This window comes from Rhinoderma darwinii, chromosome 3 (genome assembly GCF_050947455.1).
Source record: "Rhinoderma darwinii isolate aRhiDar2 chromosome 3, aRhiDar2.hap1, whole genome shotgun sequence".
Taxonomy (NCBI): domain Eukaryota; kingdom Metazoa; phylum Chordata; class Amphibia; order Anura; family Rhinodermatidae; genus Rhinoderma; species Rhinoderma darwinii.
In genome coordinates, this window is record NC_134689.1 from 246,873,467 (window position 1) to 247,017,645 (window position 144,179).

Sequence of the window (144,179 nt, forward strand, 5' to 3'; positions counted from 1 at the left end):
TAGTAGGAATCGACTCAACTCCCCTTGCTAATGGTTATTTTACTCAGCATACTCCTGTTTTTGAACTCCGTGTTGGCTCCATGCATTTGGAGCAGTGCTCTGTACTGGTGATGCAGGGATTATCGTCCGATCTGGTATTAGGTCTTCCCTGGTTGCAGCTGCATAATCCCACGTTTGATTGGAAGACTGGGGATCTCACCAAATGGGGTAGTGAATGCCTGATGTCATGTCTTTCGGTTAACTCTATTTCTCCCCGGGAGGAGGTAAACACGCTTCCTGAGTTTGTTCAGGACTTCGCTGATGTGTTTTCTAAGGAGGCCTCCGAGGTGTTGCCCCCTCATAGAGATTACGATTGTGCCATCGATTTGGTGCCTGATGCCAAGCTTCCTAAGGGGAGGATATTTAATCTTTCATGTCCTGAACGTAAAGCTATGAGGGAGTATATCCAAGAATGCCTGGCCAAGGGTTTCATTCGCCCCTCGACTTCTCCTGTAGGTGCTGGCTTCTTCTTCGTGGGGAAGAAGGATGGTGGTCTTAGGCCGTGCATTGATTATCGGAACTTGAATAAGGTCACAGTAAGGAACCAGTATCCCCTGCCTTTGATTCCGGATCTTTTTAATCAGGTTCAGGGGGCCCAATGGTTCTCTAAGTTCGATCTACGGGGGGCGTATAACCTTATCCGCATCAAAGAGGGGGATGAGTGGAAAACTGCGTTCAACACGCCCGAAGGTCATTTCGAATACCTAGTCATGCCCTTTGGGTTGTGTAATGCCCCTGCCGTCTTCCAGAATTTTATTAATGAAATCCTGAGAGATTACCTGGGTAATTTTCTTGTAGTGTACCTTGATGACATACTGGTGTTTTCCAAGGACTGGTCCTCGCACGTGGAGCATGTCAGGAAGGTCCTCCAGGTCCTTCGGGAAAATAATCTGTTTGCGAAGACCGAAAAATGTGTGTTTGGGGTACAGGAAATACCATTTTTAGGTCAAATCCTCACTCCTCATGAATTCCGCATGGACCCTGCCAAGGTTCAGGATGTGGCGGAATGGGTCCAACCTGCCTCCCTGAAGGCGCTACAGTGTTTTTTGGGATTCGCTAACTATTACAGGAGATTTATTGCCAACTTCTCGGTCGTCGCTAAGCCTCTTACGGACCTCACTCGCAAGGGTGCTGATGTCCTCCATTGGCCCCCTGAGGCCGTCCAGGCTTTTGAGACCCTCAAGAAGTGCTTTATCTTGGCCCCCGTGCTGGTTCAGCCCAACCAAAGGGAGCCATTTATTGTGGAGGTTGACGCGTCCGAGGTGGGAGTGGGGGCCGTCTTGTCCCAGGGTACCAGCTCCCTCACCCATCTCCGCCCCTGTGCTTACTTCTCTAGGAAGTTTTCGTCCACGGAGTGTAACTATGATATTGGCAACCGCGAACTTTTAGCCATTAAATGGGCTTTTGAAGAGTGGCGTCACTTCTTGGAGGGGGCCAGACACCAGGTAACGGTCCTTACGGATCACAAGAATCTGGTTTTCCTAGAATCGGCCCGGAGGCTTAATCCTAGACAAGCTCGTTGGGCACTATTCTTTACCAGATTTAATTTCTTGGTTACCTATAGGGCTGGGTCCAAAAATATTAAGGCTGATGCACTGTCACGTAGTTTCATGGCTAATCCTCCTTCTGAGAAGGATCCTGCTTGTATTTTACCCCCTGGTATAATTGTTTCTGCCACTGATTCTGACTTAGCCTCTGACATCGCGGCTGATCAAGGTTCAGCTCCCGGGAACCTCCCTGGGGACAAACTGTTTGTCCCCCTGCAATACCGGCTAAGGGTGCTCAGGGAAAACCATGACTCCGCTCTATCTGGTCATCCTGGCATCTTGGGTACCAAACTCCTCATTACCAGAAACTATTGGTGGCCTGGGTTGCCTAAAGACGTTAGGGCTTACGTCGCCGCTTGTGAGGTCTGTGCTAGGTCCAAGACCCCTAGGTCCCGACCTGCGGGCTTACTACGTTCCTTGCCCATTCCCCAGAGACCTTGGACCCATATCTCCATGGATTTTATCACCGATTTGCCTCCATCTCAGGGCAAGTCGGTGGTGTGGGTGGTAGTAGACCGCTTCAGCAAGATGTGCCACTTTGTGCCCCTTAAGAAACTACCTAACGCCAAGACGTTAGCTTCTTTGTTTGTGAAACACATTTTGCGTCTCCATGGGGCCCCAGTCAATATCGTTTCGGACAGAGGGGTACAATTTGTTTCCTTATTTTGGAGAGCTTTTTGTAAAAAATTGGAGATTGATCTGTCCTTCTCCTCCGCCTTCCATCCCGAAACTAATGGCCAAACGGAAAGGACTAACCAATCCCTGGAACAATATTTAAGGTGTTTCATTTCTGACTGTCAATTTGATTGGGTCTCATTCCTTCCCCTCGCCGAATTTTCCCTGAATAACCGGGTCAGTAACTCGTCAGGGGTCTCCCCGTTTTTCTGTAATTTCGGGTTTAATCCTAGGTTCTCCTCCGTTTCCCCTGGTGGTTCCAATAATCCCGAGGTAGAGGACGTTCATCGGGAACTGTGCACAGTCTGGGCCCAGGTTCAGAAGAACCTAGAGGCGTCCCAGAGCGTACAAAAGATTCAGGCTGATTGTAGACGTTCTGCTAACCCCCGGTTTGTCGTCGGGGATCTTGTGTGCTTGTCGTCGAGGAACTTGCGCCTTAAGGTCCCGTCCAGGAAGTTTGCTCCCCGATTTATTGGACCTTATAAGATCATTGAAGTCCTCAACCCTGTATCCTTCCGTCTGGAGCTGCCCCCATACTTTCGTATACACGATGTCTTCCATGCCTCCCTCCTGAAACGCTGCTCCCCGTCCTGGTCCCCCTCGAGGAAACCTCCTGTTCCCGTTCTCACCCCTGAGGGGGTGGAATTCGAGGTGGCCAAGATTGTGGACAGTAGGATGATCCAGGGCTCCCTCCAGTACCTGGTCCATTGGAGAGGATACGGGCCGGAGGAGAGGACTTGGGTTCCTGCTCGAGATGTTCACGCTGGGGTATTGATCAGGAGGTTCCACCTTCTCTTCCCCACTAAACCGGGTCCTCTTAGTAAGGGTCCGGTGGCCCCTCATAAAGGGGGGAGTACTGTAAAGGATCTGCCAGGCACTATGTCTGGGTATACTCCCAGGATTAATCAGTCGACACCTGAGGCCAGACCTCTGAGACTGACACCTGCTCCCACCAATCAGGGTGGCAGGCTCAGGAGTGGGAGAGCCTATCGCGGCCTGGTCAGTCAGAGTTAGCTCCGCCCCCTGTCCATTTATACCTGCCGTTTTCTCTTCCTCCTTGCTTGTTATTCTCTTGGATTCCTGGCCCCACTGCTGCCTTGCTCCAGCCTGCTTCTGCCGTGCTTCTGCCTTGCTTCAGTTCCGTTTATCCTGCGTTGCTCTGCCCCTGGCTTGCTTCTGCTCCGTGCTCCCGTTTGTATACTCCACTACTTCCTGATCCTGACTGGCTCTTTCCCGCTCCGTTTCCTCGCGGCGTTCCGTGGGCTACTGTATTCCCTTGCGTGTTCCCTGTTTGTACCCCCTTGCACATAGACAGCGTAGGGACCGCCGCCCAGTTGTACCCCGTCGCCTAGGGCGGGTCGTTGCAAGTAGGCAGGGACAGGGCGGTGGGTAGATTAGGGCTCACTTGTTCCCTTCACCTCCTTCCGCCATTACAGGCAGAGTCCGCATTCATTAGCCTCAAGAAAGCCTTCACTTCAGCTTCGATCCTCCATCACCCTGACGTATCTCGGCAGTTCTCACTGGAAGTGGACGCTTCCTCTGTTGGTGCAGGCGCACTTCTGTTCCAGAGGAGCTCCAAAGGAAAGGCAGTAGTATGTGGCTACTACTCAAGACTGTTTTCCTCTGCTGAGCGCAATTATTCCATTGGAGATCGGGAGCTACTGGCTATCAAATTGGCCCTGGAGGAGTGGAGACATCTTCTGGAGGGCGCTGCTCACCCCATCCTGATCTTCACCGACCACAAGAATCTTACGTACCTTCAGTCCGCTCAAAGACTGAATCCTCGTCAAGCAAGGTGGTCACTGTTCTTCACCCGTTTCCAATTTCTGCTCCACTACCGTCCCGCTGACAAGAATGTGAGGGCCGATTCCCTGTCCAGATCATTTGAGACGGAAGACACGGTGGAGTCCCTTGAGACGATCATAGACCCAACCTGCGTTGTCACCGCCAATCCTCTGCAGCTTAGAAATATCCCTCCGGGGAGAACTTTTTAGTTCGGTTGGCAGACAGAAAAAGAATTCTCCGCTGGGGACACAGTTCTAAACTGGCTGGGCACGCCGGTGTCCGTAAAACCCAAGACCTGATCGCTTGTCACTTCTGGTGGCCCACGCTACCTATGGATGTTCTGGACTTTGTCTCTGCTTGCACTGTGTGTGTCTCTAACAAAATGACTCACAGCAAGCCTGCCGGCCTGCTTCAACCCCTGCCTGTACCCAGTGCCCCCTGGCAGCACTTTGCTATGGACTTCGTCACGGACCTTCCTCTCTCAGCAGGATGCAACACCATCTGGGTGGTGGTGGACCGGTTCTCTAAGATGGCACATTTTATCCCGCTGACCGGCCTACCCTCTGCTCCTCGACTGGCAAGTCTCTTCATTCAGCACATCTTCCGCTTGCATGGCTTGCCTCTTCACATTGTGTCCGACCGGGGGGTTCAGTTTACCTCTAAGTTCTGGAGAGCCCTCTGTAAACTCCTGAATGTGAGTTTGGACTTTTCCTCTGCCTATCACCCCCAGTCCAATGGGCAAGTTGAGAGGATTAACCAGATCATGAAAAATTATCTCCGCCACTTCATCTCTTCACAGCATGATAACTGGGTACAGCTTCTTCCATGGGCGGAGTTTTCATATAATAACCACACAAGTGAGTCCACCACTTCCACTCCGTTTCACATCATGTACAGTCAACATTCCAGAGTTCCTCTTCCTGTATCAACTTCATCTCAGGTACCCGCTGCTGACTCTGCATATGGGGACTTCCTGCAAATCTGGCAACAGACCCGGTCCTCTATTTTGCTGGCGGTCGATCGCATGAAGCGAAAGGCAGATACCAAGAGAAGAGAGCCGCCTCAGTATCTTCCGGGGACTAAAGTCTGGCTGTCCTCTCGGAACATTCGCTTGAGGATGCCTTCATACAAGTTTGCTCCCACGTTCCTTGGTCCTTTCGAGATCCTGCAACAAATTAACCCTGTTTCCTATAAGCTGCGGCTGCCCCCTACCCTCAGAATCCCTAACTCCTTCCATGTGTCCCTCCTGAAACCAGTGGTCCTGAACCACTACAGCAAGACCTCTAGTTCCACAGTTGCTCCCAGCGGTCCTTCTGATGTATTCGAGGTAAAGGAGATCCTGGACCGCAAGAGGGTAGGAGGAAGGACTTTCTATTTGGTGGACTGGAAAGGGTTTGGTCCTGAGGAGAGGTCCTGGGCGCCAGAAGAGAACCTCAGCGCCCCTACTCTTATTAAAAAGTTCCTCTCTCACTCTGGCCCCAATAAGAGGGGGCGTAAGAGGGGGGATACTGTAGCGCCCATGGCCGCGGGCCGTCTGGTTTACTCTCCTCCCGACGCTCGCAGCCATGGATCTGTGAGCGCTGGCCTCCGTCTCCCTCCTAGGAGATGCCAGTGCTCACTTCCGCTCCGTTCAGCGCGCGCAATTAGGAAATCGTCATCACCATCAACTGCCACGATTTCCTGGTCTATAAGAAGGCCCCTGGCCTTCTAATCCTTGCCTGAGCGTTGTTAGTCTTTCCCAGTCTGTCTCACAAATGGTTCCTTAGTGTCTCCCGTTCCAGCTGTTACCCGTGCCCTTTTACCGTTCCTGTATTCCGTATTGTTCCTGTGCCTACCCGCGTTCAAGTGTCATCTGCCACGTCAAGTGCCATCTGCCACGTCAAGTGCCATCTGCCACGTCAAGTGTCATCTGCCACGTCAAGTGTCTACCGCTTCATCGGATACTGCCCGCCACGTCTGGCGCCACTTGCCGCACCTGCCTCCATCCATGCTGAAGCCACAGCCACTGCCTGGACTATTTGGCTGGGTTCACACGACCTATATTCAGACGTAAACGAGGCGTATTATGCCTCGTTTTACGTCTGAAAATAGGGCTACAATACGTCGGCAAACATCTGCCCATTCATTTGAATGGGTTTGCCGACGTACTGTGCAGACGACCTGTTATTTACGCGTCATCGTTTGACAGCTGTCAAACGACGACGCGTAAAAATACAGCCTCGTCAAAAGAAGTGTAGGACACTTCTTTGGACGTTTTTGGAGCTGTATTCTCATAGACTCCAATGAAAACAGCTCCAAAAACGGACGTAAACAACGCCGCGAAAACGGCGCGAAAAATGCGAGTTAGGGTATGTTCACACGGCCTATTTACGGACGTAAATCGGGCGTTTTTGCCCCGAATTACGCCCGAAAATAGCGCCTCAATAGCGCTGACAAACATCTGCCCATTGAAAGCAATGGGCAGACGTTTGTCTGTTCACACGAGGCGTATATTTACGCGCCGCTGTCAAATGACGGCGCGCAAATAGACGCCCGCGTCAAAGAAGTGACCTGTCACTTCTTTGGCCGTAATTGGAGCCGCTATTCATTGACTCCAATGAATAGCAGCGCTAATTACGGCCGTAATTGACGCGGCGTTCAAGCGCCTGCACATGCCGGTACGGCTGAAATTACGGGGATGTTTTCAGGCTGAAACATCCCCGTAATTTCAGCCGTTACGGACCCCCGCCGTGTGAACATACCCTTAGTCAAAAAACGTCTGAAAAGCAGGGTCTGTTTTTCCTTGAAAACAGCTCTGGATTTTCAGACGTTTTTGGTCACTACGTGTGCACATACCCTTTCAGGTACCCAAGCATTACTGTCTGCCATTTACTTCTGCTTAGACTGTGACCTGGTCAGCTGCCTCCCTGCTACGGTGGAGCGGCCTAGTGGGTCCACAAACCCTGTGTCCGTGACAGCTTTGGCAAAATCTCACCATTCTCTGGTCTATCGTCAGCTACACTTTCACAACGGAGAGAGTTTATTCCTTATACTAGAATATTAAGAGAAAACAAAATCTTCTACAAATGGGGTTATCCCGTAAAGTTGATTATAACAAGGAATGGGTTTACACATGCTATTTCTAACCCTAAGGCTGGGTTCACGCAACCTATTTTCAGACGTAAACGAGGCGTATTATGCCTCGTTTTACGTCTGAAAATAGGGCTACAATACGTCGGCAAACATCTGCCCATTCATTTGAATGGGTTTGCCGACGTACTGTGCAGACGACCTGTTATTTACGCGTCGTCGTTTGACAGCTGTCAAACGACGACGCGTAAAAATACAGCCTCGTCAAAAGAAGTGCAGGACACTTCTTTGGACGTTTTTGGAGCTGTTTTCTCATAGACTCCAATGAAAACAGCTCCAAAAACGGACGTAAAAAACGCAGCGAAAACGGCGCTAAAAACGCCGCGAAAAATGCGAGTTGGGGTATGTGCACACGTAGTGACCAAAAACGTCTGAAAATACAGAGCTGTTTTCAAGGGAAAACAGCCCCTGATTTCCAGACGTTTTTTGAGCAACTCGCATTTTTCGCTGCGTTTTTTACGTCCGTTTTTGGAGCTGTTTTCATTGGAGTCTATGAGAAAACAGCTCCAAAAACGTCCAAAGAAGTGTCCTGCACTTCTTTTTACGAGGCGTAATTTTACGCGTCGTAATTGCCGTACGACGCGTAAAATTACGCGTCGTGGGAACAATACAGCGTTATACCCATAGAAAGTAATGGGCAGATGTTTGACAACGTATTTGAGACGTATTTTCAGAGGTAAAACGAGGCAAAAAACGCCTCGTATACGTCTGAAAATAGGTCGTGTGAACCCAGCCTTGGTCAAAAAACGTCTGAAAAGCAGGGTCTGTTTTCCCTTGAAAACAGCTCTGGATTTTCAGACGTTTTTGGTCACTACGTGTGCACATACCCTTAAGATGCAGCTATTCTTCTCAAGAAATGGTCTCTTTTTGCTCCACAAGATGGCGACAGATCTACAGTCAGAAAAAAACTATTCCTCAAGAATGGAACACAATCAGTCAGAAAGCTCTTCCATTGGAGGACACTTGATCTTTCATGTCTTCTGAGATTCAGGTACTTATATATTGCAATCCGGATCCCCAGATATCTTAAAGGGGTTTTCCACCTTCTGACAACTGGTGTTGCAGTATTTGCAGATTTCAACAACACTCAGATTTTGTGAGAGAGTAAAACAGTTTTTTACTTGGGACCAGGGGCGTAACTAGGAAAGACTGGGCCCCATAGCAAACTTTTGACTGGGGCCCCCTCCCCTGGGTGTCACACAACCCCTCCCCCTTGTAGATAGTGCCTTTTTTACAGCCCCCCCTGTAGATAACGCCATACAAACCCCCCCTGTAGATAACGCCATACAGTCCCCCCTGTAGATAACGCCATACAGCCCCCTCTGCAGATAACGCCATACAGACCACTCCTGTAGAGAACGCCATACAGTCCCCTCTGTAGATAACGCCATACAGCCCCCTGTAGATAACGCCATACAGCCCCCTTTGTAGATATATACAGAGGGGGCTGTATGGTGTTATCTACAAGGGGGGCTGTATGGCGTTATCTACAGGGGGGACTGTATGGCGTTATCTACAGGGGGTCTGTATGGCGTTCCCTATAAGGGGGGGCTGTATGGCGTTCCCTAGAGGGGGGGCTGTATGGCGTTCCCTACAGGGGGGCTGTATGGCATACAGCCCCCCCCTGTAGGTAACGCCATACAGCCCCCCCCTGTAGAGAACGCCATACAGCCCCCCCTGTAGAGAACGCCATACAGAGCCCCCCCCCCCTGTAGAGAACGCCATACAGAGCCCCCCCCCCCCTGCAGGGAACACCATACAGCGCGCCGCCCCCTGTAGGGAACGCCATACAGCGCAAGCGCGCCCCCCCCTGTAGGGAACGCCATACAGTGCCCCCCCTGTAGGGAACGCCATACAGCGCCCCCCCCCTGTAGGGAACGCCATACAGCGTGCGTTCCCCCCCACTGTAGGGAGCGCCATACAGTGTCCCCCCTTGTAGGGAACGCCATACAGCGTGCGTTCCCCCCCCCTGTAGGGAACGCCATACAGCGTGTCCCCCCTGTAGGGAACGCCATACAGCGTCCCCCCCCTGTAGGGAACGCCATACAGCGCCCCCCTGTAGGGAACGCCATACAGCGTGCGTTCCCCCCCCCCCCCTGTAGGGAACGCCATACAGCGTCGTCCCCCTGTAGGGAACGCCATACAGCGTCCCCCCTCCCAAAAAAATGCGACCTACAGCGTGTCCGACAGAAGACATGTATCCCCTATCCACAGGATAGGGGATACATGTATGATCGCTGGCAGCGATAGGGAGAACGGGGGACCGAATGTCCCCCCAAGTTCTCCATGACTAACCTCTGACTTCCGACGTCTGTGCAGCTCACTAAAAATGAAAGGAGCGCTGGTCACGCATGCGCACAAGCGCGACCGGCGCTCAATTCATTTCTACAGAGCTGCCGACACAGACCCCGGAAGTCCGAGGTTTGTGATGAGAACTTCAGGGGACTTTCAGTCCCCCGTTCTCCCTATCAATGCCAGCGATCACACATGTATCCCTTATCCTGTGGATAGGGGATACATGTCTTTTGTTTAATGGCAGAACGGGGAGATACCTCCCTGCTCTGCCATAGTGTTCAGTGGCGTCACACTGTAGCAGCCATAGCGGCTGCTAGTGGAGCCTCCGGCCATGGTGGGGGCCCGTGCCGGCGGGCGACACGGGCCCCCCCATGCCGCGGGCCACGTAGCAGCCGCTACTGCTGCTACGGCGGTAGTTACGCCACTGCTTGGGACAAACAGCAGCCAACATCAGTAACAATATCAAGATGGAGAATACAAGAGATAACATACACATCATCACTAGAGGAGCTACACATGGATAACTATTAATTAACACAGCGCCATCTACTGTCAGTTCAAGATTCTTCCTCCAGCATTAAGCTGCAGATGTTGTAATATTCCAACACCCCTTCTCAACAGTTAAGGCTTAGTCCATAAGTCCCAGCTTCTTCACTAGCCTGGAATGTCATTCAGCGTTCAGGGGCTTTGTGAATATATCTGCCATCATGTCTTCAGTTGGGCAGTACTGCAAGTCCAGAAGTCCTTATTCTTGAACATCCTTCAGAAAATGGAACTTCACATCAATATGCTTGGTTCTGGGATTAACCCTTTCCATCTATGCAAGTGAAAGGCAACCTTGGTTGTCTTCAATGATTTTTGTTGGTTTTGACTGTTGTTCACCCCAATCTGCCAACAGTTGTCTCAGCCATATAACTTCTTGACTTGCCTGCGCTGCTGCCACATACTCGGCTTCCGTTGATGAAAGTGTTACAGAAAGTTATTTTCTACTAGTCCAACTGACAGACAGCGCCACCTGAAAGAAAAGTCAGATATCCACTAGTGGATTTTCTGTCACAGGGGTCTCCGGCTCAGTCAGCATCCACATATCCAGTCAGGTTACATTTATCACCTTAGTTTGAAATTCAAGGTTCCCTTTAAATAACGTATGACTCTTTTTACAGCATTCCAGTCCATCTGACTTGGCATTGAGACCTTTCTACATAAGATTCGTACTGCTGCTGCAATGTCAAGCCTTGTAACAGTGGTAACATACAGCAATTTTCCTATTGCCTTCCTGTACTGACTGTCATTTGGTAGCAAAGTACCTTGGCTGCTCATCTCCTTCAAGTAGTTGGTTTCCATAGGAGACTTTACTGGTTTTGCATTCTTAAGGCCAACATTTTTTATCTTTTCTTGAATCTTGTTCCTTTGGTTCAGAAGAAAACTGCCGTCTTCCTCTCTTTCAATTTGAATACCGAGGTAATGATTTACGTTTCCAAAATCTTTGGTCTCAAAATTCTCATTTTTGGAGGCCCTCAGGCTTATTAGCCGCTGGGCCCATGACTGTGTGGCACGGAAAGGGGTTAAAGAGGGCTATTTTTGGGCTAGGGACAGATCCCGTCCGAGTTAGGCAGGGATGGGCGTGGGCCTCACATGGATAGTAGGCACCCACCCAGTGGGCGTTTTGCGGGCAGTATTGTGGGTGGTCTTGCCCACGCTCCCCTGCTGGGCTCTATAAGCCAAGGGCCGGCAGACATCTTCCTCTTCCGGTCGTTACTTGTCCTACCCACCCTCCCTAGTTGTTTGTTGAACCAACTTTAAAAAAAAAAAAAGTGGTTTGAACAGATATGAGAAACTTTGGTTATACAAAAAAAAAAAAAAAAAATGATAAGAAAAAAAAACCAAAAAAAAACAAACAAACAAAGGAATATACATTTTGGTATACATTTTACAAGTTGGCTCTGAAACTCAGTGTATATGTTTTGTACGGAACGTACCTCATTCCATGGTCATTTTGTTGATCGTATCCAAGTTTGTAATAAGGATTTTGTTAAGTTTGTGGTTTTGATGCAATTTGTTCGTTTTTAAAGCTCATGTCACAGCAGGCGGTATTTTGTTATATAAGAAGGGACCTACATGCCCTGCCTTAGGCGGGCTGGCATACGGGTATAAGCGGTAATCTGTTTATTGTGAAAATATTGGATAACAAAATAATAAATAAAGCTGTGGCAGACCCCCTGGTCAACCCATGTTAAAGGTTCAGTCGGTGTTGGTTGATTTATTTGTAAGAGCAAGGTAAATCCACCCGAGCCTATACACAATAGTTGTGTGCGCACAGTCAGAGTTTGTAGTATTTTTGTTTCATCCCCTTCTTGCTCAACATAGACTAGAAGCTATGTGGATACATATATGAGCACAAAAATCCATCTGTCTGTCAGTCTCTTTGTGTATAGACAGGGGTCAGCCTTACTCCTTTGGAAGCCTTCATCTGTAAGCACTTCATTTATTTTGACGTTCCATGCTCTTTCAGCCTGCTTTAGACCATATATACTTCTCTGGTGTTTGCACTCTACGTCTGGTCTTCGTTCATCCTTAAATCCTGGTGGTTGTTCCATGTAAATGTTCTCAGTTAGCTCACCATGCAGAAATGCTGTTTTCACATCAAAATGTTTAACCTGCATTTTGCTTGTAACTGCTACTGCGAGCAAGGTTCTGACGGTAGCATGTTTGACTACTGGAGCAAATGTCTCATCGTAGTCCTCTCCATATTTTTGTGAATATTCCTTGGCAACGAGTCTTGCTTTGTATCGTTTCACCGTGCCATCTGTATTGTATTTAACTTTAAAAAGTCCATTCACAGCCTATGGCTTCTCTACCTAGTGGCAGCTCTGTTAGCGTCCATGTTTTGGTGTCAAGCATGGATCTAATTTCATCTTCTGCAGCCTTGATCCATTTATTGGCTTCCCCTTCTGGAAGCTGGGATACGTCTTCCCAAGATGTGGGTTCATATATAGTGGCGGTGCTTGCCTTGTATGAGAGACTTACAGGTGGTTTACCTTTGTTTTCTCTTCTTGAACGCCTTGGTTCTGTATCTGGGTTTGGTAGCGTCTGTTCATTGGCAGGGCTTGGGCCTGCACTAACTTCAGCCATTTGCTCAGGAGACATGCAGGTAGTCTGATCAGTGTCATTCATCTGTTCCTCTCTTGATTCCAGTGATGTCATCACCCCATCTTTCAGATCCTCAGCAAAAGTTAGGCCTCATGCACACGACCGTGTTTTTGCGTCCGCAATTCCCCCGCAAATCCACGGGAGAATTGCGGACCCATTCATTTCTATGGGCCCATACACACTATCCGTGTTTTCACGGGTCTCCGCATGTCCGCACATCCGTGCCGCAGAAACTACGGACATGTCCTATTTTGGGCCGCAAATGCGGTGCGGACATGCCAATAGAAGTCAATGGGCCCGTGGAAATTGCGGATACACCGCCGTGTGTCATCCGCAGTTTGCGGATTGTCCGGAAGTGTGCTAGGCGTCGACCGGGAATGACTTCTGTCGTCGTGAAGTCTGGAGAGAGTACATGAGAGCAGCAGAGAGCAGCAGAGAGCAGCATGGCTTCAATAAACGTAGAGAGACTAATCATCCTGGTCCAGCACAAGCCCTGTCTGTGGAATAAGCGGGTGGAAGAGTATGCAGACAGGAATATGAAAGATCTTGCCTGGCAGGAGGTCTGCAGTGAGGTGCATCCTGAGTGGGAGAAGGCAACCAAAGTGCAAAAGAAGCGCATGGGTAAGTTTCACAACTTGATGCGTTTTCAGAGAACTCCTGTCATGTCATAATGACATGCCTGACGTTTTGATTGTTGGCAGTTGGATCACCCACCAATCGCTGAAATGAAGCTGCAGAAGTGCACGTGAGATTGTGGGGGTCTCATGGCTCTGAACAGCACCGATCAAAACGTGACATGTCACTATGAGGGTATGTTCCCACACACTAATTACGGACGTAATTCTGGGGTGTTTGACCTCTATTACACACGCTAAATACGCCGCAATAGCGTTGACAATACGCAATAGCGTTGACAATGCCTTTACGCCTGAAATTACGGGTGATGTTTTCTCCTGAAACCAGCAACGTCATTTCAGCCGTTACGGACGCTGTCGTGTGTGCACATGGCAAGTCTGCTGGATTTTCTGCAACGTTGGAATTACCTGTCAAATATACAAATGTAGGTGCAGATTTTTTGCGTAAACCACAAAAATTTGCAGCATCATTTTCAAATAATAAACAACATTTCCTAATATCTAGTAATGTACTCTTCTAAAATGTTGATCTGTGATTGGTTTATTTTATATCATAGTCGAAAACGTCAAAACACGCTGGAACACGTGCCGAGACCAATTCAAGAGGGAGATTAATGACAAGGGGAAGAGCGGAGACGGACGTCTGAAAAAAAAGCCGTACATGTACACAAAACAGCTTTCGTTTCTTCTTGATGTAATGCAGGTTGGCCCGTAAGTATTGCTTATATACTTTGATCATTGTAGTCTGCCCATGTAGCCAGTCGTGTAAGTACCGCTGTAGCAGCCGTAGCGACTGCAACGGGGACCGCGACACGAGGGGACTCCACCATGTCCGGAGGCTACGCTAGCAGCCGCTATGACTGCTACAGCGGGACGCAACTGAACACTACGGCTGAGCAGGGAAGTATCTCCCCGCTCTGACATTAAACAACAGACATGTATCCCCTAACCACTGACTAGGGGATACATGTGTGATCGCTGGCATTGACAGGGAGAACGGGGGACAGAAAGTACCCTGAACTTCTCCATCCCAAACCTGGTACTTTCGCCTCCTCCGTCAAAATGAATGGAGCCAAAGTCGTGCTTGTGCGCATACATAACCAGCGCTCCTTTCAATTTTTGGTAGATGTGCAGACGGCAGAACTTAAGGGTACTTTCAGTCCCCCCTTCACCCTATCGCTGCCAGCGATAAGGCATGTATTTGTAGGACACACTATAGGTGGCATTTGTCCGGGGGGCGGGGAGGTGGGCCTGTATGGCGTTAGCGGCATACAGCCCCCTCACTAGATAACGCCGTACAGTCCCCCTATAGATAACGCCATATAGTACCCCGTAAGATAATGCCATACAGTGTACAGTGTGGGGCTGTATGGCGTTATCTACAGGGGTGGGGGCAGCAAAAAAGGCACTATCTACAAGGGGGGGTGACACCCAGTGGAGGGATGGCCCCAGTTAAAACTTTGCTATGCGGCCCTGTCTTTCCTAGTTAGGGCTCTGCATGTAGTGATGCATACATAGTTTATTTGACCAGCTGTAGACATGACGTTAAATTACTACAAAAAATCCCTAACATTATGTTTTTATTTTCAAACAGAACCAAGGATAATCTGGAGGAAGATGAAGACTCTGATGTGACGCAAATTGAAGAGCCTGACGTAGCTTTGGGGACTGCTAGGTCCACTTCCACTCCTGTGCCAGCAGAACCAACAACAGCGGAGAATCCAGTCTGTACCGCGGACGAAGAAATTCTACCCCGAGGTAAACGTCGACGTTCTGCCAAAGGTCCAACGCGTACAGAGCCAAGGCAGGAAGTCGACTTGCGCGTATTAGAGCACTTGGAGAAAAGAGCTACAGAAACGGAAGAGGGCACCTTCTGTCGCGCTCTTTCTAATATTCTCAAAAGAGTGCCAATTTCAAGACAGATAAGGTGCCAAACAGCACTAATGGAAGTCGTGGAGATATTTGCGACACATCCGGACCCACGTGCAATGCATCAGGCCATCGAGTTTCATCGACGGGGGTGTGATGCAAGCACCTACAACTCTGTCCCTCCAGCACCTGCAGCAACCGCGCAAGGCATCCATCATCCGTCATATGTAGACTCAATGCCGCTATTCAGTCAAGATCGAGTGGTTTATGGCATGCCAGGACCTTCTCAGCAACAGTATGGGCAAATGCAGCAGGGGGAGGCAGTTCCACGATCACATCATGAACCTGCACCTTCGCAATCATTTTACAATTTATAATTTAGTTATATAACATAGTTTTGGTAATGTTTGTTGACACTATTTTATGCAAGAAATAAAATACGTTTCTAGTTAATTATGTGTTTGTCTTTATTATTATTGAAAAACATAATGAGGTATTGGTCTGCATTTCTGCCAAATGCAAACAATCTTTTTTTTTTTTTTTAATCAAGAATTAAAAAAAAAAAACAGAAATACATTAGCTCGCAACCCGCGTCAAGGGTCCTCATTCTCTTGCGAGTCCCTACTCTACCTACTACTGCAAATTTAACTACTAACATTTGTAACATAAACCGGAAATACAACAGTCCCTCTCACATTTTAATTTGGCAGACAAAGCACATCCCTTTGCCAAGGAACTGCTCCCTCAGGTGATACAAAATAGTCTGTATACAAATTACGGACTGCCAGTCCAGACACTCCAGGTCTTCTATGTGGTGTGTAGTCCAAAGGGATGTAATTAGTAGATAAATGGTCCAGCTCTGCGTCCACTGCCGACTCATGAATCCTCAGAAAATTGTGGAGGACAACACAGGCTTGGATAACCTTTGTCACATTTCCAGGATTCAACTGAATGGAGCTCTGGAACACACGCCACTTGCTGCTTAGAATTCCGAAGGCGCACTCCACATACCGTCTTGCACGTGTAAGGCGGTAGTTAAAAATGCGCCTCTGTTCATCTAAGCCACGCCTAGGGAATGGACGCATCAGGTGAGGGGACAGTCCGAAACCTTCATCACCCACAATGACAAAGGGTGCTGGTGGTCCTGTAGATCCTGGAAGCTGTCTAGGTTCCGGAAGGTCGAGCTGGTTAGAAGCTAGCCGTTCACCCATTCTGGAAGCCCTGAAGATGCCAGCATCCGCAGAGCTTCCATAGGCCCCAATATCGACAATTATAAACCGATAGTCACTGTCAGCCAAGGCCAACAGCACCACCGAGAAAAACTGCTTATAATTAAAATATTGAGACCCTGAGTGAGCAGGCTTTTTTACGCGGATGTGCTTACCATCCAGCGCACCAACACAGTTGGGAAACTGTGCTGATTGGAAGAAGCCATCGGCAATCCGAATCCAGTCCTCTGGCTTGGGCTTTGGCATAACTGCTGCTCGAAGTTGCTGCCAGATGACTTCGCAGGTAAGCCTGACAATCTTGGAAATAGTGGAGCACCCCAGCAGAAACTGGAAATGTAGGGAGGCAAAGGAGTTGCCGGTAGCAAGAAATCTGTAAAAAAAAACAAAAACATATATATCAAAATATGCACAGACAGGAAAAATATCTGCAGCACGCTGGCAAGGCGGCAATATGAACAGGGGACAACTATACTAATATTGTTTGCAGGGTAGAGACATGTCGTAGAAGGGGATTTAGGTTTTCTTACCTCAGAGTGACGATCAGGCGTTCCTCTGGAGAAATGCAACGTCTCATGGTGGTGTCCTGGAAGATGAGTCCAGGACGAAGGTCCGCCAGCAGACGATCAAAACTTTGAACGGACATACGGCAGTAGCTGAGGAACTTGTCCGGGTGCTGCCGCAGGTCCGAGTAGAGCATGTTGAAATGACCCTTCCTAAGCCGTTGTGAGATAATGGGGTGAACCCAATATCTCCTCCTCCTCCTCGGTTCTTCGTCCAGCATTGGTGGTTGCTGTCCAAATCGCCTGGAGAGGAGCCAGTACAGGAGTACATCATCCACATCATCCGAAGACATGTTCGCAGTGAGTAAAACTGTCAAAAACCACAGCTATATCAGCAGCGCAATCTTACTGAACTCGCACAAAGCAAAGATCAGGGAAAATGCAGCAGGAAATGGCTCCAGAGCGATCATGTGACCTTCTAAAGGGGGTTTGACCAAGCTTTTGGAATCCTGTTTCAAAGTCCTTTTTTTTTTTTTTTTTTTTCATCCGCATTTTTGCGGATTATATACGGATGAACTGCGGACTACATACGGATGAACTGCGGATGACATTCCACGGAACACGGTCCTGGAATTTGCGGACCAGAAAAACACCACGGTCGTGTGCATAAGGCCTTACACTGTCACTCTGTCTGTTTTAGGACTATACAAAAAGAGCGGAGTACAAAGCCAGATGTATAAAAATATAACAACTTTTTATTACCACAAAAATAAGATAAACATTTTAAAAAGGTATACAATAAAGAGAAGACTCTATAGATGTCACATGGCATAACAGAAAAAAACCGACCATATAAATTAAGCATAACAAGTATACTGTGGTTTCTATATTAGAGTTATAAATAGTGGGTGGTTAAATCACCTACAAATAACAATACCCTATCCAATATACATGTGCTTGTTTAATATGGACTGTATAGTCCTTATAGTGATAGGGGGAGTCTAGATATCAAAAAGTAAAGAGAACCTTACCCATCTCAATGGTGCTGGATGCATGCCATGTGCAGAACCCCAACGCGCGTTTCACGGTATGTGCTTCCTCAAGGGGTGCATCTGTCTGTTTTAGGGCTTAGGATTCTGTAACCTTAAGGCTGGGTTCACACGACCTATTTTCAGACGTAAACGAGGTGTATTATGCCTCGTTTTACGTCTGAAAATAGGGCTACAATACGTCGGCAAACATCTGCCCATTCATTTGAATGGGTTTGCCGACGTACTGTGCAGACAACCTGTCATTTACTGTCAAACGACGACGCGTAAAAATACAGCCTCGGCAAAAGAAGTGCAGGACACTTCTTTCAGACGTAATTTTAGCCGTTCTTCATTGAACTCAATGAAGCACAGCTCAAAATTTACGGCTGTCAGAGAAGCCTCGCAAAATGCGAGGAGGAGCTGTAGCGCCCGTCGGGTTCACTCACTTCCCGACGCCCGCAGCCATGGATCTGTGAGCGCTGGCCTCCGTCTCCCTCCTAGGAGATGCCAGCGCTCACTTCCGCTCCTTCCGGCCGGGTCCCGTAGGGTGCGCGCGCACGCTCGCGCCCGCTCTTAAAGGGCCAGCGCGCGCACATGAAAACAATGTTCATTAACCCACATGATTTCCTGCCCTATAAGAATGCCCCAGCCCTTCCGATCCTTGCCTGAGCGTTGTTAGTCTTTCCCTGTCTGTCTCGCAAATGGTCCCTTAGTGTCTCCCGTTCCAGCTGTTACCCGTGCCCTGTTACCGTTCCTGTATTCCGCATTGTTCCTGTGCCTACCCGTGTTCAAGTGTCATCTGCCACGTCAAGTGCCATCTGCCACTTCAAGTGCCATCTGCCACGTCAAGTGTCTTCTGCCACGTCAAGTGCCATATGCCACGTCAAGTGTCATCTGCCACGTCAAGTGCCATCTGCCACGTCAAGTGCCATCTGCTCATCGGATACTGCCCGCCACGTCTGGCGCCACTTTCCGCACCTGCCTCCATCCGTGCTGAAGCCACAGTCACCGTCCGGACTATTTCAGGTACCTAAGCATTACTGTCTGCTATCTTGCTTTCACATAGACTGTGACCTGGTCAGCTACCTCCCCGCTACGGCGGAGCGGCCTAGTGGGTCCACAAACCCAGTGTCCGTGACAGTACGCTCAGGCCATGGAACCCGCTGGCCAGCCCAAGACCCCAGTACAGAAGATTTAGACAGAGATGCATGACCTACGCACTCGTCAGGATCAACTCCTTGAGGCAGTGAATTCTACCCTGGTTCGTCTGGATCTACTCGCTGTTCCACCCCCGGTTCTTCCTCCAGAAGCTGTTGCCGTGCCACTGCCTGTCGCTCTCCCTGTTTGTTTCCGGATCCTCAGTTCCTCTGCCTCTTCCTCCTCGCTATGACGGTGACCCCAGAGCATGCAGAGGGTTTCTCAATCAATGCACGGTGCATTTTAGGCTACGGCCTCATCTCTTCCCCTCCGAGGAGGCTAAAGTAGCGTTCATTATCTCCCTCCTCGCTGGCAAGGCCCTCGCATGGGCGAACCCAATCTTGGAGCAACAAGGACCTGTATCCGCGGACCTAGCCTTGTTCCTGCAGTCCTTTCGTGCCGTGTTCGAGGAGCCGGGTCGAACATCCTCTGCCGCAGCCACTCTGTTGACCCTCAAGCAAGAAGGCTCCACAGTAGGGGAGTATTCGATCTCCTTCCGTACCCTAGCAGCCGAGCTGGCATGGAACAATGAAGCACTGGTGGCGACCTTCTGGCAGGGACTGTCCTCTCACATCAAGGACGAACTGGCAGCCCGCGACCTTCCTTCTACCTTGGATGCCCTCATCCTGTTAGCCACCCGGGTTGATATGAGAATCCGGGAGCGCACTCAAGAGGTTCGTCAGGAGAGCCGGGCCCACAGACCAGCACCCCCTGCCCAGAGACCACAATTGTCCACCCCTAGTGCGCTACCTGAGGAACCCATGCAGGTAGACAGAGTCCGGTTATCTGAACAGGAGAAGCAGCGCAGACGCTCCTCTGGACTTTGCATGTATTGCGGCCTCGAGGGTCATTTTGTGTGTCAATGCCCACAGAAACCGGGAAACTCCAGTACCTAGGGTTGGTTGGAGAGGCAACTCTAGGTGGAACGTCTCCAAACGTTAAAACCTCTTCCAAATTATCGATACCTGTGGCCATCGTCACCGGACAGGCATCACATCCTTCCTCCGCCTATCTTGACTCTGGAGCGGCTGCTAATTTTATCCACCAAGATCTAGTGGATCTGTTTCAACTACCCACAGTCCGTCTGGAGAGACCCCTGGCTGTTGCCTCTGTGAATGGTCTACCGCTGCCTGATCCAATCATGCTCATCACTGAGCCGGTGACATTACGGGTCGGAGCTCTTCACTCAGAACAGATCTCCTTCCTGGTACTACCCAAGGCTATCAATCCTATCCTGCTGGGTCTGCCATGGCTCCGTCTACACGCCCCGACACTCGACTGGAGTTCTGGAGAAGTTCTTCAATGGGGTTACAGATGCCATAGCCATTGCCTGTCACAGGTCCGTCCTGTTGTGCCCCCTCTGCCGCAGTCACTCTCCAATCTACCGTCTCAGTATGCCAGTTTTGCGGATGTCTTCTGCAAACGAGAGGCTGAGACGTTGACTCCACATCGGAATTATGACTGTCCCATTGAACTGGTTCCCAATGCTTCTCTTCCCCGTGGACGAGTATATCCTCTCTCCTTGCCAGAGACTTTATCAATGTCAGCCTATATCAAGGAGAACTTGGAGAGGGGTTTTATTCGAAAATCTTCCTCCCCGGCCGGGGCAGGATTCTTCTTCATTAAAAAGAAAGATGGATCTCTCCGACCCTGCATTGATTACCGTGGTCTCAATCAGTTCACGGTCAAGAACAAGTACCCGTTGCCACTCATTTCCGAGCTGTTTGATCGCATACGAGGAGCCAAAATTTTTTCCAAGCTAGATCTGCGAGGGGCCTATAATCTAATCCGGATTCGCCGGGGTGACGAATGGAAGACGGCATTTAACACCCGCGATGGGCACTACGAATACCGAGTGATGCCCTTCGGACTGTGTAACGCTCCCGCAGTATTTCAGGAGTTCGTTAATGACATCTTCCGAGATCTCCTCTATACGTGTGTTGTAGTTTATCTCGATGATATTCTAATCTTCTCCCCAGATCTGATGACCCATCGGAGGCACGTTCGTCAAGTTCTTCTGCGACTAAGAGAGAATCGCTTGTATGCCAAGTTAGAGAAATGCACCTTTGAAAAGAGGTCTCTGCCCTTCCTGGGCTATGTCATCTCGGATCAAGGCCTTAAGATGGACCCTGAGAAGTTAAAGTCTGTCCTGGAATGGCCACGTCCTCAAGGCCTAAGGGCCATACAGCGGTTCCTTGGTTTCGCCAATTTCTACCGGCAGTTTATTCCGAACTTTTCTTCTCTGACGGCCCCCATCTCTACCCTTACCAAGAAGGGTGTGAACGCCAAGGTGTGGACTCCGGAGGCAGAGTCCGCATTCATTAGCCTCAAGAAAGCCTTCACTTCAGCTTCGATCCTCCATCACCCTGACATATCTCGGCAGTTCTCTCTGGAAGTGGACGCTTCCTCTGTTGGTGCAGGCGCACTTCTGTTCCAGAGGAGCTCCAAAGGAAAGGCAGTAGTGTGTGGCTACTACTCAAGACTGTTTTCCTCTGCTGAGCGCAATTATTCCATTGGAGATCGGGAGCTACTGGCTATCAAATTGGCCCTGGAGGAGTGGAGACATCTTCTGGAGGGCGCTGCTCACCCCATTCTGATCTTCACCGACCACAAGTATCTCACGTACCTTCAGTCCGCTCAAAGACTGAATCCTCGTCAAGCCAGGTGGTCACTGTTCTTCACCCGTTTCCAATTTCTGCTCCACTACCGTCCCGCTGACAAGAACGTGAGGGCCGATGCCCTGTCCAGATCATTCGAAACGGAAGACACGGTGGAGTCCCTTCAGACGATCATAGACCCATCCTGCGTTGTCACCGCCAATCCTCTACAGCTTAGAAATATCCCTCCAGGGAGAACTTTTGTTCGGTTGGCAGACAGAAAAAGAATTCTCCGTTGGGGACACAGTTCTAAACTAGCTGGGCACGCCGGTGTCCGTAAGACCCAAGACCTGATCGCTCGTCACTTCTGGTGGCCCACGCTACCTAAGGATGTTCTGGACTTTGTCTCTGCTTGCACGGTGTGTGCCTCTAACAAGGTGGCTCACAGCAAGCCTGCCGGCCTGCTTCAACCCCTGCCTGTACCCAGTGCCCCCTGGCAGCACATCGCTATGGACTTCGTCACGGACCTTCCTCTCTCAGCAGGATGCAACACCATCTGGGCGGTGGTGGACCGGTTCTCTAAGATGGCACATTTTATCCCGCTGACCGGCCTACCCTCTGCTCCTCGACTGGCAGGCTTCTTCATTCAGCACATCTTCCGCTTGCATGGCTTGCCTCTTCACATTGTGTCCGACCGGGGGGTTCAGTTTACCTCCAAGTTCTGGAGAGCCCTCTGTAAACTCCTGGATGTGAGTTTGGACTTTTCCTCTGCCTATCACCCCCAGTCCAATGGGCAAGTTGAGAGGATCAACCAGATCATGGAAAATTATCTCCGCCACTTCATCTCTTCACAGCACGATAACTGGGTACAGCTTCTACCATGGGCGGAGTTTTCTTATAATAACCACACAAGTGAGTCCACCACCTCCACTCCGTTTCACATCGTGTACAGTCAACATCCCAGAGTTCCTCTTCCAGTGTCGACTTCATCTCTGGTACCGGCTGCTGACTCTGCATATGGGGACTTCCTGCAAATCTGGCAACAGACCCGGTCCTTTATTTTGCTGGCGGTAGATCGCATGAAGCGTAAGGCAGATACCAAAAGAAGAGAGCCGCCTCAGTATCTTCCTGGGACTAAAGTCTGGCTGTCCTCTCGAAACATTCGCTTGAGGGTGCCTTCATACAAGTTCGCTCCCAGGTTCCTTGGTCCCTTCGAGATCCTGCAACAAATTAACCCTGTTTCCTATAAGCTGCGGCTGCCCCCTACCCTCAGAATCCCTAACTCCTTCCATGTGTCCCTCCTGAAACCAGTGGTCCTGAACCGCTACAGCAAGACCTCTAGTTCCACAGTTGCTTCTAGCGGTCCTTCTGATGTATTCGAGGTAAAGGAGATCCTGGACTGCAAGAGGGTTGGAGGAAGGACTTTCTATCTGGTGGACTGGAGAGGGTTTGGTCCTGAGGAGAGGTCCTGGGAGCCAGAAGAGAACCTCAGTGCTCCTGCTCTTATTAAAAAGTTCCTCTCTCACTCTGGTCCCAAGAAGAGGGGGCGTAAGAGGGGCGATACTGTAGCGCCCATGGCCGCGGAACGTCGGGTTCACTCACCTCCCGACGCCCGCAGCCATGGATCTGTGAGCACTGGCCTCCGTCTCCCTCCTAGGAGATGCCAGCGCTCACTTCCACTCCGTCCGGCCGGGTCCCGTAGGGTGCGCGTGCACGCTCGCGCCCGCTCTTAAAGGGCCAGCGCGCGCACATGAAAACAATGTTCATTAACCCACATGATTTCCTGCCCTATAAGAATGCCCCAGCCCTTCCGATCCTTGCCTGAGCGTTGTTAATCTTTCCCTGTCTGTCTCGCAAATGGTCCCTTAGTGTCTCCCGTTCCAGCTGTTACCCGTGCCCTGTTACCGTTCCTGTATTCCGCATTGTTCCTGTGCCTACCCGTGTTCAAGTGTCATCTGCCACGTCAAGTGCCATCTGCCACGTCAAGTGCCATCTGCCACGTCAAGTGTCATCTGCCACGTCAAGTGCCATCTGCCACGTCAAGTGCCATCTGCCACGTCAAGTGTCATCTGCCACGTCAAGTGTCATCTGCCACGTCAAGTGCCATCTGCCACGTCAAGTGTCATCTGCCACGTCAAGTGCCATCTGCCACGTCAAGTGCCATCTGCTCATCGGATACTGCCCGCCACGTCTGGCGCCACTTTCCGCACCTGCCTCCATCCGTGCTGAAGCCACAGTCACCGTCCGGACTATTTCAGGTACCTAAGCATTACTGTCTGCTATCTTGCTTTCACATAGACTGTGACCTGGTCAGCTGCCTCCCCGCTACGGCGGAGCGGCCTAGTGGGTCCACAAACCCAGTGTCCGTGACAGGAGCATTTACGACTGAAACGAGGCAGCTGTGTTCTCCTGAAAACAGTCTGTCTTTACAGCCATACATGCCTGCTATCGTGTGCACATACCCTTACAGTAGTCACTGCATCCAACAAAGATTCCTTCTACTGCTCTGTTTTGGAGTTTGGTGCGTTTTTCGTGTGGAATATACACAAATGTTCTACATCCAAAAACCTTTAAATGCTTTACACTTGGCTTCCCGCCATGCCACAGTTCATATGGGGTTTTCTCCACCGTTCTGGAGAAGAGTCTATTTTGTAAATAAGTAGCTGTCATTGCGGCTTCACCCCAATATTTTTCAGGTAATCCAGAATCTGTCAGCATGCATCTGATCATTTCAGTCAGAGTTCTGTTCTTCCTTTCGGCTACCCCATTTTGCTCTGGTGTATATGGAACTGTCTTTTGATGCTCTGTCCCATGTTGTTTCAAATAGTCTTCTATTTTCTGTCCTGTGAATTCCTCTCCATTATCACTTCGAAGTATGAGAGGCTTCCTCTGAAACTTGTTGCTCTTCTTTGTTACATAGTCTTGTAATCTATCCAAAACTTTGTTTTTGCTCTTCATTAGATAAGTGACTGTGTATCTTTAATGGTCATCTATACAGGTCACTATATACCTGTTGCCGCTCGGGGTAGGCACTTTCATAGGACCACAGACATCACTGTGTATTAGGTCAAGTGCTTGTAAGGCTCTGGTCTTGCTTTCTTTAGGAAGTGTTGCCCTTGTAGCTTAAGAATTAATGCAACATTCACATCTAACAGTGACTGGACAAGTGGACACTATAAGATCCTTAGTTAGGTTCCGCTTCTGCAGTTCCTGTATGCTTTCTGGATGTCTGTGACCTAAACGTCTATGCCACATGTGAATACAGTCATTGTGTCCATGCGGCAGAGTTTCACCTGTTCCTTCACAGTGTTGAGGTTATATAAATGCTCATCTGCTTTGACATTGACTATCACCCACTTTCCGTGCAGGATGACACACTTGTCGCCCTGGAATTTTACAGTGAGTCCTTCAGCTGTCAAACGTTTTACAGATAACAGTCCTCCTTCTAGACTGGGAACATATTGCACAACTTTTACTGGTACAGCTAAGTTGTGTCCATTTTGACTGGGGCTTACTAAGATCCCATGCCTGGTCCATTCTGTATTTATTGAGCTTCCATCTGCAAGATAAATTGTTTCCTTGTTATTTAAGTCAAGTTTTTTGAAAAAAACTTTTATCACTTGTCATGCGACTTGCACCTGCATACACGTTTTGTATCATTTTGTTGGAATGTGCTGTTCAAACTTTTGTTGTGTTTATGTGTCATGTGACTTGTTGCTCCGGAGTCAATACACCAGCCACGCAATATCTGACCATTTGTCACTTTAAAGGTGCCATTACAATTATCTGCACAAGGATCAGAGATTGTGGTTTTGACCTTTTGGAAATGGTTTCTGCTGTTCTGCTTTCCATATTGTACAGTCTTTCTTTAGGTGTCCCTGTTTGTTGCATCTGAAACATTCTTTTGTTTCCTGATATTTTGTCTCTGTAGCTTTAAGAGCTATTCCAGTGTCACTTGATGAGGAGTCCTGCATGATTTCCTTTCTTCGCTGGTATTCATCTACGAGCCTGGTCTTCACAAATTCTAGTGTCAGATTTGCCCCTGGTCTTGTCTCCAGCGCATTGATCAGTGCGCCGTATGAGTCAGGTAAACTACATATCAGTATGGCTACAACATGGCTGTCTTTAATGTCCTCACCGACTGACCTCAGTTGTGCAACCACTTCCAGCATTGCATTTATATACTCCTGCAGAGCTTTTCTATGTTGTCTCATTTTATACAGTTTCCTCAGCAGAAATAACTTTCTATTATAACTGGATCTCTCATGAATAGGGGCTATTAGCCTGTTTACAGCGTAGCCCCTCATGGTAACACGGTGCCCCCCCCCCCCCTTTTTCCTTCTGTTTTCCTTCAGTTCGTTTTATGGTCATTAATTAAAGGTAATTTGGTTTAACCCTATTTTTCCCCTATTTTTATTTGGTACTTACCTGTATGAGGTCAAGTTCAGGTCAGTGGTGCCCCACCCACTTGGTCTTGGCACGCACAGGTTCTGGAAAATTCCTATGTGGCAGGAAAATCTGGTGTTTTTGTTGGTTCCCTTTTGTAAAAAGGCAGGAATTTTGAATATATATTCCCAGGTTTTGGAGTGGTCTGCTGCCCGTCCGAGTTGGATTAAGAAGAGGAATATCATCGCCCCGTGCCCCCCTCTCTTTTATTGTTGCGGTATCTTGTTAGTGGGGGGTTAGTCGCCCAGTTTATGGGTGTACAAGGTTATGAATTATTGGTATAATATTTATTGGTTTTTAATATTTATTAAAATATTTGGTATTTATTACAAGTTTAATATTTATTTATTCTATTTATTATGTAACCCCTTAATAAATACTGCGGCCATTTTATTCCATCTGCATTATCTCTTGGTCTTTATTTATTAATTATGTTTTCAGTATGTGTGTTTTGAAAGTTGGGTGGCGCTTGTGTTACCATGCAGCTTTTGCGGTGCGTCCCACATGTCTTTTGCAGCGCTGTCATGTCTGATGTGGATAAGTTGGTCGTCCTCCACTAATAAGCTGATGGTGGCCCTTGCCTGTCTATTTTTCTTGTCTCATTCCTGATAATTGATCTCTGGTCCCTCTGTAGTAATAACCTCCAACAGGTCATCTCTGGATAGTAACATTTCTATGTTAAACTTCCATAGCTGGTAATTTTCATTGTTCAGTTTGGTCACTGTAAGTCTCAGCTCTGAGCTGCCGGCCATCTTCCTTTATATGTTTCTTACTTGTATTCAGGAGATGAGACCTCTGGATGATTCCCGGTATCAGTCTGATCACCAAGCTGTGCTGTTCTGTTCCTTGTCTGTGACTGGGCCCATAACCTGTGGCAGTATTTGCAGCTTTCAACAGCACTCAGACATTGTGGGAAAATAAAACTGGTTTTACTTGGGACAAACAGCAACCAACATCAGTAACAATATCAATATGGAGAATACAAGAGATAACATAAACATCATCACTAGAGGAGCTACACCTAGATAATAACTAATAGTTAACACAGCGCCATCTACTGTCAGTTCATGATAGTTCCTCCAGCATTAAGCTGCAGTTGTTGTACTATTTCAACAATCAGTATATCATAGGTGCGGGTTCGACACGCGAACCCTGAACCAATCAGCCGTTCTGGTGGCCTTCGGGCACCGGATGTTATGGCACAAAATGCTATGTATGGAGCCAGAAGCAGTTGGTTTCGTACATAGCATAGCGGCCGTGTTGCAGCACTGCAGGTCTGCTCCTCTTTAATTGAAGAGGAGCAGAGCGGCAGTACTGCAGCTCGGCCGCTATTCTGTGGCTGGAGTCAACTGCTGGCACGGAGGCACCGGACCAGCTGATCTATGCGGGGTCCGGGTGTCCTGATCCCCACAGATAATCAGGTCATCACTTGTCAGAAGGGGGAAAACCCCTTTAAGGTAGTTCGGCTGATAACCTCATGATATATTGATGCTTATCATTACTTTAATTTCTTTCTTTTTTTTATTGTTTATTTGAAAGGAACTCATTTTTATTTTTCTTCTCCCATTTGATATACTAGTCTTTCTCAATGAATTAGAATATCATCAAAAAGTTAATTTATTTCAGTAATTCAATTCAGAAAGTGAAACTCATATATTATATAGATTCATTACACACACACTGATCTATTTACAGCATTTTTTTCTTTTAATGTTGATGATTATGGCTAACAGTTAATGAAAACCCAAAATTTAGTGTCTCAGAAAATTAGAATATTAAATAAGCCCAATTTAAAAAATGATTTTTAATACCGAAATGTTGGCCTACTAAAAAGTATGTACAGTAGATGCCCTCAATATTTGGACGGTGCTCCTTTTGCATGAATTACTGCATCAATGCGGCGTGGCATGGGGGCGATCAGCCTCTGGCACTGCTGAGGTATTATGGAAGCCCAGGTTGCTTTGATAGTGGCCTTCAGCTCGTCCGCATTGTTGGGTCTGGTGTCTCATCTTCCTCTTGACAATGCCCCATAGATTCTCTATGGGGTTTAGGTCAGGTGAGTTTGCTGGTCAGGTGATACTGTGGTCATTAAACCAGGTATTGGTACTTTTGGCAGTGTGGGCAGGTGCCAAGTTCTGCTAGAAAATGAAATCAGCATCTCCATAAAGCTTGTCAGCAGAGGGAAGCATGAAGTGATCTAAAATTTCCTGGTAGACGGCTGCGCTGACTCTGGACTTTATATAACTTTATATAACACAGTGGACCAACACCAGCAGATGACATGGCTCCCCAAACCTTCACTGACTGTAGAAACTTCACACTGGATCGCAAGCAACTTGGATTGATGCCTCTCCACTCTTCCTCCATACTCTGGGACCTTGATTTCCAAATGAAATGCAAAATTTACTTTCATCTGAAAACAGAACTTTGGAACACTGAACAACAGACCAGTCCTTTTTCTCCTTAGGCCAGGAAAGATGCTTATGACGTTGTCTCAAGGAATACGACAGTTGTAGCCCATGTCCTGGATACGTCTGTGTTTGGTGGCTCTTGAAGCACTGACTACAGCCGCAGTCTACTCCTTGTGTTTCCCCTAGATTCTTGAATGGCCTTTTCTTGACAATCCTTTCAAGGCTGCGGTTATCCCTGTTGCTTGTGCATCTCTTTTTCTACAACACTTTTTCCTTCAATTTTCCTTTCAATTGATTTTGTCAATATCAGACCCTGAAGGTAGATATCTTATTGTGATTTGTAATATCAACAAAATTCCATATACTCTAGTATGTTTATATGCTCTTAATTACCACCAAACCAAATGTCTTAAGGACACAATTGACTTAGCTAATAGTTTTATGAAGGATTCAGTGGTTATTTTCGGGGATTCTAATATTATTCCAGATCCTGAATTAGATAAGAGTTCCCCTCGCTCTTCTGCTAAAGAATTGGGTATCTCAAATCTGCTCTTCAAAGAGAGCTTGTTTGATACTTGGAGAATTTTGCACGCTAACGAGAGAGATTACACTTTCTTTTCCAATGCTCATAAAATTTACTCCCGTATTGACCCTATTCTACATGGATAAGAGGCTATTGCAAAAAATCATATGTTCTAAAATTTACTTAATTTTCTGGTCTGATCATGCTCCAATTTCCACAGCTATTTCTGATGAATTCAATAACCCGCCTTCTTCTCCCTGGAGACTTAATAACTCACTTCTAACCAAGTCTGACTTATCTAATCAAATTAGCACAAATTTGAAAGAATATTTTGTAAATAATGAGAACGGAGAGACTTCCGATTCCAATGTATGGTGTGCTCACAAAGCAGTAATTTGAGGACTTCTTATTAAGATAGCTGGAACAGAAAAGAAAATAAGAACAGCTACCATAAACAAAATAAAAACTTTAGATAATAAAAATAAACTACATTTTTCCTGTGCAATAAGTTCAGAAATAAATAAACTACGTTCACAATTGTACATGTATATTCAAAATAGATATAAGCTTAATCTCAGGAAAAATAAACTTGCCCACTATTGGCAGGGAAACAAAGCATCCAAACTTCTAGTGAATAAAATTAAATATAAAGAGGCAAAATCAAAAATTCCATATATGTGCGACCTGTGCCATTGAACAGGGCGCATCACGCCTGTAGGTGGAAGGGGGCGCTGCACTGGCTCCCTTCCACTGCTTGTTTCAGAAGTGCCCAGGCCGGCGACTCAGCAGCCGCCTTTCCACCCAGGCGCATCTTCAGTTAGTGGCATCGCTACCGCTGTAGCAGCCATAGCGGCTGCTAGCGGTGACACCGGGCATGAGGGTGCCTGTGCCGTCTGTTGGGATGGGCCCCGCCATGGCTAACGGCACCGCTAGCTACGGCTGCTACAGCGGTAGCGACGCCACTATAGCAGAGCAGGGAGGTATCTTCCTGCTCTGCTATTTACTAGCGCCAGTGTAGCTCCCTGAAGGAGCGGAAAACCTATGTGGCTGGATATTCCGCTCCTGAACGGAGCGCTTGATGTCTCTGTCCATATATGGACAGAGACATCAGTGGCAACTCCTGAAGCAGAATCCCCGTCCTCAGTTTTGCCGACGCTGTGATCAGGGATTCCACTCCAGGAGAAGCCAGTGACGTCACTGTCCATAAATGGACACAGGAGACAGGGGCTTCTCCTGGAGTGGAATCCTCAGTCACAGCGTCGGCAACGCTGTGGATGGGGATTCCGCTTCAGGAGTTGCCCCTGATGTCACTATCCATATATGGACAGACATCAAGCTGACGCTTCAGGAGCGGAATCCCCGGCCACAGGGGGATTCCACTCCTTCAGGGATCTACAGTGGTGCTATCTATGGGAAGGGGTGGGTGCTATATACAAGGGGGCTGTGGGCTGTGTGGCACTACCAACTGGGGGCTTTGTGGCACTACCTACAAGGGGCTGTGTGGCACTATCTACAGGGGGAATCTGTGAGTGGCGGGCTGATGGTCATTTTACTGTGAGTGGGGGACTGATTGTCATTTTACTGTGAGTGGCGGGCAGATAGTTTTCAAGTGCTTTCCACCTCTGAGCATAGGAGGCAGAAAATACCTGCGGTGCTCGTTTGGAGTGCTTTTGCATTTGCTTCAACGGCTTAAAAAAAAAACCCACAAAAAAAAGGTCAAACAACGCTGTCAATTCAGTTCTGCTTCAAAATTCCTGAAGGAATTTTGAGGTAGATTTTTTTTGCCTTACAAATAACGCTGTGTGAACATACCCTACGAGTGTAGTGCTTGCTTTTAGCCATTTTCTGTCTTTCTCGAAACAATTTTTGGTAGGGGTGCTCTGAGGAAATTTTATTTTTCCAGTGGTGCCTCGAGTCCGAAAGGGTTGGGAAACTCTGTGCTGGGCTACAGGATCACGACGGCCTACGCTAGGATCCCGTCGTGGAGCATCTCAGTTCGTCGTTGTGCCCCCTAGGTGAGTACAATTTTTTTTTTGGTGGCACTGTCTACAAGGAGGAGGTGGGGGGCTGTATGGCATGATCTACAAGGAGGAGGTGGGGGATTATGGCACTGTCTACAGAGGGCACTATCTACAAGGTGGGGTGTTTGGCAACCAGGGGAGGGGGGCATTATACTGTGTGGGGGCCACAAAGTGGACATTATACTGTGTATGGGGTACTACAGGGGGCAATATACTGTGTGTGGCACTTAGGGGGCATAATACAGTGTGGGCACAATTAGAGGACAAAATACTGTGTCCTTGAAGGGGTTATAATATAATATATTATTAAATATTATTATTATTATTATTATACTGTATGGGGGCACTAAAGGTGCATTATACTGTGTGGGGGCACTATATAGGGCATCTTACTGTGGGGGCATTATACGTTTTTATTGGGCATTTTTTTATGATGTGGTGGGGTGCCAGAAGACAATTTTGCACGGAGGTGTGTGTGTGTGTGTGTGTGTATATATGTATACATGGTGTGGGTTTGTGTGGGTTTGTACATGCCATGTATGTGCATGTGTGTGTTAATGTATACATGCCTCGTGTGTGTGTGTGTGTGTGTGTGTGTGTGTGTGTGTGTGTGTATATGTATACATGCCTCGTGTGTGCATATGTATACATGCCGTGTGTGTGTGTGTGTGTGTGTGTGTATACATGCTTCCTGTGTTTGTATATGTGTGTGTTTGTGTGTGTGTGTGTGTGTGTGTGTGTGTGTGTGTGTGTGTGTGTGTGTGTGTATATATCTATGTGTATGTATATTTGCCTGTATTTGCGGGCAGCAATAGAGTCCCGCACAGGACGCCATCCAACCAAAGGCTGGCCCTGTTTAGGTGGTGGGCTCAAGTACAACTTTGCACTGGATATGGGTGCTACATGCTATACTGTATGGGGGGCACTAAGGGGGCATTCAACTGTGTGGGGCACTATATAGCAGAAGATTACTGAGGCTTTTGCAGATTACTACAGTAATTTGTACAATCTGAGAGATCAAATAGATACCCCACAACCTAATTCAGATATAATAGATTATTTCCATAAAGATATCTCCTTACCTAAAATTTCATCGGCCCAAAAAATAGTGCTAAATAAAGAAATACACTTAGTAGAAATTATTGACACAATATCCTCTTTGAAAACTAATACATCCCCGGGCCCCGACAGACAAACAAATGAATATTATAAACAATTTTCACATATTCTATTGCCTTTTCTACTCAAAACTTTCAACCAATTAATTTCTTCAGGTAGTTGTCCACATGAAATACTTCATGCATTAATAATCACACTTCCTAAACCAGGTAAATCTCCACATTCCCTTCCAAATTTCCGCCCCATTTCTCTCATTAATACTGATCTGAATATCTATGCCAAGATACTAGCAAACCCCCTGGTTAATATTTTTCCCCATCTGGTCAAAAATGACCAAGTGGGTTTTGTAAAGGGACATCAAACCTCTGATGGTACGAGACGCTTCTTAGATCTTGTGAAAATAGCGGACAATAGTGGAGCACCTTCTTTTCTCCTTTCGCTGGATGCAGAGAATGCGTTCGACAGAGTCAATTGGAAATATTTAGAATCAGTTCTGGGTAAGTTTGGTTTCGGAGGTCCCTTCCTCTCAGCTCTTATGGCACTTTATTCTAACCCTGATGGATCTGTTAATCCCTCAGGATTTCTTTCTAGGTCCTTTCATATTACAAACGCAACTAGACAGGGTTGCCCGATGTCACCTTTAATTTTTACATTGTTGATGGAACCTTTCGCACAACAAATTAGATCAACAAATACTATCACATAATTAAAGATAAGGGGCTATGAGCATCGCATCGGCCTATTTCCTGATGACGTTCTCATTGCTCTGACAAATCCGATAGTGTAACTACACTCAGTATCAGATATTATTCAAAAATTCAGTGCTGCCTCCTATTATAAGATCAACGTTTCTAAATCCCAAATTCTGAATTTGGGATTGAAAAAGTCTGTTGTAGATGCTCTTAAATCCACTTACAACTTCAAATGGGTTAAAAACTCACTTCATTACTTAGGTATCGACATTTCCTTTCCAGCAGCTAACGTTTTTAAAATAAACTATATTCCCCTTCTGACTTCTATTAAGGTGGTTATCCAGAGGTTGAGACTCCAACGGATTTCATGGCTAGGCAATATATCATCAATAAAAATGCTCATTCTTCCTAAAATTCTCTATATGATTTGCAATGTTCCATCATTCCTCCCCATCTCATATATTAGGAAAGTACAATCTTTACTTCAATCCTTTATTTGGGGGAATAGGAAAGCAGACATTTTGTACATGCCCAGCATTAAGGGGGTCTGAATGCTCCCTTGATTTTATCTTACTATGAAGCAATTATACTGGATCAAATGAAGTCTCTCTGGATACAGGACTCTGGGTTCATATTGAATCATGCATTCTAGGAAAACACTCCATATCTTCCCACTTGAAAGCAATGCTATTCTTTGGGACGGATTTTCACCCATTTTCACTTATGCCTGTCTACATTCAACGCAATTGCACAAGTGTGGAGAGCATCAGCTGTCAATTTACAGTTATCTAATCTTCACTTACATAGCTCGCCTATAGATATTGTAGAAGCATCCATTGAGAACCTCTCGATTTCATCATGGAGAGATAGAGGACTTCTAACTATTGACCAGTTCTGGCAAGATAATGCCTTTGTTTTCTTCTCACAATTAATAGATAAATTTGGAAGATCTACACAAATTTTTTAAATTTCTACAAATTAGACACTTACTTATTGGCATGATACCCATACTGGTATATCTAACGTATCCAAATGTACTAACCACTTAGAGGACACTAGAAAGATTTTCTACTTTTGATACTTAACCCCTGTGAAATTAAATTTATTCAAGATTATCAAATCTTTCTTGGAAATGCAAAAAAGAAGAAGATACGGTACTTTCATTCACCTTTGATGGGAATGTCCTCTAATCTCAAACATCTGGTCAAAAATTTGTACAATTTTAACCAAAATTTTTAAAGTTCATATTCTTCTCAAACAATTTATTTCTTTGTTAGGTCTTGACTTCGACTCATTCCCGTTCGACCATAAAAATATAATACATTTATTGCAACAAGATTAAAAATTGCCCAGTTCTGGAAGGAGGACATTTCCCCGACATTGAAGCAAATTAGTCAGGGTATTAACGACAAATGCTGGTTTGAACTAATGTATGCATCTGCTCATAACAGGAAACGAGCGTTCAATTCTCGTTGGAGTCCTTGGTTGTATGAAGTATAATCCCTACTGTATTTACAATTTCTGTATATTATATACGCCACATCTCTTGTTCTACTGTTCTAGAGGTTTGATATTTTATTGATATATGATCAATATCTTGTAAATGTTAAAAAAAACACATGAAAAATAAAGTCCCAATCGTTGCTCTCCAGTAGTCTTGTTAACATAGGCCTAGGGTGATCACCTGGTGGTGGGTCAGCTGTTCTTGTAAGGCCTGCATGTCCTGGCAGATGAGGCCAATATCTATCTTAACCTCCTCCAACTTACCTGTGAGAGAGGTTAAGCAAAAACAGATCGCCATCAGAATTTGGTCCGACACCTTCTTTAGGGTAAGTTCAGGCTCCTCTACTGTAGAAGCTTATCCACGTTCACTTTGGCAGAGGTGTGCAGCCTCCATCTTGCACTTCTCCCCTAGCAAATTCCTACAGCTTTTCTGCTGCGATTTGTCCGTGAGTGGGACTTATTTCTCTCTCATTACTTACTACAGACTTATGCGTCCATTCCTGTGGCGCGCCAAACTATTCCCCCTCAGAGCTTTTATGATTATGGGTACCAGGAGAGATAGTTGTTCGGCTGACAGCTAGTGTATGTATATCCAGCTTAGAGAGATGAGTTTTGTCTTTTGCATTTGTTTCATGATTTGCTTATTTGTTTCTAATTTTGTAACCATTTACCTGCTTTTTTACAATATACATTTTGGAATCTAGTTTTAGCAGGACCTATATAAGGGTATAAAAGTGTCAGGTAGGCTCTGTCTTACAGTTATTCACAGGGTTTTTGCTGATTGTCCTTGTGTGCACCATAGCAGAAATAAACATATACCGACTGTAACGTCCTTGGTCGCTGACCACGAACTCTTCCCATCCTGTCAACGCCCTTCTCCCCAGACATGTCTGCACATGCGGCCGTCCTGTTCCGCAGCCACCACTAGGGTGCGCTCGCGAACTCAGTCCAGCCTTAAGGAGCCAGAGCGCTCTGCCCCTCCCTGCATTGCCTGAGCTTTGTTGTCGTTACACTAGTCTGTCTTTTCAAATGGTCTCCTAAGTGTTTTCCAGTTCTCAGTGTTTCCCGTTCCTGCTACCTGTAACCTGTATCCCGTGCTATCCTGGTCCAAGTGCCGTATTGAGTTGGAGTCGTGCTGCGTTGAGTACCGCGCCTGTTCTGCTACACCACGCCTGGTGTCTGCCTTCTGCCTAGTCCCATCCGAGCGTGTCTTGCTACTGTCTGAGCTACCACAGGTACACCTACACGAACTATAGACTGTGACCTGTGTCCTGTTAGCCAGCTGCCATACCGTCAAGGCGGTACGGCCCACTGGGTCCACATACCCAATGTGACAGTAAGCTCAGGCCATGGACCCCGCTGGTCAATCCAACACGATGATGACATCACAAGAGATGCGGGCAGATATGCTAGACCTCCGGTCTCGACAGGACCAACTCCTCCAGGCATTGAACATTATTGCTCATCGGCTGGATGTGCAAGCTGCTGTTTCTCCTACTACACCTCCTGGCAGTACAGATCCTCCGACTACACCTCTTGGCAGTGCTGATCCCCAATTTTCTTTGCCGCTACCTCACCGCTATGTTGGAGACGCGAGGACCTGCCATGGATTTTTGAACCAGTGTCAGATCCACTTTAGCCTGTATGCAAGGGCATTTTCGACTGATGGTGCAAGGGTCGCTTTCATTGTCCCTCTCCTCACTGGCAGGGCCCTTGTTTGGACGAACCCTATCTGGGAAAGACAAGGACCAGAGACCCGTGACTTCTAGGGGTTTCTACGAACATTTCGCACGGTGTTTGAGGAGGCTGGATGAGTCTCGTCTGCAGCCGCCTCCTTGCTGAACCTACGCCAGGGAGACACTTCATGAGCGAGTACGCCATCTACTTCCACACCCTGGCGGGAGAATTGTTGTGGAACAATGAGGCCCTGGTGTCTACATTCTGGCAGGGACTCTCTCCTGGAGTTTAGGATGAGCTTGCCGCCCGAGATCTGCCATCTACTCTGGATGACCTCATCCTCCTGGCGTCCCGGATTGATATAAGGATCCGAGAACGGTTCCAAGAGGTTCGCTAAGAGGGAGGACTCCCTAGTCCAGTTCCTACTTTGCAGCAACCCCTGATGTCCCCATCAGCTATTCCTCCAAAGGAGTCTTTAAAGATGGACGATCTCAAGCCCCTGGAGAGACATCGTTGACACACTTCGGGACTCTGTCTGTATTACGGCCTCGGAGGCCATCTTGTGCATCTGTGCCCCCAAAAGCCCCAGAGCCTAGGGTCTGTTGGAGAGACAACCCTGGGTGAAGAAAGTCTTTTTTCTAAATTGTCCATTCCCGTGACCATAATGTCCGGCGAAAAAGCGCACCAGGTCGCTGCTTATCTGGACTCTGGATCCGCAGTTAACTTCATTCGGAGATCTTCTCCAGTTGCCCACAACCCCTCTGGAGAGCCCTTTGATGGTTGCATCTGTGAGTGGACTACCTGTGCCAGACCCGGTTGTAGCTGTGACCAAGCCGCTGAGCTCCTCTCGTTCTTTGTCCTGGCTAAGGCCGTCAACCCTGTGCTGCTGGGCTTGCCCTGGCTCTGACTACATGCCCCAGTCCTGGACTGCAATTCTGGAGAGGTTCTCCAGTGGAGTCCCGTGTGTCTCAACCGCTGCCTGGTACTGGTTCATCCGGCTCTGCCTCCTCTGCCTCAGTCCTTGGCAGGATTGCCTTGTGATTATTCTGCATTATCAGATATCTTCAGCAAGAAAGAGGTGGAGATGCTGCTCCCACACCGGGTGTATGACTGTCCTGTCGAGCTGATTCCTGGTGCATCCCTTCCCCGTGGAAAAGTATATCCTCCCTCCTTGCCAGAGATTTAGTTCATGTCTGCCTATGTTAAGGAGAACTTGGAGAGGGGCTTCATATGGAAGTCTTCCTCCCCGGCAGGAGCCAGGTTATTCTTTGTCAAGAAAAAGGATGGTTCTCTGAGTCCCTGCATTGACTACTGGGGTCTCAACCAGATCACGGTAAAAAATAGATATCCGTTGCCATTGATTTCTGAACTGTTTGATTGTATACGAGGAGCCAAGTTTTCTTTCGAAGCTAGACCTACGTGGGGCTTACAGCCTATTCCGGATTCGCTGGGGTGACGAATGGAAGACGGCATTTAACACCCGTGACGGACACTATGAATATCTAGTAATGCCCTTTGGCCCGTGTAACGCTCCCATGGTCTTCCAAGAGTTCGTTAATGACCTCTTCCGTGGCCTCCTCTATGTTTGTGTTGTGGTCTATCTTGATGACATCTTGATTTTTTCTTCAGATCCAATGACTCATCAGAGACATGTCCGTCAAGTTTTGTTGCGGTTAAGGGGGAATCGTCTGTACGCCAATTTGGAGAAGTGCGTGTTTGAGAAAAATGCTCTACCCTTCCTGGGCTACATCCTCTCGGATCAAGGCCTCAAGATGGATCCTGAGAAGGTAAAGGCCGTTCTGGAAGAGCCACGCCCTCAAGGCTTGAGGTCCATACAGAGCTTCCTCAGATTCGCTAATTTCTACAGACAGTTCATTCCAAACTTCTCCTCACTGACATCTCCTATCTCTACCCTCACCAAGAAAGGCATGAACGCCAAGGTGTGGACTCCTGAGGCGGAATCCACATTTAATAGCCTGAAGAGTGCCTTCACGTCAGCCTATATCCTCCATCATCCAGATGTATCTTGACAATTCTCATTGGAGGTGGACACCTCCTCTGTCGGTGCTTGTGCACTCCTGTTCCAGAGAGGTTCCAAGGGCAAGTCTATGGTATGTGGCTATTACACTAAACTCTTCTCTTCCCCTGAACGCAACTACTCGATTGGGGATCGAGAGTTACTGGCCATCAAATTGTCTCTGGAGGAATGGAGACATCTACTAGGGGGCGCAGTTATTCCCATCTTGATATTCACGGACCATAAGAACCTCTCCATATGGCCCAACGACTGAATCCCAGTCAGGCCAGGTGGTCGCTGTTCTTTTCCCGGTTCCAGTTTAAGCTCCACTAACATCCAGCTGACAAGAATGTGAGGGCCGATGCCTTGTCCAGGTCGTTCGAGACAGAGGACACTATGGAGTCTCCACAGAATATCATTGATCCATCCTGCATCATCCCTGTCAACCCTCTGCAAGTTAGAGACATTCCCCCAGAAAGGACTTTTGTGCATCTGGCAGACAGAAGAATCCTCTGCTGGGGACACAGTTTCAAACTGGCAGGTCACACGGGTGCCCGTAAGACTCGAGACCTGATTGCTCATCAGTTCTGGTGGCCCACGCTGCCCAAAGACAGATAACAGACTTTGTTTCCTCCTGCACGGTGTGCGCAGGAAATAAAGTTGCCCACTCCAAACCGGCTGGCCTGCTCCAGCCGCTGCCTGTGCCCGATGCCCCTTGGCAACATATTGCTATGGACTTTGTCATGGACCTTCCTCCCTCTGCTGGATGCAGTACGGTCTGGGTGGTGGTGGACCTAGTCTCCAAGATGGCTCATTTTGTTCCCCTGACCAGCCTACCTTCTGCTTCCCGACTGGCCAATCTCTTCATCCAACACATGTTCCGTCTGCATGGCTTGCCTCTGCATATTGTGTCGGATCGGGGGCGTTCAGTTCATATCAAAGTTCTGGAGTGCCCTCTGCGGTCTCCTCGGTGTGAAGTTGGACTTTTCCTCAGCCTTCCATCCCCGGTCCAATGGTCAAGTCGAGAGAATAAATAAGATTATGGAGAACTATCTACGACACTTTATCTCCAGGCAGCATGATGACTGGGTGCAGCTTCTTCCGTGGACCGAGTTCTCATACAATAATCACACTAGCGAGTCCACAAGAACCACACCGTTCTTCATTGTCTACGGCTAACACCCACGCGTTCCTCTCCCAGTGTCCATTATGTCCAAGGTACCAGCAGCTGATTCTGCTTTTAGGGACTTTCTGCAGATCTGGTAGCAGACTCGATCCTCCATTCTGCTGGCCATCAACCACATGAAATGGAAGGCAGACACAAGGAGAAGAGAACCTCCTCAAGTTCTCCCAGGCACCAATGTCTGGCTGTCCTCCAGGATATCCGACTGAGAGTGCCATCAATCAAGTTTGCTCCCAGGTTCCTCGGACCCTTCGAGATTCTACAGCAGATCAACCCTGTCACCTACAAGCTTCGGCTGCCTCCTACCCTCAAGATCCCCAACTCCTTCCATGTCTCCCTCCTGAAGCCGGTGGTGCTGAACCGCTACTCTAAGACTATTAGCCCTGCAGTTGCCCCCAGCGGTTCTGCTGAGATATTTGAGGTTAAGGAGATCTTGAACACCGAAAAAGTAAGAGGAAGAACCTTTTATTTAGTAGATTGGAGGGGTTTGGACCAGAAGAGAGGTCCTGGGAGCCAGAGGAGAATCTCAATGCTCCGACCCTCATTAAGAATTGTATCTCTCATTCTGGTCCAAAGAGGAGGGGGCGTAAGAGGGAGGATACTGTAGCATCCATGGTCGCTGACCATGAACTACTCCCATCCTGTCGACGCCCTTCTCTCCAGAGATGTCTGCACATGTGGCCATTCTGTTCCGCAGCCACCACTAGGGTGTGCTCACGAGCTCAGTCCAGCCTTAAGGAGCCAGAGTGCACACATGTGTGAGATTGAGCTGATTGCTCCCAGATCACCCTGGACTATAAGTAGGGCTCATCCACTCCCTGCATTGCCTGAGCTTTGTTGTCGTTACCCTAGTCTCTCTTTGCAAATGGTCTCTTAAGTGTTTTCCAGTTCCCAGTGTTTCCCGTTCCTGCTACCTATAACCTGTATCCCGTGCTATCCTGGTCCAAGTGCCGTATTGAGTTGGAGTCGTGCTGCACTGAGTACCACGCCTGTCCTGCTACACCACGCCTGGTGTCTGCCTGCTGCCTAGTCTCATCCGAGCCTGTTTTGCTACTGTCTGAGCTACCACAGGTACACCTATACGAACTATAGACTGTGACCTGTGTCCTGTTGGCCAGCTGCCATACCGTCAAGGTGGTACGGCCCAGTGGGTCCACGTACCCAACGTGACACCAACATTCACTGAATAGCATTCACCCCATAGGCTTATTAGGCTTCTTAAACTGGCCATACAATTAAGGCCTCGTACACATCTGTGTCAGTCTTTACGAATTTCTTCTCCCTCAGAGGAGTGGAACAACGAAAATACCGGGAGCAGCAGTTCCGTTGATGCAGATGAAAGTACTGTTTTCATTATTGAAAGCTTAGTAAAGGGGTTGTCTCATTGCAGACGACCCTTTTAATGAGAGCGCTGCCGCAGTGATCAGCTAATTACTGCTGGTCCGGCTCCTGAGATCCCGGCAAACAGATGACATAGTCTGCTCATTTCTCCTTCAGTGCCCACTATAGTTAAGATGTGGTATTACAGGTGGTCATTCAAATGAATGGCCGTCTATGTGATACAACCCCTTTAAAGGAGCAGCTTATTGTACATTTGGACATTTGCCTTCTAGGTACAGATGCTCAGATTACAATTGGACACTTTCCCAGTTAAAATTTAATGTACTGTAATTTATCTTTCCCTGTCATTTGGATTAAATGATAAATGACAGCCATGTGCAAACCAAACACATATGCATTAAATAGTCATATAAAAAAACCAAAAAGGTATTTCCTATGACTCCCACTGACTACGACCTTACTTTAGCTAGAAGAACCTAATCCATTGACACCATACCTAGGTCCTAGGCAATAATTGTATGAGATTGAACAAGAGAAATAAGCGTCTTTGGCCGTCATGTGATCATCATGGCCCATACATTAACATAGAACTATATAGGTGACTGCACCCTGTTAGTGATATCGCTGTTTTGAAAACTAATATCAACAGGACTGTTGACATGTGGTACAATACTTGTAGTGAAAGAAGGATGTTTCTGGTAGCTTTTCCATAATAAGCCATATTTTATTATGTAGGCAGGTGGAATTAGTTGTTTAGTTATTGATTTGTTTATTTCTTTCCATTCTTTATTCCGTGCTTGGACGTGGAATACATCACAACATGTCATTAGTACAGAGAGAATGATGTTTTACTTTATGTGCAAAGAATGACTTTTATTTATAGATTTGCTTAGACAGAACACTGTCTACAATGGCATCAAATAAACTATACATATGCTTAGCATGAAAGTAACTAATTGTTATCACTTAACATTAAGAAATAAAATGGAAGGTTCTAAATGAAAACAATCCCATTCTCATTAGTATTTTCTTTTTATTTGTAAACAGTAGCCTTTGGCATGTCTGAAATAAGTTTGGTATCTCAGGCACAAATATATATATATATATTTTATATGTACATGAAAATAAATATCTTCTCTACTTCTGGGACATTTTAAAATACTGCTCCAGGATTTTCCTTAGTATTCGCTGGAAAATATAAAAAAGACAATTAGCATAAGTCGGTATTAGCAGCAAGCAGCCAATAAGCATCAGACATTCAGAAAGATGTAGAAAACCTGTAGGGAAATACAGTACTGAAGCTTTGGCTCTAAAATATCAGATTTGACCATATTCCTCACAGGAATCTAATATATTGTTAAAATCCTGTAGGAAAATCTGCATGGTTTGTTTAATTCTACAAATCATATTTCCAGTACGCGTTTCAAATCCGGACTATTTCACTGTCTGACATGTGACCTAATAGCATAGTTCTGTGTATTACCGTCATCTGAGCACTAATCTCTTCACTGTCCATATCTGATTGGACAGTGTCACAGCCATAGTAACATGCCCCCTTGCCAATACATGACCCGTTGACTGTTCAGGGGGTTATTTAAATATCGGGCGCCAAATATAACGGCACCGATATGTAAATAACGGAGGGAGGTAGAAAAAAAATGTAAAGTGCCCCAGGGTTTGTGCAGCCGTCCCCATTACATGCTGCACATGTATGGGGAGGTGAAAGGTTCTCTTTAATGGGCTCTGTCATAGGAGTACCCTCATAGAACATTTGTAGTTAAGGTCCTACTACTGCGGCCAATTTTGGAAGGTACAATTTTGGGATTGTACTACTGTTGTGCCCAGGTTATATGCTGTTGTCAGTGAAACATTGTTACAAACACTAGATATATCTATCATAATGACTCAGTGTTTTCTGTTTAATACGTTTTTTAACTATCACGGTGGGGCTTATTTCACAGTGGTGTGTTACCCCTGTTTTTAAAATGAGTTACTATTAAAAGGTATATTTTACTCAATTGTCACTTCAGTGAACCCTCTGTGCAACGAGCTCCAATCAACGAGACAGCTCGTTGATTGGCGTTCGTTTGCTTCTGTCACATGGAGCTATGTATGGGGATGAGCGGTCGTTACTCCAATCACTCGTCCCCATACATTATTATCATATCGGCAGCACATCTCCCTGTTTACATAGGGAGATGTGCTGCCAACAACGATAATATTTCAGGTTTTTTTAAAACTATATGATCAGAAGATGATTGGGCATTTGCTCGTTCATCTGCTGATCGCTGCCCTGTTTACACAGGGAAATTATCGGCAATGAGCGTTCTATGAACACTTGTCTGCCCAATAATTGCCCAGTGTAAAAGGGCCTTTAGAGGAACTTATATCTGCTTGTTGGTAGAGGTTAATACATTCTGTAGCAGCAACCTTGTGAATATATTTAGAGCTTAAAGTGTACCTCCACTTTCACTGAAAATCGATTATAGTGCACAGTAATCGTTTGTCTAAATAAGTTGTATTACCGTTTCAACTTCTTTCTACAGCACAGACTGTGTAAAGTCTGTTCTGACGGCGGCTCATAACTCTGCAGTTAAAGATAGAGCATCCTGTTCGTGTCCATGGCTCCCGTATGCAGAACGGCCTCCTGCGCTATAGAATTTTCTGTCAAGGAGATGAGCAGGACGCACTACTGCAGATTTATGATACAGTCTGTGCTGCTGCTAGAAGCAGAATCGCTAATACAAGTGATTTTGAAAACCTATTATTGTGTACAATCCTGCACTATCGCTTTTCAGTGAAAGTGTAAGTACGCTTTAACTAACTTTCAATGTCTCTTCAATAACTGAATGACAAGGTGTAGCAGAGGGTAGATGCGTGAGCTCATATAACTGTATCTAGTCTCATGAATAAATGTTTCATTTGCTGATTAGGAAGAATAATAAACCTTCAGTATTCAATGTTTATGCAACATTTGTGTGAATTCCAACCATGAAGGCAGCCACTTAAACATTTCTCTTGTTATAAATGAGCACACTCATAGGATGTCCTACATACCTGTGCTCCCTGGAGTTGAATGGGTGAAAGTGCTCCCTGTTGCTCTTGTGAGAGAGTAGCTCTCACGCTCTCCATAGTGCGTGGAGGGAAGATAGCTGATTCCTCCAAATCTTGTTCACTCAGTCTATATGTGTCCTGAAGGCTTTTCTTACCCATAAAGTGTCCTAGCGAGAGAAATTATGTGACAGTGAGTGTTGATGCTTGTAGACTGCATCTTACCTATACACAGCCTGAAACTGATATAGACACCTTATTATGGTTGTCCAGTTTGGAAAAACCCATTTTCAAATACCCTACTAGGATATTCCGAGTTAATGGAGGGGGATTCCCCATTCAGGACCCTAGATATTAGCAAGAGCGGAGATTGGCTACAAGGAACAGCTCTCACTCTGAAGTACCTGAAACATCCGTGAATTACATGGACACGCCATTGATTTCAATAGTAATTGTGTAATGCTTAATATATATATTGTGGAGGCGCTGCAGCAGAATTAAACACTTGGTGACATGCCCGCAAAGTACAGCTCAACACTTGGGGAGCATTTAAACAAAACGGAATTGTCTAAAGTCGACAACCCTCTGGTAAACACTCTGGTAAGGTGCTGTGTGGATCAGATATATGATATACTCTCAATCCAAGATAAAAAAAAAAATTCTGTGCTACTTTTCTCATGAATAATAAACTCTACACTTATATACCCTTGGTTTTCCACAGCAAGATTAGGGTATGTGCACACACACTAATTACGTCCGTAATTGACGGACGTATTTCGGCCGCAAGTCCCGGACCGAACACAGTGCAGGGAGCCGGGCTCCTAGCATCATACTTATGTACGATGCTAGGAGTCCCTGCCTCGCTGCAGGACAACTGTCCCGTAGTGTAATCATGTTTACAGTACGGGACAGTTGTCCTGCAGCGAGGCAGGGACTTCTAGCATCGTACATAAGTATGATGCTAGGAGCCCGGCTCCTTGCACTGTGTTCGGTCCGGGACTTGCGGCCGATATACGTCCGTAAATTACGGACGTAATTAGTGTGTGTGCACATACCCTAACGTTTGAGAATTAGGCATGTCATAATTTGTGACTTCATGTGCAGCACTAATGGTACCTGATGAAGTCCTTAAAGTCACCAGAGTCATTTATAATGGACAATTTGCTTCAAGACGCTCAAAGTGTTGCAGCATTTTCACCTTAAAAAAATGAACAATACATCCGATAAATCTTGGGCAGAACAGAGCTAATATCCAATGTTTTTCCCAATTGTCATCCAATTATGAGTTATTTTCTATTGTGCAAATGACCGATAAATGTCAGACAATGTATTAAAATCCTGATCCATCCTGCTCGGTACCATCGGCCAATTGGTTGTCATAAAAAGGTTGTTTGGTTTTTTCCATTGTTCTTCTCCCTAATGCGTCAGCCGATATTTGACTGTGCATGGATGTAAATGTTTGTAGTGGTATCCATGCTGTACAACAGGTTGGTTGCCCATTTTTTCATTGGTTGAAATCTCACGTCTAGTAGTGCACATTGGGCATTTGTTATGCACAGGGAAGTGGTTACTCTTTGTTCCTTGTTTTCCTAGTATGGGATTTATTGTATGTAAAGGGTTTTATTTGGACATGTTGTCATATTGTCTGCTACTGATAGCAGGGGGTCTCCCATCCACCTCGATGAGATTTTAACAGCGGTGAATACAAAATGTTTTAGGTATTACAGAGATTTATATCAGTGGTTGTCAGTTGTGTTAATAACTTTTGCAGTCCTGCAGAGCCAGAAGCTTTGGTGGATGCAACGCTTGGGTTTATCTAATAGGACAGTTTTCATAAATTAGGTCAATATACTGTAAGAAAGTGTATGAAAAGAGCTTCATTATAATAGGAGCCAGAAAAAAAGTCTTTAGCACTATATATATATATATATATATATATATATATATATATATATATATAGTGGCCTTGGAGACAAAGTCTGTCCTCTGTCTACTTTTCTTCATTTTATGAGCGACGTGCTACATGGACATGAGCAGGCCTGTGCTAAATATAAGAAGGATGGAAATCTGCTACAAAGTTATATTATAAAATGCATCTTCATCCTGCACCGTATTAATATATTAATGTAATTGGAGGAAAATGAATTTTTAGGCTTTATGTGTCTCAAAGCATTGTACATATAAATTGACATTGATCCATAGATTTTGTATAAGGAAATGAAAGGTCATGTCATGTATTGGGAAATAAGGAATACATTGGCACATTGCCAGATGTTAATGAGAGGCATTGACAAGGCCCTGTATAATTTCTGTTGTAAATGATGGGTAAACAACACGTAGCAGTAAGCCACATGGGCACAGATCTTAATGCACTGTTTTCACAAATATCTGAATTATTGATGTCGTCTAGCTTTTCAATTTTATGTTCTGATTTATTGGGAATTATATGGTTTGAATGCTGCTCAGCTGCTTTTCCGCCTTTTCTGCTGTTAGCATCGGTCCAATACAGATTTGAGTCCTGTCTGACTCTAGTCTAATTGCTAGAGGCACACCGCCTAACAACCACATTCTCATCTGGTGGTCAGGCACTGAGTTTCTAGCAACCCATTTGTATCAGATTATTCTGGTCTTCAGCTCAAGGCAGAATTGCCACTGAACTGAGGACCAGGAAGGGGCAAGGTGGCTTGGTATGAATTAAACAACACCACATTAAACTGTATTGCGTAAAACAATACATTTTAAGTGGTGAACCACTTTTGCTGAGAAATAAAATCCAAAATGAAAAATGAAGCAACTTTGCAAAATCTCCTATTTTGGAAACACACTACCTTCTTTCTGTCTCCTAATTCTTTCTAACACACATTCGGCAGGTGAGCAAGAAGTAGGGGACAGAAAGATTGTCAAATAACTACAGGGTCCGCTTCACAGAGCTTGTTTGTGGTCTGTTACTATGGAAATACATATTTCTGTATAGGAGCTGCGAACATGAAGCGGTAGAAGATTTCTTATTTAAGACGATTTGAAAAACTAGTTTTGGAAAAAGTTTTTTTATGCATCGAACAATAAAAAGAAAATGGTTGAGAAGGTGGACATCAAAATCCACTAATATCATAGATTATCATAGAAATGTAAGGAGAAAGAGGCAGCACTCCAAGGTTCAAAAAAATAGAAAGTTTATTCACCCATCAGTGAAAAAGGTGCAACGTTTCAGCTGCTCAATGCAGCCTTTGTCAAGCAATATAAAACAGACAGTTCAGTGCTTTTATACAACCCACAATGGGAGGAGTTACAAAACGGATTTAAACATTCAAGTGCAAAATTTAAAGTTTATAAGTGTATATCAAATCGACCATATAAGGTCCATCATCATAATGTTATGACATTTATAAGATTGTGTTTAGTGAACATCCAAGAAGGTGTTTTATTCAAATAAAGTGACCTAGTGGCAGATCGCACAAGATATCCTGATTAGAGTCAAAATATTCTTCAGCTGCACAGACTCAGGTGGGAGAAATCAATGCACATGTGTGCATATTTTATGAATGAACATACAAACATTGGCACTCAACCAAAATGAAGGTACATAACATGGGACGTGTAGTGCGCCAAGTTCAAAAATCTACGGCGTTCATGCAGTCCAACTGCGCATGCTCAGCACTAAATCACGTGATAAAAATAACACGTGAGCGGCTGTCAAAACAAAAAAAAATTCTCCTGAATATAAGGAATTTGCTCTGGGCCTATTGGAAATTATTCTGACATGCAATTATTTTTTATTTGGTGATGATTTTTTTGTTCAATTAAAAGGTACCGCCATGGGGTCTAATATGGCCTCCACTTATGCCAACATTTTTATGGCAGACCTTGAGGAATCTGTCGTCTATGCGTCCCACCATTTTTCCAAGGTTTTGGGATGGTGGAGATACATAGACGACATATTCCTCATTTGGACTGACACACAGGACTCTCTTCAAGAGTTTTTTGTGGATCTCAACGGGATGGACCATGATATTAAGTTTACCATGGTTAGCTCAACCGAATCAATACAGTTTCTTGACACTACTGTTCTTATTAGAGACGACCATCTAGTGACAGACCTCTTTATAAAGAGTACAGACCGTAATAACCTTTTAAGATATGAGAGTCAGCATCCTAGAAAGATGGTCAAATCACTTCCGTTTAGTCAGATGCTTAGGATTAGGAGGCTAGTGGACGATGAATCAACTATGATTGGTCGATTAGACGAGATGGGAGAGAAATTTCGATCTAGGGGTTACCCGGATAGACTTGTCGGCTCCCATATTGCCCGAGTTAGAACTAACGAGAGTCAAGGGGATCACTCTAAAAATATTAGAGGTTCTAAAAATAAAACACGTATCCCTTGTGTCACCACTTATGACACAAACAGTCCCAAAATTATGCAGGTGGTTAGGAGACATTGGCCTATATTGGGGAATTTTTATGATATTCCAGAATTTAAATCCCCCCCTCTATTTTCTAACAGGATATCGTCTAACTTGAAAGATAGACTAGTAAAAACTGATATAGGTCCTAGAGACAGTGGGAGTTTAGCTAGCCAAGATCGTATCTCATGATGTGGTTGTTATCCATGCTTAAATTGTGTGAATTGTGGTCTAATGATTAAGGGAGATTCCTTTACACACCCAAAGACCAGTAAGACTTATAAAATAAGACATTTTTTAACCTGTAGATCGAGCTTTGTGATCTTGGTTCTTATATGTCCATGCAAACTGTTATATGTAGGTGAGACTACTACAGAATGTAGGATTAGACTCAATACTCACAAATCTACGATCAATACAAATAAGACTGAATTACCTATCCCCAGACATTTCTGTGAAGCCCAACATAGGGTTAACCAGCTTCGCTTTCTTATCATAGATCATATACCCCCTCTTAGAAGGGGTGGTGATAGGGAGAAAGTATTAAAAAGGAAAGAAGTGGAGTGGATTAGTAGACTTGATACGCTGCAACCTAAGGGACTCAACTTTGAGTATAATTTAAAAGCATTTTCATAGATTTCTTTTGGCCTAGGATACTGTGGATTGTGATATTTTCCCATACTGCTACTGGATGATATTGCCCCCTTATGTAGTAAGAGTTAATTTAATTGTTTTATTTCTATTTTTATTTTTCTGAGGGGTATCTATATATATATATACATTTTATATTTATTTTATGTTTAGATCGCACATATTTTTTCAGGAATTTTGAGTTTTTTGTAAGTTTGGATAATGAATTATTTTATTTTTATTTTTCAGGTCTGATTTATAAATAACTGAATCTCTTCTCTGGATGCTGACCCAAGCCGGGGGACACATGGACGTTTTGAGTGTTTTTTTCTTTGTGGATGTAGATACTGTATAATATTATTGTACTTTATTACTACACATGACCCCCATTGATATATATCGCCTCAATTGCTCTATTTTCTTTGAGATCCTTAGAACCCTTTCGTATATCTAGACACTATGACGTGGTTTTATCCACATCATATTTGTCATGATTTCGGACCATGTCACCTATATTGATGATATTGGTCGGGTCAAATAGGACTCTTTGATTTCAATAGACTTACGCTGGGGTCTGGGATCTATACTCTTGATGCCTGTACTTTGTTTTCTCTCCGGCGTTCTTGTACGCATGCGTGGTTGCTCAGACGCTAACATGGGGCTGTTTTGACAGCCGCTCACGTGATATTTTTATCACGTGATTTAGTGCTGAGCATGCGCAGTTGGACTGCATGAACGCCGTAGATTTTTTAAATTGGCGCACTACACGTCCCATGTTATGTACCTTCGTTTTGGGTGAGTGCTAATGTTTGTATGTTCATTCATAAAATATGCACACATGTGCATTGATTTCTCCCACCTGAGTCTGCGCAGCTGCAGAATATTTTGACTCTAATAAGGACATCTTGTGCGATCTGCCACTATGTCACTTTATTTGAATAAAACACCTTCTTGGATGTTCACTAAACACAATCTTATAAATGTCATAACATTATGATGATGGACCTTAAATGGTCGATTTGATATACACTTATAAACTTTAAATTTTTTCTACTTGAATGTTTAACCCCTTCAGGACTGAGCCTGTTTTGGCCTTCAGGACGAAGCCGATTTTTCAAATCTGACATGTGTCACTTTATGTGGTAATAACTCCGGAATGCTTTTACCTATCCAAGCGATTCTGAGATTGTTTTCTCGTGACATCTTGTACTTTATGTTAGTGAAAAAATGTGGTTGATAAATTCAATATTTATTTGTAAAAAACACGAAGATTTGGAGAAAATTTGCAAAAATTAGCATTTTTCTAAATTTAAATGTATCTGCTTGTAAAACAGATAGTCATACCACACAAAATAGTTACTACTTTACATTTCCCATATGTCTACTTTAGTTTGGCATCGTTTTTTGAACATTTTTTTATTTTTCTAGGACGTTACTAGACTTAGAACTTTAGCAGCGATTTCTCATATTTTCAAGAAAATTTCAAAAGGCGATTTTTACAAGGACCAGTTCAGGTCTGAAGTGGCTTTGAGGGCCTTATATATTAGAAAGTCCCCATAAATCACCCCATTTTGAAAACTGCACCCCTCAAAGTATTCAAAACAGCATTCATAAAGTGTATTAACCCTTTAGGCGTTTCACAGGAATTAAAGCAAAGATGCGGTGAAAGTTACAAATTTTTTTTTTTTTTACAAAATTAATTTGTAATACATTTTTTTCTACACCACAGAAGGTTTAACCCGAACTTATTATTTATTGCCCAGATTCTGCAGTTTTTAGAAATATCCCGTATGTGGCCCTAGTGCGCTAATTTACTGAAATACAGGCCTCAGAAGCAAAGGAGCACCTAGTGGATTTTGGGGCCTCCTTTTTTTTTAGCATATATTTTAGGTACCATGTCAGGTTTGAAGAGGTCTTGTGGGGCAAAAACAATAAAGACCCCCAAAAGTGACCTCATTTTGGAAACTACACCCCTCAGGGAATTTATCTAGGGGTATAGTTAGCATTTTGAACCCACAGTTTTTTTGCTAAATTTATTTGAATTCGTTTGTGAAGATGAAAATCTACTTTTTTTCTGGAAAAACATAGAAATTTTTAATTTTTTCAAGGAATAAAAGAGAAAAAACACCCCAACATATGTAGAAAAATTTCTCCTGATTATAGCAATACCCCATATGTGGTAATAAACTGCTGTTTGGACCCACAGCAGGACTCAGAAGGGAAGGAGCACCATTTGGATTTTGAAATTCAGATTTTGCTGGAATAGTTTTCAGTGCCGTGTCGCGTTTGAAATGAACTGGAGGGAACAAAATAGTGGAAACCCCCGGAAAGTGACCCCATTTTGGAAACTACACTCATCAAGGAATTTTTCTAGGGGTAAAGTTAGAATTTTGACCACACGGTTGTTTTGCTGAATTCATTGGAATTATTCTGTAAAGGTAAAAATCAAAAAAAGGTAGCCATTTTTAATTTTTAATTTTTACAAGGAATAAAGGAGAAAAAGCACCCCAACATTTGTAAAATAATTTCTCCCGATTATGGAAATATGCCATATGTGGTAATACACTGCTGTTTGGACCCACAGCAAGGCTTAGAAGGGAAGGAGCGCTATTTGGCTTTTGGAGCTCAAATTTAGCTGAAATGGGTGCCATGTCGCATTTGCAAAGCCCCTGAGAGGCCAAAACAGTGGAAACCCCCCAAAAGTGGAAATTACACCACTTAAGGAATCTATCTAGGGATATAGTGGGCAATTAGACCCCACAAGTCTTTTGCAGGATTTATTAGAATTAGGCCGTGAAAATGAATATCAACATTTCTTCCACTAAAATGTTGCATTTTTTAAATTTCACAAAGGATAAAGGGGGAAAAAGCACCCCAACATTTGTAAAGCAATTTCTCCCGAGTACGGCAATACCCCACGTGTGGTCATAAATGTTTTTTCATTAGAAAGTAATTAACCCTTTCTGGACTGATCCATTTTTTTCTTTTCCTTTTTAGTTTTTTCCTCCCCGCGTTCCAAGAGCCACAGCTTTTTTTATTTTTCAGTCAATAGAGCGGTGTGAGGGCTTATTTATTGAGGGACGAGCGGTCGTTTTTATTGGTACCATTTTTTGGTACATACAACTTTTTGAGCACTTTTTATTACATTTTTAGGTAGAGCCAAGGTGACCAAAAAAACAGCGATTTTGCAGTTTTAAATACTTTATTTTTCACGTGAGACGCTCCATACATCACCCCCCACACTAAGACATGCTATGTCGTGGTGCGCGAAGGGGTTAATGTGCAGCGGAGGGTGCAGAGAGAAAATTTCAATTTTCCATTCATATGCCATTTTAGTGCACTACATGTTATGCCCAGTTTGTGCTACTGAAGACAAATACCTCATAAAATATTAACCGGGTTCTCCCGGGTATGGCGATGCCATATCTGTGGACGTAAATTGGTGTTTAGGCACGCTGCAGGGCTCAGAAGGGAGGGACGCCATTTGGCTTTTGGGGCGCAGATGTAGCTTGGTAGTTGTTCTGTTTGGGGTTTTACTGGTGTTTCAGTTTATAATGTGGTGGCATATGTAATCTGTGCGGGGTACATCAGGGTATAATAAGAGGGTATAATAATGGGGTAAATAAATAATAATCCGCAGATATGTGGCCGGTGTCGCACTGATAAATGGCGCCCGATCTTATCCGCTTTTGGAACACTGCACATTTTGCATCGCCATATTCTGCGAGCCAGAACTTTTTTATTTTTTCTCCACCGGAGCTGTGTGAGGGTTTATTCATTGCGGTACATTTTGGGGTACCAGAAATTTTTTTGATCACGTTTTATTCCATTTTTTGGCAAGCAAGGTGACCAAAAACCATAAATTTTGACAATGTTTTTTATTCGTTTTTTTATGGCCTTCACCCTGGGCTATAAATGACCATTTTACTTTATTCTGCGGGTCGATACGATTACGGCGATACCATATGTATGTAATTTTTTTATGTTTTGCAGCGTTTGTGCAATAAAATCACTTATTTATAAAATAAATTATTTTTTGTCACCATATTCTGAGAGCCATAACTTTTTTATTTTTCAGTCAAAAAAGCTGTGTAATGGCTTGTTTTTTGCGGGACGGGATGTAGTTTGTATTGGTACCATTTTGGCGTACATGTGACTTTTTGATCACTTTTTATTGCATATTTTGGTAGGGTTGGTAACCCAAAAATTGTGATTCAGGCACAGTTTTTCGTTTATTTTTTTCGCGGTGTTCACCGTGCGGGAAAAATAATAATACAGTTTTATAGTTGGGGTCGTTGCGAACGCGGTGATACCAAATATGTGTACTTTTTTTAATGTGTTAATTTTTTTCCTATAATAAAATACTTATTATAGGAGAAAAAGCATTCTTTGTTTATGTCACTTCTAACTTTTATTTGTACACTTTTTAAAAACATTTTTATTATCTTTTTTTTACTTGTCCCACTAGGGGACACTTAGACTTGCAGCTCTGATCACTGCTGGAACACATTACACTACACACGTGTAATGTGTTCTAACTGTCAGGCCTCATTTACACGAACGTGATATACGTCCGTGCGACTCGCGTGCTTTTCACGCGGGTCGCACGGACCTATACAAGTCTATGGGGGCATGCAGACAGTCCGTGAGTTTTGCTTGGCGTGAGTGCGCTGAAAAAAACTCACGACATGTTCTAAAAATCTGCGTTTTTCGCGCATCACGCACCCATTGAAGTCAATGGGTGTGTGAAAACCACGAAGGTCGCACGGAAGCGCTTCCGTGCGAGCTGCGTGATTCGCGCAAGAGCTGTCAAACTGAATGTAAACAGAAAAGCACCATGTGCTTTTCTGTTTACAAACATCCGAACGGAGTGTCTTAGAGATGATCGAACCGAACTTCACCGGGTTCGGCCGAACTCGTTTTGACCGAACCCGGCAGGAGACAGTCACTGTCCAGGGTGCTGAAAGAGTTAAACTGTTTCAGCACCCTAGACAGTGACTTCCGATCCCAATATACGTGAACGTGTAAAAAAAAAAGTTCTGACTTACCGATAACTCCCGGCTTCTTCCTCCATTCTGACCTCCCGGGATGACAATTCAGTCCAAGTGACAGCTGCAGCCAATCACAAGCCAAGCACAGGCTGCAGCGGTCACATGGACTGCCGTGTCATCCAGGGAGGTGGGGCCAGATGTCAAGAGAGGCGAGTCACCAAGGACGCGTCACCAAGGACGCGTCACCAAGGCAACGGCCGGGAAGTTCTCGGTAAGTACGAACCTCTTTTTTTAAAACAGGTTACTCGATATGGTGATCGGAATTCACTGTCGAGGGTGCTGAAAGAGTTACTGCCGATCAGTTAACTCTTTCAGCACCCTGGACAGTGACTGACGTCGACTAGCCTCATCTCTATGATGGCGGCTGCGCGAAAATCACGCAGCCGCTTATCATACACTGATGACACACGGAGCTGTCAAGTGCCTTTTGCGCACGCAAAACGCTGCGTTTTTTTGCGTGCGCAAAACGCACACGCTCGTGTAAATGAGGCCTCATTGTGACGTAACTGTCACACTGACAGGAAGCATCGGAGGACCGGCCGGAGGCTGCTCCTCCGAGGCTTCCATACATGGCAACCCGGAGGTCATTGTTTGGCCTCTGGTTGCCATGATAAGGATCGCCAGCCCCCGCAAATACATGTGGGGATGTGGGGGGCTGCCGATCCGCTGTAAACCTCTTCGATGTGGTGATCGCAATCGACCACCGCATCGAAGGGGTTAATTGCCGATTTCAGTGGCGACAGGCCGCTGATCGGCAACGGGGAGAGCAGGGCTGACACCCTGCATAGTTAACCGCCGCTGCGGTGTAGCACCGCGCTGCGGTTAAATGTTACTGCTCACCTGGACGTGCATTTACGCCAAGGTGCGGGAAGGGGTTAAATCCGTTTTGTAACTCCTCCCATTGTGGTTTGTATAAAAGCACTGAACCTTGGAGTGCTGCCTTTTTTTGAACCTTGGAGTGCTGCCTTTTTCTCCTTAGATTTGTATACCATTGGGGATTTACAAGTCGGATCCCTGGAGGCTTGCACCCTTATGCCCTGGAGGTTTTTGTTCTACTGTGCTGCCCATACAACTTCTCTTGGACATAGATTTTCATAGGATGTAAAATGTGTAATTTTTCACACAGCAAATACAAATGGTAATACAGTTATTAATGACTACATATTTAACCAGTTTTACTTATCTATAACATTGCTGTAGCTTTTATTCATTAGAGTTTAGAGGAAAAAAAGCGGATTATTGGAGTTCTGGCATAAGTGTCCATTGTTTTTACTGCCTTACATGAAATGCTTCTGTAGTGTAATCGATCTTAAAGCAGCCATTGCGTGACAAAAGTCACCTTCCAGCTCTACATCTTGCTGCTTTGTACAACTGAGAGGTTTTAACTATTTTGAAAAGATCAGAATCCTATTATTTCACATCCATGAAGATCTATTCATATACATGTCTATTTTTTTATTTTTTTTAAATAATAAATGTTATTATTTTTAGAAAAAATAATTAGAACATACATCTTTATAAATTCCAACATAATAAAAGCGAACCAATTACCAACCCCCAGTAGGAAAAAAAGGAAAAATATACATATATATAAATCGGCTTAACTTGGGTACTTTAAAACTTATTTTGCCATTAAGGTGCTTATACCCACCTCTATTCCACTTAAAGGCTATGGACACCTTTGAGGGCATTTTTTTTTATTATTAAATAGATTAGTCAGTGCGTTTAGTGTAACTTTTTAATTATATTTTATTAAAAATACGTTTTACTTTTGGAGATACAGCTGTTCAGTATTATCTATACAGAGCAGCTTTATCTCTCGTTTTACACTGAATCCGTCAGTCCCGCAGACCTAACGAGTTCACGGTCGGTGGTCCTATGAATTTAGAACACACAGGATCCGCCGGCGCTGAACCCGTCATGTCCGTGGGACTGACGGATTCAGTGTAAAGCGAACGATACAGCTGTATCTCCAAAAGTAAAACGCTTTTTTAATAAAGACTAACTACAACGTTACACTAAATACACTGACTAATCTATTTATTAAAAAAAAAAAAGTATCCATAGCCTTTAATCAGGTAGAGGAGTGGAAAATAACATATCCTATATTTGATTAAATTTAACCAGTTGGTTCATTAATTGATAAATATTCCTTTCAAACCCTTTATTGCCAGATACCCAATTCTCCCAACAAAGAATAGGAGGGACTTGCGGAGACATCTAATATTGCATTAACACCACTCTGGCTATCATTAGCAATTTAAGAGCCGTTATTTTGTCATTTCCACGAACCTTAATATTGCTTGTATCACCAAGAATAACGTGTAACTTGTAACAGTTTTGATCAGTTTAACAAATGATAACCGCTTGCTCACTGATCTTTTTCCTCAACTTCTGAAGTTTTCATTTTTACAGGTGGTGTAATGAATCAATTATCTCTTTGTTTCCAATAAAAAAAATAAAAACATGAACTATGTTGTATTTTATTGCACTGCCATCCAAACGTCTAAACTCAAACCAACCCTGAACAATGGTCCCAATGGTTATGCCAGAAGGACCCCTAACAGATGGGTAACTCACATATTTGGTAGTTTGTAAAAGTGTTTGAAAATAAAATTATTTTTTCGTTTATATTTCCTTTCATGGTAACATTTGAGATGTATTTTTAATTAAATCATCAGATCAACCTCTTTATTCACAACCAATATGTGCACATAGAGTGTTACCCATGAACCTACCCTAATTAGGAACACAATCAATAGCCAAAAATAATATATATTGTACCCGCTAATAGAAAAATGAAACATATATTTTAATGATTATACTAGACATTAAAAATCACATCCTTATGGCTGGATAATAGATCACGTATAGTAATGTTGGCATTTTATTGATTGACCTGTATTTATTTTTGCAGGCAGTCGATTACAGCCTATGATTGATGCCATGCTGGACCCTGCCACCAGGAGACCGAGATGGTATGGGATGCTCCAAACAAGGAAGGTTGCATATCGCTTTCAAGTATTGTATTCTATATATTATTATGCATTCCAGCTGATATTTATCTGGTATTATGCCTCTGCAAAGTTGCTGCAGCACTATTGGATGCTATTTAAATTTTGACGTGTCCACCCGACATGTTTTACATCAGGGGTCTCAAACACGTGGCCCACGGGCCGCATGCGGCCCCTGAGGCTTTTTTATGTGCGGCCCGCGGGGCACCGCAGCTCCCTTGGGAGAGGAGAGGGCAGGCCGAAGGAGGAGTGCGCTGGTGCTCCTTCAAGACATCCCAGAGCAGAGCTTATACTAGCGTTCTGCTCCGGCACTCCTGCTCTGAGGGAGCCCCTGACATCACTGTCCATACATGGACAGTGATGTCAGGAGCAGAGTTGGCGTCCCAGTCAGAGTGCTAGAAGCAGCTCTGCTCTGGGACATATGGACAGTGATGTCAGGAGCAGAGATGGAGTCTCAGGCAGTGAGCAAGTACCGCTCTGCCCGGGACTCCGGCTCTGGGGTTGCCCCTGACATCACTGTCCATATATGGACAGTGATGTCAGGAGCAGAGCTGGAGTCCCAAGCAGAGCACTGATAGCACTCTGCCCAGGACTCCGGCTCGGGGCTTTCCCCGTACATCACTATACTATACTATTCTAGTGCTCTGCTCTGCCACTCCAGCTCTGGGGTTACCCCTGACATCACATTCCGGTCCAGAAGGATCCCCTGACGTCACTGCCTATGGACAGTCCCTTGACAAACTTCTTCACGACAGGATCCTTGAGTAGGCCGGTGTGATCCTGTAGCCTAGTACAGAGATTCCCAACCTTTTCAAACTCGAGGCATCACTGGAAAAACAAAATTTCCTCAGGGCACGCCTATCAAAAATTATTCTAGAAAGACAGAAAAGGGCTAAAAACAAGCAGTCCACTCTTAGGGTATGTTCGACAGCGTTATTTGAATATTTTTTTTGCGTTTTTATTAAGCCGTTGAAGATTTTGCAAAAGACGCAGGCAAACAAGCCCTCTAAACGGGCGTTGCAGGTATTTTCTGCCTCCTATTAATTACAATTGGAGCTCAGAGGTGGAAACCACTTGAAGACTATCAGCGTCCCACTCACAGTAAAATAAGCATCAGCCCATCACTGACAGTAAAATGACCATCAGCCCGCCACTCTCACTAAAATGACCATCAGCCCCCCACTCTCACTAAAATGACCATCAGTCCGCCACTCACACATTCCCACTGTAGTGCCACACAGCCCATTTGTAGGTAGTGCCACACAGCCCCTGTAGATAGTGCCACACTGCCCCTGTAGCTAGTGCCACACAGCCCCCTGTAGGTAGTGCCACACAGCCCCATTGTAGGTCGTGCCACAGAGCCCCTTGCAGGTTGAGTCACACAGCACCTTGTAGGTAGTGCCACAAAGCCCCCTTGTAGGTAGTGCCACAAAGCCCCCTTATAGGTAGTGCCACACAGCCCCCTTTGTTGGTAGTACCACACAGCTTCCTGGTAGGTAGTGCCACACAGCCCCCTGGTAGGTAGCGCCACAGCCCCATGGTAGGTTGTGCCACACAGCTCCCTTGTAGGTAGTGCCAAACAGCCCCCTTGTAGGTAGTGCAATACCGCACCCTTGTAGATAGCAGCCCCCCTTCCTGTAGATAGCTCCACTGTAGCTCCCTGAAGGAGCGTTATGCCCCTGTGTCTGGGGATTCCGCTCCTGGACAGAGCACTTAATGTATCTGTCCATATATGGACAGTGAACTCAGGGGCAACTCCTTGCAGCGGAATCCCCGTCCACAGTTTCTCAGCTGCCTTTCCGCCTGGGCACTTCTTCACTCAGTGGCATCACTATCGCTGTAGCAGCCATAGCGGCTCGTAGCGGCGACACTGGGCAAGAGGGCGCCCCCATGGCCGGCGGCACTAGTGCCACAGTAGCTCCCTGAAGGAGTGGAATCCCCATGTGGCCGCTCCTTCAGGGAGCTACAGCGGCGCTAGTAGATAGCAGAGCAGGGAGACACCTCCCTGCTCTGCTATAGTGGCGTCACTACTGCTGTAGCAGCCACAGCGGCTGGAGCGGCACCACCGGCCATGGAGGGGGGGCGTTAGGCGGGTGGAACAGGTGCCCTCATGTCTGGTGTCGTCACTAGCGGGCCCTGGTGCTTCTGAAACAAGCAGCGGAAGGGAGCCAGCGCAGCAATGGCACAGGTCGCACACCCCTAAGGCCGGCCCTAACAAGAGGCATGTATACATACATACACACACACAGGAGGCATGTGTACATATACACACAAAGGAGGCATGTATACATACACACACAGGAGGCATGTGTACATATACACACACACACACACACACACACACACAGGAGGCATGTATACATACACACGAGGCATGTATACATACATACACACACACACACACACACACACACACACGAGGCATGTATACACACACACACACACACACACACACACACACACGAGGCATGTAAACATATATATACACACACAAGAGGCATGTATACATATACACACACACACACACACACACACACACACACACACGAGGCATGTATACATATATTTGAAACAAAGAGAAAAAAAGGAGTCATATACTATTTTTGTTTTTTAATGCCACAGGCATAGAAAAAGTACAAACTTTAGTGGACAATACAATATAAAAATATTAAAATAGAGAATTCATATCAGACAACTGTATATGAGTTGCACATAGGATAGGAAAACACATAGATATCAAGAGGTAAGCTCTAGAAAAAGGCTAAGTAGCCATGTCTAAAGTAGCTAACAAATGGAAATATTCTATGTCGACACGGGATATGCAGAGTTACATCACACAGAAAAACGTAAAACAGGCAGAGTATGTACCCTGATAATATCTGTGGAGGAGAAGGTAAATTGTAACACTGCTATATAGTAATCTAACATTCATCTCAGAGGGGCGCCAACAGTTATACTTGGTGTCTCTAAACCTCAGAAGGGAATCAATGTCCCATGGAATAGCTGCAATATAGGTTTGTGAAAAGAAGTAAATGAGTAACTAACCCATGTCGCTCCAAAAGGTCCAATGGCTCTAAGGTAAGGAGAAACCCCGACGCGCGTTTCGCGTGGATGGCTTTATCAAGGGGCGCTTTAACACATATTCATTGCACCGTTTTAAATACACTACGTGGTTGATCAGCTGGTACTTACAGCACCAATAGAATCCTGACTTGAATGGCCGTGCGTGTCAGACGGAAACATCGCGAGAACTACGTACTGGACCGCCGAGACCCGACTACGCATGCGCGGCTCGGAAACCGCGCACGCGCAGAAGGGTACAATCAGCAGCCCGAACGGAGACCCAGGATGGGACGTCCGGCACGCAAGACACAATCCAGGTAGTATAGATGAAGAATTTCTGAAAGAATAGTAATTTACTTCAAGTGGATCAAGAGTTTGTGTATTGGATTTGATTAATAAAGTATTCTATAGAAAATTTGATATAGAGGGGACCTGTAATCCTCCACAGACATTCAAACATAGAAAAATGCATATATTTCTATAATACCATGGATGTTAGAAAATATTAAGTATTATTATTACCACAAAGTAATAAATATGCATTCAATTAAGAAAATATACGTAACATGTGTTCACAAAAATGTGAAAAAGTGATTCTTATAATACATTGTAAATAAAGAACAATAAACAGTAATTGATAGTGTTAAATAATAAATATATAGTGACAAAAATATATAATAAGATGCGTACCGGAAAAAGAAGGGGAGGTCCGCAATAAAGTGATATGTAAAAGACAAAAAATACTCCTAAGTGTTTTCCCGTTCCCAGTGTTTCCCGTTCCTGCTACCTGTAACCTGTATCACATGCTATCCTTGTCAAGTGCCGTATTGAGTTGGAGTCGTGCTGCGCTGAGCACCACGCTTGTCCTGCTTCACCACGCCTGGTGTCTGCCTGCTGCCTAAGTCCCAGCCGAGCCTGTCTTGCTATTGTCTGAGCTACCACAGGTACACCTATACGAACTATAGACTGTGACCTGTGTCCTGTTGGCCAGCTGTCATACAGTCAAGGCGCTACGGCCCAGTGGGTCCATGTACCCAACGTGACATTAAGCTCAGGCCATGGACCCCGCTGGTCGATCCAAGACCAAGATGATGTCACAAGAGATGCGGGGGGATATGCTAGACCTCCGGTCTCGACAGGACCAACTCCTCCAGGCATTGAACATTATTGCACATCAACTGGAGGGGCAAACTGCTGTTCCTCCTACTACACCTCCTGGCAGTTTAGATCCTCCTGCTACACCTCCTGTCAGTGCTGATCCCCAAATTTCTTTGCGCTACCTCACTGCTATGATGGAGATGCGAAGACCTGCCGTGGATTTTTTAAACAGTGGCAGATCCACTTTAGCCTGTATGCAAGGGCATTTTCGACTGATGGTGCAAGGGTCGCTTTCATCGTCTCTCTACTCACTGGTAGGGCCCTAGCATGGGCGAACCCTATCTGGGAGAGACAAGGACCTGAGACCAGTGACTTCCAGGGGTTCCTACTGACATTTCGCACTGTGTTTGATTAGCCTGGACGAGTCTCGTCGGCAGCTGCCTCCTTGCTGAACCTACGCCAGGGAGACACTTCCGTGGGCGAGTAAGCCATCCACTTCCGCACCCTGGCGGGAAAATTGTCGTGGAACAATGAGGCCTTGGTGGCTACATTCTGGTAGGGACTGTCTCCTGAGATTAAGGACGAGCTTGCCGCCCGAGATCTACCGTCTACCCTGGATGACCTAATCCTTCTGGCTACCCGGATTGATATAAGGATCCGAGAACAGTTCCAAGAAGCTCGTCGGGAGGGAAGACTCCCTAGCCTGGTTCCTACTTTGCAGCATCACCTGCTGTCCTCAGTTGCTGATCCTCCAAAGGAGTCTGTGAGGACGGACCAGTTTAAACTGTTTACCCAGGAGAGACAACGCAGATGCACTTCGGTACTCTGTCTATATTGCGGCCTCGGAGGCCATATTGTGCGTCTGTGCCCCCAAAAGCCCCAGGGCCTAGGGTTGGTGGGAGTGACAACCCAGGGGGAAGAAGGTCTTTTTTCTAAATTGTCCGTTCCCGTGACCATAGTGTCTGGCGAAAAAACTTACAGGGTCTCTGCCTATCTGGACTCTGGATTCGCTGCTAATTTCATTCGAAGAGACCTAGTGGATCTTCTCCAATTGCCCACAACCCCTCTGGAGACGCCTTTGATGGTTGCATCTGTGAATGGACTACCTCTGCCTGACCCGATTGTAGCTGTTACCAAGTCGCTGAGGCTCCAAGTGGGAGCCCTCCATTCCGAGCTCATCTCGTTCTTTGTCCTGGCTAAAGCCATCAACCCTGTGCTGCTGGGCCTGCCCGGACTCCGACTACATGCCCCAGTCCTGGACTGGAATTCTGGAGAGGTTCTCCAGTGGGGTTCCGAGTGTCTCAACCACTGCCTGGTACAGATTCGATCAGCTCAGCCTCCTCTGCCTCAGTCCTTGGCAGGATTGCCTTGTCATTATTCTGCATTCTCGGATGTCTTCAGCAAGGAAAAGGCGGAAACGGTGCCCCCACACCGGGCGTATGACTATCCCATCGAGCTGATTCCTGGTGCATCCATTCCCCGTGGTAGGGTATATCCTCTTTCCGTACCAGAGACTCAGTCCATGTCTGCCAATGTTAAGGAGAATTTTTAGAGGGGCTTCATACGGACGTCCTCTTCCCCGGCAGGAGCCGGGTTCTTCTTCATCAAGAAAAAGGATGGTTCTTTGCGACCCTGCATTGACTACCGGGGTCTCAACCAGATTACGGTAAAAAATAGATATCCGTTGCCATTGATTTCTGAACTGTTCGATCGTATACGAGGAGCCAAGATTTTTTCGAAGCTAGACCTGCGTGGGGCTTACAACCTAATCCGGATTCGCCAGGGTGCCGAATGGAAGACGGCATTTAACACCCGTGACTGACACTATGAATATATAGTAATGCCCTTCGGTCTGTGTAATGCTCCCACGGTCTTTTAAGAGTTCGTTAATGACATCTTCCCTGACCTCCTCTATGTTTGTGTTGTGGTCTATCTTGATGACATCTTGATTTTTTTTCTCAAGATCTGATTATTCATTGGATACATGTACATCAAGTTTTGCTACGGTTAAGGGAGAATTGCCTGTATGCCAAGTTGGAGAAGTGCGTGTTTGAGAAAGATGCTCTACCCTTCCTGGGCTACATCATCTCAGATCAAGGCCTCAAGATGGATCCTGGGAAGGTAAAAGCCGCCCTGGAATGGCCACGCCAGGCTATAGGTTTATACAGCACTTCCTGGGATTCGCTAATTTCTGCAGACTGTTCATTCCAAACTTCACCAAAAAACGCATGAACCACAAGGTGTGGACTCCAGAGGTGGAATCCGCATTTAATAGCCTGAAGAGTGCCATCACGTCAGCTTCTATCCTCCATCATCCAGATGTATCTCGACAGTTCTCTTTGGAGGTGGACGCCTGCTCTGTCGGTGCTGGTGCACGCCTGTTCCAGAGAGGTTCCAAGGGCAAGAGAATGGTATGTGGCTATTACTCTAAGCTCTTCCCTTCTGCAGAACTCAACTACTCGATTGGGGATCGGGAGTTACTGGCCATCAAATTGGCTCTGGAGGAGTGGAGACATCTACTAGAGGGCGCAGTTCATCCCATCTAGATATTCACGAACCACAAGAATCTCACCTATCTCCAAACGGCCCAACGGCTGAATCCCTGTCAGGCCAGGTGGTCGCTGTTCTTTGCCCGGTTCTAGTATGAGCTCCACTACTGTCCAGCCGACAAGAATGTGAGGGCCGATGCCTTTCCCAGGTCGTTCGAGACAGAGGACACTATGGAGTCTCCACAGAATAACATTGATCCATCCTGAATCATCCCAATCAACCCTCTGCAAGTTAGAGACATTCCCCCGGGGAGGACTTTTGTGCATCTGGCTGACAGAATAAGAATCCTCCGCTGGGGACACAGTTTGAAACTGGCAGGTCATGCGGGTGCCCGTAAGACCTGAGACCTGATTGCTCATCAGTTCTGGGGGCCCACGCTCCCCAAATACATCAATGACTTTGTCTCCTCCTGCACGGTGTGTGCAGCGAATAAAGTTTCCCACTCCAAACCAGCTGGCATCTCCAGCTGCTGCCTGTGCTCAATGCCCCCTGGCAGCATATTGCTATGGACTTTGTCACGGACCTGCCTCCCTCTGCTGGATGCAGTACGGTCTGGGTGGTGGTGGACCGATTCTCCAAGATGGCTAATTTTTTTCCACTGACTGGCCTACCTTCTGCTTCCCGACTGGCCAATCTCTTCATTCAACACATCTTCCGTCTGCACGGCTTGCCTCTGCATATTGTGTCGGATCGGGGGTTCAGTTCACATCAAAGTTCTGGAGAGGCCTCTGCGGACTCCTCGGTGTGAAGTTGGACTTTTCCTCAGCCTACCATCCCCAGTCCAGTGGTCAAGTCGAGAGAATAAATCAAATTATGGAGAACTATCTACAACACTTTATCTCCAGGCAGCATGATGACTGGGTGCAGCTGCTTCCTTGGGCTGAGTTCCCCTACAACAACCACACTAGTGAGTCCACCGCCTCCAGCCCATTCTTCATTGTCTACGGCCAACACCCACGAATACCTCTCCCTGTTTCCACTACATCCCAGGTACCTGCAGCTGACTCTACATTCAGTGACTTTCTACAAATCTGGCAGCAGACCTGATATTCTATTCTGCTGGCGGTCGACCGCATGAAAGGAAAGGCAGACACATGAAGATAAGAGCCTCCCGAGTTTCTTCCAGGCACTAAGGTCTGGCTGTCCTCTAAGAATATCTGGCTGGGGGTGCCATCGTACAAGTTTGCTCCCAGGTGCCTCTGACCCTTCGAGATTTTGCAACAAATCAACCCTGTCTCCTACAAGCTTTGGCTGCCTCCTACCCTCAAGATCCCCAACTCCTTCCATGTCTCCCTTCTGAAACCTGTGGTCCTGAACCGCTACTCCAACATTCCTAGTCCTGCAGTGGCTCCCAGTGGTTCATCAGACACTTTTGAGGTTAAGGAAATCCTGGACACCAAGAGAGTGGGTCGAAGAACCTTTTATTTGGTGGATTGGAGGAGGTTTGGTCCTGAAGAGAGGTCCTGGCAGCCAGAGAAGAACTTTTGCTCCTCCCGGCTGGTTCCCGTAGGGTGCGCGCACATGCTCATCCCGCTCTTAAAGGGCCAGCGCACACCTGAGTTAAAGTGCCAAATTAGCCCTTGAGCCCCCTGGACTATAAGAGGGACCCAGCCCCTTCCTGCCTTGCCTGAGCTTTGTTGTCGTTACCCTAGTCTGTCTATGCAAATGGCCTCCTAAGTGTTTTCCAATTCCCAGTGTTTCCTGTTCCTGATACCTGTAACCTCTATGCCGTGCTATCCTGGTCAAGTTCCATATTGAGTTGGAGTCATGCTGTGCTGAGTACTACACCTGTCCTGCTTCACCATGCCTGGTGTCTGCCTGCTGCCTAAGTCCCAGCCAAGCCTGTCTTGCTACTGTCTGAGCTACCACAGGTACACCTATACGAACTATAGACTGTAACCTGTGTCCTGTTGGCAAGCTGCCATACCGTCAAGGTGGCACGGCCCAGTGGGTCCACGTACCCAACGTGATATCCTGTTATACAGCTCATTCAGCTATGTCTGTTCTCATCCCCCTCTCCTTCTCAAAGCCTTGGAATGTCTTTGTCCAGTATTTTCTGTATCTTTATTATAATGAAATAGTTTTAATTGGGTATTGGCATTTGCAGATTTTAAATATTTTGGTTGAATTAGAACAAGGTCATACACTTGGTCAAGTGTATGTAAAACTTAATTGTCAAATGTTTTTAAGGTAAAAATTAGTCACATATAGAGATTAAGTGTATCTGTATGTATATATATATATATATATATATATATATATATATATATATATATATGTAAAGGATCTGCCAGGCACAGCTTCGGGGTTAACTCCCATAGTTAATCAGTCTGCACCTGAATCTACGTCTCTGAGACTGACTCCATCTTCCACCACTCAGGATGGCAGGCTTAGGAGTGGGAGAGCCTATTGCAGCCTGGCCAGACGGAGCTAGCTCCCGCCCTCTGTCTATTTATACCTGCCTTTCCTGTTCCTCCTTTGCTTGTGATTCTTCTCGCGTGGTTTCCTGGCCCAGCTACAGCTCCTAACTATTTGATCCTGCTCCATACTGACTCTGGCTTACTGACTACTCTCCTGCTCTGCGTTTGGTACCTCGTGCACTCCTGGTTTGACTTGGCTCGTTTACCACTCTGGTTGCTCACGGTGTTGCCGTGGACAACTGCCCCTTTCCCTTTGCTTTGTATTCCCTTGTATGTTTGTCTCGTGCACTTACTGAGCGTAGGGACCGCCGCCCAGTTGTACCCCGTCGCCTAGGGCGGGTCGTTGCAAGTAGGCAGGGACAGAGTGGCGGGTAGATTAGGGCTCACTTGTCCGTTTTCCTACCCCCGTCGTTACAATATATATATATATATATATATATATATATATGCATTAATGGTACTCACTCCTGTTGATATAGCGAGAATAGTAGCTGCAGTGTTGTTCCTACTTGTTACTTGTGGTGTTATTATTACTGTGTTTGAAATATTTATCTCAAAAAGTCAGGTAGCCATCCTTAAAGTACAAAAAAAAAACAAAAAACAGTTCCAGGATATAAGGGCCAGGATAGGGGAACTTTTGCAGATTAGACCTCAAGAATCAGGGTTCGTAACCCTGTCGAGTAGGTCGGGAAAATGTGCTCACTAAATAGCAAATCAGGTTCTGAGGGCCAGACAAGTAGAACTGGGGCTATGGATATAGCGAGACCACTGAAGGGAGGATTAGCAGCAAAAGGAATAAGGGAGGGTTTGGAGCAAAGGAAAGGTGTAGAAAGTGAGAGGGATTGGAATTTTGAAGAGGGAGTACAAACTCGGTTAGATGTGTCAGAGAAAGTGATGAAAAGTATAGGGAAAAATCATGTAGTAGAACCAGATATAAACAGACAAGGTCAGAAATCAGAAGAAAATAAAACTACTGCAGCTAGAGATACAGCTGGAGATAAATCTACCACTATGATAGTCACCCCCCCCCCCCCCAACTGATACCTCAGATACCTGAACCTCCACTTCCCTAGGACAAGAACAGGTTATAACCCCACACTATCCCTATCTCAGGTATCAATATGGGAAAGACTATAAGGGAAGGATCCCGGTTGTATCCAGATATCTACATGGGACCAAACCGAAAAAGAAGCATGAATCAATATAGCCCAATTAACATAGAAGATAAGTATAGTATGTATTAGATTATATGGGCTGATCCTAGGGTGTTAAACCCAAAAAGCATCACAACTGAATATATTAAACCGAGAAAAAATGGATGCTGAGAAACAAGAAAGTAATGAAAAATAGAAAAATACTTTAACATAAAAGATACAGTACAGTGATAAAAATAAAAAATCCATAGACCAACAGTTAAAAAACGGAAACTCAACTGGGTGTCTCCCAAATAAGCACGGATTGCCAGTTTAAATGTATATTGACCCTTCAATGAGAAGCATATGTGTCGCTAATAACATGACCATGTATAGATATAACATTGAGTTATTTATGCACAATTGTATAAGAAATGTATAAGTAGTCATCAAAGATAATACATTTTCAAATACAAATATGGCCCATCAGAGTAATGTAATCATAGGGTAAATACCACATGTAAACGTAGCCCTTAGGCAATGTGGACACAATAGGTGTGTATACAAAATACTATAGAAGCATATGTGTACTTAATAGAAGATAATATCTAGTAGGTAATAACAATAAGCAATATTTTATAAGTGCACAAGTGTAATGATGAGCAGCATAAGTACAATGTGCATACAATTGGTCAAATATACATTGGAGGGATGAGAAAAACGTGATGGAAAAGTTGATGAAGCATATCGTGGGGATATGAAATACCCATGGTGAAATACGGGAAGAGCCACAGCCGAGATCCATCCCAACGCACATTTCGGTGCAAATGCCTTCGTCTGGGGGTGGTGTTGGACCGCAGTCAGAGCCTATTTAGATGGGGCTGAGCTTATGAGCCTAGAAATGCCAAACCACTAGGGGTTAATTAATTTTGGGGTGATTGCTCTCATGGACCCAAACTGAACATCTGACTATGACAAGTAAATTGCAGAATTGAGGGACAAATTGATGGACGGAGTAAACCAGACTGTATTCGGATACCTGTGAAACAAACAATTTTGGTCCTAAGGGCATTAGAAGAGCAGGAACCAAGATATAAACAGAAAAGGGCAAATAAACCCCAGCCTATCATGATTAATTTTGTCAAAGACACCTAAAGCAATGCCAGACTATGTATGTTTAAAGTTTTTTTTATGTTTGTAACCCTTGTTGTGGTACATGAGTTTCCCTGGTTTACAAAACTGTGTGACTACTTCTTATTCCTTTATTCCTTGCTTTCCTCATTAGGCTGGCCACCTAATGCTCTATTTATTCTCCCCTTTATGTTTTGTCACCTGGGAACAATGTACCAAAACTAAGGAAATACTCCCAACAATATGAGATGATATGTTAAACGATTAGTGTTTCTGTGTAACTATTTCACTTACCTGCACTAGTGCAGCTGCAGAAGGTTGTATACTCTAAACGTATGAGACAGGCCTGCAGCGACTAATCTTTTATAGTGAAATCTACATGCGATTGCGGAAGTTTTGTTGTTATGAAAGGTCTCATGAAACAGCAATCAGAGGTAGATGAGAGTGGAGACTGAAAGGTTTGGTGTCAACATGATGGGAGTGTATGAAATGGCAACATCACTACTTACAATAAACTCCTTTTTAGATTACTTGTTTTACGCAACAAGATCGTTTTTTTCATTGGAAAAATCCCATGCTTGACATAGACAACAGGGAAATAAACCTATGGAAAACCAAGTAAGAAAGCCAGATCCTGAGGAGGCAAAGAGAAAGGGGCTGTGCTTCTATTGTGGACAACAGGGACACATTAAAATAAATTGTCCCAAACTACCTCAGCGTCAGATAGTACCAGACTAAGGGTATGATGACTAGGAAAAAGGCAGAAAAATTTCATTTGACAACACTTCATCAGCTAAAGGAGGAAATTTTTAGCTAAGATTGGTGAAGATCACCTGTTACACAATATTGTATCGTGTCAAAGAGACCACAATGGTGTACACCACCAAGTAAAGCTGAGTTAGATCAGGAGAAGGAAAAGGGGAAAAGTATGTGGTCTGTGAGAAAATTAATAAATAACTTTTATTGTTTTTACATTAAAAGGAACAATTGATTAAAAGGTCCAGTGGTGCAATTTGGTATGTGTGAGTGACCCCTCAGTTCACATAGCCTTGGCCATGAATTATATGATGAGGTAATATATAATATTGCTGTCAGTATGCTCCGTTAACAGTACTTGGTGATTAGACTGTAACTGTCCTCACATTCTTGTTGGCCGGGCGATAATGGAGCACAAACTAGAACCTTGTAAAGAACAGTGACCACCTGGCCTGATGAGGGTTCAGCCATTGGGCCGTCTGGAGGTAGGTCAGATTCTTGTGGTCTGTAATAATTAGGATCGGATAAGCTGCACCCTCTAGTAGATGTCTCCACTCTTCCAGAGCCAATTTGATGGCCAGTAACTCCCGAACCCCAATCGAGTAGTTGCATTCTGCGGAAGAGAAGAGCTTAGAAAAATATCCACATACCCTTGACTTGCCCTTGGGATCTCTCTGGAACAGGAGTGCACCAGCACCGACAGAGGATGCGTCCATCTCCAACGAGAACTGCAGAGAGACATCCGGAGGATGGAGGATAGAGGCTGACGTGAAGGCACTCTTCAGGCTATTGAATGCGGACTCTGCCTCGAGAGTCCACACCTTGGCATTCATACCCATCTAAGTGAGGTTAGAGATGGGAGAAGTCAGTGAGGAGAAGTTTGGAATAAATTGCCTGTAAAAATTGGCGAATCCCAAGAAGCGTTGTATGGCCCTCAAGCCTTGAGGGCGTGGCCATTCCAGGACAGACTTTACCTTCTCAGGATCCATCTCGAACCTCGATTGAAGACGATGTAGCCCAGGAAGGGTAGAGCATCTCTGTCAAACACGCACTTCTCCAACTTGGCGTACAGACGATTCTCCCTTAACCGTAGCAGAACTTGATGGACATGTCTCTGATGCGTCAAAGTATCTGGAGAAAAAATCTAGATGCCACCAAGGTAGACTACTACACAAACATAGAGGACGGAAAATGTCATTAACAAACTCCTGGAAGACCACGGGAGCATTACACAGGCCGAAGGGCATTACTAGATAGTCATAGTGTTCATCATGGGTGTTAAATGCAATCTTCCATTCATCACCCTGGAGAATCCGGACTAGGTTGTAATCCCCACGCAGGTCTAGTTTAGAAAAAATGTTGGCACCACGTATACGATCAAACAGTTCAGAGATCAGTGGCAACGGATATTTATTCTTCACTGTGATCTGGTTGAGAGCTCGGTAGTCGATACAAAGACGAAGAGAGCCATCTTTCTTTTTGACAAAGAGGAACCCAGCTACTGCCGGGAAGGAAGACTTTCGTATGAAGCCCTTCTCCCAGTTCTTTTTCACTTAGGCGGACATGGACAGAGTCTCTGGCAAGGAGAGAAGATATACCTTAGCACGGGGAAGGGATGCACCAGGAATCAGTTCGATAGGGCAGTCATATGCCCGATGTGGAGGCAATGTCTCCACCTCCCTCTTGCTGAAGTCGTCCGAAAATGCAGCATAATGACTCGGCAGTCCTGCCAATGACCGAGGCAGAGAAGGCTGAACCAAACGAATTTGCACCAGACAATGGCTTTGACACTCAGGGACCCACTGGAGAACCTTTTCCGAATTCCAGTCCAGGACTCGGGCATGCAGTCGGAGCCAATGCAGGCCCAGCAACACAGGATTAACAGCTTTGGATAGGACATAGAATGACAGAAGATCGGAGTGAAGAGCCCCTACTTGGAGCCTCAGCGGCTTGGTTACAGCTATAACTGTGTCTGGCAGAGGTAGTCCATTCACTGAGGCAAATGTCAACGGGCTCTCCCGAGGGGTGGTGGGTAATTGCAGAAAGTCCACCAGATCTCTACGGATGAAATTAGCAGCAGAACCAGAGTCCAGATACGCAGAGACCTGATGCGTTCTCTCACCGGACACTATGCTCACAGGTATGGACAATTTAGATGGAAGTCCATTCTTACCCAAGGTTGTCACTCCTAGCAACCCTAGGCTTTGGGACACAGGCGCACAAGATGGCCACTGAGGCCACAATAAATTGCCTGTAAAAATTGGCGAATCCCAAGAAGCGTTGTATGGCCCTCAAGCCTTGAGGGCGTGGCCATTCCAGGACAGACTTTACCTTCTCAGGATCCATCTCGAACCTCGATTGAAGACGATGTAGCCCAGGAAGGGTAGAGCATCTCTGTCAAACACGCACTTCTCCAACTTGGCGTACAGACGATTCTCCCTTAACCGTAGCAGAACTTGATGGACATGTCTCTGATGCGTCAAAGTATCTGGAGAAAAAATCTAGATGCCACCAAGGTAGACTACTACACAAACATAGAGGACGGAAAATGTCATTAACAAACTCCTGGAAGACCACGGGAGCATTACACAGGCCGAAGGGCATTACTAGATAGTCATAGTGTTCATCATGGGTGTTAAATGCAATCTTCCATTCATCACCCTGGAGAATCCGGACTAGGTTGTAATCCCCACGCAGGTCTAGTTTAGAAAAAATGTTGGCACCACGTATACGATCAAACAGTTCAGAGATCAGTGGCAACGGATATTTATTCTTCACTGTGATCTGGTTGAGAGCTCGGTAGTCGATACAAAGACGAAGAGAGCCATCTTTCTTTTTGACAAAGAGGAACCCTGCTACTGCCGGGAAGGAAGACTTTCGTATGAAGCCCTTCTCCCAGTTCTTTTTCACTTAGGCGGACATGGACAGAGTCTCTGGCAAGGAGAGAAGATATACCTTAGCACGGGGAAGGGATGCACCAGGAATCAGTTCGATAGGGCAGTCATATGCCCGATGTGGAGGCAATGTCTCCACCTCCCTCTTGCTGAAGTCGTCCGAAAATGCAGCATAATGACTCGGCAGTCCTGCCAATGACCGAGGCAGAGAAGGCTGAACCAAACAAATTTGCACCAGACAATGGCTTTGACACTCAGGGACCCACTGGAGAACCTTTTCCGAATTCCAGTCCAGGACTCGGGCATGCAGTCGGAGCCAATGCAGGCCCAGCAACACAGGATTAACAGCTTTGGATAGGACATAGAATGACAGAAGATCGGAGTGAAGAGCCCCTACTTGGAGCCTCAGCGGCTTGGTTACAGCTATAACTGTGTCTGGCAGAGGTAGTCCATTCACTGAGGCAAATGTCAACGGGCTCTCCCGAGGGGTGGTGGGTAATTGCAGAAAGTCCACCAGATCTCTACGGATGAAATTAGCAGCAGAACCAGAGTCCAGATACGCAGAGACCTGATGCGTTCTCTCACCGGACACTATGCTCACAGGTATGGACAATTTAGATGGAAGTCCATTCTTACCCAAGGTTGTCACTCCTAGCAACCCTAGGCTTTGGGACACAGGCGCACAAGATGGCCACTGAGGCCACAATAAAGACAGAGTCCAGAAGTGCATCTGCGTTGTCTCTCCTGGGTGGATAACTTACACTGGTCCATTATCACAGACTCCTTAGGAGGATCAACATCTTAGGACAGCAGGGGTTGCTGCAAAGTAGGAGCCAAACTGGGAAGGACTCCCTCACGTCGAACCTCTTGGAGACGTTCTCTGATCCGTATATCAATCCGGGCGGACAGAAGGATGAGGTCATCCAGGGTAGACGGCAGATCCCGAGCGGCAAGTTCGTCCTTAACTTTAGGAGCCAGTCCATGCCAGAATGCAGCCACCAGGGCGTCATTATTCCATAATAGCTCTTCTGCCAGGGTGCGGAAGTGGATGGCGAACTCACTCACGGAGGTGTGTCCTTGGCGTAGGTTAATCAAAGAAGCTGCTGCAGAAGAGACCCGACCAGGCTCCTCAAACACCATATGAAAAGTCTGGAGGAAGGCTTGGAAGTCACGAGTCTCTGGTCCTTGTCTCTCCCAGATAGGGTTCGCCCATGCAAGAGCCTTGCCAGTGAGGAGAGAGATGATGAAAGCGACCCTTGCACCATCAGATGAAAATGTCCTATTATACAGGACGAAGTGGATCTGGCACTGATTTAGAAATCCACGACAGGTACTTGCTTCTCCATCATAGCGGTCAGGAAGTGGCAAAGAAACACGTGGGTCAACGCTCCCAAGAGGTGTAGTCTGAGGATCAATACTGCCAGGAGGTGTAGTAGGAGGAACGGCAGCTTGTGCCTCCTGCCAACGTGCAAGAATGTTCAACACCTGGAGGAGTTGGTCCTGTCGAGACCGGAGGTCTAACATATCTGCTCGCATCTCTTGAGACGTCGTCATAGTCTTGAATCGACCAGCGGGGTCTATGGCCTGAGCGTACTGTCACGAAGGGTCTGTGGACCCACTGGGCTGTACCGCCTTGGCGGTATGGCAGCTGGCCAACAGGGCGCAGGTAAATGTCTATAGTTCGTATAGGTACCTGTGGCAGCTCGGACAGCAGTAAGGCAGGCTCGGCTGGGACTAGGCAGCAGGTAGACGTCAGGCAAGGTGAAGCAGGTCAGACGTGGGTTACAGCACGAAACGACTTTGGCACAGCACAGTGCTCAACCAGGATGGTATGGAATGCCAGGAACAGGAACACACTAGGAGGCCATGACATAGACAAACTTAGGAAACATCAACAATGCTCAGGCATAGAAGCCCCGGGTACTCACGGGTTCAAGTCATCAGAAGTCCAATGCGCTCTGCCCCTTTAAGAGCAGGCACGAGCGTGCACGCGCACCCTACGGGATCCGGCTGAGGTGAGTGGACGGGAGTGCTGGCGTCTCCTGAGGAGGAGGATGAGCAGTTGATATGACAATACTCGGATTACTCCAAAAACAGGCTACAATGAAAGAAAAAAGTGGCTATTGCAGACAGAAGGTAAACTGTGCCTACCCCTGGTTCTATACCCTATGATGACACATGATTTGACACATTGACAATACATGTGCCATGAACAAATACACAGTAAACAGTGAGGTCCCTGTTCTTCCCAAACCTCTGTCCCTACCTACTTGTACGACCCGACCTAAACGACGGCGCACAACTGGGCGGCGTTTCCTATTCTGGTACAAGTGAAACTGACAAACGGATAAGACAGAGACAGTACGAAATAACAAAGGGTCATCTGGGAAGTACACAGAGGGAGAGGAAGGGCAATTGCGTCGCGGACAAGTCCGGGCGCAAAAGGCGGAGTCAGGCAGGCAGGGTCAAACCGGGAGAGTGCGGAAAAAACAAAAGTCAGAAGGCAAAGAAAATTCGGGAGTCCAGCCGAGGTCAGGTCACAAGTAGTCAAAATTCAAGTGGCTCAGGGGAGACTGAAATAAGGGAAAGCACCAGGCAAGGAAACTCTAATTACAGACAAAGGCCTGCTATCTCAGGCTGAACTAAATAAGGAGAGGGCGGGAACTCAGGAACATCAGCCAGGCTTTGATTGGCCTGATGCTCCTGAGCTCCTATTGGCTGCAGACTGCCACAGTCTGCCAGGCCGGGCGACGCCCAAACGAGTAACTCTCGATGTCCTGGAGACTGAGGGAGCTACAGGCAGAGAGTACGTGACAGTACCCCCCCTTTTATGAGGGGCCACTGAACCCTCAACCCCCGAACGAGGTTAATTCGGAAACTTTTTATGAAAGTTTTTTATAAGGGTCCAAGAGTGGATATCTCGGACTGGGACCCAAGTCCTCTCCTCTGGACCATATCCTTTCCAATGGACCAGGTATTGGATAGAACCCTGAACCTTTCTACTGTCCAGGAACCTGGCAACCTCGAACTCCTGTCCCTCGGGTGTCAATACTGGGACGGGGGGTTTCCCTATGGGAAGGACGGGGACGACGACAAATATTTTCAGAAGATTCTAGGGTTGAGTCTCTTGGCTGATTCTAGAAAGACCAAATTTTTATGATCAGTGAGGACTGTGACCCGATGTCTTGCCCCTTCGAGAAAATGGCACCATTCCTCCAAAGCCCATTTGATGGCCAGCAGTTCCCAATTACCCACATCGTAATTTTTCTCAGTGGGAGAGAACTTACGGGAAAAGAAGGCACATGGTCGGAGGTGAGTGTGAGAAGTAGGACCCTGAGACAATACTGCTCCCACACCGACCTCGGAAGCATCCACCTCCACAATAAAGGGTAGAGTTTGATCCAGTTGGATTAGTACCGTGGCAAAGGAAAAGCAGCCCTTAAGGAGCTTGAAGGCTCGGACCGCCTCCAGAGACCAGTGGAGGAGATCCGCACCTTTACGGGTGATGTCGGTAAGGGGTTTGACGATTACTAAAATTTTTGGGATAAAACGTCTGTAATAATTTGCGAACCCTAAAAACCTTTGGAGGGCTTTCAGGGAAGCAGGCCGAACCCATTCAGATACCGCCTGGACCTTGACTGGATCTGTAAAGGATCTGCCAGACACAGCTTCTGTGTCGACGCTCGTGGGTAATCAGTCTGCACCTGCTCCTATGTCTGTGAGACTGACTCCATCTTCCATCACTCAGGATGGCAGGCTTAGGAGTGGGAGAGCCTATCACAGCCTGGCCAGACGGAGCTAGCTTCCGCCCACTGTCTATTTATACCTGCCTTTCCTGTTCCTCCTTTGCCTGTGATTCTGCTCTGCTTCTTTCCTGGCTCTGCTGCTGCTGCTCGAACTACTGATCCTCTGCTTGTTATTGACCTCGGCTTACTGACCACTCTCCTGCTCAGCGTTTTGTACCTTGTGCACTCCTGGTTCGACTCGCCTCGTTCACTACTCTCGTTGCTCACGGTGTCTCCGTGGGCAGCTGCCCCGTTTCCCTAGCTTCTGTGTAACCTTGTCTGTTTGTCTGTCGTGCACTTACTGAGCGTAGGGACTGTCGCCCAGTTGTACCCCATTGCCTAGGACGGGTCGTTGCAAGTAGGCAGGGACTGAGTGGCGGGTAGATTAGGGCTCACCTGTCTGTCTCCCTACCCCGTCATTACATAATCACAGGCCCATATACCTAGTCTACCCTGGTCCCTGACAAAACTATGGACCCCCTTGAGACCCTGGCCTCTCCCTACAGGTCCAAGCCCTGGCTCAGAGGGACAACCTGCATGATACTACCCTGGTAGTGCCCCCCACCTCACCTCTTGAACCTCACCTCAAGTTGCCTGACCAGTTCTCAGGGGACCGGAAGACTTTTTTCTCCTTTCGGGAGAGTTGTAGGCTCTATTTTCGCTTAAAGCCCCACTCCCCAGGTTCTGAGAGCCAGCGGGTGGGTATAATTATGTCCCGGCTCCAGGACGGGCCCCAAGAATGGGCCTTCTCCTTGGCTCCTGACGCCCCTGAACTTTCCTCCATTGATCTTTTCTTTTCTGCTCTCGGGCTCATTTATGACGAGACTGACAAGACTGCCTTTGCCGAGAGTCAGCTGGTGACCTTAGGTCAGGGAAGAGACCTGTTGAGGAGTATTGTTCTGACTTTAGGAAGTGGTGTGTAGCTTCTCGGTGGAATGACCCTGCCTTGAGGTGCCAGTTTAGATTGGGTCTGTCGAACGCCCTGAAAGACCTGCTAGTTAGCTATGTCTCTTCTGACTCCCTAAATCACGTTATGGCTTTAGCGGTACGACTTGACCGACGTCTCAGGGAACGACGACTTGAACGTTTTTGTGCCTTCTCCTCTGACTCCCCCATGATGCCTCCCGAGGTTCCGTTGCTTCGTTCTTCCACGGAAGACTCGGATGTACCTATGCAACTCGGGGCCTCTGTGTCCCCCCAACAACGTAGAGAGTTCCGCAGGAAGAATGGTCTCTGCTTCTATTGTGGGGATGACAAGCATCAAGTGAACACCTGTCCTAGGCGTAAGAATAAGCAGCCAGAAAACTTCCGTGCCTAAGTGATCATCGGGGAGGTCACTTGGGCGCACAGGTATTTCCCGTAAAGATGAAACCTAATAAAATCTTGCTTCCCTTTCAGGTCTCTTTTGGTGGTAGGTCTGCTACCGGCAATGCCTTCGTGGATTCAGGGTCTTCTGCTAATATTATGTCTGTGGAATTTGCTATGTCTATAGCTATGCCATTGATTGATTTGCCTAAACCTGTCCCGGTAGTGGGTATCGACTCCACTCCTCTTGCTAATGGTTATTTTACACAGCATGCCCCTGTTTTTGAACTCCTTGTTGGCTCCATAAGGGTAGGATATTTAATCTCTCTTGTCCCGAACGTGAAGCCATGAGAGAGTAAATCCAGGAATGCCTGGCCAAGGGTTACATTCGCCTCTCTACTTCTCCGGTAGGTGCTGGCTTCTTCTTCGTAGGGAAGAAGGATGGTGGTCTTAGGCCGTGCATTGACTACCGGAACTTGAATAAGGTCACTGTAAGGAACCAGTATCCCCTTCCTTTGATTCCGGATCTCTTCAATCAGGTTCAGGGGGCCCAATAGTTCTCTAAGTTTGATCTATGGGGGGCTTATAACCTTATCCGCATCAAAGAGAGGGCTGAGTGGAAGACTGCGTTTAACACGCCCGAAGGTCATTTCGAATACCTCGTCATGCCCTTTGGGTTGTGTAATGCTCCCGCGGTCTTCCAGAATTTCATAAATGAGATTTTAAGAGACTACCTGGGGGTATTTCTTGTTGTGTACCTTGATGACATACTTGTGTTTTCCAAGGACTGGTCCTCCTACATTGAGCATGTCAGGAAGGTGCTCCAGGCCCTTCGGGAAAACAAACTGTTTGCTAAGACTGAAAAATGTGTGTTTGGGGTGCAGGAGATACAATTTTTGGGTCAAATCCTCACTCCTCATGAATTCCGCATGGACCCCGCCAAGGTCCAGGCTGTGGCGGAATGGGTCCAACCTGCCTCCCTGAAGGCGTTACAGTGCTTCCTGGGGTTCGCTAATTATTACAGGAGATTTATTGCTAACTTCTTGGTCATCGCAAAGCCTCTTACGGATCACACTCACAAAGGTGCTGATCTCCTCCACTGGCCTCCTGAGGCTGTCCAGGCTTTTGAGGTCCTTAAGAAGTCCTTTATCTCGGCCCCAGTGATGGTTCAGCCCAACCAAATGGAGCCATTCATCGTGGAGGTTGATGCCTCCGAGATGGGAGTGGGCGCTGTCTTGTCCCAGGGTACCAGGTCCCTCACCCATCTCCGTCCCTGTGCCTACTTCTCCAGGAAGTTTTCGCCCACTGAGAGTAACTATGATATTGGCAGCCGCAAACTCTTAGCCATTAAATGGGCATTTGAAGAGTGGCGCCACTTCCTGGAGGGGGCTAGGCACCAGGTAACGGTCCTTACAGACCACAAGAATCTGGTTTTCTTAGAATCCGCCCGGAGGCTAAACCTGAGACAAGCTCGATGGGCGTTATTTTTTACCAGATTCAACTTTTTGGTCACCTATATGGCTGGGTCTAAAAATATTAAGGCTGATGCACTGTCGCGTAGCTTCATGGCCAGCCCTCCTTCGGAGGAAGATCCTGCTTGTGTTTTGAATCCAGGTATAATCATTTCCTCTATTGATTCTGATTTAGACTCCGAAATTGCGGCTGATCAAGGTTCAGCTCCCGGGAACCTTCCTGAGAACAAGCTGTTTGCTCCCCTGCAATTCCGGCTAAGGGTACTTAGGGAAAATCATGACTCTGCACTATCTGGCCATCCAGGCATCCTGGGTACCAAGCACCTCATTGCCAGATACTACTGGTGGCCTGGGTTGCTTAAAGACGTTAAGGCCTACGTCGCCGCTTGTGAGGTTTGTGCTAGGTCCAAGACTCCCAGGTCCCAACCAGCGGGCTTACTATGTTCTTTGCCCATTCCCCAGAGACCTTGGACCCATATCTCCATGGATTTTATCCCCGATTTGCCTCCATCTCAAGGCAAGTCGGTGGTGTGAGTTGTAGTAGACCGCTTCAGTAAGATGTGCCACATTGTGCCCCTCAAGAAACTACCCAATGCTAAGACGTTAGCTACCTTGTTTGTCAAACACATCCTGCGTCTCCATGGGGTTCCTGTCAATATTGTTTCTAACAGAGGGGTACAATTTGTTTCATTGTTTTGGAGAGCAATCTGTAAAAAGTTGGAGATCCTTCTCCTCGGCTTTCCATCCTGAAACTAATGGCCAAACTGAGAGGACTAATCAGTCTCTAGAACAATATTTAAGGTGTTTTATCTCTGACTGTCAACATGATGGGTCTCATTCATTCCCCTCGCCGAATTTTCCCTTAATAACCGGGTCAGTAACTCGTCAGGGGTCTCCCCCTTTTTCTGTAATTTTGGGTTTAATCCACGCTTCTCCTCCGTTTCACCTGGTAGTTCCAACAATCCCGAGGTAGATGTCGTTCATCAGGAACTGTGCACAGTCTGGGCCCAGGTTCAGAAGAACCTAGAGGCGTCCCAGAGCATACAAAAGACTCAGGCAAATTGAAGACGTTCTGCTAACCCCTTGTTTGTGGTCGGGGATCTGGTGTGGCTATCTTCTAAAAATTTGCGCCTTAAAGTCCCGTCCAAGAAGTTTGCTCCCCGGTTTATAGGGCCGTACAAGGTCATTGAAGTCCTTAACCCTGTCTCCTTCCGACTGGAGTTGCCCCCGTCTTTTCGAGTACATGACGTGTTTCATGCCTCCCTCCTTAAACGCTGCTCCCCGTCCTTGGCTCCCTCGAGGAAACCTCCGGTCCCTGTTCTCCCCCCTGAGGGGGTAGAATTCGAGGTGGCCAAGATTGTGGACAGCAGGATGGTCCAAGGCTCCCTCCAGTACCTGGTCCATTGGAAAGGATACGGGCTTGAGGAGAGGACTTGGGTACCTGCCCGGGATGTTCACGCTCGGGTATTGCTCAGGAGGTTCCACCTTCGTTTCCCCAATAAACCAGGTCCACCTAGAAAGGGTCCGGTGGCCCCTCATAAAAGGGGGGGGTACTGTAAAGGATCTGCCAGACACAGCTTCTGTGTCGACGCCCATGGGTAATCAGTCTGCACCTGCTCCTATTTCTGTGAGACTGACTCCATCTTCCACCACTCAGGATGTCAGGCTTAGGAGTGGGAGAGCCTATCACAGCCTGGCCAGACGGAGCTAGCTTCCGCCCACTGTCTATTTATACCTGCCTTTCCTGTTCCTCCTTTGCCTGTGATTCTGCTCTGCTTGTTTCCTGGCTCTGCTGCTGCTGCTTGAACTACTGATCCTCTGCTTGTTATTGACCTTGGCTTACTGACCACTCTCCTGCTCAGCGTTTTGTACCTAATGCACTCCTGGTTTGACTCGGCTCGTTCACTACTCTCGTTGCTCACGGTGTCTCCGTGGGCAGCTGCCCCGTTTCCCTAGCTACTGTGTACCCTTGTCTGTTTGTCTGTCGTGCACTTACTGAGCGTAGGGACCGTCGCCCAGTTGTACCCCGTCGCCTAGGACGGATCGTTGCAAGTAGGCAGGGACTGAGTGGCGGGTAGATTAGGGCTCACCTGTCTGTCTCCCTACCCCGTCATTACAGGATCCATGCGGAAATCCTCAGGGGTAAGGATGTGTCCCAAGAAAGGCATCTCTTGAGTACCAAAACTAAATTTTTCAAATTTACCGAACAAATTATTCTCTGTGAGAATGTGGAGGACCGTCCTGACATCTTTGACGTGCGAGTCCCAGTCTTTGGGAAACACCAAAATGTCATCTAAGTATACCACCAAAAGAGCTCCATATAGTCTCGAAAAATATAATTTACAAAAGTCTGGAACACAGCTGGCACATAACATAGACCATAGGGCATCACCAGGTACTCAAAGTGCCCTTCGGTGGTGTTAAAGGCTGTCTTTCACTCATCCCTCTTACAAACTCTAATCAGGTTATAGGTCCCCCGCAGGTCAAACTTAGAGAACCATTGGGCCCCCTGAACCTGATTAAAGAGATCGGGGATGAGCGAATGTGGATGTTGGTTCTTTATGGTAATATTGTTAAGCTGGCGATAGTCGATACAGGGTCAGAGCGCCCCCATCTTTCTTCCCCACAAAGAAGAAACGAGCACCTACAGGTGATGAGGAGGGGCGGATGTACCCCTTGGCCAGGCTCTCCTGGATATACTCCCTCATCGCTTCACGCTCAGGGCAAGATAGATTAAAGATTCTACCTTTGGAGAGCTTGGCTCCAGGTACCAGGTCGATTGCGCAAAGTGTACTTGATGAGGAGGTAATTCTTCAGAGGCTTTTTTTGAAAAGACATCACTGAAGTCCTGAATAAATTCAGGAAGAGTGTTCCCCTCCTCATCGAGAGGGGCTATTGTAGACAGAAGGTAAACTGTGCCTACCCCTGATTTTATACCCTATGATGACACATGATTTGACACATTGACAATACATGTGTCATGAACAAATACACAGTAAACGCTACTCATGTGTCATGACAATGAATATACAATACCTCCAGCCAGGACGTGACGTGTATTCATTCTCCTGACCACTTCTGTAGCGTCTCTGTGATTTACAGCACAGCAGGCATAGTCTCACGAGATTACGCTGTAAACTGTCTTTCACAGAGAGATCTCGGTGTGCTGTGCTGTAAATCACACAGACGCTACAGAAGTGGTGTAGGAGAATGAATACTCGTCACGTCCTGGCTGGAGGTATTATATATTCATTGTCATGACACATGTGTAGCGTTATAGTGTGTTTATGTGACTGCAAATAGCGATATAGCTATATCGCTATCTGCATTGTAAATGAATGGAGAGAAGTGTGTGACGCTATTTGGTCAGCGTCATACACCCCTCTGTACAATGCCCACTTGGTCATATAGTAAAATACGCCCAGTTGTCCTTTGAGAAACTTATTAGCATAAAGCTAATATAGGTCGTAACTCAGTCAAAAATGATCGTTTTTCTAAATAAAAAACACTGCTGTAATCTACATTACACCGCCGATCATATCATGTACAATATAAGGCACTTATAATGTGGTGACAGAGCCTCTTTAAGGTAAAAATAAACAAACCAAGTTTTGGGGTGGAGGGGTGTATGAAGAACTGCTATCAGACATGTGGGTAGTGCAGGAGGGCAGGAGTGGGGATCCTCGGCGATAGAGACTTGTGGTCTTTTCTTTCCAATAATTCAGATGGATTGGATATGTCAAACAGTTTTTTAAGCATCTATTTAATGAATTCATCTGGGTTGTAAGCTAAACAGTGCAAAATAATTGCTTAATACTGATTGACACGTGTAATACAATTGTCTTCAACCATTATTGTGATTATAAATGTGTGTTTTTTTTAGCTCAACTATCAACATATTTCATTTAGCAATTTTAAGAGGTAGGACTGACACATTTATACTGTTCTGTATAAAATTAAATTTTCAGTGTTGTGCATGGTGCTGTGAGTCAGGGGCGTAACTAGGAAAGACTGGGCCCCATAGCAAACTTTTGACTGGGGCCCCCCCTCCCCTGGGTGTCACACAACCCCCCCACCCTTGTAGATAGTGCCTTTTTTACAGCCCCCCCTGTAGATAACGCCATACAGCCCCCCTCTGTAGATAGCGCCATACATCCCCCTGTAGAGAACGCCATACAGCCCCCTGTAGAGAACGCCATACAGCCACCTGTAGAGAACGCCATACAGCCCCCTGTAGAGAACGCCATACAGCCCCCCTGTAGAGAACGCCATACAGCCCCCCTGTAGAGAACGCCATACAGCCCCCTGTAGAGAACGCCATACAGCCCCCCCTGTAGATAACGCCATACAGCCCCCCCCTGTAGATAACGCCATACAGCCCCCCCCCTGTAGAGAACGCCATACAGCCCCCCCCCTGTAGGGAACGCCATACAGCTCCCTCCCTGTAGGGAATGCCATACAGCCACCCCCCCTGTAGGGAACGCCATACAGCCACCCCCCCCTGTAGGGAACGCCATATAGCGTCCCCCCTCCCAAAAAAATTCGACCTACAGTGTGTCCTACAAAATACATGTATCCCCTCTCCACAGGATCTCCACAGGATAGGGGATACATGAGTGATCGCTGGCAGCGATAGGGAGAACGGGGGACTGAAAGTCTCCTGAACTTCTCCATGACTAACCTCGGACTTCCGGCGTCTGCGCAGCTCAATAAAAATGAAAGGAGCGCTGGTCACGCATGCGCACAAGCACACAGACCCCGGAAGTCCGAGGTTTGTGATGGAGAACTTCAGGGGACTTTCAGTCCCCCGTTCTCCCTATCAATGCCAGCGATCACACATGTATCCCCTATCCTGTGGATATCCTGTGGATTTATTTTCCTCTATTTTGCGCCTTCAGGACCAGACACCGTTTAGCCATTTTTAGCACGTGTTAGTTAAATGGCTATAACTTTTTTATTTGTTGGGCTAACGACGTGATTTTCGCGACGTTTTTTCCATAGACAATGCAGGTTTCATTTTTTATCATTTTTATACACACCTTTTTTGCTATTTTAGAATTTTTATTCATAAAGTTTGAAAATAATAGCTATTTTTTTTTGATAATAACATAGTTTTACCCTAAAATAGACCTTTTATTTGTGATCGTCATTGTCTACCGTAAATTTTAATATATTACATGTCTATATTAGGGTAATTGGGTCAGCGCTAGCGTTACAACAATGATTGGCGGGGGGGAACGTTTTTTTTTTGGGGGTGGGTATTTTATGTGTATTTATTATTTACATTTTTTTTGCACTTTACTTTATTATTTTTTTATTACTATGGTCTGTCCCCCAAAGGTCAAAGAAGACCTTTGGGGAACTTTATATATTTCTTTTCTTTCTTTTACACCATGTTTTTCCACTGTAACTGGAGCTGCACAGCAGCCCCAGTTACAGGGGAAATCAGCCCTCTCATAGTGACGATTTTCACTAATAGGGCTGTGCTGGGTCTAGTAAGACCCAGCAGCAGTCTGTCACAAACGGCACCCGGCGATCATGTGACCAGTCACATGATCACCGGGAGGAATAGAGACCGCGCCGCTGCTGCTGTCTCTATTCCTGTACACAGCGCGCATTCAGCTGTGTACAAGTGATCAGAGAAGACAGAAGCAGCGAAAGCTGCTTCTATCTTCTCCTCAGGGTCCCCGGCAGTCACTGACAGCCGGAGACCCGACATTCAGCTGCCCGATCGCACGGGCAGCAAGTTAAAACCCGAGCCGTAGAAAGTCTATGGCTCGGGTTTTAAGGACCCTGACCGCTGGCCGTAAAAATACAACCAGTTAATGGCAGAGCGGGGAGATACCTCCCTGCTCTGCCGTAGTGTTCAGTGGTGTCCCGCTGTAGCAGCCATAGTGGCTGCTAGCGGAGCCTCCGGCCATGGTGGGGGCCCGTGCCGGCTGGCGACACGGGCCCCCTCATGCCACGGGCCCTGTAGCAGCCGCTACTGCTGCTACGGCGGTAGTTACGCCACTGCTGTGAGTGTTAATAACAAATCACCTGCACAAGATTATTTGATACCTATGATTTATTTTATTTCTTAATCCTGTTACAATCTTTTTAGCATTTTTTCTTTTATTCAGTATGGGTGCAAATGAGGATGAAGCACTGATCGACAATACAGCATCTTGATCGGTGCTTGTTTGCTCCATTCAAACGGAGCAATGATCAGACTGTATTGGGAAGAACGATTATTAATGCAATTGTTCGCCCCCACAAATTTTCATCTTGTCAACAGCACTTCTCAAAATCTAGGTGACGTGAAATACACCAATATAGGACATGCAGTGAGTTTCATGCAACGGACATGAATAGCCCCATTGAAATCAGCACACGGACAAGATTCACTCAAGCATTTTTTACGCACATAAATCTGTCACCCTCATTTACATGTAGCCCTAAATACAGGGCCCCAGCAGTAAGTATTCTTGTACTAACCCTCAATGGCAAATTTGGCATTTCTAGGGCCCCAAGCAAAGTTATGTCTCGAGGCTCTAATCAAAGACACCTGTAGAGAGTTCCCCACACAATGCCCCCTATATATAGTGTCACAACCCCCCTGTATGGTTCCACATACAGTCCCCCCGCCATACATCCCCCTTGTAGACAGTGCCATGCAGTCCCCTGTAGGTAGTCCCACCTATCCACCTTGTCTCAGCAGACAGTCTCACACATGATAGGCTCAGATACATGGCCCAGCTGACAGTATCACACCTGATAGACTTAGATACAGGGCCCCAGCAGTAACTATCCTTGTACTAACATATGTTCACACACTCCAAAAAAATGTATGCATGTATATATACACACACATATATATATATTTATTTTGTAAGGGGCCGCCCACCGGATCGCTGTCTCCTGGGGTAGACAGGCACTTTTGGCACAGTAAGAACAGACTACAGTCCAGTCACAGTGTGGTACTACTGGCCTCAGCCAGTTTTATTAGGTAAAAGAGCCGTAGCAGAAAACAAATGAATACATAAAGTAAATCCTAGGCCGTCTGGCCACTAACTAAATATGCAGTTCCTAACTACAAAGAGCTGAGCCTAGAGCTCCAATTCCCAAGCACAACACCACAGTTGCTTTACTCACATCCAGTTTTCCCAGGAGCAGAGAGAGAGACGGAACTCTGCCTCTGTTTAAAGCACACCTCAGCTGTGCAGGTAATTAGCCACAATGCAATACCTGAAGTGGCTGGTGGAATAGGAACCCTCCCAACTCTCCCTATTCCAACAACCAGGCCCTTTTACACAGGTTTTCCAGAAAACCCTTTAGCAAGGAAAACACATTTTCCTTCTAGCTCAATTCCCTGGCTGTTTTAAAATGTATATGACAGGAACCTGGGCGAGATGTACACTCCGTCCACTACTTTCCCCCTGGTCCTGTCACAATATATATATATATATATATATATATATATATATATATATATATGAGACAGCATATCTATAGCACTATGACCCTATAGCTATGGATAGGATCAGATACATTGGCTCAGCAGACAGTTTCACACATGATAGGATTAGATATAGGGCCCAGCTGGCTGACATTACGGCTCCAGTGCTGGAACCAGGAAAGGTAAGTATTGCTTTGCTTTTATATGTGTTTCTAATTTTTTTGGTGTATTTGTGTTTTTTTAGAGGTTCGGTTGTTAGACTACGTTGTATTCGCGGACTGCTTAGATTATGGACTTTTTTTTTCATATTCAAATTTTTATTGATTTTCAATACACACAGATATAGAACACAGTGGAGGGAAGGCCTCCATACACTAAAGGAAAACAACAAATAAGGCCAAAGCCCAAACAAAAAAGTGTGCATCACATCCCAGTACAAAGGACATTATATATCAGCAGCATTAATGTACATAAAAAAGAGGAGCACTGCATAAGAATGAAACAGAAAAATAACAGTTTAGACTCCTATACAACATAAAGTACAACGTGGACTGATAAATGCAATCAGAGGAAGCGAGGCACATTCCCTTAGACAGGGGAAGAGAAAGAATAGAAAAAGTACAGAGAAGGGGAAGGGAAAGGTAAGGGAAGGAAGAAGACATGGGGAGCCTGGACTCCAGTTCCGGATTATCATGAGTGAAAACAGAAAAGAGCAAGAGCAGCAATACACATAGTAGGGGCATAGTCAGACTAGCAAAATCCCAGGAAACTGCAAGGAACATCTCCTCATAATAAGTCACGTATGAAAAAGGGAGAGGGTGTGTCTCAAATTACTGCAGTAAAATAGGTGGAAGAAGAAAGGACTGTAATCCATTGAGACAATGTAGACATGTATCTTATAGAAGCAGCTGGGGAATGGTGTTCTCTGTATCAAGGCAACCTCCTTAAACCACTCATCTAACATTGGGGGAACTGCCATTTTCCACCTACGTGGGATTACCGACTTTGCAGCCTGAAGGAGATGCCGAGTGAGGGAACATTTATAAATGTGTAATGGCATAGGGAACATAAATAAAATAACCACCTCAGGAGAATTGGGAACCGAGACTCCAGTAACCACTAATATTATTTTAAGGACTGCATCCCAAAAACTCCTCATCGAGGGGCAACTACACCAAACATGGGACATGGAACCTCTCATAGCTCCAGAGCGCCAACAACTGTCTGGCACGGTCAGGTACCATTTATGAAGAGCATCAGGAACCCGGTACCATCTAGAAACAATTTTGTAACTAGCTTCCTGAGCTCTGATGGCTATAGAGGCTTTTTGGGAAAGGGAGAAATAGCGTTTCCATTGGGCGTCAGTGAATGTTGTGTGCAATTCTTTCTCCCAAGCACTGCAGAAGGAAGGGAGATGCTGGGATCGTTGGGAGAGGAGTAGATAATATAATGTGGAGAGGGCATGGGTAGGGGACAGGGTGGAAACACATAATCGTTTGAAGTCAGTAAGTGGCCGGTGATGATGGGTACGGCGACAACAAATGACGCTTGAGTCGGTCTGTTCCAAGACAGGGTCCACAGCAGGATAGATAGGCTACTAGGGCAGAATTGTTGGGCTAAACAAACCAACATTTTTAAATCGCGATTGAGAAAAAAATCAAGAACACGAGCATGAGTCGACGCCAAGTAATAGAGACAACAGTCCGGCAGACCAACTCCACCAACATCTCTGGATCGAGTAAGAATAGTTCTACTCAGACGGGGACGACCCGTTGGCCATATGAAGGATCCAAAGCATTGCTGGATACGCAACCAATAAGAGGATGGGATGGAGGTGGGGATCGTCTGCAGGAGGAACAGTAATCTGGGAAGGAAAGACATTTTTATAATATTAATAGGGCCAAACCAGGACAATTCCTTCTTATGCCAGGAATTAAGATCTGTGTGAAACTTGGCTAGCAGGGGAATGAAATTATTTGTAAACAGTTGTGTGAGGTCACTACTTAAACGTGCACCCAAATATGTATATAGAAGGGGAAATTACTTTTGAGAAACGATACTACCGGGGCTGGGAGGGAGACATTCAAAGCCTCAGACTTGGAGAAGTTGATCTTGAAGTTAAACCATGTTCCAAAACGGGACAGCTCGGACATCAACGAGGGGAGAGAGACATGCGGGTCCGTGAGGTAAACCAATAAGTCATCAGCAAATGCAGAGCACTTATATTCCGTCCCTCCTATGGTAATGCCTTTAATATCCAGGCTGTTCCGAATGGAGGCCATGAGATGCTCCATGACCAGGACATACAACAATGGGGATAGGGGATAACCCTTCCTGGTGCCATTATGAATAGTGAAAGGTGCAGAGAGGGAGCCATTTATTTTTAATTGGGCGGAGGGAGAGCGATAGAGGGCCATAATTTTAGCAAGGAGGGAAGGTCCCAGTCCTATGTGTTGAAGGGTCTGGCAGAGGGTACGCCAGGATATTCTGTCAAACGCCTTTTCGACATCTATGGATAGGATCATGAGGGATGTGCTGAGTCTGGGCATGAGGAATAATATCTAAAGTTTTAAGGGTGTTGTCACCTGCCTCCCGACCGGGCACGAACCCGACCTGGTCCGGGTAAACCAGGGTAGGGAGGTAATTATTCAATCTATTGGCAAGCAATTTGGCAAATATTTTGAGGTCCACGTTGAGTAATGAGGTGGGACGATAACTGGAGCAAAGTTGAGGGTCCTTTCCTGGTTTAGGGATAACAGCGACATGGGCCGAAGTGGAGCTAGGAGGGAACATGACCTCGGGGGAAATAGAATTAAAAGCTTGGAGCAGAAGTGGCAGCAGACAGTCAACTAATGGTTTGTAAAACTTGGCAGTGTATCCATCTGGACCAGGACTCTTTCCCCTGGGAAGGTCTGTTATAACTGCAAGGATCTCTGGAGAGGTGAAGTCCATATCCAGTTCCTCAGCTATTTCCCTGGACAAAGGTGTGAAGGTAATGCCTTGATGAAAAATGTTGGGCTGTTTATCAGATTTTTTGTAGAATAAAGTCCTTGATGGCGTAAAAGTCGATTCGGCATATTACATCCCTTGGCCGCTGATCATCAATACTCAGTGGACGGAGGGCCCGGTCAATTTCTATATAAATATTCGGCGGGCGTCCCAATAAGTTATTGAAGATGGTAGACAGAGTAGAGAAAAGCTCAGACGCAGGAATGGATTTGGGTCATCCCCGAATACGTAAGTTGTTCCTCCAGTTACGATTCTCAATATCATCAAGATGTTGTTGCAGAATGAACAATTGAGCAGAGTGCTGTTGTATAGTAGATTGGATATTTGAAATAGTGGTAGTGTCAGCGACACGGTCTTGAGTAAGGGTGTCCACCCTCGTGGAAAGTGAGGAAAGTTCAGCACGAAACTTCGTAAACTCCAGCTTACATTCTTCCACAATCTGTTTGGCAAAGGAAGTCATATCAGCCCTAGTGTGTAACAATTGAGAAAGCTGACGGATATCTGAAAGAGTGGCTGGTCTGTTTTCACAGACAGACATAGATGAGGAGTCTGAAAGACTTAATCTGAGAACAGCCGGAAAATCATCCGGAGCATGAGCAGAGTCCGGGTCAGGATGTGCAGAGGAATAGATCATAGATCCTTGGCTGTGGGTGTGCAGTACAGGCAAAGTCCAGTGGTGTGGGGGAGACCCCTGAGGCAGTGATGGTGGTATGGTTGGCTGCATATGAGGAGGACTGCCCCATGAGGAGCCAGAGGACCAGGAGGGGGAAACCCCTACCAGTGCAGGGCTTTGGGGAGGATGGAGGAGTCCTGGGGCCTGTAGCCCTGAAGGCCCAACAGCAGACAGGGTGGCATGAGGCCCAGGACCTCGGTACTCACTGTACCGCCTGGATGTAGCTTCCAGCCGTGCACCGGCTGATGAAGGAGGGTGGTCCGATGCACCAGAGAACGCTGGCTCGGAGTCCAGCACTACAGCCGTTCCCGGATCGGGCGTGAGCAGCCTGCACACAGGGGCTGGAGGAGGAGGGACCGCAGGCCATGGATGGAGAGCTTGAGGGAGACAGAGTGCCGGCGGCCATCTTGAAATGCCACGTGCTCCGCAGCAAGGAGAGCGGCGGCTGCAGCGGCATCACCGGAGGCCTCTGGGGCAGGTAGGGGATCCAGCACTGCTGCAGCCAGATCTTCCCCAACAAGGGAGGCTGCTTGGAGGGCAGAAATTGCCTGAGCAGGCCCGAGAGCAGGCACGGGAAGGTCCCAGCGGCAAGCTGTGTCGTCCGGGACTCAGCATCACCGACACCACGGGGATGAATCAGGGAGTCAGAGGCCTCCAGCAGCTGTACCTGGGAAGGTAAGGCGACATGTTCTGGGGACAGCTCAGGGTCCTCGGAGCACTGGGATAACGCAGATGGAGAGGCTGGGTGGCCATCTTGTCCTTGGGCCTCAGTCCGGAGCTCTCAACTGCATCGGGGTCTGTCGCCCAAAATTTGACCCAATGTCTCTCTGGGAGATGTGGGACGGGTAGAGGCTGCAGCCTTATTCTTTTTCGTTACCTTCCCCATTGCAGGGATTGGATGTTAGACGATGGTGCAAAAGCTGATGGAGGAGCTAAGGAACTCTCCCATAGCTAGCCACGCCCAGTCAGATTACGTCTTTTTTGTTCTCAATAAAATGGTTAATGAGGGATGTGGGTTTTTTATTTCAATAAAATAGTTTTTCTATGCACTTGTATTTTTTTTAAACTTTATTACTACCGCCTTAGCAATGGTCGCTGGCTGATTGACAATGTCCATTACTAAAGCGAGGCTTAGTGATAGCCGGTGAAAAGGCTAACACTAACCCCCATTATTACCCCGGTACCCACCGGCACCAGGAATACCGGGAAGAGCCGGTGCTAGACTCTTTCCTGCAGAAAGTCAGTGGACTGTACTGCTCATATAGAAGTGTTAGAACTTTTAGGGTATGTTCACACAGGGCAGATACGCTGCGTAAAAGCACAGTGTATCTGGTCTCCGCAGGGAATTTTGGCAGAAAAAAACGCACCAAATTGGGGTGCAGTTTTTTCGGCCGTTATATCCACTTCGGAAATCTGCACATTAAAAAAAAAGTTTCATACTTACCGATCGCCATTGTGACACGTCCTTCTGCCATCTTGCAGCCCGGCCTCCTCGGATGTCGTTTCATCCCATGTGACTGCTGCAGCCTGTGATTGGTTGCAGCAGTCACATGGGATGAAGCGTCATCCCAGGTGGCCAGCCTGGACGAAAAAGCACTGAATTCTGGGTAAGCATAAAAAAATGTTTTTTTCCTAAGTTAAGGTTTTTGTGACAGAATCGCAGCTTTACTGCCGCAAAAATCGTAACCAAAAAGAAGCAATTACGGAAATACAATTGATCTGCTGCGTATTAAAAAAAAACATACCGAAGGTCAATTTCTGAGTGTTTTTTCAGTTCATCACTTACGCAGCGTGTGGATGAGATTTGTTCAAATCTCATCCATTCTGCTGCTATTAATCCGGAGTATTTATGCTACATGTGAATTTACCCTAAAAGAAAGAACTATATCAATTTTATTATAGACAAATACCTAGAATGTTATTTCCAATTCACTGGAAATAGTTTGGTATGAGTAATCGTGACACTTTAGTTTGTTAGGATGGAAACAATATTTATGGTTTTATTGTATGCAGAATAATTTTTCTGTTCATCCCTCTAAATGTTGGGGGATGGGTTGGTTGATAGTTGGTAATGTTAATATTCATATCTGTGTTTTTTATGAATATTTAAACATCCGTAGTTTCCTTCATTTAGCCCACAGTCCTATTTTTTCTCAGAGTTTCAAAGCCTATGAAAGCCTGTCATAATATAATACGGTAGATTGTAGTATTTGACATTTTTGTACGTATGTAGGTCTGACTAAGTCTATATAACACCTTTAAGATTAGAGAAAGCAAATACTCTCGTTTATTCTGCAATTTAGTGTTCCAAGCCAAATAGCCCCATTCATTTTTCCGCTCCATAAGATGACATATCATATAAGGGGCATGTTATTTTTTTTGTTTGTTTTTGGTTTTTTTTTGCAAAATGGGTGCATTTTTACAAATAGAAACATATAACTGCAGAAAAGATAAGTGATGTCAGTCATCCAATTTTAACCAGAAGGGTCTACTGTTTAATTCCATAGCGTAAAGTAACTGCCTGACTTTGGCGAGCAGCACAACTTGTTTCTGGTTAACATAAATGTTTTTATGGTTTCGCACTGGAAAAATGTTGTATCCACAATGTTTATGCCAGCTTGCGTTATATCTACACGGACAATATAACAACAGGCTTCAGACTTCATGGCTACTCGTAGATATATTTCTGTTTGTATGTATATATGATATAACATATTAACATACTTGAGAAATATTTATATTTAACTACAGTCGTATTTCATAATAATAAACTAAGTTCATATACAAGTATAACAATAACGGTTATTTCTAGAAAGGTAACTGTATATGAAGTTTATATATTTATTGTCTAAATAATTTCATTTTTATCATGATAATAATTTTTAAGGCTTCATCTGTTTCTGAATTGAGTAAACATTAACAATGTAATTGTTCAGGCTCAACCTGCTACAAAAGTTTTTTTTGTTTGAGACAATATGGGTAAAGCAGGTTATAAAAGTAAAAAATTGCCCCCAATCTTAAAAGCGCGGAATATTTTTTAATATTGGGATGCTAGCCATTAAAGGCAAAAAAATATTTTATATAATAAATTGTACATTTTTTGCATTTACCAGTAGCTACCAAGAAAAAATGACAACAATGTCTGTACTTGTCCCAACCAATGGAACAACAGCTCCATTACCATAGACATAATCTTTACAACAGATTGGTAATAATCATCAATAGACCATGGGCACTTAAGTTATAAGAACAACTCTATCAATTCAAGGTAACTCTAATCATGCTATGCCACTAAAACTTCTTATAGATTGTCAGCAAATTATAACTCAGCACTCTGAACTGGATGCATTTGTGTTTTAATGAAACACATAGATAAAAAATGTAAAAAAAAAACTGATTATTTTGCATTCTGCGACATCAAGAAGGTTATAGAATTCAAGTCTCAATTTTCTTGAAATTTATGAATATTACAGAAAAATTAAATCAATGTATAGGAGAGCGTGCGTTGCTTTATCATCTCTTCATGTATAATGTGTAATACATATGTACAGATAGTATCTTTAATTCACTTTACATAATGTTATTTGGTTATCCCTTATCACCCATCATTTTCCTAATTGTTTTACTCCATATTATATGTGTCATTACTGCATTATCACCCTATGAAACCTGCCACTGACACTTTTTGCAAAACCTTGTCCTTTTACCCTACTAATTACCCTGTTATTTGGACTTCTTGTTATAGAATACTGCCAACCTGTTTAGCTTGACACCTTATTCTCACAAGGTCATTAAACAAGTCATTGTTGTCAGATTCATTTGCATGTTTATAGGTTTGGTCTTTAACTTTTAGTGTTGATTTTACTCTACTCCTATTTGATGCTAGTCTCTTTATAAAAGAAGACAAATAAGACCTTGTTGTCAATGCACTTTTCCCCTGCTTGGTACTGACCCTAGATCAAAAGAAACATTTATAGTCAGCAGCTTTCTGGGGCTGAGTTCGCACTGTGCCCTTTTGTTGCATTTTTAACATGCGTCTCTCAATAGGAGTTCATCAACCAAAAGAAATAAGACGCATGTTAAGAACTCAGCAAAAATGCACAGTGTGAACCCAGCTTTATGTCTATTATAAAAGTTCTACTTACCAATTGCCCACTGGTTGCCCCCTCTCTGAAGTACGTTGATTTTGCCTAGTTTGCCACTGTCTTCAGTGAACTCCACACCGACCGTGAGTGAGACAAAGGAGAAAAGAAGTAGGTGAGCAAGGAACCCAATGGTCAGGATTCTAGTGAGAGGAATTGCAAACATGTCTGTGCTTTGCGTTCTGTGCTCTGCGATGTGTGAGTCTGAGGGATGTGTGCACTGATCTTTCTTCTCTCGCCTCCATCACTTTATATAGTAGGTGCTCAGGGAGGGGGCAGCAGGCTTGTGATGAATAACACACGTGTTTGTACTGTGTGCAGGGCTTAACCCCCCATTGTCCAAGGTAGCACTTTGTTTATAGTGCGCAGGTGTATGTGAATTCTTAATATGCATGAAAGAACTAAGATATCATGCTACAGGGGCAGCTGGTGAACTCTAGAGGATGCATCAAAACATTGACTGTAACCCCTACAGTACCAGCTTAGCCGTAATACAATGTACACATAGAATCATAGGTGGGCTGTATAATTAACATTGATTAGATATACACAGTGAATTGGAATTGGAAACATATTCTTATAAATATCACCTTACTATTGCTGTTTGTTACACTGAATGTTATGTTAGATAAAAAGGAAGCTGAGAAATAACAGTCTTACGTTTTACTGGAGCTATATAAAGAACACTGTTATCCAACATCCATATCATCCACGTGAAATGCGACCGGTGACACCACCTTTAGCAGAAATAATTACAATCAGTGCGTCTTATGATTTGGTATCAGTCTCACATCCTTGAGCAATTGTAACCTGATTTTCTTTCAAAACTGCTTTAATTCAGTTACAATAGCAGGTTTTCATTTATGTTTGTTTTTAATGTTTCTCCGTAATAGGACCTGTGATCTTCTAAGAATTACAGTTTTGACTCCATAGAAAATTATCCAAATTGACTTGGGAAATATTTAGGAGTTTTCACTTAAGTGAGAGAAGCATTGATAGCAGTGGTTTCTGCTTTAAATGGACACTAATTTTTAAAACTACCTATGCTAATCTAATAGCATATATATATATATATATATATATATATATATATATATATATATATATAAAAATATATATATATATATATATATATATATATATATTTGTAATTTACTTACTGTTATAATGTAGTTGTTCTATCCATGCAAATTCTGTGTGTAGTTACTGCCACTAGGCGTCTACCTTCCTGTCCACCCCCTGTTGTCAAGCAAAATAAATCCCTAGTTACAAATGGACTGCATAAGTTGAGGGTGTGTCTCTTCACTGCCTGTCTATACAGGTCTATGGGGAGGGGTGAGCAGGGGGAGAAAGAGAGAGGGAAAAAGACACAGGAATGCTGCCCGTTCAAATCTATGGAGATGGGAGCAATTAAAACAGCAGAAATAAATAAATAGAAAGTAAGCAGGATATAGTTTCAAGAGCATTTGTCATCAAAGAATGTGTTTTATATTTTATTTTAATACTATGGGAGATTTTGTGGTCCATCCAAATTTCATCTGTTTTTTAATCAAAGTTATAGTTAGAAATACTTAAAAAAAACACTGGCCAAACCCTCCCTAAACAAATCTGAACAAGAGTAAAGGATCTGCCAAACACAGCTTCTGTGTCGACGCCCGTGGTTAATCAGTCTGCATCTGTTCCCAGGTCTGATAGAGTGACTCGATCTGCTACCACTCAGGCTGGTAGGCTGAGGAGTGGGAGAACCTATCACAGCCTGGCCAGACGGTTCTAGCTCCCGCCCTCGGTCTATTTATACCTTCATTTGCTGCTTGTCCTTTGCCTGTGATTCTCCTTTGTTTCCTGGCTCTGCTGTTCCTGCTATTACTATTGACCTCTGCTTCATATGACCCTGGCTTACTGACTACTCTCCTGCTTTGCGTTTGGTACCTCGTACACTCCTGGTTTGACTCGGCTCATTCACCACACTTTTTGCTCACGGTGTTGCCGTGGGCAACTGCCCCATTTCCCTTAGCTTCTGTGTACCCTTGTCTGTTTGTCTGTCGTGCATATATTGAGCGTAGGGACCGTCGCCCAGTTGTATGCCGTCGCCTAGGATGGGCCATGCAAGTAGGCAGGGACTGAGTGGCGGGTAGATTAGGGCTCACCTGCCTGTCTCTCTACCCCGACATTACATAATAACAGGCCATATACCTTTTCTACCATGGTTCCTATACAACTATGGACCCCCTTGAGACCCTGGCTCATCAAATGCAGGGTCTCTCCCTACAGGTCCAAGCCCTGGCTCAGAGGTGCAACCAGCGTGATGCTAACCAGGTAGTGCCCTCCGCCTCACCTCTTGAACCCCACCTCAAGTTGCCTGACCAGTTCTCAGGGGACCGGAAGACTTTTTTCTCCTTTCGGGAGAGTTGTAGGCTCTATTTCTGTCTAAAGCCCCACTCCTCAGGTTCTGAGAGCCAGCGAGTGGGTATAATTATGTCCCGGCTCCAGGACGGCCCCCAGGAATGGGCCTTCTCCTTGGACCCTGACGCCCCTGAGTTCTCTTCTGTTGACATTTTCTTTTCGGCTCTCGGACTCATCTATGACGAGACTGACAAGACTGCCTTCGCCGAGAGTCAGCTGGTGACCTTACGTCAGGGTAAGAAACCCGTTGAGGAGTACTGTTCTGACTTTAGGAAGTGGTGTGTAGCTTCTCGGTGAAATGACCCTGCCTTGAGGTGCCATTTTAGATTGGGTCTGTCGAATGCCCTGAAAGACCTATTAGTTAGCTATCCCTCTTCTGACTCTCTAGATCAGGTTATGGCTTTAGCGGTACGTCTTGACCGACGTCTCAGGGAACGACGGCTTGAACGTTTTTGTGCCTTCTCCTCTGGCTCCCGAGGTTCCGTTGCTTCGTTCTTCCACGGAAAACTCGAATGAACCAATGCAACTCGGGGCCTCCGTGTATCCCCAACAATGTAGAGAGCTCCACAGGAAGAATGGTCTCTGCTTCTACTGTGGGAATGACAAGCATCAAGTGAACAACTGTCCTAGGTGTAAGAATAAGCAGCCGGAAAACTTCCGCGCCTAAGTGACCATCAGGGAGGTCGCTTGGGCGCACAGGTATTTCCCGTAAATATGAAACCTAATAAGATCTTGCTTCCCTTTCAGGTCTCTTTTGAGGGTAGGTCTGCCACCGGCACTGCCTTCGTGGATTCAGGGTCTTCTGATAATATTATGTCTGTGGAATTTGCTATGTCTCTAGCTATGCCATTGATTGATTTGCCTAAACCTGTCCAGGTAGTAGGTATCGACTCCACTCCACTTGTTAATGGTTATTTTACGCAGCATACCCCTGTTTTTGAACTTATTGTTGGCTCCATTCATTTGGAGCAGTGCTTTTTACTGGTGATGCAGGGATTATCATCCGATTTGGTTTTAGGCCTTCCCTGGTTGCAGATGCATAATCCCACGTTTAACTGGAATACTGGGGATCTTACTAAATGGGGTAATGAATGCATGACGTCCTGTTTTTCTGTTAATTTTATTTCTCTCCCTGAGGAGGTGAACACTCTACCTGAGTTTATTCAGGACTTCACTGATGTTTTTTCTAAAAAGGCCTCCGAATTGTTACCTCCTCATAGAGAATACGATTGTGCAATCAATTTGGTACCAGGAGCTAAGCTCCCTAAGGGTAGGATATTTAATCTCTCCTGTCCCGAATGTGAGGCCATGAGAGAATATATCCAGGAAAGCCTGGCCAAGGGTTACATTCACCCCTCTACTTCTCCGGTAGGTGCTGGCTTCTTCTTCGTAGGGAGGAAGGATGGTGGTCTTAGGCTGTGCATCGATTACCGAAACTTGAATAAGGTCACTGTAAGTAAGCAGTATCCCCTTCCTTTGATTCCTGATCTCTTCAATCAGGTTTAGGGGGCCCAATGGTTCTCTAAGTTTGATCTTCGGGGGGCGTATAACCTTATCCGAATCAGAGAAGGGGATGAGTGGAAGACTGCGTTTAACACGCCCGAAGGTCATTTTGAATACCTCATCATGCCCTTTGGGTTGTGTAATGCTCCCGCGGTCTTCCAGAATTTCATAAATGAGATTTTAATAGATTACCTGGGGGTATTTCGTGTAGTGTACCTTGATGACATACTCGTGTTTTCCAAGGACTGGTCCTCCCACATTGAGCATGTCAGGAAGGTGCTCCAGGCCCTTCGGGAAAACAAACTCTTTGCTAAACCCGAAAAATGTGTGTTTGGGGTGCAGGAGATACCATTTTTGGGTCAAATCCTCACTCCTAATGAATTCCGCATGGACCCTGCCAAGGTTCAGGCTTTGGCTGAATGGGTCCAACCTGCCTCCCTGAAGGCGTTACAGTGCTTCCTGGGGTTTGCTAATTACTACAGGAGATTTATTGCTAACTTCTCGGTCATCGCTAAGCCTCTTACGGATCTTACTCGCAAAGGTGCTGATCTCCTCCACTGGCCTCCGGAGGCGGTCCAGGCTTTTGAGATCCTTAAGAGGTGCTTTATCTCTGCCCCAGTGCTGATTCAGCCTAACCAAATGGAGCCATTCATCGTGGAAGTTGACGCCTCTGAGGTGGGAGTGGGTGCTGTCTTGTCCCAGGGTACCAGGTCCCTCACCCATCTCCGTCCCTGTGGCAACTTCTCCAGGAATTTCTCGCCCACTGAGAGTAACTATGACGTGGGCAACCGTGAACTCTTAGCCATTAAATGGGCATTTGAAGAGTGGCGCCACTTCTTGGAGGGGGCTAAGCACCAGTTAACGGTCCTTACCGACCACAGGAATCTGGTCTTCCTAGAATATGCCCGGAGGCTAAACCCGAGACAAGCTCGATGGGCGTTGTTTTTTACTAGATTTAACTTCGTGGTCACCTATAGGGCTGGGTCTAAAAATATTAAAGCTGATGCACTGTCGCGTAGCTTCATGGCCAGCCCTCCTTCGGAGGAAGATCCTGCTTGTGTTTTGCCCCCAGGTATAATCATATCCTCTGTTGATTCTGACTTAGTCTCTGAAATTGCGGCTGATCAAGGTTCAGCTCCCGGGAACCTTACTGAGAACAAGCTGTTTGTTCCCCTGCAATTCTGGCTAAGGGTACTCAGGGAAAACCATAACTCTGCACTATCTGGCCATCCTGGCATCCTGGGTACCAAGCACCTTATTGCTAGAAACTATTGGTGGCCTGGGTTGCCTAAAGACTTTAAGGCCTACGTCGCCGCTTGTGAAATTTGTGCTAGGTCCAAGACTCCCAGGTCCCGACCAGCGGGCTTACTATGTTCTTTGCCCATTCCCCAGAGACCTTGGACCCATATCTCCATGGATTTTATCACCGATCTGCCTCCATGTCAAGGCAAGTCGGTGGTGTGGGTTGTAGTAGACCGCTTCAGTAAGATGTGCCACTTTGTGCCCCTCAAGAAACTACCCAATGCCAAGACGTTAGCTACCTTGTTTGTCAAACACATCCTGCTTCTCCATGGGGTTCCTGTCAATATTGTTTCTGACAGAGGGGTACAATTTGTTTCATTGTGTTGGAGAGCTTTCTGTAAAAAGTTGGAGATTGATCTGTCCTTCTCCTTGGCCTTCCATCCTGAAACTAATGGCCAAACTGAGAGGACTACTCAGTCTCTAGAACAATATTTAAGGTGTTCTATCTCTCACTGTTAATATGATTGGGTCTCCTTCATTCCCCTCGCCGAATTTTCCCTTAATAACCGGGTCAGTAACTCGTCAGGGGTCTCCCCCTTTTTCTGTAATTTTGGGTTTAATCCACGGTTCTCCTCCGTTTCACCTGGTAGTTCCAACAATCCCGAGGTAGATGTCGTTCATCTGGAACTGAAGAAGCAAAGGGAGACCCTTAGTGGTTGGCAGGGATATATTAATCACAACAACTACTATGCCTGAGCACAAGAGGTCCCAATTTCCAGAAGTTAAAATTTATACACAGATGGCCAGCATATCATAGAAAATCGGATATGTGTATGTAGCATATCGCTAAAGTGCAGTGTGACAGACTCACTCGGCAGCTGCAGACTTACATATCAGGTCACACTGAAGTTAGATGGATTGCTAGGACGTCAGTGAACATTAAAATGGTGATAGCCCCCCGACATGTTTCGCTGCACCAGCAGCGTCCTCAGGGGATAATTTGGGGCTACTGAGTGTGCGTTTAGTTTCCGCCTCCTTATATAAACTTGTGCACGCTGCACAAGATAGTGTCATCACATGTGAAGACGAATCACGGCTTGTCCCATAGGACGGGCCTCCATGTAAGGTGAATTGACACATCAAACGGCCAATGAGATTAGTCATACCAGCAGCCAATCCTCGCGCATTCTGCGCGCATGCGTACAGCAGTCAAAGTGAGTGACTGCAGATTCCGCCGCCATCTCCAAGAGATAGTGTAAGTACATACTGCTATCTATGCACGAACAGGGAATGTACATGAATTGGACTTCTAACAGAAGTCATAACTGTAAATATCTCTATTGTCTAGCAACCTTGCACTTACATGAAGGGGCAAGAGTGATTGTAAAAGGAGATTAGTCGCTATATACAGAATAGCGGGGCAGCAAGTATAATTGAATGGCAATTTGAATATAGGAAAGGGACATTATGCCGGTGACTGGAAAGTAGAATGTATCAATTTAGGTGTTTGAAAAAACAACATATGATGTTGTCACTCGATATAGGACATGAGTCATCACATCCAAATCTGATGTGGATGATAACCAAATAGTTGGAAGAAAGGAGGCAGAGATCAACTTAATAAGTTGTACGTTAGTATCAATCTCATAATCAGTTATGAGTGGGATATATAATGTGTGGATATACATCAGAAGTCATAAACCAATTAATTATATCTAATTTGTAATGACTGAATTTATGAGAGCTGTCCTTACTGACAGTAATATCACAAACCAAAGGTAAAGTCAATACAAAACTTTAGATCTGAAAAGTGAAGAAGAATAAACAAGGGGAATCTATAAGAAGGCCATGAAAGTAAAGCCCTCGTTTAGTCCGTTGGGGCTGAGTGAGTGCAGCTTATGTATCCAACTGGCTTCCTCCTGTAGTAGTTTCCTGTCTAGGTTTCCAGCCCTCGGGCCCAGTTTTACCTGGGTGATGCCCCAAAATTTAAGGACATTGGCATCGCCCTCGTGGAAGGATCTCACATGTCTAGAGAGGGGAGTATCCTCTTTTGTATGGATGGTACTGACATGTTTTGAGATCCTTCTCTTAAGCTGTTGGATAGTCTTGCCAACATACAGTTTAGGGCAAGGGCATCTGGCGGCATATATAATGCGGCTACTGTGGCAGTTGATAAATTATCTGATGGTGTAATTGTGACCATCAAGAGGGTTACTGAAAATCTTGGTCTTGGGCATATATGTGCAGAAGGAACATCTGCCGCATGGAAAGGATCCTAAAGTTGGCGGTGGAAGCCAGGTATTACGAGGGATCGACGGTTTGGAATATTGGCTACGTGTTAGGAATTCGCGAAGGTTCCTACCACGTCAGTAGGTGATATTGGGAATATTTTAAATTACATTGTCTAAGTCTAGTTCTGACTGTAGAATAGACCTGTGTTTCTTTAATATGTTAGAAATCTGAGTGGAACAGGTGTCGAAATTCCCTATGCATCTGATGGTAGAAGTTTTGTTGTCATACTTTTCCGCTATACTTTTCTTACCATATAGTAATTCTTATCTCGGGGTGGCCCTAGCCCTGGCATAAGCTCTATGTAAAATCTTCTTAGGATAACCCCGTGCCAGAAATTTGTGAAATAGAGCATCCCATTCTACCTGAAAAGTATGTTCCTCGGAACAATTCCTCCTGGCCCTGAGATACTGTCCGATGGGTATTCCCTTTTTGAGTGCCGGTGGGTGGAAGCTCCCTCAATGTAGGAAGCTATTCGGGGCAGTTGCTTTTCTAAAAATATCGGTATGGACACCTCCACCAGAATCCAGAGAAATTTGAAGGTCAAGGAAATCAATTACATTTGTGTGTATACGGTGGGTGAATTTCATCCCAATTTCATTGTGATTGAGTATGTCCATGAAATCAAGAAAAAGTGTCATGTCGCCATCCCAAAAAATAAGTATATCATCGATATACCTCCCCCAAAATAATATGTGACACGTGAAAAAAAGTAAATCCTCATTGAAAATCAAAGTGTCTTCCCACCACCCCAAAAATAAGTTGGCATATGTGGGTGCACAAACTGTGCCCATGGCTGTGCCTTTCAATTGATGATAAAATTTGCCATCAAACAGAAAATAATTGTGAGTAAGTAAAAATTTAAGAAGGGAAAGAGTGAAAGCATTATGTGCCTGAAACTGAATCCCTTTAGTGTTCAAAAAGTGTTGAACCGCTTTTAGACCTAAGTCGTGCTTAATGTTGGTGTAAAGTGATTCCACATCGATGCTAGCAATTAGAGTGGTGTCTGTGACGTCAATCTCCTGGATTCCGGTGAGGGTGTCCTTGGTGTCCCTCAGAAAAGAGGGTAAGGCCTTGACAAAAGGTGCCAGAATCTCATCAACGTATGTACTAATACCCTGTGTCAGGTTGTCATTGCCAGAAACAATAGGTCTCCCAGGAACTGGTCTGATGTTTTTGTGAATTTTAGGTAATGCGTAGAAGGTTGATATAGTGGGTGTAGGGTTATACAGAAATTTAAATTCATCTTGGGTAATTAATTTCCTAGATTTGGCATCGTCGAGTAGAGGACGTAACTCTGATAGAAAATTGTCAGTGGGATTGTTCTCCAAGATAGTGTAAGTCGACCTATCGTCTAGTAATTTATACACCATAGATGCATAGTTAACACGGTCCATGATGGCAATGTTGCCACCTTTGTCAGATGACTTTAGGATGATTTTATTGTTGTTACATAGTGTGTCTGATGCATTCTGTTCCATTTTATTGAGATTTCTAGTAGTCCCAGATTTTTTGGTTTTCAATTTACCCAATTCCGCACTTACCAGTTTGACAAAGATGTCAATATGTGCATACTGTGCAAATGGAGGGGGTCATCCGTGACCTAGGACGTAAAGAGGAAATGGGGCCAGTGGCCACACTGACTCTATGTTCATTCTCGTCAGATAGGTCCTCCAGGGCTTGTAGGGTCCTACGTTCGTTAGAATACAATGGATACCTATCGTTAGTCTTGGTCTTGAAGTGTTTTGTGCAGAGCGAGTTTTCTAGCGAAAAGATGAATGTCCTTAACCCAAGAGAACTCGTCAAAAGCAAAGGTGGGGGTGTAGGAGAGACCTTTGCGTAGAAGTGTCTCTTGATTTTGACTCAACTGAAATGATGACTGATTGCATATCTGTAGATCATCTGAGGTGGGATTATCCTGCTGTACTATTTGGTCTGATTCCATGGGGTCTGGTGTATTCCTTAAAAAGGGAATGCTTTTGGAGGGCCACTCATCACAGAGCCCGTGCCCAGTGTAGATATGGGATTTCTCCCTGGGACATCTGTATTTGAATTGATCTCCATGGTTATTGGGGTTGATGGTGTATTTACTGTCATGGACATGAGAGAAGGACGAGCAAAAGATGATGCTGATGATGGTGTGAAGGTAGTTACACGTTGTCCATTGTGTGTTGAACATGGTGCAGCAATTTTTTTAGGAATAGTAGGTGTTCTTTTAGATGGATTGTATTTATTATTCCTAATTTTGCGTTTTGCTCCTAACCTAGTGTCATCCAAAGATGGTCTGGATTCGTCTGTCCCAGATACGTCAGGCTCTGAAATGTCCTCAGATCTGTGACTACGGTTAGGAAAAGGAGTGGAAGAGATGCGGGAATGGTAAGTATACACCTGTCCTGTGTCAAAATCTCTTTGGTCGCGTATATATTTGCAATGTTTTCTTTCTTTAATCTCTTTTTGCAGATGTTCTATGTTTTTTTTGTCGTTTAATTTCACAGTCTGTAAATTCTGGCTCTAGACTAAATGTTTGGATATCAGCAATTTCCTTCTCTAACTGTATGCCTATTTTACTGAAGTCTCTCTTCTCAAAGTCCAGTAGATAATGTAACATGCGTAATGAACTGCCAGTCAGTATTTGCTCCCAGCCCTTAGTAACTGGGCCCAGGTTCATAAGAACCTAGAGGCGTCCCAGAGCATACAAAAGACTCAGGCAGATAGAAGACGACCTGCTAACCCCTTGTTTGTGGTCGGGGATCTGGTGTGGCTGTCTTCAAAAAATTTGCGCCTTAAAGTCCCGTCCAAAAAATGTGCTCCCCGGTATATAGGGCCGTACAAGGTCATTGAGGTCCTTAACCCTGTCTCCTTCCGGCTGGAGTTACCCCCGTCTTTTCAAATACACGAGGTGTTTCATGCCTCCCTCCTGAAACGCTGCTCCCCGTCCTTGGCTACCTCGAGGAAACCTCCGGTCCCTGTTCTCACCCCTGAAGGGGTAGAATTCGAGGTGGCCAGGATTGTGGACAGCAGGATGGTCTAAGGCTCCCTCCAATACCTGGTCCACTGGAGAGGATACGGGCCTGAGGAGAGGACTTGGGTACCCGCCCGGGATGTTCACGCTGGGGTATTGCTCAGGAGGTTCCATCTACGGTTCCCCAATAAGTCAGGTCCACCAAGGAAGGGTCCAGTGGCCCCTCATAAAAGGGGGGGTACTGTAAAGGATCTGCCAGACATAGCTTCTGTGTCGACGCCCGTGGTTAATCAGTCTGCATCTGTTCCCAGGTCTGATAGAGTGACTCGATCTGCTACCACTCAGGCTGGTAGGCTGAGGAGTGGAAGAACCTATCACAGCCTGGCCAGACGGTTCTAGCTCCCGCCCTCGGTCTATTTATACCTTCATTTGCTGCTTGTTCTTTGCCTGTGATTCTCTCTTGTTTCCTGGCTCTGCTGTTCCTGCTATTACTATTGACCTCTGCTTCATATGACCCTGGCTTACTGACTACTCTCCTGCTCTGCGTTTGGTACCTCGTACACTCCTGGTTTGACTCGGCTCGTTCACCACTCTTGTTGCTCACGGTGTTGACGTGGGCAACTGCCCCATTTCCCGTAGCTTCTGTTTACCTTTGTCTGTTTGTGTGTCGTGCACTTATTGAGCGTAGGGACCGTCGCCCAGTTGTACACCGTCGCCTAGGATGGGCCGTGCAAGTAGGGAGGGACTGAGTGGCGGGTAGATTAGGGCTCACCTGTCTGTCTCCCTACCCCGACATTACACAAGTCTACCATCTCTAACCCATAGAATTGTTCAGATATTGGCAAACCACTGAAATAGAACCTTTCAGCTCTCCTGACATTTTGGAACATCTTTTCTTAGAACTCTGTGTTGTGCTGTTCCTCTGTTATTCCCCCTGGAAATGAATGAATACATTGACAACTTGATGTTACTATTTGTCTTTTCAATAAAACAAGTCCAAGATGTGCTGACAGAATCAGACAAGATCTTTTAATAAGGGAAATGACAGCGCCCATTTATTCATACATTTTCAAGAGGAATAAGAGAGGAACTGCACAATGAGTTATAAGAAAAGATGCTTCCTCTATGTTTTTTCATAAGAAATACTAAAGAAGATTTACTAAAACAGATATGTCAGGAGAGCTTATTTCATTATTCTTAAGAGAATATATAGCGCATTAAACAGTAAAAGATGCTCTCGGCCATCACTATTGCTGAAAGTAAACACTGTTAGTATCATGTGAAATAGGATTGCCTTGTAAATAATTCTATTTTAATTTACTAGTTAACCAGTAGTAGCCAGAATTTGTCATTTTTTCTAATCTGTCGTGACCATAATTTTTTACTAAAGTGACAACAGGAAGCGCAGCCATTTTGCAAACTTTTTTATGCTCCACTGTATGGGCAAAAGTTATCTGAACTTAACTTCAAAAGGTAAATTTCACTTGTATAACCTCTAAAGCAGAGGCCTCAAGCACGCGGCCCGCGGGCCGCATGCGGCCCCAGAGGCTGTCATCTGTGGCCCTTGGGATACAGAGCCGCTAGTATCGGCTCTGCTCCAAGACTCTGGAATTCCCTGACATCGCTGTCCACATATCAATAGCGATGTCTGGGGCTTCCCCAGAGCCAGAGTCTAGGGCAGAGCGCTAGTATCGGCTCTGCTCCGGGACTCTGTGGAATTCCCTGACATCACTGCCCATATATGGACAGTGTGTCAGGGTCTTCCCCAGAGTGGTCCTGGGCAGAGCGCTAGTATCGGCTCTGCTCTGGGACTCTGTTTAATTCCCTGACATCGCTGCCCATATATGGACAGTGTGTCAGGGTCTTCCCCCGAGCGGAGTCCCGGGCAGAGTGCTAGTATCGGCTCTGCTCCGGGACTCTGTAGAATTCCCTGACATCGCTGTCTATGTTTGGACACACGATGTCTGGGGCTTCCCCAGAGCTGGAGTCCTGGGCAGAGCGCTAGTATCGGCTCTTCTCCGGGACTCTGTGGAATTCCCTGACATCGCTGCCCATATATGGACAGTGTGTCAGGGTCTTCCCCAGAGTAGAGTCCCGGGCAGAGCGCTAGTACAGGCTCTGCTCCGGGACTCTGTGGAATTCCCTGACATCGCTGTCCATGTTTGGACACCCGATGTCTGGGGCTTCCCCAGAGCCGGAGTCCCGGGCAGAGCGCTAGTATCGGCTCTGCTCCGGGACTCTGTGGAATTCCCTGACATCGCTGTCCATGTTTGGACACACGATGTCTGGGGCTTCCCCAGAGCTGGAGTCCTGGGCAGAGCGCTAGTATCGGCTCTTCTCCGGGACTCTGTGGAATTCCCTGACATCGCTGCCCATATATGGACAGTGTGTCAGGGTCTTCCCCAGAGCGGAGTCCCGTGCAGAGCGCTATAATCCGTCTGCTCCTGGACTCTGTGGAATTCCCTGACATCGCTGCCCATATATGGACAGTGTGTCAGGGTCTTCCTCAGAGCGGAGTCCCGGGCAGAGCGCTAGTATAGGCTCTGCTCTGGGACTCTGGGGAAGCCTCTGACATCGCTGTCCATACATGGGCAGCGATGTCAGGGAATTCCACAGAGTCCAGGAGTCCCAGTGATGTCAGGAGCACAGCTGGAGTCCCAGGAAGAGCCTATTAGCGCTCTGCCCGCTACTCCAGCACTGGGGTTGCCTCTGACATCGCTGTGGTAGCATGTGTGGAGGGCACTGTGGCAGCATCTGCGGAGGGCACTGTGGCAGCATCTGCGGAGGGCACTGTGGCAGCATCTACGGAGCACACTGTTGCAGCATATATACGGAGGGCACTGTGGCAGCATATACGGAGGGCACTGTGGCAGCATATATGGAGGGCACTGTGGCAGCATATACAGAGGGCACTGTGGCAGCACATACGGAGGGCACTGTGGCAGCATCTACAGAGGGCACTGTGGCAGCATCTACAGAGGGCACTGTGGCAGCATCTACAGAGGGCACTGTGGCAGCATCTACAGAGGGCACTGTGGCATTATCTAGGGGTGTGTTGCATTATCTACAGAGGGCACTATGGCATCATCTACAGGGGGCACTGTGGCAGCATCTACAGAGGGCACTGTGCCAGCATCTACAGAAGGCACTGTGGCAGCATCTACAGAGGGCACTGTGGCATTATCTACAAGTGGGTGTGTGGCAGTATCTGCAGAGGACACTGTGGCATTATCTAGGGGTGTGTTGCATTATCTACAGAGGGCACTGTGGCATTATCTACACAGGGCACTGTGGCCTTATCTAGGGGTGTGTTGCATTATCTACAGAGGGCACTGTGGCAGCATCTACAGAGGACACTGTGGCAGCAGCTACAGAGGACTCTGTTGCAGCATCTACAGAGGACTCTGTGGCAGCATCTACAGAGGGCACTGTGGCAGCATCTACAGAGGGCACTGTGGCAGCATCTACAGAGGGCACTGTGGCAGCATCTACAGAGGACACTGTGGCAGCATCTACAGAGGGCACTGTGGCAGCATCTACAGAGGGCACTGTGGCAGCATCTACAGAGGGCACAGCGGCAGCATCCACAGAGGGCACAGCGGCAGCACCCACAGAGGGCACAGCGGCAGAATCCACAGAGGGCACAGCGGCAGCATCCACAGAGGGCACTTTGGCAGCATCCACCGAGGGCACTGTGGTACTATCTAAAAAGGGGCTGCCCAATCTTGACATGTGTGCTAACTGAGCCGCCGGACTGCATTTAGCGACACTTAAACTTGAAAGCTGGATTGTTGAAATAAGCACGTGGATAAATATCTCAAATTTTAAACCTAGCGGTATTATTATAGTAATGTAGTATTATTATTATTATAGTAATATAGTGTTATAGTAGTTCAAATAACTAATTGATTAACAATAATTTTGCATTGTATCAAATTTGAAAGTAATGCGGCCCGTCAACTTCCCATTTTTTCTATATGCGGCCCACTTACCCGGCCCAGTTTGAGACCCCTGCTCTAATGAAACCTTGAGGTCCTATGCTAAGGCTTCACCGACAGATTTAACAGGAGACATCTTGCTCTTATATTCCACTTGTCATTCACCTCACTTCCTTATCATGCCGGACTCTTTACCATAACCAGGTCAAGATGAGAAATATATATATATATATATCAGCTGCATCAGCCTAAACTTTATTATAGCATGAACTACTTTCTATCATAGGATGGGATATCATAGGATAGAAGGTCAAGCATGCCATATAAAGTATAGACTGCGGTCCATGAAAGGAAGACATGTTCATACAGATGATATATTGGTAAGATGAAAAGTAGTGCAGGGCAGCAGTCTGGCTATGCTGTGTAGGGAGACTCGAGGGGACAGCACTGTGCTGACCCATATGGTCCCAATGCTCTCCTCTGCTTGATAGTCACATGGGGGCAGGTTGAAGCTTTGCTCACCAAGCAGGTAGTACAAAGAATCAGAGAGGAATGTAGAAGCAAATGGGCGAAAGTGAGTAATTTTTCAATAAATACGCATGGAAGCGCGATATATTTATATGGTATGTTGATTTGGCCACTTTTAGTTTCAATAGATTTTTATTGAACACTTTTCTGAAAATGTAAAAAAAACACCGATAGTAACACATATAGTAATACATTAATACAAAGTACAGAGTGAAGTAGGCCAACATGGCCACGTATCCAAACCTACATATCATGAAAGTCTATGATGTCAAAGATCATGCAAAATATAGAACTTGTAAATGCAATAGTATTATGTATAGGTAACTTCCATAGACATCACAATCTCTAAAGAGGTACAATAAGTATCCACTAAAAGAAAAACACACAACAACAATGAGGCAGGAGGGAGGAAAGTTAGGAGGGTAGAGGGGGGTGTTTCCATCTCTATGTAGTCAAGGAAGTGCGCGGTTCTTCCATGAGGTCCAGATTTTATCAAATGTATCTTAAGTGTCAGACAATATATGAGAGAGGCGATCATTGATCATTATTCACGAGATTTTAGAAATAAGTATCTCCATAGATAAAGTAGACAATCGCCAGTCTCTTGCAATGGTGATTTTAGCTGCCAAAAATACATATTGAATAAATTTACGTGTGTATGGTCCAACTGATGGAAAGGGACCACATAGCAGTGCCGTGAAAACATTACTAGGAGGTTCAACTTGAGTAACATTTCGAATGAGTTGGTATACCTGTCTCCAAAATATATCAACTATTGGGCATTCCCATAAAATATGCAATAGTGTGCCTTCAGATCGGCACTGCCGAAAAGCAATGGGAGTCAGCAGAAGGATAGAATTGAGCTATACGAGTTGGTACCATATACCATCTCATCAAAACCTTATAACGTGCCTCAACCAAGGATGTATTGATCAAAAACTTCGAGGTCAGGTAAGCCATTTCTCTCCACTGAGCCAACTCAATTTCAGAACCCAAATCTCCTTCCCAGCAAGTCTTATAGGGGAGTTTGGCTGTAGGGGTAACTAGATCTGAATAAATGAAAGAGATCTTACTTCTAGAGTTAGGAAGCCAACAAAAACGTTCAAAAGTAGTTAAAGTGCTGATATCATCTGAGTCAGATTTCCAGGCTAGCAAGAAATGGTGTATCTGAAGGTATCTCAAATGTTCCGATGGGGGTAACGAATGTGATTCTCTAAAGAAGTCCAAAGTTTTAATGTCACCTCCAAAAAAAAAGTCCTTAATGCTGTAGAACCCGTTATTAGCGGAATTCAGGTCTGCGTAATCCCGGAGGAAAAGCAGGATTACAGGTAATAGTCATAAGAGGATTGTGAGGGGATTTAATATGAAACCTTTTTGTAAGAGAATCCCACAGCTATAGCATCTGAGAAAGCACAGGGGAGAGGACTGGAGGTCGGTCTGAAGATTCCATCCATAATATGGCTTCCAACGGAAAACGACAACATGCAGCCATTTCTAATTGTGTCTATTGTGGGCAATAAGGTCGTACAAAAATATCAGTAAACTGAGCCAATCTAGCCGCATGATAATAGTGCATAATATCAGGAACTCCCAACCCTCCCGCAAGTTTAGAAGTAAACAAAGAATTGCTTTGTATCCTCGGACATTTAGTACCCCATATGAAAGTCATAATAAGCTTTTGAATCGTTTTAAGCAATTTTGTTGTAACCAATATAGGAATAGTGCAAAATAAATAGAGAAGTCTGGCCAATAGCGTCATTTTAATCGAGGCAATATGACCAAACCATGAGAGATGGAGGTGGGACCACATTTGAAGATCTGCAGCTATTTGATTAAAAAGTGGAGGGAAATTTTCATTATATAGGGATTCTATGAAGGGCATTAATTTGATGCCTAAATGTGTCAGTCTACGATTATCCAAATGAAAATCAAAATTCAGTTGTACTTAACCACACTATCTGGCAAAGTAAGGTTCATTGCTACAGATTTAGTATATTTAACCCTGAGGACAGAGAATGAACCAAACTTATTGAGAACATAGTAAAGATTCGGCAAGGAAGCGAGGGGAGCAGACACAAATAAAAGCATGTAATCTGCAAAAAGTGCACATTTATGTTCAACTCCCCCCACTCCCATGCCCCTGATATCGCGAGAATTCCTGATTAAGTTAGCTAAGGGTTCAATAGCCAGCGCAAGCAAGGATGGGGATAGAGGGTAACCCTGACGCGTTCTCAAGTGTATAGGAAAAACTCTCGACAAATACCCTCTACAGTAACTTATTGCCGTAGGTAAGCGATATAATGTAGTAAGAATAGAGAGAAAATTGGAACCGAATCCCATCTTATTAAGGACAAAGAACAAATATTCCCAGGATAAAGAATCAAATGCCTTCTGTAGGTCAAGGCTTAAAAGCATAGATTGGCGTCCAGAAGTCCCACCCCAACACGAGCGAACCGCCGATATAATATCCACAGCTCGTCTCATCTGATCCTCCGCCTGGCGAAAGGGAATAAAACCCATTTGATCTTTGTGAATATAGGATGGGAGCAAGGAATTGAATCTAGTGGCCAAAGTTTTAGTCATAATTTTAAGATCTACATTTAAAAGGGAAATCGGTCTGTAATTGGAGTGATCTGTATGATCCTTATGAGGTTTAAGGATAAGGTGAATATAGGTCAAATTTGAAAAGGATGGCAAACTATTACCCTCCCTATAGTCATTGAACAAACAGACTAAATGTGGAGTCAGAACATCTCTGAATTTTTTATAATATCCTGAAGAGAAATCATCAGGTCCCGGAGGTTTGTGAGCCTTCAGATTTTTAACAACATCTAACACTTCGTCTAGAGTGAATTCAGCATCAAGTACATCTCTATCAGATTGGGAAAGTCGAGTAGGGATAGCAGTATCCATAAGGGCATCAGCTTTATTGATATCAAACCGAGGTGGTGCTGAATACAAAGTTGTATAGAAATCATAAAAGGTATGCAAAACTTTTGTGGGATTCTGTTAAAGAGTTCCATCAGCTAAACGTAATTTCGGGGGTGTCGAATTAACCAATCTGGGAGTGAGACGTCTGGCAAGTCAAGTTCCTGGTTTGTCCCCTTGTGAGAAAAACTTATGCTGTGACCATCTAAGGCTTTTTTCTGCCCAGCTAGTCAGACATAAGTTCAAGCCAGTCCTTGCTTTAGCAAGTTGAGATTTTATGGTCCCCGATGGGTTACTCTTGAATAGACAAATCCTCAAACCTATTTTCCTTTGAAGCTAATAAATCTTTAGAGCGTCTCTTAGTACGGGAGGCTATCTTAATGATCTTACCACTAAAAAGTACGTTTCCAGTTCATTACGTATTTCTTTGACTGTCTCCGGGTCTGAGAGTAAGGATTCGTTTAATCTCCAAGAAGAAATAGGAGGTCTACCACAAAAATCTGATAAACTAATGACAATCGGATCATGGTCAGACCAGGAGGTAGCCAAAATTCTAGTCAGTAACTTTAGGAAGCATACTGGTGGAAAGCAAATTATGGTCAATGCGAGTATGGATATTATGAGCTGAGGGAAAAAAAAGTGTAATACCTTGTGGTAGGATTGAACTCCCGCCATGTATCTGTAACATCAATGGACTGAAAGAATCGTGCTACCTGTAGACTAGTTGGGGTAGGATGAATGTATCGTACCCGAGAGGCATGTGATTTATCCATAGAAGCATCCAGGGCAATATTAGAGTCACTCCCCATCTAACAACGGCTGAAGATGACGCCACATGCGATGGAAATTAGAATTTGGTGCGTAGTAGGTGATGATGATATATCTGCCATTCGCGTCGGATATCGTCTTGTGAGGTGTAAATGGAACAGACCGAACCATCTATATGCCAACTCCCCTGTGCTTAGTAGAGGCACTAGCCAAGAAGTGTTGTGAGTAATGTTTATGAAAGTATGACAGAACAGAAGAGGTTGAGAAATGCGTTTCCTGCAAAAAAAGTATATCAACATGATTAAACTTATAATATAAAAAGGCTTTACGGCGTTTGATCGGAGAGTTAAGTCCCTGCACATTATGAGTAAGTAACCAATAAGCTTTAGTAAAGGCCATGGGCGCTATTACAGAGCATGAAATATAAACATTAATTTGTTATTATCTTTTCATAGAGAAGAAGGGAAAGAATGGGAAAAAAGGGAAGGGGAGGGGAGTGAAAAAAACTGAAGTGTAACAAAAAGAGCATCTAGTACTAACCATAGTCTACCGACTAGACAGTCAAGAAGGACTGCTAGGGGGGGCAGCAGACCTTCGAGAAGGCAAAGCCTATTATTAAGTACATTTGAAGACATTCAGGTTGTATAGAACATACAAGCACTGAGACTTACAATAAGTAAGGATGAACCATAGAAACCATTGAAATAAAAAATACAAATCCCATCCTCCACTATGGGTTTAACCCCAGAAGCCACCCTAAATAAAATCAAAAGTATCATGGACTAGCTAGAATAATCAAGTAATATACATCCATAAACTAGGATCAAAACATCACATCTCTTGCAATCCAGCTTTTTCTTGCTTTTACCATGTATTTATGATATTAATTACTTATTTATGTATTCTGTATGACCTACAATCAATCACTTGTATTGATCTTTAGCAGATTGTTTTAATCATTCTTCCACACAGGAATCTCTTTTTACAATTTGGAGAATCTACCTAGATTATGCCCCAGGTGCTTTATTAGATTGTTCTTTTCAATACTGAAGCATTGATTCCAATAAGCTATGTGGCAACACGCTCATGCAGCTTCAAAACTTCCCCAGCTCAGGGAAAACCAGCCCTCAAGCAGACTCTCTGGCTTATCCTGAGTGCAGTTCATGAGTGATATGCTAAATCATGGAGACATTTGTGAGTATCATAGACTTGCATTGAGAGACTGGTTTCTACAGCAGATACAGGAGGATAGAGGGAGTCAAAATGAAGAATATGTGACCCAACGGCTTCCCGGAACGATGCGGCTACCCATGAAATATAGCACCAGGTAAGCTGATACACATGACTAGAAATGAGCGAACTTATGAAAAGTTCAGTTCGGCTAGTTCGCCGAATTTCACGAAAAAGTTCGATTCGGACCGAACTAGTTCTGACCGAACCTGTAATTTCCGTGCGCCGAGCATGGTACTGTCCAGGGTGCTGAAAGAGTTAATGGGCTGCACTAACTCTTTCAGCAACCTTGACAGTACCATGCTCGGCTCGCGGAAAATACAATTTTAATGTAATAAAAAAATTAATAAAATACTTACATTCCTCCTGTCCGGCCTCCAGCGATGACGTTTCATCCATGTCGCTGCTGCAGCCAATCACAGGCTGTAGTGGCGGTCACGCACATCACGTGACCGCCTCTGCAGCCAATCACAGGCTGCCGCGGCCTCTGCAGCCAATCACAGGCTGCCGCTGCAGCCAATCACAGGCTGCCGCGGCCACTGCAGCCAATCACAGGCTGCCGCGGCCTCTGCAGCCAATCACAGGCTGCCGCGGCCACTGCAGCCAATCACTATATAAGTGGATAGAGCGGGTTCCCCAGCAGCATTTAAAAGAAACAGGATCCTGACCTGTCCACAGAGTTTAAGGCAGCACAGAGTATTTCAGGAGATGAGCGTGCGGATCTTGTGCGGGTTGGTGACTTGCCGATCATGTGAAGGTGTTATTGAGGACAGGAGTGGAGGAGAGGTAACAGACTGAGAGCTACGTAATGGTAAGAGCAGAGTTCACAGCAGCACAGAATATTTCAGGAGAGGAGCGTGCAGATGTTGAGGAGTGTATGACGCTGACTGGTCACTGATTGGTCAGCGTCATACACATAAACACGCCCAGTTAAAAACACAATACACGCCCAGTTGGACATAACGAAAAAAAAATGCCCAGTTGTCCATTTCAAAGCTCATTTGCAAATATACACACGACCGTAAAAACTCCCGTTATTATGGGTCGTATTTACGACCTGTAATAACGGGCTCATAGACTTCTATTGGCCACAGGTACCTTCCCAGCCCATAGAAGTCTATGGAGCTGCCGTAATGACGGGTGGCTACATGTGTGCACCCGTCATTACGGCAGCGTTGCTAGGCGACGTCAGTAAATAGTCACTGTCCAGGGTGCTGAAAGAGTTAACTGATCGGCAGTAACTGTTTCAGCACCCTGGACAGTGAATTCCGATCAGAATATAGAGTAACCTGTAAAAAAAAAAGACGTTCATACTTACCGAGAACTACCTGCTTCCTCCAGTCAGGTCTCCCGGCCATTGCCTTGGTGACGCGTCCCTCTCGACATCCGGCCCGACATTCCTGGATGACGATTCAGTCCAAGTGACCGCTGCAGGCAATCACAGGCCAATCACAGGCTGCAGCCAATCACAGGCCAATCCCAGGCTGCAGCGGTCACATGGACTGCCATGTCATCCAGGGAGGTCGGGCTGGATGTCAAGAGAGGGACGCGTCACCAAGGCAACGGTGACGCGTCCCTCTCTTGACATCCAGCCCGATTGTGATTGGCTACAGCCTGTGATTGGTCTGTGATTGGCTGCAGCCTGTGATTGGTCTGTGATTGGCTGCAGCCTGTGATTGGCTGCAGCGGTCACTTGGCCAATCACAGGCTGCAGCCAATCACAGGCCAGCGGTCTGTGATTGGCTGCAGCGGTCACTTGGACTGAATCATCATCCCGGGAGGTCGGACTGGATGTCAAGAGAGGAACGCGTCACCAAGGCAACGGTGACGCGTCCCTCTCTTGACATCCAGCCCTATTGTGATTGGCTGCAGCCTGATATGAACGTAACTTGTAATAGTACACGGAGTGCCTATAGCTACATAGTACAGAGGTACAAGGACAATGTCTGCCTCTGTATAGGCTCAATGCTCATGGCGGAGATGTGTGCAGTAAGACATTTTTAACAATGACTGACAAATGTTTAGCTTGTGTATAGACACATGTAAAATAAAGCTGTTAACAATAAGGTGTTTTCATGGTTGCACCACGAGAAGTAATTACGGTTTTATCCTTCAATTTTCTGTTTTACTATTACTTCTGTTATTGCCTTTTCTCATTATCCTTTTATTAACTTATTCTAAGGAATTGGAGGGACATTGCAGCGGTTTCATTGTCAGGTGGTTGACCTCAATATCTCACAAGAAGGTCATCTGTTTCTGCAGCCAATCACAATCGGGCTGGATGTCAAGAGAGGGATGCGTCGCCGTTGCCTTAGTGACGCGTCCCTCTCGACATCCAGTCCAACCTCCCGGGATGACGCGGCAGTCCATGTGACCGCTGCAGCCTTGGATTGGCCTGTGATTGGCTGCAGCGGTCACTTGGACTGAATCGTCATCCCGGGAGGTCGGACTGGAGGAAGAAGCAGGGAGTTATTGGTAAGTAGGAACTTCTATTTTTTTAACACGTTGATGTATATTGTGATCGGTAGTCACTGTCCAGGGTGCTGAAACAGTTACTGCCCATCGTTTAACTCTTTCAGCACCCTGGACAGTGACTATCTCCGCCGGGTTCGGTCAAAATGTGTTCGGCCGAACCCGGTGAAGTTCGGATTCGCTGCGAACCGAACTTTTCCTGATGTTCGGACCGAAACCAGGTCCGGTTGTCCCGGTTCGCTCATCTCTACACATGACTACATTGCACTACATCACATTTGGAAACATGCAGGGGGGCGAAGGAAAAAAAAAACAGAGTGCTTTTTTGACCCGTTTACCACCTTAGACCATCAGGGATTCTGACATCAATCCATTCATTACCCTAAACCACTAGGGAAGTTACATTTACCCCTTTATTTTTCTAGATCACCAAGGAAGTCACACCTATATCAATTTGTTGGTCATTCCGTTCAAAAACCATGGGCGTTAATATAGAGTGGGCCCGCTTATATGGCTACTCTTCTGGGAAGACTTTCCACAAGCTGAATTAAGTGGCTTATGATATAAGTGGAGTTATAAAACCGGATTGTGTTGCTGTGTTCCTGTGTGTGAATCTGTGCGAGATAACTGAATTGAGTGCTAGCAAATAGAAACTAGCAAAAACGGACACAATTTTTTTCTTTTCAGATTCTTTCCTGCAGAGCAGCTGACTAGGGGGAGGGGTTAACTGCTCACAGGTGATATAAATTAGCCTGCAGCACTCACTCTGAGCTAGCTGAATTAAGTGGTTTGTGATATAAGTGGAGTTATAAAACTGGATTGTGTTGAGGAGCAGTATAAACGACTAAAATTAAATCCCACATGGCTTACACCTTCTGAAAGAAGGGCAATACATGACAAAAAAAGGGCATTTGAAAAATACAAATCTGAGGGTACAGCTGTAGCCTTTTTAAATGATAAAGAGCGTAATAGAATTTGTTAAAAGGTAATAAAATCAGCAAAAATACAAGATGAAAGGCGGGTGGCCAAGGATAGTAAAACAAATCCCAAAAAATTCTTCAAGTATATAAATGCAAAAAAGCCAAGGTCTGAACATGTAGGACCCCTAGATAGTGGTAATGTGGAGTTGGTCACAGGGGACCAAGAGAAGGCAGAGTTACTCAATGGGTTCTTTAGCTCTGTATATACAACAGAAGAAAGAGCAGCTGATGTAGCCGCTGCCAGTGCTGTTAATATATCAGTTGATATACTGAATTGGCTGAATGTAGATATGTACCAAGCTAAATTAAATAAAATAAATGTACACAAGGCCCCGGGACCAGAAGGGTTACACCCTAGAGTTCTTAAAGAGCTTAGTTCAGTTATTTCAGTCCCCCTCTTCATAATATTCAGAGATTCTCCAGTGACTGGTATAGTGCCAAAGGACTGGCGCAGGGCAAATGTGGTGCCTATTTTAAAAAAGGTCTCCAGGTCTTCCCCGGGTAATTATAGACCAGTAAGCTTAACACCCATCATTGGGAAAATGTTTGAGGGGCTATTGAGGGACTATATACAGGATTATCACAAAACGAAAAGATTCCACAGCACTGGACTGCAAGTGGGTGCACGCCTCAATAAGACCTGGTCCGCGGTCCTGGATATCAAGCAGACAAAGAATGGACAGAGGCAGCACTTCCAAAAAGAGCAAGAGCTATTTATTCACCCATGCGACGTTTCAGTCCAACTGGACTTTTTTCAAGCATGCTTGAAAAAAGTCCAGTTGGACTGAAACGTTGCATGGGTGAATAAATAGCTCTTGCTCTTTTTGGAAGTGCTGCCTCTGTCCATTCTTTGTCTGCTATATACAGGATTATTTGACAAAAAATAGTATCATAAGTGACAGCCAGCACGATTTTACTAAGGACAGAAGCTGTTAAATTAACCTGATCTGTTTTTATGAAGAAGTGAGCAGAAGCCTAGACAGAGCCGCTGTGGATATAGTGTTTTTGGACTTTTCAAAGGCATTTGACACTGTGCCTCATAGATGTCTAATGGGTAAATTAAAGACTATAGGTTTAGAAAGTTTGTAATTGGATTGAGAATTGGCTCAAGGACCGTATCCAGAGAGTTGTGGTCAATGATTCCTACTCTGAATGGTCCTCGGTTATAAGTGGTGTACCCCAGGGTTCCGTGCTGGGACCACTATTATTCAACTTATTTATTAGTGATATAGAGGATGGGATTAATAGCACTATTTCTATTTTTGCATATGACACCAAGCTATGTAGTAATGTTCAGTCTATGGAAGATATTCGTGAATTGCAAGCGGATTTAAACAAACTAAGTGTTTGGGCGTCCACTTGGCAAATTAGGTTTAATGTAGATAAATGTAAAGTTATGCACCTGGGTACGAACAACCTGCATGCATCATATGTCCTAGGGGGAGCTACACCGGGGGAGTCACTTCTTGAGAAGGATCTGGGTGTACTTGTAGATCATAAACGAAATAACAGCATGCAATGTCAATAAGCTGCTTCAAAGGCCAGCAAGATATTGTCGTGTATCAAAAGAGGCAAGGACTCACGGGACAGGAATATAATATTACCACTTTACAAAGCATTAGTGAGGCCTCATCTAGAATATGCAGTTTGGTTCTGGGCTCCAGTTCATAGAAAGGATGCCCTGGACTAAGTTATGAGGAAAGATTAAAATAATTAAACCTATTTAGCCTTGAAAAAAGACAACATAGGGGGGACATGATTAACTTATATAAATATATTAATGGCAACAAAAATATGGTGAACTCCTGTTCCATGTAAAACCCCCTCAAAAAACGGGGGTACTCCCTCCGTCTGGAAATAAAAGGTTCAACCTGCAGAGGCGACAAGCCTTCTTTACTGTGAGAACTGTGAATCTATGGAATAGTCTACAGCAGGAGCTGGTCACAGCAGGGACAGTAGATGGCTTTAAAAAAGGCTTAGATAATTTCCTAGAACAAAAAAATATAAGCTCTTATGTGTAGAAATGTTTTACTTCCCTTTTCCCATCCCTTGGTTGAACTTGATGGACATGTGTCTTATTTCAACCGTACAAACGATGTAACTATGTATGTTGGAGTGTGTATGTGCCCATTCAACCAAAAGAGAATTTGTGAGGTCAGGCACTGATGTTGGACAAGAAGGTCTTGCTCGCAATGGGCGTTCCAATTCATCCTGAAGGTTTCAGGGCTCTGTGCAGTCCACGTACACACCAAACCATGTCTTTGTGCACAAGGGCACAGCCATGCTGGAACATTTACGGCCTTCCTCAAACTGTAGCCACAAAGTTGAATCATAAAATCGTCTAAAATGTATGCTGTAGCATTAACAATACCCTTCAATGGAAAGAAGGCGCCTAGCCCAAACCCTGAAAAACATCCCCAGACCATTATTGACTTCCACCGGATTTTACTGTAGGCAGTATGCATTCCAGTAAGTAGCATTCTCCTGGCATCTGCCAAAGTCCAATTCATCCATTATACAGTCAACTAGAGAAACTGAATTTTCACTATAGAGAACATGGTTACACTGCTTCAGAGTCCAGTAGTGGCGTGCTTTACACCACTCCAGCCGGAGCTTGGCATTGTTCATAGCAACCATAGGTTTTGTGTGTAGCTGTTCGACTATGGAAATAAATTTCAAAGGATAAGCGATTTTTACACACCACGCACTTCAGTACTCCGTGGCCTTGCTCTGTAAGTTTGTGTGGTCTATCCATTCATGACTGAGCTGTTGTTTCTCCTAGATGCTTCCACTTCACAATAATAGCACTTAGCGTTGACCATCAGAAATTTCATGTACTGACTTGTGGTAATGGTGGCCTTATATAACAATGCCACGTTTAAAGTTACTGAGCTCTTCAGTACTACCCATACTACTGGCTATGTTTGTCTATGTAGATTGCATGGCTATGTGCTTGATTTTATCCACCTTGTTTCAATGGGTGTGGCTGAAACACTTGAAATCAATAATTAGGGTTGTCCATACTGTTTTTGCCATATAGTGTATGTGTGTAACACTTTGACCAATTTATGTAATACAGGGCCATACTTTTCCCACATACAGCTGAACAGTGCCCAGAGCATGTCATACTTTGAAATCAATAATTAGGAAGGTTGTCCATACACTTTTGGCCATATAGTGTATGGGTGTAACACTTTGACCAGTTTATGTCATACAGGGCCATACTTTTCCCACATACAGCTTAACAGTGCCCAGAGCATGTCATACTTTGCTGACAGTGAGCCTTATAGTGCCAACATAGCTCCATATTGTGCCCACATAGAGCCTAACCATGTGTACAAAGTGCTATACTGTGCCGGCATGGAGCAAATTAGTGTCTGCATATTGCCATACATTGTCTACTTTGTGCCTAACAGTGCCCACATAGTGCCATACATTATCTAGATAAATAGTGCTTTATAGTGGCTAAAGTTCCCACAGTCCCACAGCCCCCCATTCATCATTGAACAGACGGCTGGTACCATTTACTCCTTCCTGCCCTGACTGAACTCTCCTGCACTGTACAAGAGTGTAATGTGGCTCTCCGCTTATTCACTGCCAGTAAAACTAGTAATGTTTAAATGACATTGAGGGGGCGCTTGGGAGATATAATGTAACCCTGTAACTCCTTGTGTACACCTATGAAACACCTAGGAACTGGACATTGCATTGACGGATCATCAGAGATTGGACACTATCACTGGGTCAACAGGGACTGGGCACTACACCACCAGTGGCGTAGCTATAGGGGTCGCAGCGGTCACAATTGCGACCGGGTCCCGAAGCCAGGGGGCCCGCGGCCCCCCCACCACATTTTCATGAGGTTACTAATGTAAAAATGCTGCACAAGCAGCATTAACCCCCTTCCCGACATTTGTCGTAAGTATACGTCATGGAAAGCCAGTGCTTCCCGTAAAATGTCGTATACTTACGACAAATGGATGGCACAGGCTCAGAAGCTGAGTCGTGCCATCATCCCCGGATGTCAGCTGTATCTTACAGCTGACATCCTGCTGTAATGGCGGGGACCAAAGTTAGCTTAGATCCCCGCCATTAACCCCTTAAATGCAGCCGTCAAAAGCAATCACTGCATTTAAGGTGTTTGCAGCTCATCGAAACCCCAGCAATGAAATCGCTGGGGTGTCGATGGCTGAAATGGCAACTGAAGGCCTAATACTGGCCTCCTGGTGTGCCTAGCACGAAAAACTCCTGCCCGGAGGCGGGGCCTGAAAGGCTTCCGTAGCCGCCGGCAAGATGGCGCCGGCTCAGGAGATGAGCCGGCATCATCAGCGGTGGATATCAACTGTATGTTACAGCTGACATCCACCCATAACGACAAGAACCGGAGCTAGCTCCGATCCCTGGCATTAACCTCTCAGATGCAGCGATCGGATGCGATCGCTGCATCTTTGTGGTTGCTAGCAGATCGCCAGCTGTGCCCTGCAGTCGCACGACTGCCGACTGCTATTATGACATCAGGAGACCTAATGGCCTCCTGTTTGCCATTACAGAAGCCGATTAGGCCTAATCGGCTTGCTGTCAGTGAATGACTGACAGATCTAATACATTGCACTAGGTAAAAATATAATAAAAGTGTTAAGTAATAAAATAAAACAGAATCACCCTTTTTCCCTTATCAAGTCCTTTATTATTAAAAATAAATAAATAAACCATACATATTTGGTACGGCCTAAACGATAAAAATATTATGTTATTTATTCCACGCGGTGAACGGCGTAAAAAAAAAAAGTGAAAAATAATGCCAGAATTTCTGTTTTTTGGTCACTTTACCCTACAAAAATTAAAACGTTCTGGTTCCCACAACATGGCGACAGAAAAAAATACGTTATTTTTACAAAAGTAATTTTATTGTGCAAAAAGTTGTAAATCGGACTGACCCGCAGAATAAAGTTAACATGAAATTTAGAACGCATGGTGAACGCTGTATAAAAAAACTCCTAAAAAACTATGCCAGAATTGCTGTTTTTTTGTCACCTTGCCTATCAAAAAATAGGATAAAAAGTGATCAAAAAGTCGCATGTACCCCAAAATGGTATAAAAAAAAACTACAGCTCGTCCCGCAAAAAAACAGCCCTTTTACCACTACGTCTATGAAAAAATAAAATTAGTTAAGGCTGCAATAAGTCAGGAAATAAAAAAAATGCGGTTGTGCAGATCAGAGGGGAACATTTCGTCTGTTTCAAGAGGCGATTTATCGGGGCCCTAAAATTAGGGAACCAGGAAGGGGAGGGCCCAAACATATCTGCTAGAAGTGAGGGCACCCGTATTATACCAGGACAACACTTTCTAGCAAAATTCCCCAAACTGCAAAGGTGCGGAGTGTGGACCAAAAGGGGGATAAGTAAAGACACCATTTATCAGTGCGACACAGGCCTGTGCAGAAAGGATTGCTTCACAGCGTAACACATCTATGGATTATTTTATTGTTTACCCCATTATTATACCACCTGACTATGCCCCTAATATACTTTACCCAGCTTACATATGCCCCCACATTATAAACGGAAACACCAGCAATACTCAAAGAAAACAACTACCAAGCAAAATCTACGCTTGAAAAGCCAAATGCCGCTGCCACATATCTGAGCCCTACAGTGTGCCCAAACAGCAGTTTACTTCCACATATATGGCACCGCCATACCCGGGAGAACCTTTTTAACAATTTTTGGGGTATGTGTCTACAGTGGCACAAGCTGGGCACGACATACTTGCCACTGAATTGGCACATCTGGGGAAAAAATAATATTTTTACTTTGCACCATCTACAGCGCATTCATTTATGGAAAAGACCTATGATGTGAAAATGCTCACTACACCCATTAATAAATGCCTTGAGGGGTTTAGTTTCTAAAATGTGGTCACTTCTGGGGGGTTTCTTTTATTATTTCCCATCTGAGCCTCCGCAATTGTGAACCAATTCTGTGCAAATCGCCATATTATGCCTCAATTTCGCATGGTACTCTCTCACTCCTGAGCCCTGTCAAATGTCCAGGCAAAAGATTAGGGCCCCATGTAGGGTGATTCTAAAACGGGGAAACACAGCATAATAAATAGAGTGCTGTCTTGTTATGGTGGCACAAGCTGGGCACCACATATTGGCATATCTATTGAAAAATCCCATTTTCACTCTGCAATATCGACTGTACACTAATTTATGCAAAACACCTGCGGGGTTAACATGCTCACTACACCCCTAGGTGTATACCTTGAGGGGTGTAGTTTCCAAAATGGGGTCACTTTTGGGGGGGTTTCCACTGTTTTGGTCCCACAGGGGTTTTGCAAATGCTACATAGCGACCAGAAACCAATCCAGCAAAATCTGTAGTCCGAAAGCCAAATGGCTCTCCTTCCATTCTGAGCCCTGCCGTGTGCCAAAAAAAGAGTTTATAACCACATATGGGGTATTGCCATACTCGGGAGAAATTGCTTAACAAATATTGGGGTTCTTTTTTTGCTTTATTGTTTTAGAAAATGAAAAATTTTGCGCTAAAGCTTCGTCTTATTGGAAAAAAAAATTCATTTTTATTTTCACTGCCCAATTCAAATAAAATCTATGAAACACATGTGGGGTCAAAATGCTCACTACACCCCTAGATTAATTCATCAAGGGGTGTAGTATCACAAATGGAGTCCCTTTTGGGTAGTTTCCACTGTACTGGTACCTTAGGGGCTTTGCAAAAGCGACATGGTGTCAAGAAACCAATCCAGCAAAATCTGTGCTCCAAAAGCTAAATGTCGCTCCTTCTCTTCTGATCCTTGCCATGTGCCCAAACAGCAGTTTATGACCACATACAGGGTATTGCCGTACTCCAGAGAAGTTGCTTTACAAATGTTGGGGTTCTTTTTTTCTTTATTTGTTGAGAAAATGAAACATTTTGAGCTAAAGCTACGTCTTTTTGAAGAAAAGGGATTGTTTTTATTTTAACTGCCCAATTCTAATACATTTTATGAAACACCTGTGGGGTCAAAATGATCACTACACCCATAGATGAATTCCCCAAGGGGTGTAGTTTCCTAAATGGAGTCACTTTTTGGACATTTTCACTATTTTGGTCCCTCAGGTGCTTTGAAAATGCGACATGGCCATTCCTGCTAAATTTGAGCACCAAAAGCCAAATGGCGCTCTTTCCCTTCTAAGCCATGCAGTGTGTCCAAACAGCTGTTTATTACCACATATGGGGTACTGTTTTACTCGGGAGAAATTGCTTTGCAAATATTGCGGTGCTTTTTCTCCTTTAGTCCTTGCGGCAATGAGAAAAATTAGCTAAACCTACATTTTCTTTGAAAGAATGTAGATTTTCATTTTCACTGCCTATTTCCAACAATTTCTGCAAAAAACCTGCGGCCTCAAAATGCTAACTATACCCCTAGATAATTTCCTCAAGGGGTGTAGTTTCCAAAATGGGGCCACTTGTGGGGGGGTTTACACTGTTTTGGTCCCTCTGGGGCTTTGCAAATGCGACATGGCCTCAAAAAACCATTCCTGCTAAATTTGAGGTCCAAAAGCCAAATGGCGCTCTTTCCCTTCTAAGCCTTGCCGTGTGTCCAAACAGCCGTTCATTACCACATATGGGGTATTGTTTTACTCGGGAGAAATTGCTTTACAAACTTTGTGGTGCTTTTTCTCCTTTAGTCCTTGTGGAAATTAGAAAAAATGAGCTAAAGCTACATTTTCTTTGAAAGAATGTAGATTTCCATTTTCAAGGCCTACTTCCAATAATTTCTGCAATAAACCTGTAGGGTCAAAATGCTCACTATAGCCCTAGATAATTTCCTTAAGGGGAGTAGTTTCACAAATTGGGTCACTTTTGGGGGATTTCCACTGTTTTGGCACCGCAAGAGTCCTTCAAACCGGACATGATGCCTAAAATATATTCTAATAAAAAGGAGGCCCAAAATCCGGTAGGTACTCCGCCGGTGCTTCAGTCCATTAGCACACTTGGGCCACATGTGGGATATTTCCTAAAACTGCAGAACCTGGCCAATAAATATTGAGTTGAATTTCTCTGGTAAAACTTTGTGTTACAAAAAAATGGATTAAAAATGAATTTCTGCAACAACAAAAAATGAAACCTTCTAAATGCTGTTTTGAATACTTTGAGGGGTGAAGTTTTTAAAATGGGGTGACTTTTTGGAGGTTTCTAATATATAATGCCCTCAAAGCCACTTCACAACTGAACTGACCCCTTTAAGAATAGCCTTTTGAAATTTCCTAGAAAAATAAAAGGATGTTAAAATAAACGATCTCAACCTAATGTGGACATGTGGAGGATGTTAATTAGCAACTATTTTGTGTGGTATAACTGCCTGTCTTACAAGCACATACATTTAAATTTAGAAAAATGCAAATTTTTGAAATTTTTCGCTAAATTTTGGTGTTTTTCACATTTAAATACTGAATGTATCGAGCAAATTTTGCCAGTAACATAAAGTCCAATGTCTCACGAGAAAACAATCTCAGAATCGCTTGGATAGGTTAAAGCATTCCGAAGTTATTTCCACATAAATATAAACATGTCAGATTTGAAAAGGAAGGTCAAAAGTGGCTAAAGAGGGAAGGGGTTAAAGCTGGACAGATGCTGTTTGCTAAAGGGCCGTTAATGACGTCATGCCCATGTGACCTGACTGGCCTTTGAGGAACAGAAGCCCCGCCCACCGATCAGGTCCTTGTACCACAGTATAGCAGCAGCAGAGTCGGCAGAAGAGGAGGCACGTCAACCTCCCAGGTCCTGGTGAGTGCGTCCTTAACCCCCTCTCTCCCCCCATCCCCCATTGTCTCTTCTTCACTTGTCCCTCTTGACCCCAACTCCTGTAGGGTTTATTAAGTGTTTTAATTCACTGTGCGTATTTGCCGCGATTTTCGTAATCGCGGCAAAAATGGCGCGGTTTTGCCACGATTATGAAACTTGCAGCAAACCATACCATTCATATCACAAATTCGAAGATTGCTTAAAAAAAGTAGTACAAGATGCATAATAACATTAGGCTTAATTCACATAGTGCGGTCAAATCACATCATGTACTGCGATTTTGTGAAAACCATGGCAAAAAAACGCAATTGCACTGCACTGTGAATACGGTACACAAGTAGCAAGAAAACTTAGGTATGATGAGTGCTGCAGAATGAAGCTAGTAGTTCTTTAAATGATTACTTGATTATTAACTACTAAGTGGTGCCTTTATCAATTATATGATTACGGTACGGCACCATAATGTTTAGGGGGAGTTCACACAGTCTTTTGAGGCTGTTTATGACGCGGAAACCACGTTGGAAATTATGCCAAAAAACGTCCGAAATCGCCTCCCATTGATTTCAATGGGGGCGGAGTTGTTTTTTCCCCCCGCGAGCAGAAAAAAATGCTCGTGGGAAAAAAAATGTTGTGTCCTTTCTTCAGACGTCTCAGTCTCTGACCTCCCATTGACCTTAATAGGAGTCAGAGAAAGAGTTTTCCACGGCGGTTTTTGCCTGCGGTGCTCAATGGCTGCGGCCAAAAAATTCGGCAAGTGTTGTTCTGCCGGCAAGTCAAGATCTGCCTCATTTCATTGTCCTAATTTTAAAAGTAGGCCAATGACCCGGGCATAATCTGGGACCATGTGATGTAAACTAACCAATGAGAGTTTAGAGCTGTCACTGCTTTGTTAACCGTCACGGACCCAGGAACGTAAGTATAATAATTTTTTAAATGTTACTAATGTTTTTTTTTGTGTTTGTGTTTTTTACAGTTTTGGTTGTTGGACTAAGACGGATTTGAGGACTACTTCGATGACGGCTTTTTTATTTGTTGGGCTGTACGTTGGAGTGGTTTTTCTATTATGACATGTGTTTGCGTATGGGCTGCTCAATTTCTTGTTATTATTTTGAGGTGTTTAGCTCATTTCTGGAATGGGCGGTGCGGGATCTTACGGGTTGATTTTTTGTTTGTCGGTCCCTCTTCCTCTGAGCAGTGTCAGTTTTTGTTGAAGTCTTTTCAATTTATTTCTCAGCGTTTCGGGGTCCCTCTCTCTGAAGAAATGACGGAGGGCCCTGTGACGGTGTTGTGTTTCTTGGGCATCGAAATCGATTCCGGTGCCATGGTTTTTCGCCTTCCGGTTGAGAAGGTTGTGAAGTTGCGTTCTGCACTGGACGTAGCCTTGGCTGCACGTAAGTTGGAGTTGCGACAGATCCAATCATTATTGTGTTTGTTGGTTTTGCGTGTCGTATTATGCCTATGGGTCAGGGTTTTTCCAGGCGGTTGTCCCTGGCTACAGCCGGTGTTTCTGTGCCTTCTCATCGTGTGCGGATTTCTAGTTCCATTAAGGCTGACTTGCGCGTCTGGCATACCTTCTTGGAGGATTATAATGGTAATACGTGTTGGAGGGTGCCTCCCATTTCCAGCATTGATCTTAAATTGTTTACCGATGCTGCCGATGCTGTGGATTTTGGTGCAGTGTTTGGTTCGGCGTGGTGTGCTGAATCCTGGCCTGATTCCTGGCGGACCCGGGGCCGGTGTGCGAATTTGACGTTGTTGGAACTTTTCCCCATGTTTGTTGCTGTTGAGTTGTGGGGGGAGGTGCTTTCCATTCATTCTGTGGTGTTTTGGTCTGATAATATGAGTGTTGTTTTTGCAGTTAACCAACTTACTTACTCCTCAGGTCCGGTTCTGGCTTTGCTTCGCCATCTGGTGTTGCGTTGCTTACAATGTAACATTCGGTTTCGAGCTCGCCATATTCCGGATGTCCATAATGTTGTTGCTGATGCTTTATCTAGTTTTAATTGGCAGGATTTTCGTTCCCTTTGCCCCAGGTGGATCTGGAGGGGACCAGATGCCCGGAATTCTTGTGGAGGCTGCTAGTTACGTTGGTGGGGTCGTCCCTTGCACCCTCTACCTGGGCTACTTACGGTAATGCGTGGAAGGAGTGGTTGAGCGCTGCTGGGGATAGACATGTTGGGCAGGATCCTGTGCTGTATACGACTATAACACTTGAATATTTGACTGCTTTGCGCGAGCAGGGGTGGTAGCTCAGCGGCATCTGGCCAGGGTTGCCTTCTTTTCTAAGTTGTGGGGTTGGTCGGATGTTACTAAGTCCTTTTTTACTTTGCAAGCGTTGAAGGGTTGGAAGAAATTGGCCTCCAGGAGGGAGTCTTGTAGGCAGGTGTCTTTTTCCTTATTAAAGCAAAGTATTGCGGCTCTACCGTCAATTTGTTCTTCCCATTTTCTGTGGCTTTTTCGTTGTGTTTTTTTGGTGCTCTGCATATTTCGGAGCTGGTTCCTATGGGGGCCTCCTGTTTGAGGATGTCGTGGTTTCCTCCATGGGGGTTCATTTACGTATACGTCGCTCTAAAAACGGATGTCTTTAGGTGGGGTTGTTGGGTTTCGCTGCGGTCGGTTCCCGGGAGAGGCCTGTCCGGTTGCGGCGGTGGCGGCTTTCCTGGGTGTGCGTAGGCTAGGGGTTACATTTTTATCACATTTGGATGGTAGGCCTCTTACTAGGTTTCAGTTTTTGTCTATTTTTCATAAGGCACTAGTTCATCTGGGTAAACCCCCAGGAGAGTATCGGACTCATTCTTTCAGAATCGGCGCGGCAACGATGGCCAGTGAGCTGAGGTTATCGAATGCGGCAGTGAGACGCATTGGTCAGTGGAGGTTGGATTGTTTTGCTGGATAGGTTCGCCCTAATCTTATGTTGCATTAATTAAATTTTTGTTTTAGGTACCAGACCCTCTGTGTGGATTCTCGGGCACTCCTTTGTGTTCTGGGTGGAGCGCCGGGCTGCTATCCGACCTGGAGGATGGTAGTTGGGTTTTGGAAATTCCAAAGTCTACTGGAGAGGCCTCCGGGGACTGCACTGGATGCAGGCTCTGCCCGAAGTGGTCGACATCAGTCGGCATCGGCTTGTGCCAACGGTTTTGTTGTTACATTTGGGTATGAATGATCTGTGTTCAGTCAGGTTGGGGGAGTTGATTTCGCTTATTCATTCTGATTTGGAGAGGTTTGCTTCCTTTTTCCCCCGTTTAGTGCAAGTGTGGTCGGATATTGTTCCTCGGTTGGTGTGGCATGGGGTGAGGGATGTGAATGCCATAGAACAGGGCAGGCGCCTTTTAAATATGAGGGTGTCTCGGTTTGTCCGAGCTAGGGATGGAGTGGTTGTTCGCCATCGAGAGTTGGAGGATGACAACAGGGGATTGTTGTTGCCGGAGTGCATTTGACGGATATTGGGTTGGACATTTTCTTGTCTGGGTTACAGGATGGGGTTGAGCAGACCTTGTTTTTGTTGGGGGAGGTCGGTGAGCCGTGTAGGTAAGGGATTACACGGTCACCTTATGGCGGTATTAGAAGGGTATTTACCTACATGTCCTTGGAGTAGGCAGGCATATGGGTCATTTAGAGTTTGATATTTGTGATAAGGTTAAACAAATGTTATTTTACTATTTATTCAAATTAATAGTGGCCGACCCTCGGGTCAACCCCACATTCAAAGAAATTAAGTGTCGATGGTTAATTTATTAAGGGGGTATTTATTTAAGAAGACTACCAGTGGGTTTGCGTTTTTTCATATGCATACAGTCTTAAGTGTCATACATTTCTGTGTGAGACAAACAATGCAAGTCATATGATATGCAATAATGTAATTAATTAGATCATTAATACATTCAATATACAGTATAGATAACAATGCAATTCCACATACAATACCCATATATTTATAATATATTAGGGAGGTATATAATTAATGGAAAAGGGAAAAACCATGTTCAAACAAATCTGAGTTAAAATAAATAAAGGTTTATATAAGTTGCAGATGCTACCATGAAAAACAGGACAGATGGCTTAGGGCAGACAATATATATTAATAATTATATTACGTACACATGAATAGATAGCAGTGATATTGTGATAGTATAACACAGGATTTATTAAATAGACTGCTATTGATTTTACCAATATAATAGATTGTATTTCTTGTTTTGTCTGCATTATTTTTCCTTATTGGTTACTAAGACTAATGAGTCAATACACTAATACACTGACTGATTGAAGTGTGTACCACATACTATGCAATTGTTTTATCCCTGTGAGCAAATCTCAGGTTCCGCCACTACTGTGACATTGCTATTGGTTGACATGAAGTACCCATGCAGGGGCGTAGCTAAAGGCTCATGGGCCTCGATGCAAAAGTTCTTATTGGGCCCCCCCCCCCCGCAAACTTCTCATGGCCGACGGTCCGCAGCTTTCAGCCGCATCGCTGGGTCTCCTAAGTGACCCAACAATGCAGCACTAGCAGCCGGGGGCGTCACTAAGGGCTTAAAATGTCAGAGGAAATAGCCCCAATACATGTGTCCGCCCCCAAAAAAAAGTGTGTATAGGAAACAGCATATCTATAGAACTACGACCCTATCAACTATGGATAGGATTAGATACATTGGCTCAGCAGACTGTATCACACATAATAGGATTAGATACAGTGGCTGAGCAGACAGTATCACACATGATAGGATTAGAAGCAGTGGCACAGCAGACAGTATCACACATGATAGGATTAGATACAATGACTCAGCAGACAGTATCACACATGATAGGATTAGATACAGTGGCTCAGCAGACAGTATCACACATGATAGGATTAGATACAGTGGCTCAGAAGGCAGTATCACACATGATAGGATTAGATACAGTAGCTGAGCAGACAGTATCACACATGATTGGATTAGATATAGGGCCCAGCAAACAGTATCACACATGATCGGATTAGATATAGGGCCCAGCAGACAGTATCACACATGATCGGATTAGATACAGGACTCTATTGCGGCTCCAGCGCTGGACCCTGGAAAGGTAAGAATAATAATTTTGCTTCTTTGTGTTACTGATTATTTTTGTGTGTTTGTGTTTTTTTACAGGTTCGGTTGTTGGACTTCGGATACGAGGACTTCAATGACCGCGTTTTTTTATTCTCAATAAAATGGTTAATGTGGGTTGTGTGTTTTTTTATTTCAATAAAATATTTTTTTCTATGTGCTTGTATCTTTTTAAACTTTATTATCAACGCCTTAGTAATGGTCGCTGGCTGATTGACAACCTCCATTACTAAGGCGGCGCTTAATGTTAGCAGGTGCAGAGGCCAACACTAACCCCCATTATTACCCCGGTACCCACTGCCACCAGGGGTACTGGGAAGAGCCGGGTACGAACCAGTACCCGACCATCTGTAGTGACGGGCAGGCACCGGGGTGGCCGCAGGCTGGTAGTATTAGGCTGGGGAAGGCCAAAACCAGTGGCCCCTACCACCCTGGTAATGTTGCCTGCTGCTGCTGTGTTGTATCTGGCTGGTTATGAAAATTGGGGGGGGGGGCCCGACATCGTTCTTTCCAATTATTTTTTTATTTTTATTTTTTAAATGACGTGGGGTCCCCCTCATTTTTCAGAACCAGCCAGATACAATAAAGCAGCAGCAGCCTAGCATTACCAGGGTGGGAAGGGCCACTGTATCTGGCCTTTCCCCTCCTGATACTACCAGCCTGCGGCCGCCCCAGTGGCCGACCATCACTACAGATGGTCAGGTACTGGATTGTACCCGGCTCTTCCCAGCACCCCTGGTGGCGGTGGGTACTGGGGTAATAAAGGGGGTTAGTGTTCGCCTCTGCATCGGCTAACACTAAGCCCCGCCTTAGCAATGGATGCTGTCAATCAGCCGGCGGCCATTACTAAGGCGGTAGTAATATAGTTTAAAAAAAAACAAAGACAAAGAAAAAATATTTTATTGAAATAAAAAAACACACAACCCTCATTAACCATTTTATTGATAATAAAAAAAAAGCCGTCATCGAAGTAGTCCTGGAATCCGACGTAGTCCAACGACCGAACCTGTAAGAAAACACACAAAAAAAACGATTAGTAACACATGTGTTAGGCTTAGATACAGGGCCATGTGTGATACTGTCTGTGGGACCCTGTATCTAAGCCTACCACAAGGTAGGCTTAGATACAGGGTCCAGCAGACAGTAATCTTATACAGTATAAGATTACTGTGTGCTGGGGCCCTGTATCTAAACCTACAGTGTGGTAGGCTTATATACAGGGCCCATCAGACAGGATCACACATGGGCCATGCATCTAAGCCTACCATGTGATTGGCTTAGATACAGGGCCCAGCAGACAGGATCACACAATATGTGATCCTGTCTCATGGGCCCTCTAAGCCTGCTACATCATAGGTTTAGGGGTTGTGCAGTCCCTAAACATTGATGGCCTATCCACAGGATAGGCCATCTGTAATGGCGGGGGGTAGGGAAACGGACAAGTGAGCCCTAATCTACCCGCCACTCTGTCCCTGCCTACTTGCAACGACCCGCCCTAGGCGACGGGGTACAACTGGGCGGCGGTCCCTACGCTCAGTAAGTGCACGAGACAAACAGACAAGGGAACACAAGCAAAGGGAAAGGGGCAGTTGCCCACGGCAACACCGTGAGCAACAAGAGTGGTGAACGAGCCGAGTCAAACCAGGAGTGCATGAGGTACCAAACGCAGAGCAGGAGAGTAGTCAGTAAGCCAGGGTCAGTATGGAGCAGGATCAAATAGATAGAAGCTGTAGCTGGGCCAGGAAACCACACGAGAAGAATCACAAGCAAAGGAGGAACAGGAAAGGCAGGTATAAATAGACAGAGGGCGGGAGCTAGCTCCGTCACGCCAGGCTGCGATAGGCTCTCCCACTCCTAAGCCTGCCATCCTGAGTGGTGGAAGATGGAGTCAGTCTCAGAGACATAGACTCAGGTGCAGACTGATTACCTATGGGAGTATACACAGAAGTTGTGCCTGGCAGATCCTTTACACCATCAATAGCTGATGTGTCGGGGTCCGTCTCCCGGGACCCGCCAATCAGTCATACGAGAGCTGCTTCCCCGTCATTTCACTTACTCGCTCACACTGTGAATCACCGACACCGATTCACAGTATGACCGGAATGAAGGGGAGCAGCTCTCGTACGAACACTGCGGCCCCTTCAAAACATCTGATTGGCGGGTCCCGGGAGACGGACCCCGCCAGTCAGGGCTACTAATCTTACCTTCCTCTTCAGCCGCGGCGGTAGTCCTGTCCTCTCGATGCTGTGCGCGGCGCATAGCGCTGTGACGTTATGCTATGCGCACAGCGCTTGACGTCAGGACCTCCGCTGCGATCCAGAACCAGGAAGGTAAGTACAGTCTGTTACTATAGTAACAGGGACCTGCGGCCCGAGTTACTATAGTAACTTTTTATTGATGTGGTGCGGGGGGCTGCGGGCCCCCCTGGCTTCGGGGCTCGGTCGCAATTGCGACCGCTGCAACCCCTATAGCTACGCCAGTGTACGCATGCTTTGTATTATTGGAAATTATGTCAATGTGACAATTATTGCTAGGTATTTTGCAGTGATACAAGTAGTACAATGTGTAACTGTTGTACATCACAAAATGTAGCCAACATTCAGCTAGCTATTTGTAAGACATTATAAAGTACATATTCACAGCTAAGTGTCTTTATTTCTGCCATTTCTTATGTAGATTGCGTAAGTTTGGGTTCGTGCTTTAAAAACTATATTACCATCATTTCCATCTCGTAAATTTAAATAATGGCTATGATCAAGAGCTGAGAACAAAATCTACATGAATGTAGTATTACATCCTTATTTGGATAAAAGCATATTTTAATGTATTTAGACAAATTTTAAGATTTGCATTTATAAGAAGGAATGTTTAAATGTTGCCGAAAATCCATTCATGTCTAAGTTAATTTAATAGGACAGAGCAAGGACGACAATATCCCCAATGTAAAAGAAAATCAGTTATTAAATCATATAAAACACAAATCATACATCTAGTCACTATAATGATTTTTGGAATTTCATGCTTTTTCTATCAAATATACAGTTGTTTTACAGATCTAACATTTAGAAAAGGTTTCAGGTATTACATTGGATAGGTTTTTCCAGTATTATGTAAATAAAACTTAATCATTGTATAATTAAAAATACATTTTTAATATAATTTGTATTTACATTTTTTATCATTTTCCATATATCTGCTTGTTTTCAGTAAATTTAAACATTGTCTACATTCAAAGGCTGAACACATGTTTCGATCACCTGATGTGTTGGTTACAAAGTATCTGTCAGATAAGGGTATGTTCACACGATGAGAGGCATTTACGTGTGAAAAGACAGACTGTTAACAGCTGCCTCGTTTCACACGTAAATGCTCCTCCTCGTAATTTACGATGCGTCTGAGACACTCTGAGACGCTCGTAAATCTTGAGCTGTGCTTCATTGAGTTCAATGAAGAACAGCTCAAATTACGTGGCAAAGAAGTGCCCTGCACTTCTTTGCCGAGGCAGTCAATTTACACGTCGTCGTTTGACAGCTGTCAAACGACGACGCGTAAATTACAGGTTGCCTGCACAGTACGTCGGCAAACCCATTCAAATGAATGGGCAGATGTTTGCCGACGTATTGTAGCCCTATTTTCAGACGTAAAACGAGGCATAATACGCCTCGTTTACGTCTGAAAATAGGTCGTGTGAACCCAGCCTTAGAGCAATCCATCTGAAGCCCAAGACAGGAGAGAGATTAAAAAACTCCTGGATTTGGTTTAAAACACAGAATAAATAAATAAAAACAAAACAATGCATCAAAACTGCATGTGTAAATCCAGTATTAGGCCAGGTTCACACAGTGTGTTGTTTTTTGTTGTTTCATTATTATTATTATTATTATTATTATTATTACTATTATTATTATTTAAAGCGGATCAATCAGGTCTCCTGTTCTCCCCTATCTGGGGAGAGCATAGGATAGAGGAGATGCTGAGATCTGGGATATATAGGGGAATTGACTGGTCTGACTGTATGAGTTTGTGTGCAGGAAGAGGCATTAATTATAACTATATGGGGGCGTAACTAGGAAACACTGGGCCACATAGCAAACTGTAGACTGGGGCCACGTCACCAGGTGCCACAAGCAGCCCCCCTTATAGATAGTGCCCCCTGTAGAATGTGCCATACAGCCCCGCCTATAGACAGTGTCACATTCCACTTGTAGATAGTGCCCCCCACCTCCCCCTTGTAGATATCGCCATAAAGCCCCCCTGTATATAGCGCTATACAGCTCCCACTGTATATAGTACCACACAGCGCCCCTCTCTTGTATATAGTGAAACACAGCCTCCCCCCTTAGTAGATAGTGCCGCACAGCCCCCTGTAGATTGTGCCACACACAGTCTGACCTTAGATAGAGCCACAGCCCTCCCCCTTGTAAATAGTGCCATACAGCCCCCCTAGTAGATAGTGCCACATAGCCCCCCCACTTAGTAGTGCCACACAGCCCCTTGTATATAGTGCCACAGAGCTGCCCCATGTGTATAGTGCCACACAGCTCCCCCTTGTGTATATTGCCATACAGCTCCCCCTTGTGTATAGTGCCACACAGCTCCCCCTTGTGTATAGTGCCACACAGCTCCCCCTTGTGTATAGTGCCACACAGCCCCCCCCCCTTGTGTATAGTGCCACAAGGCAATGGCGCATCCGAGAAAGTTGTATCAGCCAGGGTGATGTAAATCAAACATGGAAAGTTGGATTTGGAGGCGGACTATTTAACTCTTCCGTATAGCGGCACCGCCCCATGACCATTTAATGAGTAATTAGTATATAGTGTGCGCCGTTTTAAAAGTGGATTTTAAAGATTTTGCTGCATCTGAAAAAAAACATACATTTGGAAATATTGTCAGGTCATGTTTTACCGCATGGTGGCGGATCAAGGGGTTAAAACTACCAGACAGGTTCCCATGAAATATACAATGAATTGAGAACAATTCCATCTGCCCTGCAATTTTGTTATTATAAATATATCCTATATAATTACAGCTCTAGAACCAAGCTCTGAAACATACAGTACCAGAACCAAGATCAGTACAGATATACAGTACCACAACCAAGCTCAGTACATAAATACAGCACTAGAACCAAGCTCTGACATATATACAGCACCAGAACTAGGCTTATACATATATACAGCACCACAACCAAGCTCAGTACATAAATACAGCACTAGAACCAAGCTCTGAATTATATACAGTACCAGAACCAAGCTCAGTACATAAATACAGCACTAGAACAAAGCTCTGACATATATACAGCACCAGAATCAAGCTCATACATATATAAAGCACCAGAACAAAGCTCAGTACTTAAATACAGCATTAGAACCAAGCTCATACATATATACAACACCAGAACAAATACAGCTCAATTTAGTGCAACCCCTGCCGTATAGGTTTGTATGGCGTAAAACTACAGCCCCCAGCATGGCCGAACAATGGTAAGGATATGCTGGGTGATGCTGTTTCACAAAAAAAAATCATACCACCTATCATCCCGCTGCAGATCATACAGTGGCTACAGTGCTGATTAGAGGCAGAATAAACATTTACATTAAGTGACTCACCGGTGACGTCTCAGATTCTAGTTCTTTTCTTCTCACTCCGGTCCAGACCTCTATGATGGATTTCTTCCGGCCACGACCCATTTATGCAGTTTTCCACTCAGATGTCTTCACTTCTTACTTTTAAAACATTTCTGCACCTATAAACGAAATTAAAACTCTCAACACCTCTAAATATAATAAAGCGCCATACACTGCACCACTAACTATAATAGTGCCGTACACTGTGTCCCTGATTATAATAGTACCATACACTGTGTCCCACACACACACCATGCCCCCTGTAGATAGTGCCCCCATAGAGCCTCTGTAGATAGTGCCCTACATAGAAGCCCCTGTAGATAGTGTCCCACATACAGCCCTTTTTTAGATAGTGCCCACATATGGACTCCAGAGCTGCAAGGCAATAGTGCTAACCACTGAGCCACCACGCTACATATAGCTTCCCCTATAGATAGTGTTCCACATATAACCCATCTCTGTAGATAGTGCATCACATATAGCCCACCCTTGTAGACAGGGCCCTACATATAGCCCCCTGTAGATAGTGCCCCACAGGTAACCCACCCCTGTATATGGTGTCCCACATATAGCCCACACCTGTAGATAGTGCCCTACAAATATCTCCCTCTATAGATAGTGCTCCACATATAGCCAACCTCTGTAGATAGTACTTCACATATAGCTCCCCCTGTATATAGTGTCCCACATATAGCCCAATCCTGTAGACAGTGCCCTACATATAGCCCCCTTGTAGCTAGTGCCACACAGGTAACCCACCCCTGTATGTAGTGCCCCACATATAGCTCCCCCTGTATATAGTGCTTCACATATAGACCCCCCTGTATATAGTGCCCGACATCCCCACATATAGACCCCCTGTAGATAGTGCCCCACATATAGACCCCCCCTGTATATAGTGCCCCACATACCCACATATAGACCCCCCTGTATATAGTGCCCTACATCCCCACATATAGACCCCACCTGTATACATCGGCCCACATTCCCACATATAGACCCCCATGTAGATAATGCCCCACATCCCCACATATAAACCCCCCTGTAGATAATGCCACTCACAGTTTTATTAGAAAAAAACTAAAAACTTTACATACTCACATGATCCCGTTCCCGCACCGTCCGGTGGCAATGCAGACCTGCTCTCTTCTGAGCAGGTCTGCTGGAGCTGAATGACGCGTCGTTCAAATGCACTGATTGGCAGGGCAGAATGACTTGCCCCGTCAATCAGCGCCTTTCAAGCACGGAAGCGGCACGATGACGTCATCACGCCGCTAGCGTCGTTGAAAGGCGCTGATTGGTGGGGCAAGTCATATTACCCCGCTAATCAGCGTCATTGTAAGGCGCTAAATGGTCGGGCAATCATGCCCGGCCATTCAGCGCTAATGCATCTATTTGTACCTGCGTGCTATAGACGCAGGTAAAATGACTGCAAGAGGGGGTGGCTGACACTAGCACCGGGGCCCCCCTCCAGTGCTAGCGACACCCCCGGGCATGAGGGGCAGGGCTGCCATCAGGAATTTCAGGGCCCCATACAGCTAAATTTTCTGGGCCCCCCTACCGTGGCACCGCCTGTTAACGGTACTCCGTCCAGCACTATATCATGCTACCCAGGGCCGCCATCAGGGGGATATTAGCGGTACTGATGTGAGGGGCCCGGCCAAACCTAATTGAAAGGGGGGCCCGGCAACTGCCTCGACTTGCCTTTGGTAGAAAAAAAACAGGCCCCTGCCAAGGGGTCCGTTTTTTTCACCAAAAGAATGTTGTGAGCTGCGGGCCCCCCCTCTCGTCATGGGGGCCATCAAACACCGCGCGACCGATCACGCGCACCCGCAAACTCCCGCGCGAGCGCACTTGCGAGCGTCCGCGAGCGCGCAGCTGCGACCGCACGCATCCGAGACTGCCCGCGCGCGCACCCGCGACCGCCTGGAACCGCGGACAGAATTTTGAAGCAGATTTTGACCTGCCCACACTATCTTGCCGCGTTTTTTGCCCGCGGCAATTGAGGACAGCAGACAAAAAACGCAGCGAAAAATGCATTTTCTGCCTCCCATTGATTTCGATGGGAGGTCAGAGGCGGAACAGCGGCAAGAAAGGACGTGCTGCTTTTTCTTTTTTCCGCAACTGGCTCCCATTGATTTCAGATTAAATCAATGGGAGGCGGTTTTGGAAGTTGTTTGGTGCCGATTCTGACGCAGTGTCCGAGTAAATATCAAGGCCCAAAAACTCTGTGAACTGGGCCTTATTGTTAGGGCTTATTCAGACAAACGTGTAATACGTCCGTGCAACGCGCGTGATTTTCACGCGCCTCGCACGGACCTATGTAAGTTAATGGGGCCGTGCAGACTGTCCGTGATTTTCACGCAGCGTGTGTCCGCTGCGTAAAACTCATGACATGTCCTATATTTGTGCATTGTTCACGCATCACGCACCCATTGAAGTCAATAGGTGCGTGAAAATCACGCGCAGCACACGGAAGAACTTCCGCAGCAGTAAAAACTATGAATGAAAACAGAAAAGCACCACGTGCTTTTCTGTTTACAAACATACAGACAGAGTGTCATAATGATGGCGGCTGCGCGAAAATCACTCAGCCACGCATCATACGCTGCTGACACACGGAGCTGTTATGGACCTTTTGCATGCGCAAAACGCCAGGTTTTTTGCGCGCGCGAAAAGCACACGCTCGTGTAAATCCGGCCTTAGGGTAGGAACACACTAGGCATGAACACTGCGGATTTTATGCAACACATTTTATTGTGGAAAATCCGCAGCGTATTACAGTCGCAGCAGAGTGGATGAGATTTGAACAAATCTCATCCACACGCTGCAAAAAAAATTGACCTGCAGTGTGGCTTTTTAACCCCTTAGGCTGGGTTCACACGACCATGTTACGTCCGTAATGTACGGAACGTATTTCGGCCGGAAGACCCGGACCGAACACACTGCAGGGGGCCGGGCTCCTAGCATCATAGTGATGTACGATGCTAGGAGTCCCTGCCTCGCTGCAGGACAACTTTCCCGTGCTGTAATCATGATTATTTATTTATTTATCATTAAAAAAAAATTCCATTCATTTAACTTTTTTTTTTTAATCCCATAAAGGGATTTATCATTTTGATTTTTATTTTGTAACTGTAATGTACTGGCATAGATCTATATGCCAGTACATTAGCCTGTTACTGATTGTACACAGGCAGTTGTTAGGGCATACCTCAGTATGCCCTAACAACAGGAAATATGTTCAGACAGCCCTGGTGTCCTTCAATGGACCCTGGGCTGTCTGGCCATATGAGTTGTGGGCTTTGATCGCGTCACAGTTATTTTCTGTGACGCGATCAAAGTGCAGTCCCCCCTCTTTGAACGCCGCAATCTGCTTTCATCGTGGCGTTCAAAGGGTTAACGGCGGAGAGAAGATGTTTCTCTCCTCTCCGCTGTCAGATCGGGGCCGTGGCGGTGTATTACAGCCGTTGCCCCGCTCTCGATCACGTGCACAGACGCGAGCAGAGACGGCTGTCACACAGGACGAGTATGCTCGTCCTAATGCGCGAAGTGCTCGCCGCTCAGGACGAGCATACTCGTCCTGTGTCGGCAACCAGTTAAGCCAAAGCATGTCAATTTATTCTGTGGAATCGCTGCTCCTCTGTTGCGGAAATGCTGCGGTTCTGCCGCAAAAATCTATAATTGATAAAAAAGTTTAGACTTAACCCGGCCGTAGTTTGTGCTGTCACTTTCACTTTCCGTTGCGGGGTTCACCCGACAGAAACCTCAGACGGAACCCCGGAACGGAAGCGAACGGTGATGTGAACAGGCCCTTACACAAAAGTTTTGTATTTTTTTAAGCTGGTTCACAAAAAAAAATAATTCCAAATTCTACTGGACCAACTGCCTATTTAGAGACCGGCAGCAGCTCCAGGAGCGACATCATAACGGACACACTAGGCGGATATGCTGAGTAAAACTACACAGCTTATCCGCCCTGGTAGCCGCAGGGAATTCTGCCAGCAAAACCGCACCAAATAGTGGCGCAGGTTTCGTGAGGCGTGTCCGCTGCGGGAATCCTGCAGGGAAAAAAAAGTTTAGACTTGTCCCGGCCGTAGTTTAGGTGACGCGTCTCTCTCTTCTGAACGTAGCCCCGCCTCCTCGGATGACGCTGTAGACCATGTGACCGCTGCAGCAGGGCTGCGCTAAGAATAGAGGATCGCGTCGCCTAAACTACGGCCGGGGTAAGTCTATACTTTTTTATCAATTTAAAAAAGTACCTTTTTTTTTTCTCATTAGTGATTTTTGCATTTCCGCAACAGAGGAGCAGCGATTCCACAGAATACATTGACACGCTGCAGCTTAAAAAGCCACACCGCAGGTCCATTTTTTTTGCAGCGTGTGGATGAGATTTGTTCACATCTCATCCACTCTGCTGCGACTGTAATACGCTGCGGATTTTCCGCAATAAAATTTGTTGCATAAAATCTGCAATGTTCATGCCTAGTGTGTTCCTACCCTAAGGCCGGATTTACACAAGCGTGTGCTTTTTGCTCGCGCAAAAAACTTGGCGTTTTACGCATGCAAAAGGTCCATAACAGCTCCGTGTGTCAGCAGCGTATGATGCGCGGCTGTATGATTTTCGCGCAGCCGCCATCATTATGACACTCTGTTTGTATGTTTGTAAACAGAAAAGCACGTGCTGCTTTTCTGTTTTCATTCATAGTTTATACTGCTGCGGAAGTGCTGGGCGTAATTTTCACGCACCCATTGAATGATGCGCGAACAATGCACAAATATAGGACATGTCGTGAGTTTTACACAGCGGACACACGCTGCGTGAAAATCACGGACAGTATGCACGGCCCCATAGACGGAAGCCTAGTGGGTCCTGACAACGTCAGGACCCACTATGCTTGCTGTCAGTGAGTAGCTGACAGTTCTAATACACTGCACTACGCATGTAGTGCAGTGTATTAGAATAGCGATCAGGGCCTCCTGCCCTCAAGTCCCCTAGTGGGACAAAGTAATAAAGTTAAAAAAAAGTTAAAAAAAGATGTGTAAAAATAAGAAAATAAAAGTTTTAAAAGTATTAAAAGTAAAAATCCCCCCTTTTCCATTATCAGTCGTTTATTATCAATAAAAATATATAAACAAACAAATAAACTATACATAATTGGTATCGCCGCGTCCGTAACGGCCTGAACTACAAAATTATTAAGTTATTTATCCCGCACGGTGAACGCCGTAAAAGAAAATAATAATAAACCGTACCACAATAAGAATTGTTTGGTCACTTCACCTCCCAAAAAATGGAATAAAAAGAGATCAAAAAGTTGCATGTACCGAAAAATGGTACTGATCGAAACTACAGTTCGTTACGCAAAATATAAGTCCTCGCACGGCTTTATTGATTGAAAAATAAAAGCGTTCTGGCCAGTGGCGTAGCTATAGGGGTCGCAGCGGTCGCAGTTGCGACCGGGCCCCTAAGCCTGGGGGGCCCACGGGCCCCCGTTGCCACACAGCATGTTTCCTAACAATCTTCTGTTCCGTGAAGCCGGCACTTCCTGGCTACGGTCACATGGTACACTTAGTGTACCATGTGACCGTGTTGTCACGTGACACGGCTTCCAGACGGAGCAGAAGAGTCGATGCGGAGGACTCCAGGTAAGCTGCAGTATAAGCTGCAGTGTAATGTATTGTGTTGTAATGTAATGTATTGTGTTGTAATGTATTGTAATGTATTGTGTTGTTTGCGGTGGAGAGGGGGGGGGCGTTAAATCACAGCCCCCCCCTCCTCCACCGCAAACTGCACCATATACAGTATAGTACACATGACTAGGAGAGCGGGGCTGCGGCTGTGTAATACAGTCACTGCCCCGCTCCTGAGTCCTGACATGTGCGCGCCGTCAGGATGATTCGATGCAGCCGGCGCTGCACTAATGATCTGTGGCACTGAAGACAGAACATGGCGGGCGCGCTACAAAACACCCCCATGTTCTGTCTTCAGTGCCTGCACCACCGCTCATTAGTGCAGCGTAGCCGCATCACCTCAGGCTGACCGCGCGTGCACTTGTTGTCAGGAGCAGGGCAATGACTGTATTACACAGCCGCAGCCCCGCTCTATAACGGCGGAGATCAGAGAAACCTCTCATCTCCGCCGCTATTCTCCTGAATGCTGCGATCAAAGCTGACTGCAGCATTCAGGGGAAAATGAGAAGGGGGATGCCCCTGGATCGCGTCACGGGGAATTCCTGTGACGCGATTGAGGGACATACCATATATGGGCAGACAGCCCAGGGTCTATTGACGGACCCCAGGGCTGTCTTACCATATTTCCTGTTGTTAGGGCATACTGAGGTATGTCCTAACAACTGCCTGTGTGCTATCCGTCCACAGGTTAATGTACTGGCACATATCTGATATATGTCAGTACATTAAAGTTTAAAAATAAAGTAAAAACAAAGTAATGTTAAATAAAAAAATTACACATACACCTTTTTTACAATAAACATTAAAATAAGTCTCAATACATAAAACATACACATAATCGGTATTGGCGCGGCCGTAATAACCTGCACAACTAATTTTTTGCATCATTTATGATGTGTACTCTGTAAAAAAATAAAATAAAAATTGCTTTCTATCACTTAGGCCCCATTCACACGACCGTGCCCGCAATCACGGCCCGCGATTGCCATCCGCATTTTCGGGCCATGCTCCCATACAAAGTATGTGAGCACGGCCCGCAAAATGCAAATGGCCGGACATGTTCCATAATTTTCGGAACATTTCTACGGCACGGTCACCCATCCGTAGAGCTACGGAAATGTGTCCGCGCTCAATGAAAGTGAATGGGTCCATTTTTGCAGACCGCAATTGCGGTCCACAAAAACTTAGGTTATTTACGGTCGTTTGCATGGGGCCTAATTGTGAGACGCGAGGTGCGATGATGAATTTAACCTCCATGTGCCTCACATTAATAGTAATTAACCCCATCATGTACCTTACACATTAACCCATTATGACTGAGAAACATGATGGGGTTAATTACTATTAATGTGAGACATTCAAAATTCATCATCACACCTCGTGCCTCACATTAGAAAACGAAAGAACTTTTTTTTTTTTATTACTGTTGGCAAAGTAAACGAAGTATCGGTATCGAAGTCCAAATTTTGGTATCGGGACATCCCTACACTGTGGGTCGCGTCCCCCTGGGGGGGTCGCGAGTCACTCACCGAGGTCCCGGTTCCAATCAATGCTGGAGCAAGGAGCTGACATCTCCTTGATCTAGCATTCCCTGTGCCCTGAGCGGCTCGACGCAGGCAGGCGGGATGTAGCGACATCATCGCGCCTGCCTGCGCTGAGTCACTCATACCACACACCGGAGGAGGCGAAGGATCCTCCACTCGACGTGGGAACGGGGATAGGTAAGTAATTGTGCACATATGGGGGCATTATACTGTATGGGGGGGCTGATATTGTGGGGGGGGGCATTATACTGTATGGGGGGCTGATATGGGGAGCATTATACGGTATGGGGCTGTTATGGGGGGAATTATACTGTGTGGGGGCAGCTATGGGAGCATTAACTGTGTGGGGGCATCATACTATGGGGCTGTTGGGCAAGGCGTTTGAGCATAGGAGCGCGCAGGGGTCTGATGATGATGGTGGTGCTGGGGAGGGGTAGGGGGGCCCAAGCTGAATTCTTGCACCCGGGCCCATGAGCCTTTAGCTACGCCCCTGGTTCTGGCTCTTAGAATAAGGTAACACAAAAAGTGAATGATTTTTTACAAAAC

General features: G+C 45.5%; 1 protein-coding gene across 1 annotated transcript; it reads right to left on the reverse strand.

The window, feature by feature from the left end:
• Positions 1-41,313: 41,313 nt before the first annotated feature.
• Positions 41,314-93,866, reverse strand: LOC142748024 (bombesin-like). Its single transcript, XM_075855140.1, has 3 exons — positions 93,633-93,866; positions 43,669-43,832; positions 41,314-41,799 (listed from the first exon to the last, which is right to left on the reverse strand). Exons 1-3 carry the CDS (start codon positions 93,793-93,795, stop codon positions 41,749-41,751), a joined length of 378 nt encoding a protein of 125 aa, XP_075711255.1. The 5' UTR covers positions 93,796-93,866; the 3' UTR covers positions 41,314-41,748.
• Between the last annotated feature and the right edge of the window lie 50,313 nt (positions 93,867-144,179).

What these genes read in the sequence shown, in the direction of transcription:
- LOC142748024 (XM_075855140.1), bottom strand. Translation starts at nt 93,795, where the DNA reads ATGTTTGCAATTCCTCTCACTAGAATCCTGACCATTGGGTTCCTTGCT. An exon ending in GGGCAACCAGTGGGCAATTG is followed by an intron (nt 43,833 to 93,632) that starts GTAAGTAGAACT and finishes TTCTCTCGCTAG; the next exon opens with GACACTTTATGGGTAAGAAA. An exon ending in TTCAACTCCAGGGAGCACAG is followed by an intron (nt 41,800 to 43,668) that starts GTATGTAGGACA and finishes TATATTTTCCAG; the next exon opens with CGAATACTAAGGAAAATCCT.